This window comes from Diceros bicornis, chromosome X (genome assembly GCF_020826845.1).
Source record: "Diceros bicornis minor isolate mBicDic1 chromosome X, mDicBic1.mat.cur, whole genome shotgun sequence".
In the NCBI taxonomy this organism is placed as follows: domain Eukaryota; kingdom Metazoa; phylum Chordata; class Mammalia; order Perissodactyla; family Rhinocerotidae; genus Diceros; species Diceros bicornis.
The window spans coordinates 96,237,224-96,381,402 of NC_080781.1; the positions used below are offsets into that span (position 1 = coordinate 96,237,224).

The 144,179-nt window shown below is 38.6% G+C and overlaps 1 protein-coding gene and 3 long non-coding RNA genes across 9 annotated transcripts in view; 3 read left to right on the forward strand and 1 right to left on the reverse strand.

Annotated features, from left to right (window-relative positions):
- Positions 1–7,672: 7,672 nt before the first annotated feature.
- On the reverse strand, positions 7,673–13,693 carry LOC131401271 (uncharacterized). 4 transcript variants are annotated; one of them, XR_009217616.1, is made up of 2 exons: positions 12,544–13,693; positions 7,673–8,016 (listed from the first exon to the last, which is right to left on the reverse strand). It is a non-coding gene; the product is annotated as an uncharacterized LOC131401271 (long non-coding RNA). The 4 variants fall into 4 exon arrangements; XR_009217615.1 differs by lacking the exon at positions 12,544–13,693 and adding an exon at positions 12,480–12,518; XR_009217618.1 differs by lacking the exon at positions 12,544–13,693 and adding an exon at positions 9,557–9,912.
- A 13,362-nt stretch (positions 13,694–27,055) lies between these two features.
- LOC131401272 (uncharacterized) lies at positions 27,056–107,213 on the forward strand. 3 transcript variants are annotated; one of them, XR_009217621.1, is made up of 6 exons: positions 27,056–27,197; positions 27,679–27,837; positions 31,979–32,117; positions 67,360–67,711; positions 68,197–68,360; positions 106,621–107,213. It is a non-coding gene; the product is annotated as an uncharacterized LOC131401272 (long non-coding RNA). The 3 variants fall into 3 exon arrangements; XR_009217619.1 differs by lacking the exon at positions 106,621–107,213 and having other exon boundaries at positions 68,197–69,109; XR_009217620.1 differs by lacking the exons at positions 31,979–32,117; positions 106,621–107,213 and having other exon boundaries at positions 68,197–69,109.
- A 12,806-nt stretch (positions 107,214–120,019) lies between these two features.
- On the forward strand, positions 120,020–136,259 carry LOC131401274 (uncharacterized). The gene is made up of 3 exons (XR_009217622.1): positions 120,020–120,254; positions 134,767–134,970; positions 135,847–136,259. It is a non-coding gene; the product is annotated as an uncharacterized LOC131401274 (long non-coding RNA).
- A 3,235-nt stretch (positions 136,260–139,494) lies between these two features.
- Positions 139,495–144,179, forward strand: part of LOC131400329 (melanoma antigen preferentially expressed in tumors-like) — a 6,380-nt gene continuing 1,695 nt past the window's right edge. Inside the window, 4 exon segments of the mRNA XM_058535095.1 lie at positions 139,495–139,506; positions 141,529–141,689; positions 142,146–142,748; positions 143,605–144,179. The exon segment at positions 143,605–144,179 is cut by the window's right edge and continues 1,695 nt beyond it. Coding sequence (XP_058391078.1) covers positions 139,495–139,506; positions 141,529–141,689; positions 142,146–142,748; positions 143,605–144,118 — 1,290 coding nt within the window. The 3' untranslated portion in view covers positions 144,119–144,179.

Here is a 144,179-nt window from a genome sequence, read left to right on the forward strand (position 1 = left end):
TCCCATATAAAGTAGAGGAAGATGGGCACGGATGTTAGCCGAGGGCCAGTCTTCCTCAGCAAAGAAGAGGAGGATTGGCATTGGATGTTAGCTCAGGGCTGGTCTTCCTCACAAAAAAAAACAAAACAAAACAGGATGCAGCACAAATACAAAGTCACTGGTCAGGTTTCCTTGTCAAACTCTGGAATTATTCCAGGCCATATTCTGAGACATAAAATGGGACCGTTATGTTTACATTTACAAAAGCACATGTGAAATATGCCATCTATATTGAAAAAGGGGAAAAATGAAAAGTAATCTAACATTCCAACAACAGGATTTCACATTAGCAAATATTAATAATGTTGTGAAACCTATTATTGTTTACTGGATAAACAAGTGCTCTCATCTTGTAGTTGGTTAGGATATATATTAGTAAAGAGGTTTTAAATTTCAACTAGACAGTAATCATTTAAAATGTTAAATATTCATGCTCTTTGACAAAGCAGTCCCACTTGTGGGAATTTATCCTCCAGATACAGTCTGGGGAGGCCCCTGCCATCAATACTCATCTATCCACACTCCTCACAGCTGAGCTGCCCATTGCCCTAGCTGGCTCTGTGTCTTCAGGCCTCCGACCCTGTGCCATCCATCCCTCTATCCAAATAGGACAATCTGTCTCACAGGCAATCCAAACAGGTGTCGGGGGAGAGGGAGAATCTCCCTCTGCCCTTTCCCTTAAGGTTCTTCTGGCTGACCAAATAATCAACAAGACAGGTAAGCAGGAGAAAATAATACCAAGTTTAATAACATGTATACATGGGAGAAAGCAGGGACACTGCGTTTCTCAACACAATAGCAGAAATTTTCGTCTTAAATACCATGTTTAGCTAATGACAGAGGATGTTGGGGGGGGAGTCAGTTACAGGAGATTACCACTAAAGCACAGTAAACAAGAGTAAGGTTATTATGCAGATTTAAGTCATCACCTTCCACATTGATAAGTCACTAGAAATGAGCTCATCCCCCCTCTTCCCAAGACAGAGAGGGAGATACCTTTACAAATGGAGATTTCCCTTATAAATGTAAATGTTTGTCTGGCAACTCCTCGCAGGGCCATCCAAAGAATGTGGCCAGAGACAGAACTTCTGATAAGAAGGGCTTGTTGGTGCCTTTCCTATTGTAACATCTATTTTACATTATATTTATAGCCATCAGATGGAAGATCTGTTCCAGGAAGGAGCCACCATGTCAAATTCTTTAGGCAGTTAGTGGGGGAGGTCAAATGTCTTTCAGAGAAAACAATCAAGGTAAAGAGATATATTTCAGGGTGGCCAAATTTTGATCTCCCACAGTCCCGCCTTTGAAACTAAAAGTTTCACAGTCCTTTTGAAACTTAAAGAAGTTTCATAGTCCAGAAGCTGAGTTGGTAGATTGTTTTATCTCACTGAACACATTTTTTTAGTCCTGATAATAGATCAGTTCAATTAAGTTCCTTTTGGAAGGTAGGTGGTGATGCAGGTGGGCTCTCAAGGTTACGCCTATATTATGGAAGCAAGCAATCAAGTATTTAACAGAAGCATTTCTATGTAAACAAAAGAAAAACAAGGTTAATGGTTGGAGCAAGTTGTAAAGCAGTTTCTGAGTTAGAGGACAGCCAGTTAAGGTTTTATATGTCAGCGTCAAAGCATCTTTTGCAGTTTAAAATGTCTCGGATGGTGCGTCAGGTCATCTCAAGTTTATATCAGATCATCTCAAGTTTATATCAAGTCTATTAGCTTCAGTTTGTAAGGCTTCAGGAAAAAGGGCAGGTTCAGTTTTCAGTGATTTCAAATGAAAATGATGGAAAAAATCAAAAATGTTAGTTTGGATATCTGTAGCCAGATATTTTAGGAGACTAGAAGAAATCAGGATCCAGTCTAGTCAACAGATATAAAACAAAAACCTCAAAAGACAACAAAACTAGGATCTAATATCCACAAATGTATACTATAGTTTTTACTGAAATATAATTTTTTTCTCTAAAATCACCCTCATTTTTATTAAGATAGCCAAATTAAAACTAACTAGTTTGCAAAATAAGTCTAGATCCAATAGAGTTGGCCCAATTATTTACATAAGTACAGCAAGAATAGCAATTGATCACATAGGCTCTTTTAAATCTGCTTTGCTGGAACTTTTTATAAGGAATCTCAGATTGAACTTGAAAGGTCTCTCGAGGCCAGGAAAGCCAAGCCAAGGATTTTATCGTCAGACGTTGCCTGTAATATCTACAGATTTGGGTGAATTCCTCTCTTCCGAGGTTCCCCCAAAATATTTTGAGGTTCCTTGTACCTGCCAGAGAAGTGACATTCTTTACTTATCCTGGTAAGTGCTGCTTGGAACATAAAGGTACCAGGCCAATATTTCCACGTGGCTTTATTCCATAAAGTCCAATCTTCATTCCTCAAAAGCTGTATGGTTATATTGCAAACATGATGTTCCAGTCACAACCTTGGTAATAGACCCAGTGTTTCCAATTGTGCCCTGTTATAAGGAGAACAGATTCTTATTGAACTTATGCAAATAACTATATTGCCATGAAAACAACAATATTCACTCACTAAGAGTTTCCAAATCCTGGAGGGATCAGATAGAGAGAAAAAGATAAATATTTTAATTTTACTTATAAAAAAATATCATTTACTAAATTGCTGTAAGTCATAGCTATCTCGGGAGAAAAGAGAAAAAGTTTTCCTTAAATCTGAAAAAACAAAACATTAAAAATTCAGCAATACTTCAAATGAAAAATCATAAAAATTATAAGCATCTTTATCAGTTTATTCAGTCCTGTGTAATCCATTCTTGATCCCACTCTTTTTGTTAGTGGCTTTATGAAGTCATCAGTTTCTCCATCGGATTTCTGTAATATTTTACCAAGTTCAGTTTTATGATCAGAAAGTTTGTCAGAAACCTGTACTCCAGTGTAAATGTCAGAGTCTTTTTCATGAATTTTTCTGAAGTCGAAACATTTTGTAAAAGCATTAGAGCAAAGAAATAAGTCTGTAAACAACAAGACCTCAAAATGGCAATTGACAAGGAAATTTGGTTAATTTTGTGACATACAACACTTTAAAATAATAATAACCAGAATTATGACTGATAACCAGGACAGATCAGAATTTCAGTAATGTTATACAATTTTAAAACACCTATATCAATAACATTAACCCACAAAATACCACCTAAGCAGGCTTATCATCACTTGTCTGACAATGTTTTCCATGTAATTGAACATATTGAATAAGCCTAATAAGTCTAGTATCTTTCCCCTTATAGGAAGAGAGCAAATTTCTTTGAGAAGTTCCAGGGCCCTTTGAAAATTCTCAAAGAAATAAAAGTTAAAAAAAGACTTTAAGATATGAATTTTGGGGGAGCTTGTCAAAAATATAAACAGTCAAAGCAAACATAGCATTAACAGTCTAAAAAGCCTTAATAGAGAGACTTCAGTCTTTTGAACATAGGAAATTATTTTAACAGGTTTTTTTTTTTTTTTTTTCTGTCTTTTAGGTAGACTTACTCAAAGGGAAAGAAAAATCTTTTATAACCACTTTATCAAGTTTAAGCAAATTATCGTTTTATGAGAAATTTCAATTTTGTACCAGCTTACTTCTGCTATTAAAACTCATTTACTTAATTAAATTCATTTAAATCTTAGCCAACTTGACCATGCAAAAACTCCTTTTCCAGAATTCCTCTTCCACAAACCTTCTATAACTTTCTTTTTACATTCAGAATTTGTCCCATGTCTTTCTTTTCCCTTCTAGTACTTGAGGACAAATTTATCTTTCTTAACCAAACAAAATATTTCCATTCTTTGTACCTTTATACATCTTACTTTCCTTGTACACAGACATATTTTTCTTAATTTTCAATCACATATACTAATTAGAAATTTTAACCTTTAGAAACCTTAATTTGTGAGTAAAAACTAAGTAAACCATTATAAACTTTCTTTTACATTAGTATCTTGTGGCTTGGAAAATTTATAAACACTTCATAACTTCTAGAAACATGTTACTTTATAGTATAATCTTTTAATAAAACACATGTTTACCAATAGAGCCAAAACATCTTTTAGTTTTCCTGTAATGAAAAGCCAAAAGTAGACAAACGTACATTTAGCAATCAATGTCTAATATGTTATTTGGAAATGATGATACTCAGTGAATTTTTATCATAAATTTTAGCAAAACTCTAAAGTTTTAAGTCACCAAAAAGAGTTTGGAAGCAGTAACTACCATAACACATAATTATTGTTTAAAGTTCATCCAACATTTATCTTTTTCACAACTATTTAGTTACTTATTCCCAATAACTATTTAGATTGTCTATAAGACTTTATAAGACATTAGATAAAATTAGCCATCATTTAAATTACTATTTTTGTTAACCAGTTCTGTAATAGAAATAACATCAGTTTTTTTCCTATAAAATTTCATGCAAATTTTGTTACCTCTTATACCTTTAAACATAATTATCATTAAGATTTTTATCAATAGGTCTTGGTCTTATAATTTTGGACAAGAGAAGCATTCCCAGTCAGACATTTTAAAACATACTCAGGCAAAGTTGATGTAACCTCTTTGTATAAAATTAGCTCAAACATTCCAACCTTTATAATCTTATCAACACTTACACTTTTACATGTTTTCAATTTAATTGTAACCTGAGTCAAGGTCTTAAGACTAGTCAAATTTTTTCCTTCCTTTTTCTGGCCTTAATTCTTAGGTACCAATTAAGCAATTATGTGAGAGCTCTCAAAACATTTTTTTTTTTTTCCCCCAATTTAGAAGTTTTTCCAATTCAAAGGATCCGTCGTCTGGCCATTGACGAGTAGGATCTTCATTTGTATATTTATTCCAATAGTGACTCGAACCAATAAGCCTTTTTAAGGAAAGACCCGGAGGTAACTTTCCACGCTTAGAATAAATCTTTACCATGGACGCAAGAGGCGTCCCTGGTGAGGGCGCAGATGATGTAGCCCCCATGATCCACAGAATTCACTCCCAAAGATATTCAGAGACAGTAAAGACCTTCGTTGCACAGGCGGTAAGGATAAAAGGGTGTCTCCGGTCTCCCACAATAGTGTGGGACGCCTCCAGTCACAGACCCGCTAATCTGTGACACCGGGCGGGCGATACTGGAATGGGATTTTTCCAGCACTAACAAGCAACGAAGGTAAAGACGACAAAAGCCCTTATGGACTGGGCCCTTTATGACAAACTCCCCTGAGAACTTGGCACAGCCGGACAAAGAGACAGTTCGGAACCCCAGTCTACTCGACTGGCCACCAAGGTGCACCCCGGTAAATGCACCTTCCGTATGGTGGAGACCAAGGAGAATATTCTCACTGGTCACAAAGCCAAGTTTTCAGGACACAGAACAAGACAGAGATTATTCTGGGAGGAAAAGGGATCAAGATCAAAACCAAGAGTACTCTACCAAATTTAAACCAAGAGTCACTAAAAGCCCAAGAAACTAGTTTCCCAAATATTTTCTCCTGCCAATCTAAATTTAGAAAGAGAAAAAAATTCTCACCACTTCCTTCCGCCGGACTCCGCAGATAGAGATTCCGGGAGGCTGACGTGGTAAGAAGTCTTACCTTTTGCCGGCTTTCGTCAGGCGTTCCCGTATCTCATCATCTGCAGTAGTCCAGGGATAAGGCAGGTCTTCCATCCAGAGAAGGCAACTTACCAGCCAGTGCTTCTCCTGGCTGGCTCGCCAAAACTGTCGGGGGAGAGGGAGAATCTCCCTCTGCCCTTTCCCTTAAGGTTCTTCTGGCTGGCCAAATAATCAACAAGACAGGTAAGCAGGAGAAAATAATACCAAGTTTAATAACATGTATACATGGGAGAAAGCAGGGACACTGCGTTTCTCAACACAATAGCAGAAATTTTCGTCTTAAATACCATGTTTAGCTAATGACAGAGGATGTTGGGGGGGGAGTCAGTTACAGGAGATTACCACTAAAGCACAGTAAACAAGAGTCAGGTTATTATGCAGATTTAAGTCATCACCTTCCACATTGATAAGTCACTAGAAATGAGCTCATCCCCCCTCTTCCCAAGACAGAGAGGGAGATACCTTTACAAATGGAGATTTCCCTTATAAATGTAAATGTTTGTCTGGCAACTCCTCGCAGGGCCATCCAAAGAATGTGGCCAGAGACAGAACTTCTGATAAGAAGGGCTTGTTGGTGCCTTTCCTATTGTAACATCTATTTTACATTATATTTATAGCCATCAGATGGAAGATCTGTTCCAGGAAGGAGCCACCATGTCAAATTCTTTAGGCAGTTAGTGGGGGAGGTCAAATGTCTTTCAGAGAAAACAATCAAGGTAAAGAGATATATTTCAGGGTGGCCAAATTTTGATCTCCCACACAGGCAATCTGGATGCCCAGACTCGATGGAGCCATCTCAAGCGTTAATAGGGAGCAGTACTCAGGTCCCTACTCCTGGAGGGAAGTGTAGACCTCAAACCTCCTCCCTGCCTGGGAGAAATCTCCTTTCCTTTCCCTCTCTCTGTCCTTTGAGGCCCTCCCATCCCTACCAGGTACAAGCAGCACAATCATTTCAAAAGTTTAAGTTTTTACAAAGGACAGAAGAAATACTGGCTTCAGAGAGCTTCTGCTTCCCGCCCTGCCACCAAACTCCCCTGCAGCACGGGGAAAAGGCACCAAGCCTGGCTTCCTGGTGCAGGGAGATAAACACAGGGAGAACAGAGATTAAGCACCCCAGCAGTATGTATCTTCATATCTTTGCTAAAGCTCTGCCACGCGCAACTAAAGGTGCCCAGGCTGCCAGGTCCCATCCCTGGCTCTGGCAGTGGGCGTGGGGAATAACCATCTGTGTCTGTGCGCAGAAGCAGGTACTTTATAGTGTCGGGAGAGAGGGAGAATCTCCCTCTTCCCTTTCCCTTAAGGTTCTTATGGCTGGCCAAATAATTAACAAGACAGGTTAGCAGGAGAAAATAATATTAAGTTTAATAGCATGTATATATGGGAGAAAGCAGGGACACTGCGTTTCTCTACACAATAGCAGAAATTTTCGTCTTAAATACCATGTTCAGCCAATGACAAAGGAGGATTTTGGGGGTGGGGGGAGTCAGTTATAGGAGATTACCACTAAAGCACAGTAAACAAGAGTAAGGTTACTATGCAGATTTAAGGCCTCACCTTCCACATTGATAAGTCTCTAGAAATGAGGCCATCCCCCCCTTCCGAAAACAGAGAGGGAGATACCTTTACAAATGGAGATTTCCCTTATAAATGTAAATGTTTGTCTGGCACCTCCTTGCAAGGCCATCCAGAGAATGTGGCCAGAGAGACAGAACTTCCGATAAGATGGGCTTGTTGGTGCCTTTCCTATTGTAACATTTATCCTACATTATCTTTACAGGCATCATGATAGATCTGTTCCAGGAAGGAGTTACTATGTCAAATTCTTTAGGCAGTTAGTGGGGGAGGTCAAATGTCCTCAGAGAAAACAACCAAGGTAAAGAGATAGATTTCAGGGTGGCCAAATCTTGATCTCCCACAGTCCCGCCTTTGAAACTAAAAGTTTCACAGTCCTTTGGAAACTTCAAGAAGTTTCATAGTCCAGAAGCTGAGTTGGCAGGCTGTTTCATCTCACTGAACACATTTCTTAGTCCTGATAATAGATCAGTTTAATTAAGTTCATTTTAGAAGGTGGTGATGCAGGTGGGCTCTCAAGGTTACGCCTATATTGTGGAAGCAAGCAATCAAGTATTTAATGGAAGCATTTCTATGTAAACAAAAGAAAAACAAGGTTAATGGTTGGAGCAAATTGTAAACCAGTTTTTGAGTTCAGAGGACAGCTAGTTAAGAAGATTTTTAGATGTCAGCGTCAAAGTATCTTTTGTAGTTTAAATGTCTCTGATGATGTCATCGGGTAATCTCTTAAGTTTATATCAATTCCATCAGCTTCAGTTTGTAAGGCTTCAGGAAAAAGGGCAGGTTCAGTTCTCAGTGATTCTAAATGAAAATGATGGAAAAAATCAAAAACATTAGTTTGGACATCTGTAGCCAGATATTTCAGGAGACTAGAAGCAATCAGGATCCAGTCCAGTCAACAGATATAAAACAAAAACCTCAAAAGACAATTAACAAAACTAGGATCTGATATCCACAAATGTATACTATAGTTTTTACTGAAATACAATTTTTCTCTCTAAAATCACCCTCATTTTTATTAAGATATCCAAATTAAAACTAATTAGTTTGCAAAATGTCTAGTTCCAATAGAGTTGGCCCAATTATTTACATTAACTACAGCAAGAATAGCAATTGATCACATAGGCTCTTTTAAATCTGCTTTGCTGGATCTTTTTATAAGGAATCTCAGATTGAACTTTAAAGGCCTCTCAAGGCCAGGAAAGCCAAGCCAAGGATTTTGTCATCAGACTTTGCCTGTAATACCTACAGATTTGGGTGAATTCCTCTCTTCTGAGGTTCCCCCAAAATATTTCAAGGTTCCTTGTATCTGCCAGATAAGTGACATTTTTTACTTATCCTGCTAAGTGTTGCTTGGAACATAAGGTACCAGCCCAATATTTTCACGTGGCTTTAGTCCATAAAGTCCAATCTTCATTTCTCAAAAGCTGTATGGTTATATCGCAAATATGATGTTCCAGTCACAACCTTGGTAATATAACCAGTGTTTCCAATTGTGTCTTGTTACAAGGTGATGGTGCTCAGGGCAAGCTGCCCCAGGAAGCACCACTCTGGTATGCGGATTATTTCGAGCTGAAGACAATAAGGACTCAGAGAGCTCAGGAAAAATATTTGAGTTTCCCCTCCCAAACTGCCTAAAGAATTTAAAACCAACAAAATCTGTTTTAGGAAGGGGTTATTATCATGACTGCTATAAAAGATAATTTAGGATAGAGGTTACAATAGAAAAGGCACCAACAAGCCCATCTTATCGGGAGTCCTGTCTCTCTGGCCACATTCTTTGGATGGCCCTGCGAGGAGTTGTCAGACAATCATTTACAAGGGAAGTCTCCATTTGTAAAGGTATCTCCCTCTCTGTATTGAGAAAAAGGGGGGGTGAGCTCATTTCTAGTAACTTATCAATGTGGAAGATGAGGCCTTGGGGCTGTATAATAAACCTTACTCTTGTTTACTGTGCTTTAGTGGTAATCTCCTGTAACTGACTCCCCCACCCCCAAAATCCTCCTTTGTCATTGGCTGAAAATGATATTTAAGACGAGAATTTCTGCTATTGTGTTGAGAAACGCAGTGTCCCTGCTTTCTCCCATGTATACATGTTATTAAACTTGGTATTATTTTCTCCTGCTAACCTGTCTTGTTGATTATTTGGCCAGCCAGAAGAACCTTAAGGGAAAGGGCAGAGGGAGATTCTCCCTCTTCCCCCGACAAAGGAGAACAGATTCTTATTGAACTTATGCAAATAACTATATTGCCATGAAAACAACAATACTCACTTACTAAGAGTTTCCAAATTCGAGGGAACAGGTAGAAAGAAAAAGATAAATATTTCAATTTTACTTACAAAAGTATCATTTATCAAATTGCTATAAGTCATAGCTAGCTCAGGAGAAAAGAGAAAAAGTTTTCCTTAAATCTGAAAAAAACAAAACATTAAAAATTCAGCAATACTTCAAATGAAAAATCATAAAAATTATAATCATCCTTATCAGTTCATTCAGTCCTGTGTAATCCATTTTTGATCCCAATCTTTTTGTTAGTGGCTTCATGAAGTCATCAGTTTCTCCATCAGATTTCTGTAATTTCTTACCCAGTTCAGTTTTATGATCAAAAAGTTTGTCAGAAACCTGTACTCCAGTGTAAATGTCAGAGTCCTTTCCATGAATTTTTCTGAAGTTGAAACATTTTGCAAAAGTATTAGAGCAAAGAAATAAGTCTGTATACAACAAGACCTCAAAACGGCAATTGACAGAGAAATTTGGCTAATTTTGTGACATACAACATTTTAAAATAATAATAACCAGAATTATGACTGATAACCAGGACAGATCAGAATTTCAGTAATGTTATATAATTTAAAACACCTATGTCAATAACATTTGCCCACATAATAGCACCTAAGCAGACTTATCATCACTTGTCTGACAATGCTTTCCATGTAATTTAACATGCTGAATAAGCCTAATAAGTTTAGTATCTTTCCCCTTATAGGAAGAGAGCAAATTTCTTTGAGAAGTTCCAGGGCCCTTTGAAAATTCTCAAAGAAAAAAAGTAAAAAAACGACTTTATTTAAGATATGAATTTTGGAGAGCTTGTCAAAAATATAAACAATCAAAGCAAACACAGCATTAACAGTCCAAAAAGACTTAATAGAGAGACCTCAGTCTTTTGAACGGAGGAAATTCTTTTAACAGGTTTTTTTTTTCTGTCTTTTAGGTAGACTTACTCAAAGGTAAAGAAAAATTTTTTATAACCTCTTTATCAAGTTCAAGAAAATTATCCTTTTAAGAGAAATAAGACCAAATTATAATTTTGTATCAGCTTACTTCTGATATTAAAACTCATTTACTTAATCAAATTCATTTCAATCTTAGCCAACTTGACCATGCAAAAACTCCTTTTCCAGAATTCTTCTTCCACAAACCTATAACTTTCTTTTTACGTTCAGAATTTGTCCCATGTCTTTCTTTTCCCTCCTAGTACTTGAGGACAAATTTATCTTTCTTAACCAAACCAAATATTTCCATTCTTTGTTCCTTCTTTATACATCTTACTTTCCTTGTACACAGACATATTTTTCTTAATGTTTAGTAGCTTCAATCACATATACTAATTAGGAATTTTAACCCTTAGAAACCTTAATTTGTAAGTAAAAACTAAGTAAACAATTATAAACTTTCTTTTACATTAGTATCTTGTGGCTTGGAAAATTTATAAACACTTCATAACTTCTAGAAATATGTTACTTTATAGTACAATCTTTTAATAAAACACATGCTTATCAATAGACCCAAAACACCTTTTAGTTTTCCTGTAATGAAAAGCCAAAAGTAGACAAACGTACATTTAGCAATCAATGTCTAACATCTTATCTTATTTGGAAATGATGATACTCAGTGAATTTTTTTCATAAAATTTAGCAAAACTCTAAAGTTTTAAGTCACCAAAAAGAGTTTGGAAGCTGTAACCACCATAACACATAATTATTGTTTAAAGTTCATCCAACATTCATCTTTTTCACAACTATTTAGTTACTTATTCCCAATAATTATTTAGATTGCCTACAATACTTCATAAGACATCAGATAAAATTAGCCATCATTTAAATTATTATTTTTGTTAACCAGTTCTGTAATAGAAATAACATCAGTTTTTTCCTACAAAATTTCATGTAAATTTCATCACCTTCTATACATTTAAACATAGTTATCATTAAGATTTTTATCAATAGGTCTTGGTCTTCTAATTTTGGACAAGAGAAGCATTCCCAGTCAGACATTTTAAAACATAGTCAGGCAAAGTTGATGTAACCTCTTTATATAAAATTAGCTCAAACATTCCAACCTTTATAATCTTATCAACACTTACACTTTTACATGTTCTCAATTCAATTGTAACCTGAGTCAAGGTCTTAAGACTAGTCAAATTTTTCCCTTCGTTTTTCTGGCCTTAATTCTTAGGTACCAATTAAGCAATTATGTGAGAGCTCTCAAAATATTTTTTTTCCCCCAATTTAGAAGTTTTTCCAATTCAAAGGATCCGTCGTCTGGCCATTGACGAGTAGGATCTTCATTTGTATATTTATTCCAATAGTGACTCAAACCAATAAGCCTTTTTAAGGAAAGACCCGGAGGTAACTTTTCACGCTTAGAATAAATCTTTATCATGGATGCAAGAGGCATCCCTGGTGAGGGCGCAGATGATGTAGCCCCCATGATCCACAGAATTCACTCCCAAAGATATTCAAAGAAAGTAAAGTAAAGACCTTCATGGCACAGGCGGTATGGATGGTGTCTCCAGTCTCCCACAATAGTGTGGGACGCCTCCAGTCACAGACCCGCTAATCTGTGACACCGGGCAGGCGATACTGGAATGGGATTTTTCCAGCACTAACAAGCAACGAAGGTTAAGACGACAAAAGCCCTTATGTACTGGGCCCTTTATGACAAACTCCCCTGAGAGCTTGGCACAGCCAGACAAAGAGACAGTGCGGAACCCCAGTCTACTTGACTGGCCACCAAGCTGCACTCCGGTAAATGCACCTTCCGTATGGTGGAGACCAAGGAGAATATTCTCACTGGTCACAAGGCCAAGTTTTCTCAGGACACAGAACAAGACAGAGACTACTCTGGGAGGAAAAGAGATCAAGATCAAAACCAAGAGTACTCTACCAAATTTAAACCAAGAGTCACTAGAAGCACAAGAAACTAGTTTCCCAAATATTTTCTCCTGCCAATCTAAATTTAGAAAGAGAAAAAAATTCTCACCCTTTCCTTCCGCCGGACTCCGCAGATAGGGATTCTGGGAGGCTGACATGGTAAGAAGTCTTACCTTTTGCTGGCTTTTGTCAGGCGTTCCCATATCTCATCATCTGCAGTAGTCCAGGGAGAAGGCAGGTCTTCCAGCCAGAGAAGGCAACTTGCCAGCCAGTGTGGCTCCTGGCGACTACGCCAAAACTGTCGGGGGAAGAGGGAGAATCTCCCTCTGCCCTTTTCTTTAAGGTTCGTATGGCTGGCCAAATAATTAACAAGACAAGTTAGCAGGAGAAAATAATACCAAGTTTAATAACATGTATACATGGGAGAAACTCAGAAATGAGCAACTCGCCCCTCTGTCTAAGCTGCTTGCTTAAGTATTGCAGCTGAAGGCGAGGAACGTGTTGGGGGTGGGTAGTGGCCTGGGACTTCAGAGGGCAGGAGGACAATTCTTTTCGGGGTCATCTATAGATAATGTGGTCAGGGAGAGACAGAGTTTTTGATAAAAGAGGCTTGGTGCCTTTGCTATTGTAACCTCTATCCTACATTATCTTTATAGCCATTGTCGGGGGAAGAGGAAGAATCTCCCTCTGCCCTTTTCCTTAAGGTTATTATGGCTGGCCAAATAATCAACAAGACAGGTTAGCAGGAGAAAATAATACCAAGTTTAATAACATGTATACATGGGAGAAAACAAGGACACTGCGTTTCTCAACACAATAGCAGAAATTCTCGTCTTAAATACCATGTTCAGCCAATGCCAAAGGAGGATGTTGGGGGTGGGGGGAGTCAGTTACAGGAGATTACCACTAAAGCACAGTAGACAAGAGTAAGGTTATTATGCAGCTTTAAGGCCTCAACTTCCACATTGATAAGCCTCTAGAAATGAGGCCATCCCCCTCTCTTCTCAAAACAGAGAGGGAAATACCTTTACAAATGGAGATTTCCCTTATAAATGTAAATGATTGTCTGGCAACTCCTGGCAGGGCCATCCAGAGAATGTGGCCAGAGAGACAGAACTTCTGATAAGATGCGCTTGTTGGTGCCTTTCCTATTGTAACCTCCATCCTACATTATCTTTACAGGCATCATGATAGATCTGTTCCAGGAAGGAGCCACCATGTCAAATTCTTTAGGCAGTTAGTGGGGGAGGTCAAATGTCCCTAGAGAAAACAACCAAGGTAAAGAGATAGATTTCAGGGTGGCCAAATCTTGATCTCCCACACCATCATGATAGAAGATCTCTTCCAGGAAGGAGCCACCATGTCAAATTCTTTAGGCAGTTAGTGGGGGAGGTCAAATGTCCCTCAGAGAAAACAATCAAGGTAAAGAGATATATTTCAGGGTGGCCAAATCTTGATCTCCCACAGCAGGCTCAGTTGGAAAACACGCTTCCATATACACTGCAGGTTATGGTGATAAGGCCTAAGCTCCTCCTGAAGCGGAGATCTTAGCATTAAAAATGAGGCAAAGGTCACAGGCCTGCTCTTGTGGTGGGCCTTGGTCTGGTTCAGGGTGATTGGTGATGACGTGTCTTAAACAGTTAAACGCTTTGGAACCCACCCTTGAGTTCCTTGGGGCAATTAGTCGGTAACACCAACTCAAAGCCCTCTCTCCATGGAATGATGCAGCATAATCCTCTTCATTGATCCTTTAGACCAGGAGTTGAAGAACTCTTTCTGTGAAGGTTCAGATATTTTAGGTTTGTGGGTTATACGCTCTCTGCAAATATTCACCTCAGCTACAAAGCAGCCATACACAACATGTACATGAATGGATGTGCTGTGTTCCAATAAAACTTCATTTATGGACACTTAAATTTGAATTTAACATAACTTTCACATGTCACAAAGTATTCTTTTCTTTTAATTTTTTTCCCCAACCGTTTAAAAAAATCTAAAAATCATTTTTAGTTTACAGACTGTACAAAAATAGGCAGCAGGCTGGATTTGGCCTGTGGGCCATAGGATGCTGATCTCTGCTTTTGACTTTTGCTCTCAAAGTGTCGGTGTATGGACCAGCAGTGGTTAGTGTTATCTTCCAGCTTGTTAGAAATACAGAACCTCAGGCTTCACCACAGACCTACCTGACAGGAATTGGAATTTTAATAAGATGCTCAGGTGATGCACGTTAAAGTTTGAGAAATACCAATTTAGAAATATATGCTGGATTCTTTTTTCTGGATACTGGGGAGGAGAGAGCAGATGCTAATGTTAGTTATCAGTTTTTTCTCCTGAATCCCATCCATTGCTATCTCAACATTGACCTTCCTACCTGATTTCCAGTGTTGCCCTTTCCTGAATGGGTCAGCACTTAATAATGTGAGTTACAGCCAGCTTTCCATTAGTCATGCTAATCCACAGATCATCAGCACTTGACCTCAGAATGAATCATTTGATGTGTTTAGCAGATCTACTTTCCAAGCTCTAGTTTACCTCTTTCAATGTTAAAATTCCCCCTTGTGGAGTTGAGCACCAGCTGAGTATTAGGGAAGAGGTGGCCTTGGGGCATTTTTGGAAACAAGGTCAAAACGGCCTGGAATTAAAATTTTGTTGTGGCTAATTCCCACAGCACATGCAAATTCAGTAATACACTGCATGGACCACTACTATGGAAAATATCAACAAGACTGGCAGAATTTTTCTAGAACTGCACGTGGTTTTAGGTACTGTATTAGTTTTTGTTTTGTAGGCTTTTTCTTATTGTGTTTTTCTTAGACTAATATTAACATGAGTTTGTATTCCATGAGCACACATCGTGGGTGTAGGGAGCTCGGAGGCATTGGCAGAGGTGTGGGGCAAAGCCTCCCTGAGATTAAAATTTTCCTTTAGATAATCCATGAGATGATGTGCAACAGCCTAGTGAGGTGAGAGTGTATAGATAATTAAGACACGTTTTACTTGCCTTGGGCTGTTTACGATCACACTCTCTCCTAGGTTTCCTTGGTGAATTGTAGACCAACCCTCTCATTACTAATTATCAGTGATTCTTGCCCAGGATTCCGAGAAGCCCAGTACTGGGGAAGCAGGAGACAGACTCCTGCTTTTCTCTTCTTTCCAAATCGTGCGGTCATTAAAGTTTGATTTCCATTAATGCATGAATGTCACCACTCCGATGAAAATGCGACTCTTCTGTATGTGTTTTGATTACCTTGTCAGCAGCCAGGCGGGGAGAGGTTGAACAGGGTGCTGCTCCTGCGCTCTGTTATTTCTACTTCCATTACTTGTCACATCTGTCAGTTTCAGGAACATTCATATCTATGGAGCCATTATTTTTAGTACTTTAATTATCTTGGAAGTCTAAGGACACAATTAATGTATCATGTTGGTCACATTGATGGATTGCAAAGACAGCGAGTAGCCCTGCAAGGGATTTTGGCAGAGGGAGTGGGTTCCCAGAGTGCTTGGGCACATGGCAGATTAAGTGGGTAGATTCCCTTGACAGTTAGACAGCCTCTGGAGAAAATCCCTAATGTTTGCTTTGGTCTTCAAAAATGCTTTAAGACTTTCTTATTGTCTCCTGCTCCTCAGTCTTTTTAGCCTATACACTACCTAACCTGACTCTTGATTTGGTCTTCCTCACCAGTGTCCTGTGTGCTAATCTCATCTCCTGATAGATCAGAATAACAATAATAGGTGACATTTACTGAGTATTTACTCTGTGCCAGGCATCTTACAAATGCTATTTCATTTAGTCCTGTCACAACAACTCTACACAGTTGTTATTATTACCTCCAATTTCCAGATGAGGAGACTGAAGAATAGTGAGTAACTTGCTCAAGGCCACGTGAGTTGTATGTTCTGGAGCTGGGATTTTGGCCCTGACTCCAGTGCACGTGCTCTTCACTACTATGTTATACTGCACTCCACTCCAATACCAATAGCTGACAATTACCTAGTGCCTTCCTTTTGGCCAAGCATGATGCTAAGCTCTTCATATGTACTAACTCACTTACTAATCCTCTTAATAGTGCTGTAAAGAAGGTTTTATTATTATCCCTGCTTTTCAGAAAAAGAAACTGGGGCACAGAGATATTAAATAACTTACCAAGTCACACCATTAAACAGTGATAGAAACAACCTTTGGACATGAAGCACTCTGACTCTAGAGTCTATGTTCTTAGCCATGAGCCCGTACTGTCTTCAGATGCCCGCTGGGGCAAGGCAGAGGATATCGAAGAGTAAAGTTTGTTCATTTCGGAGACAATTAGGTGGAAATGGGAGCCATTATTCACTTAGTGCTCATTGTTACCATGTGAGAATGTAAGCACAGTGTCCTCGAGCTGCTAGTTTTTTGTGTGTGTGTGTGAGGAAGATCAGCCCTGAGCTAACATCCGAGGATTGGCCCTGGGCTAACATCCGTGCCCATCTTCCTGTACTTTATATGGGACGCCGCCTCGGCATGGCTTAACAAGTGGTGCGTCGGTGCGCGTCCAGGATCCAAACTTGTGAACCCGGGGCTGCCAAAGCGGAGCGCGCGCACTTAACCACTGTGCCACCGGGCCAGCCCTGGGCTGCTAGTTTTTAAAAGAGAAGCCCAAAATCTGGATCTTTACATGAAATTTCCTTATTTTAAATATTGGTAACAAATTCCAATTTTTTAAAAAGCACTCTGCTAGATTACAAAATAATCTGTGGATAGGAGGCATGAAATTATAGATAAGGATATTTAATTCACATACTTACGAAATATTTATTGAGTGCTTCTTATGAACACTGCTAATTATAGGTATAATTATAAAACTATGGACTCCCCATTTTCTATTTTAATATAGATTTAGCAACATTTTCTATGTTTTTAATTAGAAACTGACTCCCTCCCTGATTTCACTGGTAGCAAATCAGTTTAAATGATGGTGTGGGAGATCAAGATTTGGCCGACATGAAATATATCTCTTTACCTTGATTGTTTTCTCTGACAGACATTTGACCTCCTCCACTAACTGCCTAAAGAATTTGACATTGTAACTCCTTCCTGGAACAGATCTTCTATCTGATGGCTGTAATATAATGTAAAATAGATGTTACAATAGGAAAGGCACCAACAAGCCCATCTTATCAGAAGTTCTGTCTCTCTGGTCACATTCTCTGGATGGCCCTGTGAGGAGTTGCCAGACAAACATTTACATTTATAAGGGAAATCTCCATTTGTAAAGGTATCTTCCTCTCTGTATTGAGAAGAGGGGGGATGACTTCATTTCTAGAAACTTATCAATGTGGAAAGTGAGGCCTTAAATCTGCATAATAACCTGACTCTTGTTTACAGTGCTTTAGTGGTAATCTCCTGTAACTGACTCCCCCCACCCCCAACATCGTCCTTTGTCATTGGCTGAATATGGTATTTAAGACGAGAATTTCTGCTATTGTGTGGAGAAACACAGTGTCCCTGGTTTCTCCCATGTATACATGTTATTAAACTTGGTATTATTTTCTCCTGCTAACCTATCTTGTTAATTATTTGGCCAGCCATAAGAACGTTAAGGGAAGGGGCAGAGGGGGATATTCTCCCTCTTTTCCCCACAGTTTTGGTGTAGTCGGCAGGATCCCCACTGGCTGGCAAGTTGCCTTCTCTGGCTGGAAGAACTGCCTTCTCATTGGGCTACTGCAGATGATGAGTTACGTGAACGCCTGATGAAAGCCAGCAAAAGGTAAGATTTCTTACCACATCAGGCTCCCGGAATCTCTATCTGCAGGTCCGGTGGAAGCAAGTGGTGAGAATTTTTTTCTCTTTCTAAATTTAGATTGGCAGGAGAAAATATTTGGGAAACTAGTTTCTTGTGCTTCTAGTGACTCTTGGTTTAAATTTGGTAGAGTACTCTTGGTTTTGATCTTGATCCCTTTTCCTCCCAGAGTAGTCTCTGTCTTGTTCTGTGTCCTGAGAAAACTTGGCCTTGTGACCAGTGAGAATATTCTCCTTGGTCTCCACCGTATGGAAGGTGCATTTACCGGAGTGCAGCTTGGTGGCCAGTCGAGTAGACTGGGGTTCCGAACTGTCTTTGTCCGGCTATGCCAAGGTCTCAGGGAAGTTTGTCATAAAGGGCCCAGTCCATAAGGGCTTTTGTCATCTTAACCTTTGTTGCTTGTTAGTGTTGGAAAAATCCCATTCCGGTATTGCCTGCTCAGTGTCACAGATTAGCGGGTCTGTGACTGGAGGTGTCCCACACTATTGTGGGAGACCGGAGACACAGTTTTCCCTACACCATCCTTACCGCCTGTACAACGAAGGTCTTTACTTTCTCTGAATATCTTTGGGAGTGAATTCTGTGGTTCATGGGGGCTACATCATCTGCGCCCTCACCAGGGACGCCTCTGGCGTCCATGGGAAAGATTTATTCTAAGCGTGGAAAGCTACCTCCGGGTCTTTCCTTAAAAAGGCTTATTGGATTGAGTCACTGTTGGAATAAATATACAAATGAAGATCCTACTCGTCAATGGCCAGACAACAGATCCTTTGAATTGGAAAAACTTCTAAATTGGGGGGAAAAAATGTTTTGAGAGCTCTCACATAATTATTTAATTGGTACCTAAGAATTAAGGCCAGAAAAAGGAGAGAAAAATTTGACTAGCTTTAAGACCCTGACTCAGGGGCTGGCCCTGTGGCTTACCGGTTGGATGCGCGCACTCCGCTGCTGGCGGCCGGGGTTCGGATCCGGGGCACGCACCGACGCACCGCTTCTCTGGCCATGCTGAGGCCGCGTCCCACATGCAGGAGCTGGAAAGATGTGCAGCTATGCCATACAACTATCTATTGGGGCTTTGGGGGAAAAAATAAATAAATACAATTATTAAAAAAAAAAAAAAGACCCTGACTCAGGTTACAATTGAATTGAGAACATGTAAAAGTGTAAGTGTTGATAAGATTATAAAGGTTGGAATCTTTGAGCTAATTTTATATAAAGAGGTTATGTCAACTTTGTCTGAGTGTGTATTAAAATGTCTGACTGAGAATGCTTCCCTTGTTCAAAATTAGAAGACCAAGATATATTGATAAAAAATCTTAATGATAACTATGTTTAGAGGTATAAGAGGTGATGAAATTTACATGAAATTTTGTAGAAAAACTTGTTATTTCTATTACAGAAGGGGTTAACAAAAATAATAAACGATGGCTAAGTTTATCTGATGTCTTATGAAGTCTTATAAATTATTGGGAACAAGTAAATAGTTGTGAAAAAGATGAATGTTGGGTGAATTTTAAACAATAATTATGTGATATGGTGGTTACAGCTTCCAAACTCTTTTTGGTGACTTAAAACTTTAGAGTTTTGCTAAATTTTATGATAAAAGTTCATTGAGTGTCTAGATCATTTCCAAATAAGATAAGATATTAGACATTGATTGCTAAATGTAGGTTTCTCTACTTTTGGCTTTTTTTTTATTACAGGAAAACTAAAAGGTGTTTTGGGTCTATTGCTAAACATGTGTTGTGTTTTATTAAGAGACTGTACTATAAAGTAACATTTCTAGAAGTTATGAAGTGTTTATAAATTTTCCAAGCCACAAGATACTAATGTAAAAGAAAGTTTATAATTGTTTACTTAGTTTTTACTTAGAAATTAAGGTTTCTAAGGGTTAAAATTCCTAATTAGTATATGTGATTGAAGCTACTAAAAATTAAGAAAAACATGTCTGTGTACAAGGAAAGTAAGATGTATAAAGAAGGTACAAAGAATGGAAATGTTTTGTTTGGTTTATTAAGAAAGATAAATTTGTCCTCAAGTACTAGGAGGGAAAAGAAAGACATGGGACAAATTCTGAACGTAAAAAGAAAGTTATAGAAGGTTTGTGGAAGGAATTCTGGAAAAGGAGTTTTATGCTTGGTCAAGTTGGCTAAGATTAAAATGAATTTAATTAAGTAAATGAGTTTTAATATCAGAAGTAAGCTGGAACAAAATTATAATTTGGTCTTATTTTTCTTAAAAGAATAATATTTCTTGAACTTTTCATCTGAGAGGTTATAAGCAGTTTCTTTACCTTTGAGATGTCTTTGTTCTGTTAAAATAATTTCCTGTGTTCAAAAGACTGAGGTCTCTCTATTAAGGCTTTTTGGACTGTTAATGCTCTTTTATGACTTTTTATATTTTTGACAAGCTCCCCAAAATTCAAATCTTAAAGTCTTTTTGTACTTTTTTTTCTTTGAGAATTTTCAAAGGGCCCTGGAAGTTCTCAAAGAAATTTGCTCTCTTCCTATAAGGAGGAAGATACTAAACTTATTAGGCTTACTCAGTATGTTAAACTACATGGGAAGCATTGTCAGATAAGTGATGATAAACCTGCTTAGGTGTTATTTTGTGGGTAAATGTTATTGATATAGGCATTTTAAAATTGTATAACATTATTGAAATTCTGATCTGTCCTGGTTATCAGTCATAATTCTGGTTATTATTATTTTAAAGTGTTGTATGTCACAAAATTAACCAAATTTCTTTGTCAATTTCCATTTTGAGGTCTTGTTGTTTACAGACATTTCTTTGCTCTAATCCTTTTGCAAAATGTTTCAACTTCAGAAAAATTCATGGAAAGAACTCTGACAGTTACACTGGAGTACAGGCTTCTGATAAACTTGCTGATCATAAAACTGAACTGGGTAAGAAATTACAGAAATCTGATGGAGAAACTGATGACTTCATGAAGCTGCTAACAAAAAGATTGGGATCAAAAATGGATTACACAGGACTGAATGAACTGATAAGGATGATTATAATTTTTATGATTTTTCATTTGAAGTATTGCTGAATTTTTAATGTTTTGTTTTTTCAGATTTAAGGAAAACTTTTTCTCTTTTCTCCTGAGCTAGCTATGACTTATAGCCATTTGATAAATGATACTTTTGTAAGCAAAATTAAAATATTTCTCTTTTTCTCTCTACCTGATCCCTCCAGAATTTAAAAACTCTTAGTAAGTAAGTATTGTTGTTTTCATGGCAATATAGTTATTTGCATAAGTTCAATAAGAATCTGTTCTCCTTATAACAGGACACAATTGGAAACATTGGTTATATTACCAAGGTTGTGACTGGAACATCATATTTGCGATATAGCCATACAGATTTGAGGAATCAAGATTGGACTTTATGGAATAAAGCCATGTGGAAATATTGGCCTGGTACCTTATGTTCAATGTTCCAAGCAGCATTTACTGGATAAGTAAAGAATGTCACTTATCTAGCAGGTATAAGGAACCTCGAAATATTTTGGGGGAACCTCGGAAGAGAGGAATTCACCCAAATCTGTAGGTATTGCAGGTGAAGTCTGACAAAATCCTTGGCTTGACTTTCCTGTCCTCGAGAGGCCTTTGAAGTTCAATCTGAGATTTCTTATAAAAAGTTCCAGCAAAGCAGATTTAAAAGAGCATATATGATCAATTGCTATTCTTGCTGTACTTATGTAAATAATTGGGCCAAGTTTATTGGAACTAGACTTATTTTACAAACTAGCTAGTTTTAATTTGGCTATCTTTGATAAAAATGAGGGTGATTTTAGAGAGAAAAATTATATTTCATTTAAAACTATAGTATCCATTTGCGCATATTAGATCCTAGTTTTGTTAATTGTCTTTTGACGTTTTTGTTTTATATCTGTTGACTGGACTGGATCCTTATTTCTTCTAGTCTCCTAAAATATCTGGCTACAGATCTCCAAGCTAACGTTTTTGATTTTTTCCATCATTTTCATTTGGAATCACTGAGAACTGAACCTGCCCTTTTTCCTGAAGCCTTACAAACTGAAGCTGATGGACTTGTTATAAACTTGAGATATTACCCGATGACATCATCAGAGACATTTTAAACTGCAAAAGATACTTTGACGCTGACATCTAAAATTCTTAACTGGCTGTCCTCTGAACTCAGGAACTGATTTACAATTTGCTCCAACCATTAACCTTGTTTTTCTTTTGTTTTCATAGAAATGCTTCTTATTAAATATTTGACTGCTTGCATCCAAAATATATGAAGCCTAACCTTGAGAGCCCACCTGTATCACCACCTTCTAAAATGAACTTAATTGAACTGATCTATTATCAGGACTAATAAATGTGTTCAGTGAGATGAACATCTACCAACTCAGTTTCTGGACTATGAAACTTCTTTAAGTTTCAAAAGGACTGTGAAATCTTTAGTTTCAAAGGCGGGACTGTGGGAGATCAAGATTTGGCCACCCTGAAATATATCTCTTTACCTTGATTGTTTTCTCTGACGGACATTTGACCTCCTCCACTAACTGCTAAAGAATTTGACATTGTAACTCCTTCCTGGAACAGATCTTCTATCTGATGGCTGTAATATAATGTAAAATAGATGTTACAATAGGAAAGGCACCAACAAGCCCATCTTATCAGAAGTTCTGTCTCTCTGGTCACATTCTCTGGATGGCCCTGTGAGGAGTTGCCAGACAAACATTTACATTTATAAGGGAAATCTCCATTTGTAAAGGTATCTTCCTCTCTGTATTGGGAAGAAGGGGGATGACCTCATTTCTAGAAACTTATCAATGTGGAAAGTGAGGCCTTAAATCTGCATAATAACCTGACTCTTGTTTACAGTGCTTTAGTGGTAATCTCCTGTAACTGACTCCCCCCACCCCCAACATCGTCCTTTGTCATTGGCTGAATATGGTATTTAAGACGAGAATTTCTGCTATTGTGTGGAGAAGCGCAGTGTCCCTGGTTTCTCCCATGTATACATGTTATTAAACTTGGTATTATTTTCTCCTGCTAACCTGTCTTGTTAATTATTTGGCCAGCCATAAGAACCTTAAGGGAAGGGGCAGAGGGGGATATTCTCCCTCTTCCCCCACAATGGTCTATGTGTATTTTAGAATTTTATTCTCCCTCTTCCCCCACAATGGTCTATGTGTATTTTAGAATTTAATTTCCCAGCAAAGTTATAAGACTGTTGGAAGAAAAATGTAGACATTCAGAGTGTAATATACTAAGGATGCATGTTAAATTCTCTTATCTTTTTTCCAAATATGAATAAATTGCACGTAGAAACAAATATTAATTTCTGTAGACTTTGCAATGAACAAAACACACATATATACTACACACACATACACACACACACACACACACGAGCACAACACATCTGTGAGCCACATCTGATCCTTGGGCTGCCAGTTTGCAACCTCTGTCTTGGGGAACATATCTTTTTTTCCCTTCTCTGCAGTTCCTAGCCCATTATCAGGTTTATAGCAGGCACTGACCGAACACATATTGACTTTTTGTGTTCTTGTTCTGGCCTACATGTGTCTCAAACCTGATGCCCACTCTCAGGCCACCTCTGTCAGTTTCCACTGTAGGGGAAGAGGGAGAATCCCCCTCTGCCCTTTCCCTCAAGGTTCTTATGGCTGGCCAAATAATTAACAAGACAGGTTAGCAGGAGAAAATAATACCAATTTTAATAACATGTATACATGGGAGAAACCAGGGACACTGCGTTTCTCCACACAATAGCAGAAATTCTCGTCTTAAATACCATCTTCAGCTAAAGACAAAGGAGGATGTTGGGGGTGGGGGGAGTCAGTTACAGGAGATTACCACTAAAGCACAGTAAACAAGAGTCAGGTTATTATGCAGATTTAAGGCCTCACCTTCCACATTGATAAGTTTCTAGAAATGAGGTCATCCTCCCTCTTCCCAATGCAGAGAGGGAGATACTTTTACAAATGGAGATTTCCCTTATAAATGTAAATGTTTGTCTGGCAGCTCCTCACAGGACCATCCAGAGAATGTGGCCAGAGAGACAGAACTTCTGATAAGATGGGCTTGTTGGTGCCTTTCCTATTGTAACATCTATTTTACATTATATTACAGCCATCAGATAGAAGATCTGTTCCAGGAAGGAGTTACTATGTCAAATTCTTTAGGCAGTTAGTGTGGGAGGTCAAATGTCCTCAAAAACAACAACCAAGGTAAAGAGATAGATTTCAGGGTGGCCAAATCTCGATCTCCCACAATAGTCACACATATCCTTGAAGAGAGGATACAGAAACCTCACTACCAGGGTTGTCCTGAGACTAAATCCAGCCACTAAGTGAAGAATGTGGAGCTGGGCCCGGCTCAACCGTCTGGTCTATAAATAATAGCTGTCTTGCCTCCCTGGAGCAGGAAATTCATGTGGCTCCTTGAACTGCCCCCTCAGCCAGAACCCCTTAACCTGATGGAGGTCAGAATAATTTTTTTCTAAATGCTCACCAGAAACTCCTTTGTTGGTAGAAATAGGGCTTCTGTATCAAAGGCTATTCAAATTATTAAGCCCATGTAACATAGGCCTCAGAAAACAAATATGCCCATTTGGCATCGACAATGTATGTGAGTGTCCATTGCCTCTTCATTCCTCCAACACCAGGTATTACCATTTTATGTTTTTATTGTCAATCTGATACTCATTTTCCTCAGACCTGCCTCATTGGAAGAGTCTTCTCAAATGGTTGTTAAACTTACGGATTCACAGGCTCATCCCCTGGAGTTGCCAGATTTAGCAAATAAAAATACAGTATGCCCAGGTGAATTTGAATTTCAGGTAAACAAAATAATATTACATGAGATATACTTACACTAAAATATATTTATCGTTTATTTGAAATTCAAATTTAACTGGGTTAAATTTAATCTGGCAACCCTACTCGTGGAGGGCTCTGTGAGGTAGAACCAAGGTTCTCAACAAGGTGGATAAACAGCCCCCACTGAGCCCCCAGCAGAGGCTAGCACCAATCCTCGTCCATGTGAGTGAGCTCTCCTGGATGTCCCGGCCAAGTGAAGCCTCCAGATGACTGCAGCCCACCGTGACAGACTCCACATGGAGCAGAAAAACACCCAGTTAAGCCCAGTCAACCCATAGAATCCTGAGAGATGATAAATAGCTATTGTTTTGAGAGTGTTTTCTTAAGCAGAAATGGATATCCAAAATACGCGGTTTTGTTGAACTCTTCCTCTTTTTTTGTGATCTGTAATCATTGGATAAGATAGAGAATCTCTTACCCTTGAAGGCTTAGTAGGACTGTGTTAGAATTTTAGCTATAGTCTGCATTTGGGTTTATGTGTGGGTATAGATTTTTGAACATTTCCTTAATTCCTTCTTGAAGAAATCTCCAAGGGAAATTTTTGCACTGTATACCTTTCACCCTACTCTTGGAATTTAGAATCTAATTCCAATCCCCTGCCATAAGATGAGCCTCTATACCAATCATGCCTGTTAAGAGAGTAAGAGGCTGTTGCTAAAAACTGTTCAATGAGCCACATGAAAAGCCATATACTCAGAAGGTTGCTTGATGAGTATGCAATTAGAACAAGGGGTATTTATTCACTTTCAGAAGTATTCCTCAAAGAAGGTGTCCTGAAACACTTTCTCCTGTACAGAGATAGCTTTGCAAGGGAAGTTTTTTCCTTAGGCACACACAGACAGGGCTCCTTCACCAGACAGCAGAATGATATCCATTACAGTTTGTGGCCCTTGTGACTGGCCCATTGCAGCACTACTGAGTGGACAAGTCTGTCTAATTCTGGGGTTCATTAATAGAAAACACCTTACCTGCAGATCTAAGCCACTCTCTCCAATATCACTTTTATAAAGAATAAAGTCAATATATTATTCTCCTTATTTTTTTTATATTTCTTAGTTGGTTTAGTGCTCAGACATGGAGCAGGGATGTATCTGGAGGCAGGGGCTGGGCCCCTTAAAAGCTCAAGCATTTTGGAGCAAGATCATAGGAATAGTTGGGAGCCAGCAAGACACAGAAAAGGAAGAAGAACTGTGAGCCAACTGTAAGACTCACCTCTGAGGGCAGAGCAGGACAGATGCTCCATAAGGGCAATTTACCACCAAGAGTTTTGAAGGGAGAGGTCCTGGGCTCTGTAATTTGTTTCTCCTTCCAATCTCATTAATTAGGTAAGTTATTCCTGCGATAGAGAAGGAGTGTATAGAGAGGCTAGAAGTGTTTTGGTCATGAATGCCCCTCCACATGGAAGAAATTATCAAGAACTGATGATCAGAATTCCCCCAGGACAAACCAACCATATGGTCCACTTGACTAAGTTTCTGCCTACTAAATAACTGTGATATTCTAGGCCTGCTTCATTGGAATAATTCCCAAATTGCTTAAATGACATTTTTTGTGTGTCCCTAGATCATTCAGTCACATGATTATAGACAGTCTCTTAGTTCTCTCCCACAGATGGCTAACTGCTTACCATGGGTGTGATTTTACACGTTCAGCTTCCTAGGCTAGTTTGTGTCTAACAACCCTAGGAAACCTCCCTGGGTCTTTGTGTACTAATAATACTCCCCTGCTGTCTCTTTAAAGCAAACAAAATTCCTGACGACAGGGACATGCTTTGTTCCAACAACATGGGCGGAGTTCCGCCAATTGCCCGGGTCCTAATCTAGTGCCTGTAATTACTATGCTTTCTCATGTGGAGGCCTGAAGAGCGAAAAGTGTTTTGCTTTCAGCTAAAGGCCGGGGGGTGGATGGCTGTGAGGAGGCGTTTCCGGTGTGGAGGATAAGCTGTGCGTCATGGTTGCCATAGAAACCTGACGTCAATATGGCGACCATGACGACTTTTTAATAGAGACAGACGTGGCCTGGCGCGAAGTACAGAGTCCTGCCTTCGGGTGTTTGGGACTCAGCTGAGCGTGTTGGGTCCCCGCGCTGGAGTGTGGGGGACACAAAGGAATCCAGATGCAAGTCGCCTCTTTCCCGCTTTGGCGCTCGATGCCCCGACTGTCTCGTAGGTAAAGCCATGGGATTCCCTCCCGGCCCCAGTGAGTGTGGAGTCCTGCTGCAGGGGTGTCCTGGAGATACTCTCCTTCTAAAGGCAGGGGCTCCGGAGGTTAAGACAGGTAGCGACTCTCTCTGAGCCCCAGCTCCCTCCTCAGTCAAACGGGGATAAGAATGCTTAACCCACAGGATCTCTGTGAGGGTTTCAGTGATAACACACGAGTAAGCCCATGGCCCTGTGGTTACTGCGGGACCACGAATGACTGTGTGAATTCAGGCCACTTGTTATTGTTTTCAACGTTGTTGTTAGAGGATAAAGGAGGAAAAGAGAAGAAAAAGGCCCTTGGTGAGAAGCCCATTGTGTATTCTGGTTGTTATAATCACTGTCCACTTGTATCAGTGTCATTGTCACTACCCCAGTTCCTAGCGTCGTGCAGGGCACATAGTTACTCCAGTAAAGCATAGTGATTGCTGGATCTGTCTCTCCCTGTGCAGCTCCTCATGCCGGTGGCCGAGCTCCTATCAGGTGTCCGAAGGCGGCATGTTCTGAGGATCTGTGTTCTGATGGCTGCTGAATCATCTGCTCCAGATTCAAGGGCGGCAGTCCTCAGGAGACCCCAACACTTTACATCCCTAGTAGGATCTGACGCCTGGGTCAGTGAGTTCATAGATTTGATAAAAGCATGTTGTGGAATAATTCCTGTGAATTTAGCAAACGAGCCTCAAAGGAGAGAAGCTACTTTGATCTTACGGGAGAAGAGGCTTAGCAGGTGGAATTCATTCTATCAGCAGCTATGTGCTTTGTAATAGCTCTTGAGGCCCATCATAGAGAAGTCTCCTTTTGTCTGAAAGCAGTGATTTGTTCAGCCTGAGAAAGGAACATGATCTTTAACATGAATTTGGAATAAATATACCTAAATTGTTCTTACTGTGTAAAGATTCTTCAGTGATTCCCATGTTTCTCTCAGATAGGTGTTGAAGTATGTATTTGGTTAGAAAGTCTTCTGAGCAATTTGAGATTGTAATATAGTTTCTTCCTTGGTAGCCACATTTTTATCCATTCTATAACGAAAAATTTTAAGAAACCAGAAATTTTCCAAATGTTAGTTAAAAATGTCAGTTATAAGAATTTATATTTTCAAAAATAATTAGAGTATCTTATTATAATGATACCCAGCCATATCTTCTAAAATAACCAGATACTCCTAGGGCTGGCCCGGTGGCATAGTGGTTAAGTTCGTGTGTTCTGCTTTGGCGGCTTGGGGTTTGCAGGTTCGGATCCCGGGCACGGACCTATGCACTGCTTATCAAGCCATGCTGTGGCAGGCGTCCCACATATAAAGTAGAGGAAGATGGGCATGGATGTTAGCCCAGAGCCAATCTTCCTCAGCAAAAAGAGGAGGATTGGCAACAGATGTTAGCTCAGGGCTGGTCTTCCTGCCAAAAATAAATAAATAAATAATAACCAGGTAGTCACATATAGTTATGTTTACTTTCCCAGTACATAACAGTTGCAGTTCTCTACTACCTGGCCTCCCTACCCCTCCCTGCTGCTGTGTACCCGGGCAACCACTGATCTTCTCTAACTGTAGATTAGTTTTCATGTCCTAGAATTTTCTTTAAATGGGATCATAAAGGTTTTTTTGTTGGTTTGGTTTTGGCCTGGCTTCTTTCAGTCCCTTTTTATTTTAAATTTGTCCATTTTGTTGCATATATCAGTAATTCCTTTTTTTTTTGACCGATGAATAGTATCCCAGTATGTGGATATACTATGATTTGTTTGAAAATTTTTTTTTAATTAAAGCTCCAATGAACATTTGTGTATAAGTTTTTGCATGGACATATGCTTTCTTTCCCTCGAGTAAACACTTAAGAGTGCAATGGCTGGATCATATGGTAGATGTAAGATTAACATCGTTAAGAAACTGCCAAACTGATCATACCATTCATTCCCACCAGCAGTGTATGAGAGTTCTATCCTCCACAACCTTGCCAGTGCTTGCGGTGATCAGTCTTTTTAATTATAGTCATTTTCATAGGGGTAGAGTGCTATCCCATTGTAGTTTTAATTTATAATTCCCTAATGATGTTGAGCATATTTTCATGTGCTTATTTGCTATTTCTATATCTTCTTTGGTGAGGTGTCTATTCACATTTTCCCCCATTTATTTATTGTAGTATCTATTTTTCTAATTGACTTTTGATAGATTTTCTGTATTCTAAATACAGATCCTTTGTCAGATATGTAATTTGCACATATTTTCTCCCACTCAGTGCCTTATCTTTTCATTCTCTCAACAATGTCTTAGGGAGAGCAAGAATTTTTAATTTAGAGGAAATCCAATTTATGTATTAGTTCATTTATGGATTGTAGTTTTGGTGTCTCATCTATGAAATCTTCACCCAACCCAAGGATTTTCTCCTATGTTTCTCTAGAGGTTGATGGCTTTAGGTTTTATATTTAGGTCTATGATCCGTTTTGAGTGTAATTTTATATATGGTTTGATATATGGATCACAGTTTGTATTTGTGTATATGATAGCCACTTGTCCCAGCACCATTTGTTGATAAGACTATCATTTCTTCACTGAATTGCTTTTGCCCCTTTTTCAAAAATCAGTTGTCCGTATATGTGTGCATCTGTTTCTGGACTCTTTATTCTTTTCCTTCGATCTACTTGTCTACCTTGATTCCAGTACCACACTGTCTTGACTACTATAGGTTTATAATGAGTCTCCAAATCTGGGAGTGTTCATCCTCCAAATTTATTCTTCATTTTCAAAGTTGTTTTTCATAGTCTAGGTCCTCTGCATTTCCACATGTACTTCAGAATTGGCCTGTCAATATTTTAAAAATATATATTTGCTAGGACTTTTATTGGGATTGCTTTGAATAAATAGATCAATTTTGGAAGAAGAGACATCTTAACAATACTGAGTCTTCCGACCCATGAAGACCATTATCTTTCTGCTTATTTAGGTCTTCTTTAATTTCTCTGAGCAGTGTTTTGGAGTGTTCAGTGAACAGGACTTGCACATCAGTGCACAGATTATCCGTATGTATTTCATACTTTTTGATGCTATTGTAAATGGCATTATTTTGTAATTACAATTCCCAATTATATTTTCACTAAACTATCAGCAGCCAAATGTTTAACAATAGCCATTGGGGGATCTTTTTGATCGAAAGCAAAGGCTGCGCTAGAATGGAAAAGCTACTTGATGCATAACGTGCATTTCACTGTGTTTCTGTATCAGCGTTTAGACGTTATTGGTAGTGTACTGAAACTAGGGAGAAAAATTTCACAGAGACAATTCTACAGGTCTTCTCCAGAAAAATCAATCACTAAAAGAAAATAGTCATGGTAGCTTTCAACTTTATGTGTGTGGTTAGAATTGAACCAGTTGAATCATGGGGTTTTTCTTTTTTGCCCCCCAGCAAATTTGCCTCAATGAATTCCTGGGTTCTTGGGTGGTGAGACAGAAGGAGAGAGCATGTACATATATGAGTATGTATATATGTATATATATATATATATTGCTGAAGCTGCCAGAAATGTTTATTGTGAAGAATACTTGAGGTTAATTACTGTGGTCATGTCAGTCCTGTTCACTTCCTAGCAGATAATACGAACCAACTGACAGTGGTGGTTGTTTTTTTCCAGCTTCACTTGGCGAGCGTGGTTACCATGGTGACTCAGCGACTGCTGTGGAATTTGGTGCAGATTCAGCATCATTTTTATTTTATTTATTTATTTTTTTTGTGTGTGAGGAAGATCAGCCCTGAGCTAACATCTGCCAATCCTCTTTTTTTGCTGAGGAAGATTGTCCCTGAGCTAACATCCATGCCCATCTTCCTCTACTTTATATGGGACGCCACCACAGCATGGCTTAACAAGCGGTGCGTTGGTGTGCACCCGGGATCCCAACAGGCGAACCCCAGGCCGCCGCAGCAGAGTGCACACACTTAACCGCTTGCGCCACCGGGCTGGCCCCCAGCATCATTTTTAATTCCAGCCTGAATCATTTCTTACTATGATATTTGTCAAATATTGCTTTTCTAATTTCCTCATTTCTTCCAGGTTTATTCATTGAAATTTGATGGGAGGTAGAGCTTTCTCTTCTCCTTGTTTATATACGTTTTTTATTTATATCAGTATGACTCAGATTCCTGTTTTGCTCAAAGGGTTACCATCTGTTGCTATAATTATTTATTTTGATGCTCAAATTGTCCAAGAATTGGCCAGTGAAAGCCCCTTCAAGTTGGCTTCTGTGTCCATTTGACACCTCTTTAGAATTCTTTAAACATGTACTTTGCTCTCTGAGGCCATCCCCTACTCTGTAGAAAGGAAATTATGATGCCCACCTCAGAGCATCACTTTGAGAAAATCAAGAGAAAAAGTCTGAAAATAACAATCTACAGCATGTGGCATCTAGTAAGCCCTCAGTAAATGTTAGTTCCCCCAATTCCAACTTTGTCTCCTTCATTCTGTCAGTGTGATGCCTCTGACATTAACATAGTAGCATGACTACCAGAGAGAATACTTGGACGTGTAACACCAGCAGGGATAAGCCCCCATTTCCGTGATGTGTGAGCTTCAGCATCACTGCATGTGCAGGAGGGGCTGTGTGATGGGGCTGGGGAAGAGGCAAATTGTCGTTGCACAGCTTCCAGTGGATGGAGTGGGGACAGGCAAGGACATCCTCACCCCTTTCCCCTGAGTTTCATGTGCTGTCCCATCCTCTCACTTTCCTCTTCTCCATGTGCTGTCTTATCTACTGACTCTCCCTTCTAGTGGCCCATCAGGGAAGGGTGTGGACTCTGAGCTCCAGAAACACGAACTGACAGAGAAGAACCAAGTGTGATGTCAAGTGTGCAGACAGGTTCCTGGAGCAAGAGTGAGGAGATCAGGGTCCCATTATTGGGACACTTAGGTAAGTCACTATCCTTCCACCAGCCCCGTCTATACAACAGGATAACAATACCCACTGCTCCGGACACCCAGGAATACTCTGGAGTTTAAGTGTGATCCACGTGGGAAAGTAATCTGTGGTCGTAGGTCGGAGGAAGGACTAGTGCACTTTCAAGTAATTACATAAACAGAGACACCCCAGATATCATAGAATTCTGCGTGGTAGGCATTAAATTAATGGTACACAAATGTCAGCTGTTTAGGTCAGGATTTCTCCAAGCATGGTCCTTGGACCACTTCATTAAAATCATCAGGAAGTGCTTGTTAAAATTGTAGATTCCTGGGCCCACTCTAGTTCTGCTGAAGCAAAAACAGGGAGGTGGAATGGTAGGTGTCTACATTTTGACTAATATTTCCAGTTGTTTCTGGTACTCATCCAAGTTTAAAAAGCACTGCTGTGGATTTGCAACAAACACTTTTTAAAATTTTGAATCCTTTGATGTCTAATATCCTTGTCAGCTTCTGCAGTGCAGCTTTAAATATCTGTGTCTGCTTCTGTGTGTCAAATAGGAAACAGTTCCTTTACATAAGTAATATTCAGTGATGTATATGTGAGGCACTGAACTAGGCACTGAGGACACAGCTCAGAGAACAAGACAGGCAGGGTCCCTGGAATTTCATTCTAGTTTGAGAAAACTGGCAATAAGCAGGTAAATAAATCGATAAGCAGGGAAATTCCATATGGGGGTGAGTGCTTTGAAGAAAGTAAACATAGAGTAGAAATGACCAGAACAGGGATTATTGTAGATGGAGTTGTCAGTGAAGCTCTTTCTCAGGTAGTGATATTTGAACTGAGTCTTGAATGACAAGAAACAGCCAGGCCTGGACTGGCCTTTTGGTTAGGGGCCTTGTGATGTGGGAAAGCTCCAGTTGTTCCAGGAGCAGACGATGAGCTCGAGTGGTGGAACCTGGCGGACAAAGTGCAGGTGGTAGGAGATGAGGTCAAATGGCAGACAGGAGCCACATCATTTGGGCTGTGTAAGGAGTTTGGAGTTCATTCTGAGGGTGGAGGAGTAGAGTATGGGGGTGACATGCTGTGATTCATGTGCTCACAAGGTGACTCTGGCGGCTGTGTGGAGAATGGACTGGAGAGGGACAAGAGGGCTGTGGGGATAACCATTGGGAAAATCTTGCAGAAGTCCAGGAGAGGGACAAGGGTGGATTGGCCCGGTGCTGCAGCAGTGTGCAGAGGATGGGGTGGCCCTGGACAGGGCATGTAGGAGGTAGGGCAGGCAGGACCTGCAGCGGCTGTGTGTGAGCGGTATGTGAGGATAAGGCAGAATCCTGGTTGAGGCCTCAGCTTCTTGTTCAGTCACGTGCGGAAATGGTGGCGCTATTTCTTGAGATCTGTTGTTCCAAGTGCTTTTGAGAGATTCTCATGATCATGAGTTACGTCATCCAACAGTGGTTATAGTGAAAGTTAGTGATTTAAAACATGCATCAGTTGATGAATAGGATTCAGTTGTAAAACTATTAAGCTTTATTAAACACACATGCAAACTATAAATATCTCATATTGTATTTGTTTAAAACAGCCAACATTTATTGAGCTGTTACTGTGTGCCCAGCAGTGTTCTAAGTGTTTTCATGTATTAACTCAATTATTCTCAAAACAACAACCTGTGACATAGAGATGATTGTTTTCCTTATTTTACAGAAGAGGAAACTGAAGCACAGAGAGGTTCTTTGATCACGGAGAGCTAGGTATCCCAATGTCTCTGCAGTATAAATTATTTAAATAATGGGACTCTGGACTGTTTATCCTTGTAAAAACAAAAACGCAAAGCAATATTTGTTTAAAAACATTTGTCTTCTACAGAAAGTACTGCATAAATCCTAATTTTATACGTGAGGCAATTGAGTGACTGTAAGATGAAGTAAAAGTATTCAAACTCACACAGTTGGTACGTGGCAGAACTAGAGTTTGGATCCAGTGTCTCTTCAGAGCCCACACTCTTAAAGAGTACACTTAGGAAGAAGAAAAAGACATTTGTTGAACTATGCTCATGGGTGGTGTTAGATCAGGGCCATACATATCTCTTTGGATGGGAACTATGCTTCAGTAGGTATTTTGCCATTTACCAGATGGTATTTATTTAAGAAAAACAAAAAGGTAATAATTATAGAAACAAACAGGTGTCAAAGATGAACAAAGCCAGACCCTAGTTAAAGTGATAAGGACAGATTTTAATCAGTTACATACTGTTGCAACAGGGAGAAGAGTCCAGCATGAACTGATCTCAACTTCAATTTGTACAGAGGCGACTGGGCATTTTAAATGGAGTATGAGGGAATAGGGAGGGGGGTGAGTAGGGGTTCAGTAGAGTCAGAGAAGTGAAAAATTACAAAAGCAGGAAGGGTGTGTTCATCTATGTGAAACCCATCTGGGTTTGCTAACTGGCACGTATTTAAGTTAGATTTCTACCCTCCCACAGAGGCTGGGAGACAGGGGCCCTATCTTCAGGTGTTGGCTGGAACAAACAGTAAATTGTTCTGGCAGCCTTGAATTTTCTCAGGCAATCACTTTAAGGAAATTTGGGGTCATCTTAGGGATGTGGCCTTGAGCTGTTAGAAACTATGTTAGTGTTTTGTTCAAGACTTATATTGGCCAGAGTTGAGGCCTAGTCGAGAAAGGGCTAAGGGGAGTCTGGCTAGAGTTTGGTCAAGGAGAGAATCTTTGTCAAGGGTAATAATTATAAAAACAGAAAAAGGGAATCATAGTTACTATGCATTAGACAACTTGGCTGTTAAAATAATTCCTTGGACTTCTGTGGTGAGTTCTTTTCCCTTTTATGAACTCAGTGCTTTTCAGATGGGAATCACTTTGCTCTGTGCTCCACTTTTTGTTGCTTGGGAGGCAGGGCTGATCTGACCCTCTTGGATGGGTGAGGTCAGAGGAAGTGTGATGACTTACCCAAGGTCACCTAAAGTTAGTGGGTCAGGTCTGGCACTGGGGCCAGGAGTGTCTTCTGTCTCACACCCAGTTGCCTGTCCATCAGATGTAGCACTAGCCTTGTTCCTATGTGTAGTAAGTCACTTTTCAAGGACTCTGAGGGTACATGCTTCTCTGAAGTTAACCTGCAAGTAATATAAGAAGACACTAATGTCTTCAAATAAAAAGGAATAGCAGGGGCTGGCCCAGTGGCATAGTGGTTAAGTTCATGCGCTCTGCTTCGGCGGCCTGGGATTCCTGGGTTGGTATCCTGGGTGCGGACCTGCACACTGCTCATCTAAGGCATGCTGTGGCAGCATCCCATATACAAAATAGAGAAAGATGGGCATGGATGTTAGTTCAGGGACAATATTCCTCAGCAAAAAGAGGAACATTGGCAACGGATGTTAGCTTAGGGCCGATCTTCCTCACCAAAAAAAAAAAAGAAAGAAATATAGTGTTGATTATCCTTTCCTTCTCTAAACTCTGTTGAGAGATTAGAAGAAAAATTCCTGGAATCATGCAACATGTACTGTTTTGTTTCTGGCTCCTGTCAATCAACATAATGTGTGTGTGATTTACATTATCATTGTCTACACTTGTAGATCATTAATTCTCATTGGTGTATAGTATTACATTATATGGATATTTCACAATGTATGTATCCATTTTGGGTATCTACGTATTTTTAAGTTTTTGACTTACTATGAATGTAGTACTATGAACATTGTTTTACATGTCTTTCAATGGACATTTATTTTCATTTCTCTTGAACTTTTACTAAAGAGTGGCATTTCTAAGTCATAGGATATGTGTATGTTGAGTTCAGTAGATACTGCCAAGCAGTTTTTCAAAGTGGTTGTTCCAATCTATGTTCCCACCAGCAGTGTGTGAGAGTTCAGTTTCTCCCACTTGCCAACACTTGGTATTTTCCATATTTTTCATTTTGTTGTTCTGGTGGGCATGTAGTGGGATCTCATGGTTTTAATTTTATTTTTACTGTTTTAATTTCTCTTTAACTCTCTCTGAGGTGTTTAGTCTCTTAATCTAAAGAAGGTCTACCCTTTTTTTAACCTTCCAATTTATTTGCTAAAGAAACTGGATCTTTTGTCCTGTGAAGTTTGAATTTTTTATTTTGTTGATTTGTATCCTTATTGTGTTGTTTATGGCCCCTCATATTGCCTTTAAATTGATAATTAGGTTTAGAGGCTTATTCAGATTCAGGTTTTTTGGCAGAAGTGCCTTAGATGTGGTGTTGTTTATTCCTATGGTATTACACCATTAGGCTCATTGTGTCTAGTTGTCTCTCCTCTTGTCATGTTAAGATTGATCACTGAGTTCGAGTATTCTCAACCTGATCCATCAATTATAAAATTTCCCATGTGCTTTTCACCTCATGTTTTATGCAGTCTCTGAAGATCATTGCCTGGATCTGCATTTCATTAAAGTTTGCAAAATAGTGATGTTCTAATTCTGATTTCTTTTGCATTCTTAGCTGAAATTCTTCTATAAAAGAAACTTAACCTCATCAACTTTTAGGTTATGCTGAACTTGGTTCACACAGGAAGGGAAGGATGAATGCGTAATTCTTTTGCAGTATTTCCACTTTTCAAAATAATGATTTGTTTCACTAGGATCCTCCAAAGGTGAGCAGTGAGTTGGTTTTATTTTGTTGTGCATTTTGTTGGAGTGTCATCATGAACTGATAGATATTTATATTTGATATGTTTTAATCCATTGCAGTCATTAATCATTTTGATGTTCAAAATATTCTGTGTTTGGGCAGTAGAGTTCCATCAGCTAGGTTTCAGAGTCTTTTTAACATGCTTTCTGGTATGATAGTTTTGTCCAGACTCATCTGATACAATTTCTACCCCACACCCAGAATCAGCCATTTCTCCAAGGAAGCCTGGTCCCTTTTAGTGGGAAATCATTTTAGAGTATTCAATCAGGGTCCTAGAGGTGCTCATTGCTACTTGGTTGGCCATTGTTTTTGACCTTTTCACTGTATGGAGCCAGCAAATATATATATTTGAATTTATTATTTTTAATAGACTATTTTTTACAGTAGTTTTAGGCACACAGCAAAATTGATCAGAAGGTACAGAGATTTTCCATACACCCTCTGTCCCACACATGCGTAGCCTCTCACATTATCAACATCCTCCACCAGAGTGATAAATTTGTTATAATTTATGAACCTATATTAACACATCATTATCACCCGAAGTCTATAGTTTATATTAGGGTTTATTCTTGGTGTTGTACATTTTATGGGTTTGAAAAAATGTATAATGACGTGTGTCCACCGTTATAGTATTATACAGAGTAGTTTCACTGCCCTAAAAATCGTTTTTGCTCCACCAGTTCATCCCTCTTCTACTGCAATACCAGGCAACCACTGATCTTGTTACTGTCTCCATAGTTTTGCGTTTTCCAAAATGTCATATAGTTGGAATCATACAGTATGTAGCCTTTTCAGATTGGCTTCTTTCATTTGGTAATATGCATTTAAGTTTCCTCCATGTCTTCGTGGCTTGATAGCTCATTTCTTTTTAGCGCTGAATAATATTCCGTTGTCTGGATGTACCACAGTTTATTTATCCATTCACCTAGTAAAGGACGCCTTGGTTGCTTCCAGGTTTTGGCAATTATGAATAAAGCTGCTATAAACATCGTGTGCAGGTTTTTTGTGTGGACACAAGATTTCGGCTTCTTTTGGTACATACCAAAGAGCATAATTGCTGGATCACGTGGTAAGAGGATGTTTAGTTTTGTAAGAAGCTGTCAAACTGTCTTCCAATACCATTTTGCATTCCCAACAGCAATGAATGAGAGTTCCTGTTACTTAACATCCTTGCCAGCATTTGGTGTTGTCAGAGTTCTGGATTTTGGTCATTCTAATAGGTGTATGGTGTTATCTCATTGTTGTTTTAATTTGCATTTCTGTGATGACATATGATGTGGAGCATCTTTTCATATGCTTACTTCCCATCTGTGTATTTTCTTTGCTGAGGTGTCTGTTAAGGTTTTGGCCCATTTTTTAATCGGGTTGTTTGTTTTCTTATTGTTGAATTTTAAGAGTTCTCTGTGTATTTTTGGATAACAGTCCTTTATCAGATATGTCTTCTGCAAATATTTTCTTCTAGTCCACGGCTTGTCTTCTCATTCTCTTGACAATGTCTTTTGTAGAGCAGAAATTTTTTATTTTAATGAAGTCCAGCTTATCAATTATTTCTTTCATGGATTGTGCTTTTGGTGTTGTATCTAAAAAGTCACCGCCATACCCAAGGTCATCTAGATTTTCTCCTATGTTACCTTCTTTGCATTTAGGTCTATGATCCATTTTGAGTTAATTTTTGTGAAGAGTGTAAGGTCTAGATTCATTCTCTTGCATGCAGATGTCCAGTTTTCCAGCACCATTTGTTGAAGAGATTATCTTTGCTCCATTATATTGTCTTTGCTCCTTTGTCAACGATCATTTGACTATATTGATGTAGGTCTATTTCTGGGCTCTGTTCTTTCCCATTGATCTATTTGACTATACTTTCACCAATACATATTATCTTGAGTACTATAGCTTTATAGTAAGTCTTGAAGTCTGGTAGTATCAGTCCTACAACTTTGTTCTTCTCCTTCAATATGGTGTTAGCTATTCTGAGTCTTTGGCCTCTCCATATAAACTTTAGAATCAGTTTGTTGTATCCACAAAATTACTTCTTGAGATTTTTATTGGGATTGCATTGAATCTATAGATCAAGTTAGGAAGAACTGACATCTCGACAGTATTGAGCCTCCCAATCCATGAACATGGCATATTTCTCCATTTGTTTAGTTCTTCTTTGATTTCATTCATCAGAGTTTTGTAGTTTTCCTCATATAGATCTTGTACGTATTTCCTTAGATTTATACTTCAATATTTCATTTTGAGGGGTTCTAGTGTAAAGGTTATTGTGTTTTTAAGTTTAAATTCCACTTGTTCATTGCTGGTATATAGAAAAGCTATTGACTTTTGCTTATTTACATTGTATCTTGCAAGCTTGCTATAATTGCTTGTTCCAGTTTTTTATTCTTTCATATTTTCTCTATAGACAATCATGTCAGCTGTGAACAAAGAGTTTTATTTCTTCCTTCCCAATCTGTATACCTTTTATTTCCTTTTCTTGTCTTATTGCATTAGCTAGGACTACCAGTATAATGCTGAAAAGTAGTTGTAAAAGGGGATATCCTTGTCTCATTCTTCATCTTAGTGGAAAACTTCAAATTTCTCGCCATTCAGTATGAAGTTACCTGTAAGATTTTTGTAGATTTTGTTTAACCAAGTTAAGGCAGTTCCGCTCTATTCCTAGTTTACTGAGAGTTTTCATCATGAGTGGGTATTGGATTTTGTCATGCTTTTTCTGCATCTCTTGATATGATCATGTAATTTTCTTTTTTACCTTATTGGTGTAATGGATTACATTAACTGAATTGTGAACCAGCCTTGCATACCTGGGATAAATCCCACTTGATCATGGTGTATAATTCTTTTTATACATTGTTGGATTTGATTTGCTAATATTTTGTTGAGGATTTTTGTATCTGTGTTCATGAGAGGTATTACTATGTAATTTTCTTATGATGTCTGTGTATCGTTTTGGTATTAGGTTAATACTGGCCTCATAGAATGAATTAGGAAATATTCCCTCTGCTTCTATCTTCTGAAAGAGTTTGTAGAGAATCGGTATAAATTATTCCTTAAATATTTGGTAGAATTCACTAGCATACCCATCTGGGCCTGGCGCTTTCTGTTTTGGAAGGTTATTAATTATTGATTCAATTTCTTTAATAGGTATAGCCTATCAGACTGTCCATTTCTTGTGTGACTTTTGGCAGATTGTATCTTTCAAGGAATTGGTCTGCTTCACCTAGGTTATCAAATTTGTGGGCATAGAGTTGTTCATAGTATTCCTTTATTATCCTTTTAATGTCCATGGAATTTGTAGTGTTGTCCCTTTTTCATTTCTGATTAGTAATTTGTGTCCTCTTTTTTATTTTCTTAGTTAGGCTAGAGGCTTATCAATTTTATTGATCTTTTCAAAGAATCAGCTTTTGGTTCCATTGGTTTTCTCTATTGATTTCTTGTTTTTGATTTTATTGATTTCTGCTCTAAATTTTATTATTTCTTTTCTTCTGCTTACTTTGGATTTAATTTGCTCTTCTTGTTTTCTAGTTTTCTGAAGTAGAAGCTTAGATTATTGATTTTAGTTCTTTCTTCTTTTCTAATGTATGCATTCAGTACTATAAATTTCTCTCTAAGCACTGATTTCACTGCATACCACAAATTTTATAAGTTGTTACTTTCATTTAGTTCAAAATATTTTAAAATTTCTCTTGAGATTTCTTCTTTGACTCGTGTTATTTAGAAATTTGTTGTTTGATCTCCAAGTATTTGGAATTTTACAGCTATCTTTCTGTTATTGATTTCTAGTTTAATTCCATTGTGGTCTGAAAGCAGACATTGTATGATTTTTATTCTTTTAAATTTGTTCAGTGTGTTTTATGGCCCAGAATGTGATCTATCTTAATGAATGTTCCATATGAGCTTGAGAAGAATGTACATTCTGCTGTTGTTGGATTAAGTAGTCTATAGATGTCCATTATATCCAGTTGATTGCTGGTGCGGTTGAGTTCAGCTATAGCTTTACTAATTTTCTGCCTGCTACATCTGTCAATTTTTGATAGAGGGCTGTTGAAGTGTCCGAATATAATAGTAGATTCATTTATATCTCCTTGCAGTTCTATCAGTTTTTGCCTCACATATTTTGACACTCTCTTGTTAAGCACATATACGTTAAGACTTGTTGTGTCTTCTTGGAGAACTGATCCCTTTATCATTATGTAATGCCCCTTTTTCCCTGAGAACTTTCCTTACTCTGTAGTCTGCTCTGTCTAAAATTAATATAGCTACTCCTGCTGTCTTTTAATTAGTGTTAGCATGGTATATCTTTTTCCATCCATTTGCTTTTAATCTATATGTGTCATTATATTTAAATTAGATTTCTTGTAGATAACATATTGTTGGGTCTTGCTTTTTGGACCACTCTGATAATCTCTGTCTTTTAATTGGTACGTTTAGATCTTTTGGGTTGTTTTGTTTATACTGTTTTAGTAGCTTTTATTAGACTAGTATCACAGATAACAATTATAAACTCTAGAAATAATAAAAAACTGTTTGACTATACTGAAGAATGATCATAAGCAGACAAAAACTGGAAGATATTTGACCCTTGAAAGAGGAGAGCCATACTGAAAGATATCCACATTTATACAATGATTCCCCTGAAAATAAAGATAAAGGATAAATCTTTTTTTCTAGTTTTATTGAGAAATAATTGACATCACTATGTAAGTTTAAGGCATATAGCATGATGGTTTGATTTACATATATTGTGAAATGATTACTACAATAGGTTCAACTAATATCCATCTTCTCATATAGATACAATAAGAAGAAAAGAAAGAAGAAGAGAATAAAGGAAAAAATTTTTCTCTTTGTGATGAGGACTTTTAGGATTTACTCTCTTAACTTTCCTATATGTCATACAGTAGTGTTACCTATAGTCATCAATTTGTACATTACATCTCTAGTACTTATTTATCTTATAACTGGAAATTTGTATCTTTTGATTATCTTCCCATTTAGACTTTTGATGTTCAAAGTGATTATTTATATAGTTGGATTAATATCTACCGTATTTGTTACTGTTTTCTATTTATTGCCCTGGTTCTCTATTTCTATTTTTTCCCACTCTTTTTCTGTATTTTGTGCTTTTAATTGAATACTTTATGTGATTCCATTTTCTTTCCTTTCTTAGCATATCCATTATACTTTTTTAAGTGGTTGCCCTAGAATTTGCAATATACATTTGCAACTAATCCAAATCTGCTTTCAAATAACATTATACAGCTTCATGGGTAATGCAAGTACTTTATAATAACCAAATGATCCTAATTCCTCCCTCCTCTCCCTGTATCTTTGCTGTCATTTATTTCACTTATATGTAAGCATAAGTATATACATAAGCATATATAGTCAAATACAGTGTTGCTATTATTAGTTTGAACAAACTGTTACTTGTTAAGTCAATTAAGAATAAAAAAAATAAAAGTTTTTGTTTTTCCTTCACTTATTCCTTTCCAATGCTTTTCCTTTATGTAGATCTGAGCTTTCTACCTATATCATTTTCCTTGTCTCTAAAAAACTTCTAACATTTCTTACAAGGCACATCTACTGACAACAAATTCCCTTGTCGGAGGAAGAGGGAGAATCTCCCTCTGCCCTTTTCCTTAAGGTTCTTATGGCTGGCCAAATAATTAACAAGACAGGTTAGCAGGAGAAAATAATACCAAGTTTAATAACATGTATACATGGGAGAAAGCAGGGACACTGTGTTTCTCAATACAATAGCAGAAATTCTCATCTTAAAAACCATGTTCAGCCAATGACAAAGGAGGATTTTGTGGGTGGGGGGAGTCAGTTACAGGAGATTACCACTAAAGCACAGTAAACAAGAGTAAGGTTTATTATGCAGCCCCAAGGCCTCACCTTCCACATTGATAAGTCTCTAGAAATGAGCTCATCCCCTCTCTTCTCAATACAGAGAGGGAGATACCTTTACAAATGGAGACACCTTTACAAATGGAGACTTCCCTTGTAAATGATTGTCTGGCAACTCTTCGCAGGGCCATCCAAAGAATGTGGCCAGAGAGACAGAACTCCCGATAAGATGGGCTTGTTGGTGCCTTTTCTATTGTAACCTCTATCCTACATTATCTTTATAGCAGTCATGATAGATCTGTTCTAGGAAGGAGCCACCATGTCAAATTCTTTAGGCAGTTAGTGGGGGAGGTCAAATGTCCTTCAGAGAAAACAACCAAGGTAAAGAGATAGATTTCAGGGTGGCCAAATTTTGATCTCCCACACCCTCAATTTTTGTTTTTCTGAGAAAGTCTTTATTTCTCCTTTGAAGGATAATTTCACAGGGTACAGAATACTAAGTTGGTAGTTAGGACCTCACTTCTCTTATAGATTTAAGAAGAGTTGTTGATTTTTTTCAGGTAATTCAGCTTTTTAACTTGTTAGAATGGTGTGTCAACTTCCAACCTCTTACATGCCGGACCAGAAACTGAAAGTCCTGTTTTATATTTTTAAGAGAATATATACATCATTGGCTTCCGTCCTGGGCTGTTTCTCCATCCCCTTATAGGTAATCATCTTTATCAGTTTTTGTTTATCCTTCTAGCTTTTAAAAATATAAGCTAATATAACATGTATATTCGTCTTCACCCCTGTTCATAGGTAAAATGTGGCATATCCTACATCAGTGGAGTCCAATAGGAATTTCTGTGGAAATGAAAATGTTTTGTATTTGCGCTGTCCGATATGAAACGTGGAGTGCTAGTGAAGAACTGAGTTTATAATTTTATGTAAATTTGATTTATTAAATTTACATTAAATGGCTACTATATTGGGCAGGAGCAGCTCTACATACTTTTCTACACCTTGTTTTTCACTGAACAGTGTATCCTGGAGATCACTCCATAGCAGTACAGAGAGGGAATCCTCACTGTTTTTATAGCTGCATAGTACTCTAAGATGTGGATGTACCTTAGGTTATTCAACCAGTCCCTTATCAGTCGACATCTGTCATGTTTCTAGTCTTCTGCTGTTATGAATTGTTCTGCCAGGAATGGTTTTGTGCTTATGCCTTTTTGTCTTTTTGCATTGTTTCTGTGAGATAAATTCTTAGAGGAGTGATTTCTGGTTCCAAGAATAAATACCTATAATACCTATGTAATTTTACTGGATAGCATCAGATCCCCTCCACAGGAATTTTACATTGTCTCTAGCAATGTGTGAGAATGCCTGTTTCCTCACAGACTATCTAAGAGAAACTCTGAGGGGAGGTGAATAGGATGTTGGAAATCTGTGAAAACCATTTCACTAAATCAGGAGAATTAGATGTTTGGGCCAGGATCGTAGTCCTATGATTGTATTTGAGAACTCTGGCTCTAGTCTTTTCTGTCTCCCATGGATCTGGGTCCAGGCCCCTCAAACTGAGCGAGGAGGTCTTAACATGAAGCAGAAACTCCATGTCACCTCAGAATGCTAAGTGGGAGGGACCTCCCTCTAAGGATAAGGCAGGCATAAAACCAGTTCAGAAATCCACCACTCTGACCTAACAAAGGGCTAAAGGAAAAAGTTAAAACCTGTAGGTAGTTTCCGCCATGAGAAGAAACAAGACTGAAACCACACAAGGCTTACCACGTCCTTCACTCTCTATCTGTGAAGGAGGTCCTGGGAGGAGACAGTAGGAGCCTGTTAGTGCTATGTGAGAGGAGAGAGCTGTGCGTTACAAGGTGCAGCAGTTTCCCGAGGTTCAACTTCTCCCCTCTCAACTACATGATTTTCTGTTTAGATGCTGAATTTCCAGGATTCAGGATGAAAGTTGGACTAAACTTGCTTGAAATGGAGTCCATTTAAGGTCATACACCATCAGGTTTGCACTAATATCCATCTTGCTTACTGTGGACATTTCCAATTATGCAGGTCTACAGATCAAGAGAGGGAACATGTGGGATGCAGGTATCAAATTGGAATGACAGTGCTTGGTATACAGTAAACACTCACTACACATTAATAAATTAATGAGATGTAGATGCAGGAATAAGCAGAAAAGGAAACTATGTATGTCCTCTCAATCTTTTTATAAACATATGAATTTTTCAAAGAGAGTTGTGATCACTGAGTACTTATTGTTTCATAATCTGCTTTGAGGAAAACATTTTTTTCTGTTTATAAAAATTATGCCGTTTCATTGGGAAAAAAACTAACTTGTAGTAAATGGAGAAAGATGTCACCTGGTGATCAGAGTCAGAATTGCAGGTGTAAAAGTCTCTTCAAGGGAACTTGGCAAAGGGTGAAGTAATGAGAGGAAGTGAAGGAGGTGTATGGATTCTACTGTATAGGCCAAAGCTTTCTGGAATTTTCTACACACTAGTGGTGATCCTGCTAATTCCTTCCTGTTGGGAAAGGACGTCTCATTTGCACAGTCTTTCAGCCTCCACTCAGTCACACAAGAATGGGCCTTGGACCTGGAACACTTCCTTACCAAGAGATAAAGAGCCCACACAGCCTATGCCAGGCTTGTGGCCTTTCTGTTTCAGATTCAATGAGTACTCCTTTGTTTTGCTTAAGGGAATACACCAGTGGCCCTCAGGCACGCCCCCACCTTTCAGTATTTATCGCTTCATCAATTAATTCTTTTTTTGTTTGACATATCAAACAATATCAAAATATGTATTAGAAATTTAAATTATTCTATCTCTCTTTTCTGTTTTCACCTTCTCCCCCTATATAATACAAACGTAGTCTCTGTTAATTTATTGATACCTATTCTCCAGATTTTTTTCTTTATGTGTAATACACTAACATATGTAATCACATACACATGTCTGTTAACCCATGTTGATGTATATATATGCTTTTGCATAATGAGACCATATTCTACATTATATTTTATGACTTGCCTGATTGACTAAATATGATTCTTTTTCATTTTATTTATTTATTTGTGTTTCCAAGTATTTGTTGGGGATTTATATTGCTTTTTATGTGCATTGTCTTTTTTTATTGAGGTATAATTGACATATAACATTATATTGGTTTCAGGTGTACAACATAATGATTTGATATGTGTATATATTGTGAAATGATCACAAGTCTAGTTAACATCCCTCACAACACATAGGTACAAATTTTTGATGAGAACTTTTAAGATCTACTCTCTTAGCTTCTCTAAACAAAATATAAAATTGTTTTGCACATTTTCACTACCTACAAACACAGTTATCTTCCAGCTTATTTAATATATATATTATTATTATTATTATATATAATATATATAGGATCTAACTTTATATATATTTTTATATATATATAATGTTAACTAAATTAACATTATTTAATCTCCTCGTCCTTACACTCAAGGGAGCATTGTGAGGAGTTCAAGGGGAAAATTTCATCAAGATCCCAGCACAGTATTTGGCGCATCATCCACAACACCGGTGTTTGCTGCCTTCTAATTCCAGCTCTTCTGATCTTTAACAAGGATGTTTTTTCTGAATCTCAATAGAATTACTATGTTTTATTGAGTATTTGGGAATGTAAGAAGTAAACCACACACACTCGTCTATATTGTGTAGGAAATTCTGTGCCGTTTCTGTGATTTGCAGTGTAAGGGAGTTGGGCTGGGGGAAAAGTCCTCACCCTTCCCATGGAATAATTTTGGTTTTTCTGTCCTCTGTTGGTGCCCTCATGTTCGTATCAGGAGTGCAGTTAACCTGGAGTCTGGGACCTACTTGAGGCTCCAGGAAGAGGTGACTGGGGGTCTGCAGGGAGGGACACTGGAGCAAGAGTCGGGAGCTCTCTCTGGGCCCCAGTGCCTGAGTCATTTCAGAGTGAGTTCCTTCTCCTGCCGCGACCTGCACCATCACACAGGTGTTCACTGAGCATCTGTCACTCTTCACACCTCCAATGATCCAGGGGCTGCAGAGGTCGTGGTAGTTGTTTCACATGGTCCTGGTCCTTGTGGAAGTTATGGTGACCTCTGTAGAACCTCCTTAATTTATAAAGAGGTGGAAGGTCTCACTGGAGTTGTCAGAGTCTCCTCAAAGAGGAGCTGGGCTGGTACAGTGGGCAGGACTTAATGGGGGCTGGATGGGAGTGAGGAGGCGGGGAATCCAGCCTGACTGGAGTGAAGAGTGGGGGCTCTCAGGTGAGCAGACAGGGCCCAGAGGTACCTGATTGGACACTCCAGGGGTCTGAGTCATCCAGGTTTAGGACCGATTGGGAAAGGAACAGATTTGCTTCCATGGGATGCTGTCTAGCCCCTTTACACACTGAGATGACACAAGTGTTGGTAAGAAGGAAAGTGCCCTGCACATCTGTCACTGGTCCATGGGGGCAAGGGAAGAACCAGGAGCACTGGCAGTAGTGAAGCTGAGTTCATGCTCAGCTCTCTAAACCTTCAATAAGGTAGGAAGCTGACATCAAGGGGAAGGATTTACTACTAATGGATCCCCCACGCCATCTGGAAATTGTACACCTTCTTTAGTTTCTTCAGACCCCAGGTGCCATGGACTCCCATCTTCCAGTGAGTTTCTGCCTGCCTCCAGGAGTCACGTTCTCAACCAGAACACTCTCTCCATGTGTTAACACTGTATCTACACTCTCATTTCTTCCATCTCTGCATCCTCCCAGAGGTCACTCAGTGAGGCTTTTCTCCTCCTTTGTTGCCTCAACTCCTTTCATCCACTCAGTGAGTTGTGTCACAGCACCACACTGCTCTGACAAGTTTAGGTAAAATTTAACATTCACCTTCACTATGTTTTACGTATTGCTTTTTTGCACTTATCCTTTCTGCAGAGCTAAGATCTGACACCATGACTACCCCCTAAACAGAACTGCATTTGTTGACCAAATACTCCCTTGTGGTTGGGTAACTGTGCTGTTGTAGACACATGGGTTCTGCATACTTTACTCAAATGTGCATTTTGCTATTGTCCACACCACCTTATCTTTTCAACTGTTCAGTAGAATTTCTGCACAGGATTTCCCCTTGGGTGTGATGGTTTATTTCTGGATTTCAACCATGTTACCTGCACATGTTACCACATACAGAGTTGGCCCTATCACTTTGGATTTTTGGGGGGTAGCTTCAGTGGTTCACCAGGTGAACCCACAATACCCCTTTCATTTATCTCTAAATTCATCTCTCTGCCAATTTACCAAAGGTAGGGATTAACAAAAATGCAAAAGATGATTTCTAGTCTGCCCTGAGTCTTTTGACCTTAGAGCAGAAGTATCTAATAACCAGAAAATGGATCTGACAAAATGAAATAGGTGGTGTTTGCAGTTTGGAACATCTGGAAAGCATTGCATTTCGATAGAAATATTTTTTAAGGAAAGAGAAAAGATCATTGAGGCCAAGTAACCAGATACCTAAGGAGGTGATATGCAATTCCTAACCGTCTATTTATTTATTTATTTTTGTGAGGAAGATCAGCCCTGAGCTAACATCCGTGCTAATCCTCCTCTTTTTGCTGAGGAAGACCGGCTCTGAGCTAACATCTATTGCCAATCCTCCTCCTTTTTTTTTCCCCCGGAAGCCCCAGTAGATAGTTGTATGTCATAGTTGCACATCCTCTAGTTGCTGTATGTAAGACTCGGCCTCAGCGTGGCCGGACAAGCGGTGCGTCAGTGCGCACCCGGGATCTGAACCCCGGGCCGCCAGTAGTGGAGCTCGCGCACTCAACCGCTAAGCCACGGGGCCGGCCCCTAACCATCTATTTAGAATATGGGGAAAATGTGTGCCCTTATCTCAAGATATCTTTCATTCATTCATTAATTCATACATTCATGAATCATAGGTGCCCCAAACAGTGGTGAGTGCCTACAAGCCCAGCTCTTTCCATTGGTATGGTCAATAAAGTCCCTTTACCATCTACCATTTGTAGTAATATAGTCTTCAACATTTCCTCTACATACATTGAGAACCATATTAGATAGTGTTATACTTTTTGCTTCAACTATCAAACAGAATTTGGAAATCTCAAGGGGAAAAGGAAAATATTTAACTATATTTTTGTGCTTTCTGTTATTCTTTCTTCCTTCCAGATGTTACTAGATTTCTTCTTTTATCAATTCCTTTCTGTTTCCTGTAGCCATTCTTTAAGGTGTATCTGCTGGTGACAAATTTTCTTAGTTTTCCTTCATTTGAGAATGCCTTTTTATCCCTATTAATTCCTGAAGGATAATTCAGCTGCATATAGAATTTGAGGTTGACAGTGCCTTTATTTCAGCACATGAAAAATATTTTGCTACTTTTTTCTGGACTACATGATTTCTGACAAGAAATTTACTGTCTTTCATACCATTTTTCTCCTGTAGATAATGCACTGTTTCTCTTTTCCTGATTTCAAGATTTGTGTGTGTGTGTATTTGGTTTTCTGAGGCTTAAATATTATGTGACTTCTCATGAATTTCTTTGGGTTTACTCTGTTTTAGGTTCACTTAGCTTCTTGAAAATGTAGGTTTAGGTCTTCTGCCAGAGTTGATGGGTATTGGCCATTATTCTTCAAATACTTTTTCACCCATGCACTCTTTCTCCTCTCCAGGCACTCTTTCTCCTCTCCTTCCAGAACAAAAATGAAAAGAATGTTAGATCCTTTGTTATAATCCCACAGGTCCCTAGGGCTTTGTTCTTTTTTTTTTTTTTAATCTTTTTTTCTCTTTGTTGTTCTGATTGTCTAATTTCTTTTGTTCTATCTTCAAGTTCACTAATTCTTGTCTCCATTCTGCTGTTGAGTCCATCCATTGGGTTTTTAATTTCAGTTATTGTATGTTTCAGTTCTAAAATTTCTGATTGGTTCTTCTTTATATCTTCTGTTTCTTTGTTGAGACTTTATATTCTTTCATTTGTTTCAAGCATGTTTGTAATTATTGAAACATTTTTCTGTTAGCTACTTTAAAATCCTTCTCGGATAACTCCAACATCTGTCATCTCTGTGTTGGTTGTCTTTGTCTTTTGTCAATTTGAGATCTTCCTGGTTCTTGGATAGAACAGGGACTTTTTTTATTGTATCCAGAACATTTTGGGTGTTATGACATGAGACTTTGTATCTTATTTAAATCGTCTGTTTTAGAAAGCCTCTGGTGACACTGTACCAGTAGGAGTAGGAGTAAGGAGATTGCTGTCTCTTAACTGTCCGGTGAGGTTGGAAGTCCAGGTTCACCACTCAGCTTTGTCTCACTCTCTGGAGTGAGAGGCTTGTGTCTACCAGGTAGAGATGAATTCCATGGTTTCCTGCATCGTCTTTCTGATACCACCTCAGATAGTGGGTAGGGGTGCCTCATTACAGTCAAGTGAGAATTGAAGTTTATGCTCCAATTAGGGATAGTGCTGTAGTTTTTCCTGTGGTGTTTGGTTGGCGTTGGGCAGTTGTTGTACAAAAGCTTTCTGTCTTGCTAGGTTGCCCCTTTTCCGGTCTCTTGTATAGACACAGCAGGCTTTTCTTGGGGCCCTTTTTGTTTGTGATTGTTGGCATTTCTGGGTTGCCTGCTTCTGCAGCACCTAGTCTGGAATATATGAGGCAATGATATAATGCCGAGAACTCACTGCCGTGTTGTTCTTTGGGTCCCAAGGTCCCTAGCTGGTCTTGCTTCTTCTTTCCACCTTTAGAAGTATTCTTATGTTTGTGTTATATATACTGTCCAGGGTTTTTTTTTTCTTTTTTTTTTTTTGTGAGAAAGATCAGCCCTGAGCTAACATCCATGCTAATCCTCCTCTTTTTGCTGAGGAAGACCGGCTCTGAGCTAACATCTATTGCCAATCCTCCTCCTTCCACCCCTCCCAAGCCCCAGCAGATAGTTGCCAAAGCCCCAGCAGATAGTTGCATGTCATAATTGCACGTCCTTCTAGTTGCTGTATGTGGGACGCGGCCTCAGCATGGCCGGAGAAGCGCTGTGCCGGTGCACGCCTGGGATCCGAACCCGGGCCGCCAGTAGTGGAGCGCGAGCACTTAACCGCTAAGCCACGGGGCGGGCCCCCAGGTTTTTTTTTTTTACTGTACCTAGCATAAGTGATAGAGAAACATCTAGCATATCTTGGAACAAAACCATGAGTCCTTTCCTTTCCTTTTTAATACAAGGAAAAATTTGTATATTTGCCTCTCCCCCTTTCTTAGATAAAAAGTACCGTGCTATACACACTTTTGTGTACCTTGATTTTTTTACTTAACAGTTTATTTTGGAGATCCTTCCATAATCCTATGTAGAGATATTCATCATTCTTCTTTTGAGCCTTCTGTTTGTACACTCTTGTGTGGTTGTATCATGGTTTAGTCATCCACCTCCTATTGATCTATATTTAGGTTTCTTTTGTAATAAAAATGGCACCACAAATGAATATGTATCTATATAGCTATATGTATATGTGTATCTATATCTACATCTATATCATCTTTTTGTGTTATAGCCAATAGATCTTTAAGACTATATATATATATACACACACACACATACATACATATATATATATACACACACATATATATTTTTTTATTTATTTATGGAAATTGGATTACTGAATCAAATGGTAAGGGCATATATAATTTTGCTGGATATTATCGAATTCCCCTCCATAGTGGTTATATTAGTTTCCTATGGCTACTGTAACAAATTACCAAAAATGTAGTTGTTTAAAATAAGAGAAATTAATTTTCTCACAGTTCTGGAAGCCAGAAGTCCAAAATTAGTTTCACTGGGCCAAAATAAAGGTGTCAGCAGGGCCATGCTCCCTCTGTAGGCTCTGGGGAGAATCTGTACCTTGCCTTCTCCCAGTTTCTGGTGGCTGCCAGCATTCCTTGCTTTGGGGCTGCAACACTCCAATTGCTGCCTGCGTAGTCATATTGTCTTCTCCTCTTCTGTATGTGTCAACTCGCCCTCTGCCTCTCTCTTAAGGACACTTGTGACTGTGTATAGGTTTCACTCACATAATCTAAGAAAAACTCCTTATTTCACCGTCTTTAACTTAATCACATCTACAAAGACTCTTTTTCCGTATAAGATAAGATTTACAGGTGCCAGGGATTAGAACCTGATATCTTTGGGGACCATTATTAAGCTTAATACAGTGATCACACCATTTTGAATCCCCACGGGCAGTGTATGAAAGTACATGTTCTTTCACATCCTTACCAACTGAGTGTATTGACAGACCTTTGGAACTTTACCAATCTAATAATTGAGAAATGGTATCTTACTGTAGTTTTAATTGCATCTCTCTTATCAAAAGCAAGTTAGTGCTTTTTTGTATGTTTAAAGACAAGTTACATTTTTTTCCTGTTAACTGTTTATAGTTTTTACATGTCTTTGATAGAGTTATTGTTTTTTTTATGCCTCTCTATTTATAAGCTTGTATATAGATGGGAAATGAACACTTTTTTTTTAGAGATGTTAGTTGTGGATATTTTTCCTGGTGTCTTTTTAATTGGCTACCATGTTTTTTTGCCATGAAAAATTGCTATTTTTATGTAATCAATTTATTAATACTTTTCCTTATGCTTCTAGATTTTGATCATAGTTAGGAAATTTTTCTCCACTTCCACATTATAGGTATTAGCAGGGCCATGCTCCCTTTGGAGGTTCAAGGGGAGAATCTATCCCTTGCCTTTTAGAGCTTCCAGATTCTTGTAATACTTGAATGGTTTCCTTTTTTTTACATTTAAATCTGAACCATGGAATTTATTCTGATTTAAGACGTAGAAATGAAACTATTTTTACCTTTTTAACCATACGGTCATCTAGCTATCACAATACCACTTATTAAATTATTCATCATATCTCCAATGTTTTGAAATGCTGTCTTAATCATAATCTAAATTTCCAAATATAATTTAACCTATGTCAGTATTTTCTAGTTTGTTGCATTAGTCTTTCTGTCAATTCATGGGCCAATACCACACTCTTACTTGTACAACTTTATCATATGTTTTGATATCTAGTAGGACCAGCTGCCACTCCCTTCTGTCAACCATCCCCCTTCTTTTTCAGGGTTTATCTGAGTATTCTTGCTGTTTGTTCTGCCAAATAAATTTGATAATCAACTCGTTTAACTCCATAAAAAAGCAAATGGGGGCCGGCCTGGTGGCTTAGCGGTTAAGTGCGCGCGCTCCGCTACTGGCGGCCTGGGTTTGGATCCCGGGCGCGCACCGACGCACCGCTTCTCCAGCCATGCTGAGGCTGCGTCCCACATACAGCAACTAGAAGGATGTGCAACTATGACATACAACTATCTTCTGGGGCTTTGGGGAAAAAAGAAGGAGGAGGATTGGCAATAGATGTTAGCTCAGAGCCGGTCTTCCTCAGCAAAAAGAGGAGGATTAGCATGGATGTTAGCTCAGGGCTGATCTTCCCCACAAAAAAAAAAAAAAGCAAATGGTATTTTTATTGAGATCATATTAAATTAATAAACTGACAGGAAAATTGACATCTTTATAATTTTATGTCTTACCAAGGCTATCATACATCTTTCTATTTGTTCAAGGCTAGTTTTTATATATATATATATAGGTTTAAACATTACTCCTTAAGGTTATGTCCAATCATTTCTTTCTCTTCTTTTATATCTTCTATGTTTTTGTTGTTTGTACACATAGAAGCCTTTGGTTTCTGATGTTCGTAGTTTTACCTGCTACTTTACTAAATTCTCCTTTTGTTTATAGTAATTTTGGGAGAGTTTCCAATTTGTAATCATATCATCAACAAATATAAAAAGATTTTACCACTTTCTTTGTTTCTGATTGCCTGATCTTGTCAACTGAATGGCAAGATGCCTTCCACACAATGTCAAATATCAGAGGAGAGAAGTGGGCATTTGTCTTGTCCTTGTCTTTAGCAGGAATGCCTCTAGGGTTTCTCTCTTCAGGAGGATGGTAGCTTTTTGTCTGAGATGTGTATGCATATTGTCATATTAAGAAAGTATTCACCAATTCCTATTTTATTGAGTTTTTCTAAACATGAATGAGTGTTGATGCTATTAAATACCTTTCTGCAATGGAGGTGATCATATAATTGTTTCCTTGGCTCTGTTATTGCACTAGATTATATTAATAGATTTCCTGATATTGAAATACGTTTGTTTTCTTGGAATAAGCTCCATAAGGCCATGATTCATTTTTTATGTGCTGTTGAACTGTGTTTACTAAAATTTTATTTAAGAATAGTCCTTCATATTCTTATATGATATTAATGTGTAATTTCATTTTTGGTACAATTTTTGCTATTTCTTAAATAAATTTTATGCTTGCTTCATTATTTTACATATTTTCTATGCTTTTGGAGTAGTTTAAGTAGCATTGGGATTATGTTACCTTTAAAGGTTTGCTAGAATTCTCCCCTGGAAAGATCTGAGCCTGGTGCTTTTTCATGGGAGAATTATTTAACCTAATTCACTGTTTCTTCTATGTGATTGGCCTATTTAGACTTTTTGTCTCTATTGGAGTCAATTTGAGTAAGCTATAATTTTCTAGAAATTTATCTATTTTGTCTGTGTTTTCAAATGTATTTGAATGCATTTCTGTGAATTTTTTACTAAAGAGACTTGAAAATTTCTTTTAAAGACTATGTCACCCTTGTGATTTTAAATTTGTGTTTGTCTTTTCCCTCATATTCTTGATTCATTTACCCAGCGGTTTCTTCATGTTTTTGTTATCCATTCCGCCATAAACCTGCCTTTATCTTCAAGTATAAATTCTACTGCAGTTTTGTTTTCTAACCCCTTCATTTCTACTTTTACCTTTAATTATTCTTGCCATCTCCATTCTTTTAGTTTATGTTGTGGTTCTTAATTTGGTGTTTTGAATTGAATTTTTCATTCATTTATTTTCATTTTTATTAATATAGGTATTTAATGCTTAAAAATATTCTCTGACAACTGCTCTAGCTGTAGATTCTGATATGTTGTGTTTTCATTATCATTATTCTCATTCAATTCTACAATTTTAATCTGTATTTCCATTTGAGCATGAGATTTGTTTAACAGCCTAAGGTAGAATCAGTGTTCACAAATGTTTCGTGTTCATTTGAAAAGTGGGTGTATTGTCTAATATCAAGCTTCTGAGTTGAATATGTCTATCTATAAGATCTACCCTTGAGGTTGTTGTTTAGGTCTTCTCTACACTTACTAAATTTTTCTCCACATGAATGTTCTTGGATTGAGGGAGGTGTGTTAGAATCATCTATTATTAGTATGTTTTTCTTCGTATTTCTCTTTGCACCTCCTGTAGTTTTAGCTCTATGAATATTTTTGCTGTGTGATCGGTTACATAAGTATTAATAACTAACATCTTCCTAGTGAATTTTAGCCTTTAGTATTATCAAGTGTGCTTTTTTGTCTCTTTTAATCCATTTTGGTTTCCATTCTTCCCTCTTAAATGAATGAAAAAGGCAAGTGCTTAAAAATGTGATCACGATTGTGCAAAATAATACATGTAAGTGAACATGTTTTGTGTATTTCATATACATATACATGCATGAGTGTGTGTATATGTATATGTATAGTAGATCCCCATTCCTGCCTCTACTTAGATGTGTGTGACCCTATAATAGTGAGATACCCTTTGTGAGCCTGACCTGAGTCATCTGTAAAATGAACATGTTGATACTTACTTCACAGAGCTGTTGTGAGGAGAAAATGAGAACCAAGTAAACCTATAGAAAGTGTCTAATACTTCAACAAATATATATATATATATATGGCCTCCCCTGTGTTCTCTTTTCCACAAAAGACGACTTTAATATGAACATCTCATAGAGACCAATTAGATTTGAAGCAGCAGGGAATGGAATGTGTATACATATTTATGTGATAGATAAGCTTTGGTGCTACTTCTTTGTAGTACAAGTTACCTGATGATAGTGTGGAAGAGAAAGCAAATCATTCCCTATTACTTTTATTTGATGTCCTTTCTTGCCGTCTTCTTTTACCTTCTATTTGTACATTGAAAGGAAACAGTACAGAATAACAGACTATAAAGATGGGTCTGCTGGACAACCGCTAAAATCAGGAGTCTTGAGTCCCAAATACCAGGTTGGTCGTTGCCTACAAGACCATGGGTAGTCACTACCCTTGTACTGGCCTCAGCCCTAACATAGAAGAAGATTGTGTATCGCAGTGGTTAAGGATATTGGCTTTAGAGTCAGACAAAGTGGGGAGAAAATTTGGGTAAATTTAATTACTGGTTTTATGATATTTACCAAATGTTAAGCCTCTAAATATATGAAACCCATATAATATATATGTTACATACGGGTTTCATATATCCCATGACGATATGTTTTTCAAAATTAATGAGTGGTGGAGTTATTGATTAAATATTCATTTATCTCTGGATTTGACTATGTTTTCCACAGTTTCTAAATTAGTATAGATCATTTTTAAAATCAGAATTAAATCTCATAGACACAGTGGTTGTTATGAAATATTTCAGATATAAAAAATCAGAAAATAACAGACTTCTGTATACTTATACTAAGAATAAAACATTGCATATACAGTTGAATCTCATTTTGAAGTCTTCTCTGATTGTATTAGCTTACTTCTTCCCCAGAGGTAACCACTATGAAGAATTTGGGTTTTTCATTTTTAATTTCTTTGTAGTTTTATTACATATCTCTTAAGTGAAATATGGTATTGTTTCATTGCATAGTTTTATCTATAGATGCTTGGCTACCTCATGAAAAGGGAGAAAGGAAGAAATATGAAAACAAATCCACATTTACTTCTCAACAGTGTGACCTGCCATTTATGCCTCCTTGCCATGTGTATTCTCTTTCAGAGCTTCTGAAATGGACACACCCATTTTCCCAGTTTATATGCTGTAAGGAGCATGAACAGAATCTGCACATACTGTTTTCACTTTCTTTATCATCTGATGTGTTCAAAGTCTTAGAGTACCCCAGCTAGCCTAAAACAATGTCTGGGTGCCAGCTAGCCTAAAACAGTGTCTCAGTGTCTCCTGAACATGAAGCATCTTCCCCTTTGTCCAGGCCTAATTTTCTGTCTTTCATGTGCACTGTTACTCATCTAGGCCTGATCCAGACCCTAATCTGGGCCATCCAGGTGAAAGAAGACAGTGATTGCAGGGAGTTAAGTTACCATCTGTCCAGACTAACACCCAAATCCCTCAGTTGGTTTAGGGAGGCATGCTGTTTAGAGCTTGAGCTGATGTTTTTATAGTTTAATTTTTCATTTTCTTTTTTCTTTTTTCCAGTTTTATTAAGATATAATTGGCATACAGCACTATATAAATTTAAGGTGTACAGCATAATGATGTGACTTACATATATTGTGAAATGATTACCACAATAAGATTAGATAACATTCATCATCTCATACAGATACAAAAAAAAGAAAAATTTTTTCTGTAATGAGAACTTTTAGGATCTCCACTCTTAGCAACTTTCAAATATACCACGCAGCAGTGTTAACTATAATCATCATGTTGTATATTACGTCTCCAGAACTTATTTATCTTATAACTGGAAGTTTGTACTTTTTGACCACCTGCATTCAATTCCCCCTCCCCCTAACCCCTGCCTCTGGTAACCACAAGTCTGATCTCTGATTTTGTTTTGTTTTGTTTGTTTGTTTTGTTTGTTTAGATTCCACATATAGGTAAGATCATACAGTATTTGTCTTTCTCTGTCTGACTTATTTCACTTAGCATAATGTCCTCAAGGTCCATGCATTTTGTCGCTAGCTGATTTTATATTACAAGTGCTGGGCATGTGTATATTTCCTTTTCCTTTTATTATTTTTAATTGCACAAAGAAGGTACTTCAAAGATTTTTTAAAAATTTTATTGAGGTCATATTGGCTTATAACATTGTGTAATCTCACGTGTACATTATTATATTTCAGTTTCTGTATAGACTGCATTGTGCTTACCACCAGTAGTCTAGTTTTTTCTGTCACCATACATATGTGCCCCTTTACCCCTTTCGCCCACATCACCATCCCCTTCCCCTCTGGTAACCACTAATCTGTTCTCCTTATCCAAGTGTTTGTTTATCTTCCACATATGAGTGAAATCATACAGTGTTTGTCTTTCTCTGTCTGACTTATTTTGCTCAGCATAATACCTTCAAGGTCCATCCATGTTGTCGCAAATGGCACAATTTTGTCTTTTTTATGGCTGAGTAGTATTCCATTGTATATATCTACCTCTGTATATATACCACATATTCTTTATCCATTCATCTGTTGACGGGCACTTGTGTTGCTTCCATGTCTTGGCGAATAATGCTGCGATGAACATAAGGATGCATAAATCTCTTTGAATTATTGATTTCATATTCTTTGGATAAATACCCAGTAGCGGGATAGCTGGATCATATGGTATTTCTATTTTTAATTTTTTGAGAAATCTCCATTCTGTTTTCCATAGTGGCTGCATCAGTTTGCATTCCCACCAGCAGCGTATGAGGGTTCCCTTTTCCCCACACCCTCTCCAACACTTATTAATTCCTGTCTTGTTAATTATAGCCATTCTGATGGGTGTAAGGTAATATCTCATTGTAGTTTTGATTTGCATTTCCCTAATAATTAGTGTTAGTGAACATCTTTTCATGTGCCTGTTGGCCATCTGTATATCTTCTTTGGAAAAATGTCTGTTCATATCCTCTGCCCATTTTTTGATCAGGTTGTTCAATGAAACCGCACATCTGTAGACAGCTAATCTTTGACAGAGGAGCCAAGAACATACAATGGAGAAAGGAAAGTCTCTTCAATAAAAAGTGTTGGGAAAACTGGACAGCCACATGCAAAAGAACGAAAGTAGACCATTATCTTATACCATACACAAAAATTAACTCAAAATGGATTAAAGACTTGAATGTAATACCTGAAACCATAAAACTCCTAGAAGAAAATATAGGCAGTACACTCTTTGACATTGGTCTTAGCAGCATCTTTTCGAATACCATGTCTACTCAGGCAAGGGAAACAAAAGAAAAAATAAACAAATCAGACTACATCAGATTAAAAAGCTTCTGCAAGGCAAAGGAAACAGGAACAAAACAAAAGGACAGCCCACCAACTGGGAGAAAATATTTGCCAGTCATATATCCCACAGGGGGTTAATTTCCAAAATATATAAAGAACTCATACAACTGAAGAACAAAAAAATGAACAACCCATTCAAAGATGTGTTGTGTTTTTTTTTTTTTGTGAGGAAGATCAGCCCTGAGCTAACATCTGATGCCAATCCTCCTCTTTTTTCTGAGGAAGACTGGCCCTGGGCTAACATCCGTGCCCATCTTCCTATACTTTATATGGGACGCCGCCACACCATGGCTCAACAAGCAGTGCAACGGTGTGTGTCTGGGATCCGAACCGGTGAACCCCAGGCCGCTGCAGCGGAGCGCGCGCACTTAACCACTTGCCCCACCAGGCCGGCCCCTCAAAGATGTTGTGTTGATTGCCCTGGGGCCCTGGGCTGAATGAGCCTGTGACTACACGTTTCCCCTGAACCCTGCTGTTGAAGCATTCTCCCCTCTGGAACCTGTGGGGCTGAACACTGGGCGATCTCATGCAGACCCTTCCCCTTTCCCTCTCCTGTGGCGGTCACTGCTTGGCTACCTGGGTGGTTAAACCCAGAAGCCTGCTTTCAGATCAAGGGACTATATTTGGGAGACCTCAGAAAGGGGCATGTTGTGAAACTACTTTCATCTCATGACCTTCACTAAAATCCAGGGAGATTGAGACACTTTATGACTGCTGAATTTGAGGTTTATTTTAGAGACGTGCTTGCCCTCTCCTGGGCTTCTGTAATTTCCCTGAAGCTTCCCAACTGGGATGGTCATGTGGTAGATTCATAAATTAGTTCTGGGACCACCCTATTACCTAATTCCCTTGGCTTAGGGATGTTCCCCATTCTGACATTGAACCACTTTCCTGTGGGAAGGGCTGGGAATCTTTATTTTTTTCTGATTAGTTTTTTCACTTCTAAAACCAAGGCACTTTCATTGCAGATAAAAATGGAAAATGCATGGAATGCAAAAAAAAAATCATTAGAAACATTTAAAAGTCTACTACTCATGGATAAGCACTGTTAACAGTTGAATGTGTACATAATTTTTAGAAATTTTACTACACAAATATAACCACGTAGGTTTGCAGACAGCTCTTCTATGACAAACATCACATTATGAAGGTCAATCCATGCCAATCAATATAAGCCCATACAATAATAAAAAGGGCAGTAGAAACACTGATGGTCCATTCTGGTATGATAATAATGATCAGAATGGTTACTATTATTGCTGACTCCCTCTGTACCCCACACTGTTGTACATGCTAACCCTATACTTACTCACTTTGTCTTCACCACAACCCATGAGGAGGAGCTGTTGTTGCCCATCTTTAAACATCAGGGAGCTGAGGCACAGCAGGGGCAGGGCTAGCAAGTCACAGACTAAGATTTGAACAGATTCTGTGTGGCTGCTGAGCCCCACATCTAACCAGTGCACACCACTGCTTCTCATCTGGTAAGACCCTCAACCTCACTGATCATCAGAGCACAGCAAAATACAACTAATTAAGGTCCCATGTTTTTCTCTCAGTTAACTAGGCAAAATTTTTAAATATTGATTTTAATCAGTGTAGTTTGGAATTTGGGGAATCGTGTCCTGTTTTACTGTGGAAGAGGCTCCTCCAACATCCTGTCTCCCTCCCTGTGTCTCAGGGATATTCCCATTCTAAAGTGAATGGCTTTCCTGTACTTGGGGCAGAAAATACTTATGTTTCCCAGCCTTTTTAATATTTTGTGTAATTGCAAGAGCAATAGGTGTTTATTATAGCTAAAAATAAATGCCATGGAAAGGGAAATAAAATAATAATACCTCAAAGCCCCTCACCCAAAGCAAAGCCCTTCTAATGTTTTCATCTACATTATATTCTTCCAGAAGTATTCTTATAAGGCATTTATATATTTATGCATGTATGCATACATTTATATATTTACATACAAAACATTAGATCTTATCATACGTTTAATTGTAACTCACTTGTCTCACTATAGTGGATTGAATGCACTCCCCAAAATATTCCCAAATCCTACCTCCCCATACTTTCTTTGGAAATAGGATCTTTGCAGATATAATTAAGTTAAAGATCTCAAGAAGAGATCATCTTGGAATTTAGGATGGTACCTAAATCCGATGACTGGTGTTCTTATAAGAGAATGGAGAGGGAGATTTCACACACACAGGGAAGAAGATCATGTGAAGACAGAGACAGAGTGTGGAGTTATGCTGCCACAAAGCAAGGAAAGCCAGTAGCTACCAGACTGGAAGAGGTAAGGACAGATTCTCCTCTCAAAGCTTTGGAGGGAACATGGTCCTGCTGACACCTTGATTTCAGATTTATGGTCTCAAGAACTGTGAGATAATAAATTTCTGTTGTTCTAAGCCATGAATTTTCTGGTAATTAGTTACAGCAGCCCTAGGAACTACACTTGTTACTGAACTGAGTTCGTTTTGTTCACCACACAATATATGCCAATCACCAAGATGATGAGTTTGAAGCAGAGAAAGGCTTTATTCACAAGGCAGCCAAGCGAGAAGATGGGAGAACAAATCTCAAATCCATCTCCTTGAAGAATGGGGATTAGGGATATTTATGGGATAAAGGGGCAGGGTGGTCTGAAGTGTGGAAATAGATGATTGGAGGTAAGGAGGAGGGAGGTATTTGATGATCTGTGTAAGTGTAGTCAGGCTTCATGACTCCTCATAGGATGTATGTTCACGAAATGGAGGTATTAGCATGATCTGAGTGTGGAGATTTTAGCTCCCTGACATCAGGAGGTCGCCTGTTGGACACCTGGGCAGATCTAGTTGGTGGATTGGTGTTCTCGACCAGCCTGAACCGGACAGGGGTCAACCCTTATTTCCTGAAAAACAACTTAAGTGTCCGTTACCATGGTGACCCAGGCACCGCTGGGGAGATGTTATCTATAGGGTGGGTTTTAGTAATGCGTTATATAACTAATGTTGCAAACAGAAACTGAGTTTAGTTAAAGCAAGTTGGCCCGTGGTTTCATACTCACTAATGACATACCCCGAATGTCATTGATTGTGAATAAGCATCAGTCTGTATCCTATTTCTCCATGCCTAAGGAAATAGAAATGCCAATAAAGATATATAAGAAAAACAAATATGGCTAAATTTTCTTATGTGCTAATGATTTTTTTTGTATTGATTCATTTAATGCTCACAGCACCCCTATGAGGTAGACACTGTTGCTAATCCCCATTTTATAGAAAAAAGCTGAGGGACAGAGACATAAGGACTTGGCCCAGGACTGCACAGTTAAGGAGCAGCACAGCTGGGGTTTGTACCCAGAACCTCATGCTCCAGAGTCGGTAACTGAAAGATTTATTAAGTGATAGAAGCAGTCGGCACAAGCATGTGTATTTTAGGTGGGCACTAAAAGCAATATGCATATACTAATATATTTATATAAATATCTGGACCTAGTGACAAAAAGGTGGCTTGTGACCTTGGTGAGAGCGTGTTCATTGAATCACGGGGACAGAATCAATACTGCAGTGAGATAAGGAGTCAGTGGGAAGTGAAGAACGTTAGCAGGGGATGCAGAAAATGCTTTCTGGAACTTTGATCTTGAAAGGGTGGGGGAAGAGAGAGAAAGAAAGCCTGTGACTGAATGGGGTGAGGGGTCTAAAGATGGATTTTTAAAAATCTTCAGTTTCTTGAAAGTATAAAAGTTAATGTGCAGGAGCCATCACATCTCAGATTTATCCCTTGAACTTTCCCATATTTCCCTCTTATTTCCACTTTAGAGTTAATGAGATACCTCCAATGGCACAATATGGGTTTTGAGCTCGATATATATTTAGCTATCAGTGAATGGAAGAATGGATAATTGTGTATCAAAGAAATGCTAGTAATTTTTAGATTTTTGCGTCTCAGGGATCAGCAGGTGGCTGAAATCCTGGTGTGACATGGCTGGATCATGCATGATCTGAGGACCCCTGCACTGGTGACTGTGGGATGGGTTCAGAATTTTCCTATAAATATATTAATGTATGGATCAGTCCAGAGCAGCAGTTAGGCCAACACCACACCTTGCTGCCCTGGTGCTATCTCTCACCCAGCTCAGCAGGGGAGTCAGACAAGCCTGTCTTCCCAGCGTGGGGACCTGCATTAGGGTCTGCTCAGAGGCATGTTGTGGAGCAGCTCTTATGAGTTTCTGAACTACACAAGAAAGTAGAGAACCTTCTATCTCCAAAACTTTGAACTGAAAACATTGGAGAGAGATTTGCTCCGCTCCTCTAGATAATGTAATCTCATTAGAAGAAACAATGGGAAATGACTTTTCACAATGCCTGCCTCATCTCCAAGGCTCAGCCAGCCCCTACTGCTCCGTCTCAACATTTAAAGGGCTGTTGAAGTCCCCCACATGTTACATTCGCTAGGCAAGTTTTCTCATTTACCCCTCAGGACAGCTCTGTGACAAAGGTAACATGATCCCACTTCACAGATGACCAACCTCAGGCTGACAGAGCAGAAGTCCCCTCACCAGATAAGTGTCAGGATGGGAATGAGGTGCCATCCCTCGCCCTCCCTAGAGGACACAGAGCAGCCTCCTTTTCAGAAGATGGGCTTGCAGGGCTGGAGAAATGGTGGATCACACTCCCCTGCTAATGTGGCCACTACTCACCCAGCAACCGGTCTGGGTGATGAAGATGACAGAGGAGATGAAATCTGCCCTTTGTGCCAAGTGACCGGGTGTCGGGCCACATCCACTGGCTGATCCCTGAAGGGAGGAGTGGGGCTTGGGGCAGAAGCTCAGGTGTTGCCCTTGGGACATGTGACCTAGAGGGATGGAAAGTAATATGTACGAAACTGCTTTAAGAAATTGTACTTCATATTCCATCTCCTTTAATCCTAGAAGCTATTCAAGTTACCCTTCATTATGACCAGTATTCGTACCAAGATACTGACTTTAGATGAGTTTATGTAAATCGAAAAAGACTGTGGTCTTCTGTCAGCAGGTCACTCTGGAATTACTGAAGTTTTTCCTTATCGTCTTTATGCCTCCAGGGCTCTGAATGCTCTCATCTCCCTATAGGATGCCATTACATGCCCCTGGGTGGTGTTCAATATTTTTAAAATTATAATGCATAAATGTTTTAAGTCACAATATTATTGGGCTTGAAAAGCAAATTCTAAGTTAAAAAACAATTTTGTGAACACTCTGGGGAAAATATTTGCTAACTAACACCTTATATACTGAGTTAGGAGGCACCATTCTATGACAACAGGAATAGGGCTAGTGAGAGATGCAGGACAACTTCAATTTATAAATACAGTTTCACCTGTTGTTTGACATATTATACTCAGGAAAAATGGTACTTTGGTAAAACTGAAAACAAAAAATACTTGTGAACAGATTGACAAAAATGCGCATAAATTCATTACTTTGTAAAAGTATTCGTTGTATTCAGTTTCATGGGGAAACGAAGTAGGTACAAAAATCGAATTGACTGTGTGTGTGTGTCTGTGTCCCCTCTGGCTCTACCACCTCAAGTACACACTCACAGTGGCAGCTTTACCCTCATTCAAGACCGGAGCTGGACTTCCAATCTCAGGTTTAGATATCCCAGAAAATGTGCTTTTTATATCCTAGGAAACTGATGGATACAGAGGGATTGCTCCAGTTGAGTGAAAATCTAGAAAACGCTGGCTGACCCTGTTAGGTCAAGCTCCCAACCCCCATCCTTCGCTCCGCGTTGCTGAGCCCCCTGCTTTGACACTCAGAGCTGCAATCCCGGGTCTGGCCACATGGTGGCAACACATCCATCTCCTTTTTTGTTATTTTGTATTGAAAAGGAGTACGTTTTGCAAAGAGTAAAAAATATCATGAAACGGTTTGCTTACTATGATACCAATTCTGTTTGGGAAATTCACATGTATGTTAAAGCAGTTCCATTTACTGTTGACCCCAAATCTACATCACGTTCATCGATTTATCTCTTCCCTCATCACTGTCGGCTGATGTACAGTGTGGACTGACAGAGGGTCACGCTTCGTTCTTCTTCAGTACAGGCTGCCCAGTCCTTCTCCCACCCCTGTGTGTGTCATCCCCTGTCTAGGACAGCGGATACAGCTGCCCAGACCCCCCTCCGAAGCCCCATCCTCTCTCTGTCACCTCCCGCCTGCCGTGCTCTGCCCTTCGCCTGCCCGCTGCCCACTGCTAAGGCGTACTACTGCCACCTGGTGTTTCATCCTATGCAGGCCCTGGAGTTTAGAGTCTTCTTTTACATCTTTCAGCTTTTCAGACAGAATTGGACCATTCTGTACCTAGGTTCGCAGGCTGGATTGTAAGGGAGGGTAGTGTATTTTTTTGCTCTTTGACTAAATTTCTTTGTAGAGAAATTTGAAAATGGTGGTGCGTTAGCGCCACCTCGTGACAGAAGCGTGAATTGCAGCTTGAACATAGCGGAGCAAGCAAGTGGGAGGGAGGGGCTCTGGCCCAAATTCACCAGACAAAGCTTTCTGGAAGTCTGGGTAGAAAGGGGGGAATTCCCTGGATACAGCTATACCGAAGGCCTCTTTATGGCCATTTCATATCAACGGAATCATACAATGTGTGCTCTTTTGCATATTGGCCTTTTCGGTTGGCATAATGTTTTGAATGTTCACCCATGTCATAGCATGTAGCAGTACTTCATTCCTTTTTATTGCCAAATAACATACATTTTATTTGTCTATTCCTTAATTGGTGAACATTTGGATTGTTTCCATTTTTGGCTATTTTGAATAATGATGCCACGTAAATTTGTGAACAAGTGTTTATGTAGACATATGTTGTCATTTCTCCTGGCTGTGTACCTGGGAGTGGCATCGCTGGGCATGGTAGCTCTCTGTTTAACTGTTTGAGGAACTGCCAGACCGTTTTCATGACCTTGACAGTCTTGAGGGGTGCAGCATTAGTCTGTTATTTTTCTCGTGATTAGACTGTGGTTGTGGGTTTTGAGAAAGAATACCGCAGAGCTGAAGTGCCTTTCTCGTCACATCCTATCTGGGAGGACATGGTACCCACGTGACATCATTGCGTCAACAGAGATGTTGACCTTTATCACTGAGTTAAGGTGCGGTTTGTCGAGGTTCTCTAGTGTATGGTAACTATTTTCCATTCCCAGACTCTATTCTTTAGAAGGGAGTCACTAAGTCTTCCCTGTCCTCAGGGGTGGGAGGTAGAATTAAGGTTCACCTCATAGGGGCAGGGTATCTGCATATATTATTTGGAAATATTTGATAAAGACAGTTTGTCTCTTGTCACCCATTTCTTTATTAGTTCAAACATTTATTTATATCAGTATGGATTCAGGTATACTTATTTTGTAGGTTGGTTTTTCTTGCTTAATGAATACATCACAAAGGAAAGTCCAGTATCACGATTTCTACAGTGCAGTAAAAGAATTTTGACTTAACAGGAAACTGCATAAGAGTTTCCTATCACCACTATTATATTGTCTAAATATGGCATATTAGACAATATATTTAACCATGGCAGAGTCTGGAACATTATAATTTCAGATTATTTTATTTAGTACTTGGTAATCCCTTGATGAAGAAATAAAAGAGATAAGACAGAGGTTATTGAAGAGACTATAAAAAATTATTGCTAACATGCCATAAATATATTTGCAAAATCCTTTTCAATGAAGCAACAGTATGAGATATGTCAGAGAAAATGTATGCTTCATTTGAAAGCCCAATATCTAAAGCACAGCTTTCACATTATCAGACTCTCTATGGAAGGTATTTTACAACTCTAGGTTTTATATAACTGATCACACTGCAATATAATCCCTGTCTATACACAAGTAAATGAATTCTGTCCTTGGGGAAGGAAATCCTTTCCTCTTGGGGAAATGTCTGTCTGTCTCCATTTGAATACTTATTTCTTTTTGCTGAGAAATATTAGCCCTGAGATGACACCTGTTGCCAATCCTCCTCATTTTTTGCTTGAGGAAGGCCTGAGCTAACATCTGTACCAATCTTCCTCTACTTTATATGTGGCTCTCTACCACAGAGTGGCCGACGAGTGGTATATGTCTGTGCCCCAGATCTGAACCCGGGAACCCGGGCCGCCGAAGCGCAATGCGCGGAACTTAACCACTATGCTGCGGGGCGGCCCCCAGTGTGGGGGAGCACAGCTGCATCAGATGAAGGATGAAGACTGAGTTGGAGGGGAGGTGCAGGTGAAAGTTGAGTATCGAGAATTCCTAGTAGAACTTTGCTGCAAAAGGGAGAAAATATGTAAAGAAGACAGTAACTAGAGATGTGGAGAAGGGTCCAGGGCATTAAATTATGTTCTAAAATCGTCAATTATAAGAGACTTACGCAGGGTGAAATCTTAATGGGAAAGAGCCATCTCTTCTTAGATTTAACATCGGAATTTACCACACCACCCTTTCCACACTTTACTTCCTTGTTTCCATTCTAGAGAAGCCTAAAACTTAACCAAGGGGATGGTGTACAGTTTGGTTTTAATGCCTGTTAACTATAAATGGATGGATGGATGGATGCAAAACGTGTCAGACATGTACTGGGAATTCATGGATTTTATTTCCCAGGGCAGAGCTCTTCATGCAGATGACTGAACCCGTGGTGTTGGGTGGCTGAGAGGATGCAGCTTCTCAGGACTCTGCAACTGTTGGCTGACAGATGGGACATGTTTCCCCTGTGGAGGACCCGCCTGCGCTTCGCGGTTGCCATAGAAACCTGACGTCAATATGGCGACCATGACGACTTTTTAATAGAGACAGACGTGGCCTCGCGAGAAGAGCAGGTCCCGCCTTCAGGTGTTGGATTCTCAGCTGAGGATGTGGGTCTCCACCGTAGAGGATGAACCGCCCTGGGGTGTGGGGGAGACACAGCGACCCAGATCCAAGTCGCCTCTTTCCCGCTCTGGGACTCGTCTCGTAGGTAAAGGCGCTGGGGTCCCGCCGGACCCAGTGAGTGTGGCGTCCGGTTCCAGGGGTGTCCTGGAGATACTCTCCTTCTAAAGGCAGGGGCGCCGGAGGTAAGACAGGTAGCGGCTCTCTCTGAGCCCCAGCTTCCCCTCTGTCAAACGGGGATAAGAATGCTTAACCCACAGGATCTCTGTGAGCTCGAGCTATCACTCGAGTGATAACACACGAGTAAGCCCATGGCCCTGTGGTTACTGTGGGACCATGAATGCCTGTGTGAATTCAGGCCACTTGTTATTTCTTTTCAGCTTTGTTGTTAGGGGATAGAGGAGCAAAAGAGAAGAAAAAGGCCCTGTCGAGAAGTCCATTATAATATGTGGTTATCATCCCTACCCAATTTTATCAGTGTCATTGTCATTAACCCAGTTCCTAGCGTCGTGCAGGGCACATAGTTACTCCAGTAAAGCATAGTGATGGCTGAATCTGTCTCTCCCTGTGCAGCTCCTCATGCCGGTGGCCGAGCTCCTATCAGGTGTCCGAAGGCGGCAGGTTCTGAGGATCTGTGTTCTGATGGCTGCTGAACCATCTGCTCCAGATTCAAGGGCAGCAGTCCTCAGGATACCCCAACACTTCACATCCCTGGTGGGATCTGATGCCTGGCTCAAGTGAGTTCATAGACCTGAACAAAAGCATATTGTGGAATAGCTCCTGTGAGGGTCACAAGCAGGCCTCAAAGGAGAAGTTACATTGATCCCATCATGGGAAAAGAGGTTTAGCAGGTGGAATTCATTCCATCAGCAGCTACATGCTTTGTAGTAGCCCTTGAGGCCCATCTTAGAGATGCTTTCTTTGTTTGAAAGCAATGAATTGTCTAGTGTGAGGAAGAAACTTGATCTTTAACATGCATTTGGAATAAATATATATGCATTTTTTCTGGCTATATGAATAATAATTAATGATTCCTATCTTTCTCTCAAATGAATGTGAATATATGCAGTTATTAGAAGGTCTTCCTAGCAATTTGAGATCGTAATGTGGATTCTTTCCCGGTGACTTTGGTTTTATCTATTCTATAATAAAATTTTTTTAAGAGCCGGAAAATTTCCAGTGTTAGTTAAAAATGTCAGTTATAACAATTTAGAATTTTATAAAATAATAATTACCTATGCATTTCCCTATTATAGTGGTACCCAGCAATGTCCCTTTTAATAATCAGATATTCTTACATATCATCATGATTATATCCCCAGGACACCATATTTTCAGTTCTCTAATCACTGACCACCCTCTCCCTCACCATGGCCTGTCCCCAAGCAACCACTGATCTTCTGTCAATAGATTATTTTAATTTCCTATAATGTTATGTAAATAGAATCACAAAGGTTACATTTTATTTTCATCTGGCTTGTTACATTCAGCCTTTTATTTATTTATTTATAGTTTTTAAATTATCTTTTATTTGACATGAATATGTTATTTATGAACAGTTGGGAAACACTTTCTTGAATATTTAATACCTAATATCCACTAAAAGAAGACTTGTGTTTTGGAATCACGTAGATAACCAATTCTTTTGTGAATCACCAAATCATTTATTTCATATACACTGAAGTAGAAAAACCTACAGAATTATCTTCAGATTTGGGATATAGTAAACATTTAATAAATGAATGTAACAAGTTGGAGTTATTAAACTTTCCCAAGAAGAGAGAATAAAAATTTTAGTATTTTTTCCAGTTGTAAAGCAAAATTTTGTGCTTTGATGATGATAAAAACCAAAGAATAGAAATGAGTTATTTCTGTTTCCTACATACATGTTTAACTCCAAGAATAGGAAATTTAATAGGAAAATAATAAAGTGAATATTTTTAATTTCAGAAATTTATTTTATAGATATTTCATGTAACATATCTTTAGATATAATTTCTTACATGTATATGGGCTGATAAATATGTAAATTTTTATCCCACATACTGAAGAATTTAATAAATAGTGTTATTATACCCATGAAATGTTAGTGTCTATATCAGAGATTTTTTTTTTTTTGTGAGGAAGATCAGCCCTGAGCTAACATCCATGCTAATCCTCCTCTTTTTGCTGAGGAAGACCAGCTCTGAGCTAACATCTGTTGCCAATCCTCCTCCTTTTTTTTTTCCCCAAAGCCCCAGTAGATAATTGTATGTCATAGTAGCACATCCTTCTAGTTGCTGTATGTGGGACGCGGCCTCAGCATGGCCGGAGAAGTGGTGCGTCGGTGCGCGCCCAGGATCCAAACACGGGCCGCCAGCAGCGGAGCGCGCTCACTTAACTGCCAAGCCACGGGGCCGGCCCTGTATCAGAGATTTTTACTAGCTATTGTAGACTAGATGTTTTTCAGGGTTTTTTTTGAGATAAGAATTCACCAAAATATATTTTACATCTTGACTTAGTACAAACATACATAGTACAAACATACATATGGTTTATAGCTGAAACCAATAAAAATACCTCCAACTAGTATATATTTCATTCTATTCGTCTTTAAACTCTCATTTAGTTTCCTTTAAAAAAATGCTTATGATAATGTCTATGAAACTGATGTTACAACCCACTAATGGGTTGCATCTCCAGTGGGTTGATCTCTAAGACAGAGATTAGAGTTCATCAGCTGCTAATTGATGGACCCTGCCTCCCTTCATATGCATGGAGGACTGATGGTAGAGGGACCTCTTTTATAAGAGCACTACCTCCCATTCACAAGGGCTCTGTCCTCAGGAACTAATCACCTCCCAGAGGCCCCATCTCCAAATACCATCACACTAGGGATTCGTTTCAACATAGGAACTTTGAAGGAACACATTCCTTCAAACACATTAGTGTTTGTTGTCTGATGTTAAGTTGGGGAAATTCTTACTGGTTCTTTCAAATATTTCTTCTGTTCCTTTCTTCCTTGTTCTGCTATTCTCATTACACGTATGTTACACCTTTTATATTGTCCTATGGTTCTTAGATATTCTGTTCCGGTTTTTTCAGTCTCTTTTCTCTTTGCTTTTTATTTTTGGAAGTTTCTATTGAGATATCATGAAACTCAGAGATTCTTTCCTCAGCTGTGTCTAGTCTACTGAGCAGCCCATTAAAAGCATTCTTCATTTCTATAGTGTTTTTGATCTCTAGCATTTCTTTTTGGTTCTTTCTTAGAATTTCCATTTCTCTACTTATATTGCCCATCTGTTTTTGCATGCTGTCTGCTTTATCCCTTAGTGCCCTTAGCATAATAATCATAGTTGTTCTAAATTCCCAGTCTGATAATTCCAACATTTCTGCCATATATGAGTCTGATTCTGATGCTTGCTATGTCTCTTCCAACTGTGTTTTTTGCCTTTTAGTGTGTCTGAAATTTTTTTTTTTAATAGCCAGCCTTATGTCCTGGGTAAAAGGAACTGGTCTAAATAGGCCTTTGGTCATGTGGTGATAAGGCATGGGTGGAGGGGACACATTTAATAGTCCAGATTATTCTGTCTTTTAGTGAGCCTGTGCCTCTGGACTGCGTACTTCATACATGCTGCTTCTCAGTTCTTTTATCCTCCCCTTCAGTGGGACAAGATGACTAGAGCTAGCTGGTGTTGGGTATTTCCCTTCCCCCAAGTCAGTTAGGATATGATAAAATCTCAGATGGTTAGGCTGTGGATAAATAGTTTCTCCTGATGGCCCACCTTGTTTGTTAAGAATAGAATACTCTGGCATATTTCAAAGTGGCTCCTTTTCCCTTCCCCCAACTGGAAACACAAGGAGATTTTTCTTCAATATTCACAGTGAGAAACTAGTAGAAATCCAGAAGATAAAACACACAAAAGTGTGGGGGGGGCCTGCCAATGACTAGGTTCCCCTGGGGTTTTTAACTCTCAGACTTGTCCACATTGAGCCTCCTTAAATTTGTTACTTACATTTTGGGTTTTCCTACCTTGGTACTGGTTCCTGAGGAGGTTTCTGCTCATGGGTTTCTGCTCTAGTAAGTTGTGATTCTATATATTCTCCTGTCTGTCTCTTTAATTTGGGGGTCAGCGATTTGCCCTGTGACCTCACTTCTCTGATGGATCTAAGAAAAGTTGTTGATTTTTCAGTTTGTTCATCTTTTTACTGGTTGTTAGGATGGAATGCTGACTTCTAAGCTTCTCACATGACAGACAAGAAACTGGACACCTATTTATTTATTTATTTATTTATTTATTTATTTATTTTTGAATTGATGTTTTAATGGTTTCTAACATTGTGAAATTTTGGGTTGTACATTTTTGTTTGTCCATCACCATATATATGACTCCCTTCACCCCTTGTGCCCACCCCCCACCCCCACTGCCCCTGGTAACCACAGTCCAGTTTTCTCTGTCCATGTGTTGGTTTATATTCCACATATGAGTGAGATCATACAGTGTTTGTCTTTCTCTTTCTGGCTTATTTCACTTAACATAATACGCTCCAGGCCCATCCATGTTGTTGCAAATGGGATGATTTTGTCTTTTTTTATGGCTGAGTAGTATTCCATTGTATATATATATACCACATTATCTTAATCCAGTCGTCAGTCGAGGGACATTTAGGTTGCTTCCACTTCTTGGCTATGGTGAATAATGCTGCAATGAACATAGGGGTGCATAAGCCTCTTTGGATTGTTGATTTCAGGTGCGTTGGATAGATTGCCAGTAGTGGAATGCCTGGATCATAGGGCATCTCTATTTTTAATTCTTTGAGGAATCTCCATACCGTTTTCCATAGAGGCTGCACCAATTTGCATTCCCACCAGCTGTGTATGAGGGTTCCTGTTTCTCCACATCCTCTCCAACATTTGTTGTTTTTTGTCTTGGTGATTATAGCCATTCTAACGGGCGTGAGGTGGTATCTTAGTGTTGTTTTGATTTGCATTTCCCTGATGATTAGTGATGTTGAGCATCTTTTCATGTGCCTATTGGCCATCTGTATATCTTCCTTGGAGAAGTGTCTGTTCATTTCCTCTGCCCATTTTTTGATCAGGTTGTTTGTTTTTTTGTTGTTCAATTGTGTGAGTTCTTTATATATTATGGAGATCAACCCCTTGTCAGATGTATGTTTTGCAAATATTCTCTCCCAGCTGGTTGGTTGTCTGTTCATCTTGATTCTGGTTTCATTTGTCTTATAAAAGCTCTTTAATCCGATAAAGTCCCACTTGTTTATTTTTTCTTTAGTTTCCCTAGTCTGGGTAGGCATGTCATCCGAAAAGATTCCTTTAAAACCAATGTCAAATAGTGTGTTGCCTATATTTTCTTCTATGAGTTTTATAGTTTCAGGTCTCACCTTCAGGTCTTTGATCCATTTTGAGTTAATTTTTGTGAATGGCGATAGCACATGGTCCACTTTCATTCTTTTGCATGTGGCTGTCCAGTTTTCCCAACACCATTTATTGAAGAGACTTTCCTTTCTCCATTGCATGTTCTTAGCACCTTTGTCAAAAATTAGCTGTCCGTATATGTGTGGTTTTATTTCTGGGCTTTCAATTCTGTTCCATTGATCTGTGTGTCTGTTTTTGTACCAGTACCATGCTGTTTTGATTACTATTGCTTTGTAGTATGTTTTGAAGTCAGGGATTGTGATGCCTCCTGCTTTGTTCTTTTTTTTTAGGATTTCTTTAGCTATTCGGGGTCTTTTGTTGCCCCATATAAATTTTAGTATTCTTTTTTCTATTTCTGTGAAGAATGTCATTGGGATTCTGATTGGGATTGCATTGAATCTGTAGATTGCTTTAGGTAATATAGACATTTTAACTATGTTTATTCTTCCCATCCACGTGCATGGGATATCTTTCCATTTCTTTATGTCATCATGGATTTCTTTCAATAATGTCTTGTAGTTCTCATTGTATAGGTCCTTCACCTCCTTGGTAAGATTTATTCCTAGGTATTTTATTCTTTTTGATGCACTTGTAAATGGTATTATCTTTTTGAGCTCTCTTTCTGTTAGTTCATTATTAGCATATAGAAATGCAACTGATTTTTGTAGATTGATTTTGTACCCTGCAACTTTGCTGTAGTTGTTGATTGTTTCTAATAGTTTTCCAACAGATTCTTTAGGGTTTTCTATATATACAATCATGTCATCTGCAAATAGTGAGAGTTTCACTTCTTCGTTACCTATTTGGATTCCTTTTATTCCTTTTTCTTGCCTAATTGCTCTGGCCAAAACCTCCAGTACTATGTTGAACAGGAGTGGTCAGAGTGGGCAGCCCTGCCTCGTTCCTGTTCTCAGAGGAATGGCTTTCAGTCTTTCCCCGTTGAGTATGATGTTGGCTGTGGGTTTGTCATATATGGCCTTTATTATGTTGATGTACTTTCCTTCTATTCCCATTTTATTGAGAGTTTTTATCATAAATGGATGTTGTATCTTGTCAAATGCCTTCTCTGCGTCTATTGAGATGATCATGTGGTTTTTATTCTTTGTTTTGTTGATGTGATGTATCACGTTGATTGATTTGCGGATGTTGAACCATCCCTGCGTCCCTGGTATAAATCCCACTTGATCATGGTGTATGATCTTTTTAATGTATTGTTGTATTCGGTTTGCCAATATTTTGTTGAGGATTTTTGCATCAGTGTTCATCAGCGATATTGGCCTGTAATTTTCTTTCTTTGTACTGTCTTTGTCTGGTTTTGGTATCAGGGTGATGTTGGCCTCGTAGAATGATTGAGGAAGTGTTCCATCTTCTTCTATTTTTTGGAATAGTTTGAGAAGGATGGGTATTAAATCTTCTTTGAATGTTTGGTAAACTTCACTGGAGAAGCCATCTGGTCCTGGACTTTTATTTTTGGGGAGGTTTTTGATTACTATTTCAATCTCTTTACTTGTTATTGGTCTATTCAGATTCTCCATTTCTTCTTGGTTCAATTTTGAGAGGTTGTATAAGTCTAAGAATTTATCCATTTCTTCTAGATTGTCCAATTTGTTGGCATATAATTTCTCATAGTATTCTCTTATAATCCTCTGTATTTCCATGGTATCTGTTGTAATTTCTCCTCTTTCATTTCTAATTTTATTTACTTGAGCCTTTTCTCTTTTTTTCTTAGTAAGCCTGGCTAAGGGTTTGTCGATTTTGTTTATCTTCTCAAAGAACCAACTCTTTGTTTCATTAATCCTTTCTACTGTTTTTTTGGTCTCAATTTCATTTATTTCTGCTCTGATTTTTATTATTTCTCTCCTTCTGCTGGCTTTGGGCTTTGTTTGTTCTTCTTTTTCTAGTTCTGTTAGGTGTAATTTAAGGTTGCCTATTAGGGCTTTTTCTTGTTTGTTAAGGTGGGCTTGTATCGCTATGAGTTTCCCTCTCAGGACTGCTTTTGCTGCATCCCATATGGTTTGATATGGCATATTATCATTTTCGTTTGTTTCCAGATAGTTTTTGATTTCTCCTTTAATTTCATCAATGATCCATTGGTTGTTGAGTAGCATGTTGTTTAATCTCCACATTTTTGTCACTTTCCCAGTTTTTTTTTCATGGTTCATTTCCAGTTTCATAGCCTTATGGTCTGAAAAGATGCTTGTTATGATTTCAATCTTCTTAAATTTATTGAGGCTTGCTTTGTTTCCCAACATATGGTCTATCCTAGAGAATGTTCCATGCACGCTTGAGAAGAATGTGTAGTCAGCTGTTTTTGGATGGAGTGCTCTGTATATGTCTACTAGGTCCATCTCGTCCAGTTTTTCATTTAAGTCTACTATTTCTTTATTGACTTTTTGTCTGGATGATCTATCCATTGCTGTAAGTGGGGTGTTAAGATCCCCTACTATTATTGTGTTGTTGTTGATTTCTCCTTTTAGGTTTGTTAATAGTTGCTTTATGTACATTGGTGCTCCTATGTTGGGTGCATATATATTTATAAGTGATATGTCTTCTTGATGGAGTGTCCCTTTTATCATTATATATTTCCCTTCTTTGTCTTTCTTAACCTGTTTTATCTTGAAGTCTACTTTGTCTGATATGAGTATGGCAACACCTGCTTTCTTTTGTTTGCCATTAGCTTGGAGTATTGTCTTCCATCCTTTCACTCTGAGCCTGTGCTTGTCTTTAGTGCTAAGATGTGTTTCCTGAAGGCAGCATATTGTTGGGTCTTGCTTTTTAATCCATCCTGCCACTCTGTATCTTTTGATTGGAGAGTTCAATCCATTTACATTTAGGGTAATTATTGATATATGAGGGCTTAATGTTGCTGTTTTGTCACTTATTTTCTGGTTCTTTTGCATTTCCTTTGTTTCTTGTCCCATTTGTTTTGGACTGCCAATTCAATTTGGTTGTTCTGTCTTATGACTCTTCTAGTTCTCTCCTTGTTTATCATATGTGGTTTTGTTTTGATTATTTGTTTAGTGGTTACCTTGAGGTTTGGGCAAAAAATCTTGTGTATGAGCTAGTCCATTATCTGATGGCCTCCTATTTCCTTATACTAAGTCAATTCAGTCACTTTCCTCTTCCCCTTCTAAGTTGTTCTTGTTATACCTTATTCTATCTTGTGTTGTGGCTGTGTGTTTACAGTGATGAGGTTAAATTTATTTTTGGTGAATTTCTTCCTTTGATCTTTGCATTTAGTATTTAAGTGGTTGCTAACCTATTCCGGTAAAGATCTACTATTTTTCTGAGTTTGTCTACCTACTTTTCTCCTTCCTCCAAGCTTTGTGTTCCCTTTCTCTTCTTTTTTTCAGGCCTGAGGGCCTTCTTGAGTATTTCTTGTAGTGGGGGTCTCGTGTCCATGAACTCCCTTAGCTTTTGTTTATCTGGGAGAGTTACTATTTCTCCATCATATTTGAAGGATATTTTTGCTGGTTAGAGTATTCTTGGCTGAAAGTTTTTGTCTTTCAGTATTTTGAAGATATCATTCCAGTCTCTTCTAGCCTGAAAAGTTTCTGTTGAGAAATCCGCTGAGAGCCTGATGGGAGTTCCTTTGTACGTTATTTTTTGTTTTTGTCTAGCCGCCCTTCATATGATTTCTTTGTCGTTGACCCTGGCTAGCCTTACCACTAGGTGTCGTGGTGAAGGCCTTTGTCTGTTAATATATACAGGTGTCCTGTTGGCTTCGCTTACTGGTATTTCCTGTTCCCTCCCCAGATTTGGGAAATTCTCAGCTATTATTTCCTTGAATAGGCTCTCTGTTCCTCTTTCCCTCTCCTCTCCCTCAGGAATACCTATAATTCTTATGTTACATTTTCTAATAGAGTCAGATATTTCTCAGAGTCTTTCTTCATTTCTTTTTAGTCTTAGTTCTCTCTCCTCTTCCATCTGGAGTATATCTGTATTCCTATCCTCTAAGGTGCTAATTCTTTCCTCCATATTGTCAGCTCTGTTCTTTAGAGATTCCAGATTCTCCTTTATCTCCTCCATTGTGTTCTTCATCTCCATCAGCACTGATTGGTTTTTCTTTATGATTTCAATCTCTTTTGTGAAGAAACTCCTAATCTCATTGAATTGTTTGTCTGTGTTGTCTCGTATTTCGTTGAGCGTTTTTATGATAGCTATTTTGAAATCTCTGTCATTTAGTTTATGGATTTCTGTGTCTTTGGGGTTGATTTCTGGGTGCTTGTCATTTTGTTTCTGGTCTGGTGATTTCATATATTTTTGCATTGTGGTTCCTGTGTTGGTTTTGTTTTTCCTCATCCTGGAAATCTCTGGTTGCAATTTCCACCTGCTGCCACTGTCTGGTGGTAAAGGGCTGTGTAGTCTAAGCCCCCTGCACTCTGCCCCGGTTTTTCTGCTGCGATCCGCAGTTTTGTTTTTTTTTCTGTTTTTTTTTTTCCTGCTGCGATCCACGGGTCCAGTCGTTTGATCAGGTCTGCCGCGGATCGCTTGGTCTGGTCTGTCGCGGATCACTTGGTCTGGTCTGCTGCGGATCGCTAGGTCTGGTCTGGTCGGTTGAGCTGCAGAGTCCGGTTTGCGGGGAGGGGGGAGCTCTCTCTTTTGCCCTCTGGGTTCCTGACGTGGGAGGCTTCTTGTTTGCCCTTCTTTATCCGCTCTCTGGGGTGCTCAGATGTTGATGGTAGCCCTGTGGCTCCTCTGAGTCCTCTGTGCGGGAGTTTCCCACTGGCTGAGAGAGTCCGAAGAGCCACGGTTTCCCCGCCGAGGGCCGCCCCTCTCCCCTCTCTCTGGGAGCCGCGCGGACCGGGATCGCTGATCTGATGGGGAGGGAGAGGAGTTCTCCTTACCTCTCCCCACTTCCTCCAGGGGCCCAGCACGTTCTGCTCTCAGATGTGTGGCAGTGTGGATCCCTCCGCTCTAGCTTTTCACTGTCTGGGATTCCGTTGTTGGTCTGTGACTGTTCCTTTTGTTGTATCTTGTCGGGGGAAGAGTTCACGGGAAAGCTCACTCCGCCATGATGCTGACGTCACTCCCTCAAGTTCTTATTTTTTGATTTATCTATTTTGTTGCATGTGTCAATAGTTCTTTCATGTTTTATTGCTGAGTAGTTTTCCATTATATGGATATACCAAAATTTGTTCTATCTATTCACCTGTTGAGAGACATTTGGATTTTTTCCAATTTGAGTCTCTTATAAATAAAGCTGCTGTGAACATTGGTGTATAAGTCTTGACATGGACATATGCCTTCTTCTTCTAGAATACGTACTTACCAGTACAACAGCTGGATCATATGGTAGATACAAGATTAACATTGTAAGAAACTGAGAAACTGTTTTCCAAAGTGGTCACACCATTTTTCATTGCCACTATTAGTGTGTGAGTTCCATCCCTCACAATCTTGCCAAAATTTGGGATGATCAGTCTCTTTCATTTTGGCCATTCTCACTGGGGTGTAATGGTATCTCATTGTAGTTTTAATTTACATTTCCCTAATGACTAATGATGATGAGCATATTTTCACGTGCTTCTTGCCATTTCTGTATCTTCTTTGATGAAGTATCTCTTCAAATCTTGTCAATTTTCCCATCGGAGTGTCTGTTTTCTTCTTATAGACTTTTGAGAGATTTTCTTTATTCTGTATACTAGTCCTTTATCACATATATGATTTGCAAATATTTTCTTCCAGTTCAGTGGCTTATCTTTTCGCAAGATGAGATTTGGGGTTTGATTCTTAGCAGTCTCAGTCCTGTGGCTACAAGAAATAAGGATCTCCTTCAGGACACAAATAGAAGCTTACAGATGTTATATGAGGCAATTGAGCTGAGAATTCTGATCCCTGAACTCATTCTTTTCTTTCTTCATTTTGTCCTGTGACATTAAGACCAATCAGCCAATCTCATTATATTTGTTAGTTTGCCAAAAATGTTCGAAAATATGTACACAGTCACCCACCACCTTTCTTTGTATAAGTGGTTGATTAGGAGTATCCAGTGCTGATACTTTTGTTTATCCCTATTCCCAGTTCATGCCATGGAGTATCAGTGCTCTCTTTACTACTGGAAATGGATTCATTAGCATTTTTAAATCTAATCAGATTAGGTAGCCAATTCCAGAAACCCCAGAACCAATTCAGAAAACTCATCCTTAAATTTCTGTTCCTTTAGAACCACTTTTGGTACCAAAATCTGTATTTCCATTCTCCATGAAAACAGAACTAATAGAATATATGTAGAGAGAGAAAAAAAAGATTTATTTTAAGGAATTGGCTCACATGATGATAGAGGCTGAGAAGTCCCAAGATATGCGGTTGGCAAATTGGAGACCCAAGAGAGCCATTGGTGTAGTTCCAGTCCAGTTCCAAGGCCTGAGAACCAGGAGAGCTGATGGTGTAAGTTCCATTCCAATAGCTAGTAGGCTCCAGACTAAGAAGAGCTGATTTTTCAGTTGAAGTCTAAAGGCAGTAAAAGACCACCTTTTTGTTCTATTCATGTCTTCAGTTGATGGATGAGGCCCACCTACATTAGGGAGGGCCATCTGCTTTACTTAATTTACCGATTCAAATGTTGATCTCACGCAGAAACACCCCCACAGACACTCACAGAGTAATGTTTGACCATGTGTCTAAACACTCTATGACCCAGTCAAGTTGACACATGAAATTAACCATCACACCTTCCAAAAGTATTTGCTTAAGAGACTGCATCTTTTGTCCTGTGAAGTTTGCATTCAGGATTTTGCTGATTGTATCCCTGTTGTGTTGTTTATGTTCAGCCTCTTTCCCTTATATCCATTAAATTGGTGATTAGATATAGAGGCTTGATCCCATTCAGATTTTTTGGCAAAAGTACCTTACATGTGGTGTTATTTATTCTTATAGAGTTATACCAGGATGCTTATCATGTATAGTTGTCTCTCTTTTTGTCCTCTGGAGATTTATTACTGGGTTTAGGTGTTGTCAGCCTGTTTCATCCATTATAAAGTTTCCTATGTGCTGTTCAATTCATGTTTTTTTGCAGCCTCCAAAGATCCTTGCCTAGATCTGCATTTAATTAGAGATTTCAAAAGGGTGATGTTTTAATTGCACAATTTCTTCTGCATTTATTAGCTGGAATTCTTCTATGAAAGGAACTTCCGCTCATCAACTATTAGGTTACACTGAGGTATGGAACACAGGAAGGATAGGATGAACGTTTAATTCTTTTGCAATATTTCCACTTTTCAAAACAATGAGTTGTTTCCATAGGGTCCTTCAAAGGTAAAAAATGAATTGGTTTTGTTAGGATCTTTTTTTCTTTTAGAATGTCATCATGAGCTCTAGATTTTTCTATATTTGATGTGTTTTAACCCATTACATTCATTATTTTATTTGAAATTCAAATTGTTCTATCTTTGGCCAGGGGGAGCCTTTTCAGGTTGGCTTTTGAGTCTTTGACATGCTTTCTGGTAGGAGAAGTTTGGTCCAAACTTACCTAATACAATCCCATCCCAGACCTGGAATCAGCCGTTTCTCCAAGGATGGCTGGTTCCTTTTAGTGGGAAATGTTCTCAGAGGATTCATTCTGGGGACTAAAGTTGCTCATTGCTACTGAAATGGTCATTGTTTCTTGCCCTTTTCAGTGCATGGAGGCTATAAATATATATTTTAAAGAGAATATATACATCATCTGCTTCCAGCTTGGGATGCTCCTCCATCCTATTATAGGTAATCATTTTTGTCAATTTTTTGTTTTAACTTACCAGTTTTTAAAAATATAAGCAAATATAACATGTATGTTGGTTTTCTCCCCCTTTCATGGTAAAAAAATGGCATATTATACACCAGCACCATCCAACAGAAGTTTCTGCAAAGATAGAAATTTCTGCAAAGATGGAAATTTCTGTGTCTTCCTTGTCCAGCACTGTAGCCACCGTCTACCTGTGGCTGTGGAACACCTGAAACGTAATGAGGGAGACTAAGGAACTTAATTTTTATTCTCATCTCTGTTTAATTAACTTAATTTAAATAGCACACATGGCTGGTGCCTACCATATTGAACAGCAGCAGCTCTATACATTTTTCTGTACCTTGCTTGTTTCAGCTGATGTATCTTGGGGATCACTCCGCTGCAGTACAGAGAGGGAGTCCTCATTCCTTTTTATAGCTGCATAGTACTCTAGGATGTAGATGTACCTTAGATTATTCAACCAGTCCCTTATTGGTCGACATCGTCATGTTTCTAGTCTGCTATTATGATTTGTTCTGCCAGGAATGGCTTTTGGGCTTATGAATTTTTGTCTCTTTGCATGGTATCTCAAGGATATATTCTTAAAAGGGAGATTCCTAGTTCCAAGAAAAAATATGTACATCCCATAAAATAGAAGGTTTGAAACAGAATGCATCTGGAAACGTAGCAGCAAGAAGTGAACTTCGGTCCTAACGCATCATTCCTTTTATTCCACATGCTTTCTGGTCTCTTATTTTCTTTCTAGTTTGCTGTGGCTGAAGCAATTTCATATTGAGCGCTAGGACGAAAAAACAGTACAGAAGAGCAAAGAATAATAATGAGGTGGCCAGATAGAAGATAGGAGTCATCAAACCTGTATCCCAGTTGCCAGACCCTTTAACTCATCACAGGGCCTTGGTGTGTCTCTTCCCTTTGTTGACCTCCAGCCTAATGCAGTAGAACACTCAGTATAGAAACAGTGGTTAGGGGCATGGGCTTTGGGATCAGAAGGACCACAGTGTGACACTGGGAATTGTTACTTGCATGTAATTTATCTGCTATGTGCCCTGTAATCTTTGGTTTCTTTTATTATTGTTTATTAAAAATAATAACATTATTATTCCTACCACCCATCCAAAGGGTGACTTTTAGGAGTGAGGATTACATTGCCAGGTATCACAATGTTGCATGAGTCTATAATTTTATAATTTTGAATAGAGCAGTTGACATACAGATTAAAGGAAGTCTATAGAAAGCTCATGAGCAGACCCAGACATAACATTATTTACTATGCTACAGGTATGGCATTCCAATCAGATGCATTGTTCAAGAATTGAGGTTTGGTCTGCTGGTAAAGGTTCATTAAAAAACAAGTTTAGATCATATCTTACACCTTGGCATTTAATCAGAACACTTCATCCACTTGTTAGTACTTAAGATAAAAGTTAAGACAAAAGCAAAACCAAAAATAACAAAAAATGCAGGATACTAATCTATACATATGGTATGATAATAGTTATATGAATTGTATATGTAATGCATATGTAATACATGTGCACATCCATGAACAAAAAATACCAATGGAATGAAATAGCACAATGTGAATTTCAGTCATGATGGCATTGCTTGGTATTGATATTTTTAACCTCTGCATTAGGTTAACAATTTGCCAAAATGAGTATGGATTATATTCATGATAAAAATTGTATCCTCTAAAAGCTCTGCTACTTATGAAATACCTCATTTCAAAAGCATAGAGAGCTATCAAACTGATCTACGTCTAGGAAAAACTTTACTCCTCCTTCTTTCTCCCTTAGCGATAATCACTAACCAGAAAGGGATGATTATCATTCCAATACATTGCTTTATCTATTTGCTCCTTATGAGAGCTTCCCTAAACAATATATAGTATTGTTTTGCATGTTTTCAGTATACACATAAGCACAGGTAAACACAGTAAATGTCCCATCCAACTTGCTAAAGAAGGTAGAGATGGTTAAGAAACTGCATTTAGCGTGTAAGTCGCATCACTCACAACCTTTCCAAAACTTGTGTGTGTGTACACGCATGCGCACAGACACACACACACACACACACACACACACACGAATCTGATCCTCACCCTCAAGGGAGCGTTGTGAAGAGGTCAAGAGGAAACCTCACTCAAGGTCCCAGTACAGTATTTGGCGCATCATCCACAACACCAGTGTTTGCTGCCTTCCCATCCCAACTGCTCTGATCTTTAACAGAGATGTTTTTTTCTTAACCCATTCTTTTCTTCTTTTACCTTTAACTCTTCTTTCCACCTTATTGTTTTCATTTATGTTGTGGTTCCTGATCATGCTTTTTGGACTGAATGTTTAATTTATTTATTTTCTTTTTATAGATATAAGTATTAATGCTTTAAAATATCCTCTGACAGCTGCTTTAGCTAGATTCTTTTTTTTTAGTTGGATCATATTTCTTATTTTTATTTTTTTATAGCAGTAACATTGGTTTATAACATTATCTAAATTTTGGGTGTACAGCATTGTATTTCGATTACTGTGTAGATTATATCATATTCACTACCCAAGGACTAATTACAATCCATCACCATAAACATGTGCTGAATCACCCCTTTCATCCTCCTTCCTCCCCCTTTCCCCTCCGATAACTACCAATCCAATTTCTGTCTCTGTGTTTATTTGTTGTTGTTGTTATCTTCTATTTATGAGTGAGATCATATGGTATTTGACTTTCTCCCTCTGACTTATTTCACTTAGCATAATACCCTCAAGTTCCATCCATGTTGTCACCAATGGCCAGATTTCATCCTTTTTTATGGCTGACTAGTATTCCATTGTGTATATATACTACATCATCTTTATCCATTCATCCCTTGATGGGCACCTAGGTTGCTTCCAAGTCTTGGCTGTTGTGAATAATGCAGCAGTGAACATAGGGGTGCGTATATCTTTATGTGTTCGTGTTTTCATGTTCTTTGGTTAAATACCCAGCAATGGAATAGCTGGATCGTATGGTAGTTCTACTCTTAATTTTTTGAGGAATCTCCATACTGTTTTCCACAGTGGCTGCACCAGTTTGCACTCCCACCAGCAGTGTATGAGAGTTCTCTTTTCTACACATCCTCTCTAACACTTGTTATTCCCTTTCTTGTTAATTATAGCCATTCTCACGGGCTTGAGGTGATATATCATTGTAGTTTTGATTTGCATTTCCCTGATAATTAGTGACGTTGAACGTCTTTTCATGATCTCGTAGTTTTGATTTGCATTTCCCTGGTAATCAGTGATGTTGAACATCTTTTCATGTGCCTGTTAGCCATCTGTATATCTTCTTTGGAGAAATGTCTGTTCAGATCTTTTGCCCATTTTTTAATTGGGGTGTTAGGTTTTTGTTGTTGAGATGTGTGAGTTCTTTATATATTTTGGATATTAACCCCGTATCAGATATATGTCTTACAAATATCTTCTCCCAATTGTTAGGTTGTCTTTTTGTTTTGTTGATGGTTTCCTTTGCTGTGCAGAAGCTTTTTAGTTTGATGTAGTCCCATTTGTTTATTTTTTCTATTGTTTCCCTTGCCCAGTGAGACATAGTACTTGAAAATATGCTGCTAAGACCAGTGTTGAAGAGCATACTGCCTATATTTTCTTCTAGAATTTTCATGGTTTCAGGTCTTACATTCAAGTCTTTAATCCATTTTGAGTTAATTTTTTTGTGTGGTATAAGATAATGGTCTACTTTCATTCTTTTGCATGTGGCTGTCCAGTTTTCCCAGCACCATTTATTGAAGAGACTTTCCTTTCTCTATTGTATGTTCCTGGCTCCTTTGTCAAAAATTAGCTGTCCATAGATGTGTGGGTTTATTTCTGCGCTATCGATTCTGTTCCATTGATCTGTGTGTCTATTTTCATGCCAGTGCCATGCTGTTTTGATTACTATAGCTTTGCAGTGTATTTTGAAGTCAGGGTGTGTGATACCTCCAGCTTTGTTCTTTTTCCTCAGAATTCCTTTGGCTATTCGGGATCTTTTGTTGTTCGATATAAATTTTAGGATTCTTTCTTCCATTTCTGTGAAAAATGCCTTTGGAAATTTGTTAGAGATTGCACTGAATCTGTAGATTGCTGTAGGAAGTATGGACATTTTAACTATTTAATTCTTCCAATGCAAGAGCGTGGGATATCTTTCCATTTCTATGTGTCTTCTATTTCTTTCAACAATGTTTTATAGTTTTTAGTGTACACATCTTTCACCTCTTTGGTTAAGTTTATTCCTAGGTATTTTATTCTTTTTGTTGCAATTGTAAATGTGATTGTATTCTTAATTTCTCTTTCCACTACTACGTTGTTAGTGTATAGAAAGGCAACTGATTTTTGTATGTTGATTTTGTATCCTGCAACTTTACTGTATTCATTTATTATTTCTAAAAGTTTTTTGGTGGCTTCTTTAAGGTTTTCTATATATAAAATCATGTCATCTGCAAATAGTGACAGTTTCATGTATTCCTTTCCAATTTGGATCCCTTTTATTTCTTTTTCTTGCCTGATTGCTCTGGCTAGGTCTTCCAATACTGTGTTAAATAGGAGTAGTGAAAGTGGGCATCCTTGTCTGGTTCCTGTTCTGAGAGGGATAGCTTTCAGTTTTTCTCCATTGAGAATGATATTAGCTGTGGTTTTGTCATATATGGCCTTTGTTATGTTGAGGTACTTTCCTTCTATACCCATTTTGTTGAGAGTTTTTATCATAAATGGATGCTGTATCTTGTCAAATGCTTTCTCTGCATCTATTGAGATGATCATGTGATTTTTATTCTTCATTTCGTTAATGTGGTGTTGATTGATTTGTGTATGTTGAACCATCCCTACATCCCTGGAGTAAATCCCCCTTAATCGTGATGTGTGATCTTTTTTTTTCCAGTAACTTTATTGAGATCACAATGGTTTATAACATGGTGTAATTTTGAGTGTACATTATTGTTTATCAATTTCTGTGTAGACTTCATCATGGTCATCCCAAAGTAGTCTAATTATTGTCCATCACCATACATATGTGTCCCTTTAACCCTTTCACCCACCCCCACCCCCCTTCCCCTCTGGTAACCACTAATCTATTCTCTATATCGTGTATTTGTTATATTCCACATGAGTGAAATCATGCAGTGTTTGTCTTTCTCAGTCTGGCTTATTTCACGTAACATCATACCCTCAAGGTCCATCCATGTTGTTGCAAATGGGACAATTTTGTCTTTTTTTATGGCTATGGCTGAGTAGGATTCCATTGTGTATATATATACCACATCTTCTTTATCCAATCATCAGTTGATGGGCACTTGGGTTGCTTCCACATCTTGGCTATTGTGCAGCATTGAACATAGGGGTGCATAAATCTCTTTGGATCATTGATTTCAAGTTCTTTGGATAAATGCCCAGTAGTCGGATAGCTGGGTCATATGGTATTTCTATTGTTAATTTTTTGAGGAGTCTCCATACTGTTTTCCATAATGGCTGCACCAGTTTGCATTCCCACCAGCAGTGCAGGAGGGTTCTCTTTTCTCCACGTCTTCTCCACCATTTGTTGTTTTTTGTCTTGGTAATTATAGCCATTCTGACCCGTGTAAGGTGATATCTCATTGTTGTTTTGATTTGCATTTCACTAATAGTTAGTGATGTTGAACATTGTTTCATGTATCTGTTGACCATCTGTATATCTTCTTTGGAAAAATACCTGTTCATATCCTCTGTCCTTTTTTTGATTGGGTTGTTTGTTTTTGTTGTTGTGTTGTATGAGTTCTTTATATATTTTGGAGATCAACCCCTTGTCGGCTAAGTGATTTGCAAATATTTTCTCCCAGTTGGTGGGTTGTCTTTTCGTTTTGTTCATGGTTTCTTTTGCTTTGCAGAAGCTTTTTCGTCTGACATAGTCCCATTTGTTAACTTTTACTTTTGTTTCCCTTGCCCAGTCAGACATGGTGTTTGAAAAGCTGCTGCTAAGATCAGTGTCAAAGAGTGTACTGCCTATATTTTCTTCTAGGAGTTTTATAGTTTCAGGTCTTACATTCAAGTCTTTAATCCATTTTGAGTTAATTTTTGTGTATGGTACAAGATAATGGTTTACTTTCATTATTTTGCATGTGGCTGTCCAGTTTTCCCAACACTGTTTATTCAAGAGACTTTCCTTTTTCCCTTGCATGTTCTTGGCTCCTTTGTCAAAGGTTAGCTGTCCATAGATGTGTGATTTTGTTTCTGGGCTTTCACTTCTGTTCCATTGATCTCTGTGTCTGTTTTTGTGCCAGTACCATGCTGTTTTGATTACTATAGCTTTGTAGTATATGTTGAAGTCAGGGATCGTGATGCCTCCAGCTTTGTTCTTTTTTCTCAGGATTGCTTTGGCTATTCTGAGTCTTTTGTTGTTCCATATAAATTTTAGGATTCTTTGTTCAATTTCCGTGAAGAATGTCAGTGGGGGCCGGCCCCGTGACTTAGTGGTTAAGTGCGCGTGCTTCGCTACTGGCGGCCCGGGTACAGATCCTAGGCGTGCACCGATGCACTGCTTGTCCGGCCATGCTGAGGTGGCGACCCACATACAGCAACTAGAAGGATGTGCGGCTATGACATACAAATATCTACTGGGGCTTTGGGGAGAAAAAGGGAAAAAAAGGAATAGGATTGGCAATAGATGTTAGCTCAGGGCCAGTCTTCCTCAGCAAAAAGAGGAGGATTGGCATGGATGTTAGCTCAGGGCTGATCTTCTCACAAAAAAAAAAAATAGGTTTAAAAAAAAAAAGAATGTCAGTGGGATTCTAATTGGGATTGCCTTGAATCTGTAGGTTGCTTTAGGTAGTACGGACATTTGAACTCTGCTGATTCTTCTAACCCATGAGTATGGAATATTTTTCCATTTCTTTGTGTCTTCTTCAGTTTCTTTCAATGATGTCTTATAGTTTTCAGTGTATAGGTGTTTCACCTCTTTGGTTAAGTTTATTCTGAGATACTTTATTCTATTTTTTTCTCTTTTTTGTCAGGAGGACTAGCCCTGAGCTAAGATCTGATGCCAATCCTCCCCTTTTTTCTTGAGGAAGATTGGCCCTGAGCTTACATCGGTGCCCATCTTCATCTACTTTATGTGGGACGCCACCACAGCATGGCTTAACAAGTGGTGCGTCGGTGCGCGCCCGGGATCCGAACCTGCAAACCCCAGGCCGCTGAAGTGGAGCGCGCACACTTAACTGCTTGTGCCACCAGGCCGGCCCCGATACTTTATTCATTTTGTTGCGATTGTAAAGGGGATTGTACTCGATTCTCTTTCTGTTAGTTCATTGTTAGTGTATAGAAATGCAACTGATTTTTGTAAGTTAATTTTGTACCCTGCAACTTTGCTGTAGTTGTTGATTATTTCTAATAGTTTTCTGATGGATTCTTTAGGGTTTTCTATATATAGGATCATGTCATCTGCACACAGTGAGTTTCACTTATTCCTTTCCAATTTGGATTCCTTTTATTTCTTTTTCTTGCCTAATTGCTCTGGCCAAAACCTCCAGTATTATGTTGAATAGGAGTGGTGAGAGTGGGCACCCTTGTCTTGTTCCTGTTCTCAGAGGGATGGCTTTCAGTTTTTCCCCATTGAGTATGATGTTGGCTGTGGGTTTGTCATATATGGTTTTTATTATGTTGAGGTACTTTCCTTCTATAACCATTTTGTTGAGAGTTTTTATCATAAATGGATGTTGGATCTTGTCAAATGCTTTCTCTGCATCTATTGAGATGATCATGTGGTTCTTATTCCTCATTTTGTTAATGTGGTGTATGTATCACATTGATTGATTTGTGGATGTTGAACCATCCCTGCATCCTTGGAATAAATCCCACTTGATTATGGTTTATGATCTTTTTAATGAATTGCTGTATTTGGTTTGACAATATTTTGTTGAAGATTTTTGCATCTGTATTCATATTGGCCTGTAATTTTCCTTCTTTGTGTTGTCCTTGTCTGGTTTTAGTATCAGGATAATGTTGGCCTCATAGAATGAGTTAGGAAGTGTTCCATCTTCTTCAATATTTTGGAATAGTTTGAGAAGGATGGATATTAAATCTTCTTTGAATGTTTGGTAAAATTCTGCAGAGAAGCCATCTGGTGCTTGTATTTGAGAGGTTTTTGATTACTCTTTCAATCTCTTGTGATCTGTCTATTCACGTTTTCTATTTCTTCTTGATTCAGTTTTGAGAGGTTGTATGAGTCTAATAATTTATCCATCTATTCTAGGTTATCCAATTTGTTGGCATATAGTTTTTCATAGTATTCTCTTATAATCATTTGTATTTCTGTGGTGTCCGTTGTAATTTCTCGTCTTTCATTCCTAGTTTTATTTATTTGAGCCTTCTCTCATTTTTTATTGGTGAGTCTGACTAAGGGTTTGTCAATTTTGTTTATCTTCTCAAAGAACCAGCTCTTAGTTTCATTAATCCTTTCTACTGTTTTTTTAGTCTCTATTTCATTTATTTCCACTCTGATTTTTATTATTTCCCTCCTTCTGCTGACTTTGGGCTTTGTTTGTTCTTCTTTTTCTAGTTCTGTTAGGTGAAATTTAATGTTATATATTTGAGATTTTTCTTGTTTGTTGAGATGGGCCTGTATTGCTATGAATTTCCCTCTTATGACCCCTTTGCTGCATCCCATAGGAGTTGGTATGTTGTATTTTCATTTTCGTTTGTCTCCAGGTATTTTTAAATTTCTCCTTTAGTTTCTTCATTGACCCAATGGTTATTCAGTAGCATGTTGTTTAGTCTCCACATATTTCTGACTTTCCTAGTTTTTTTCTCGTAGGTGATTTCTAGTTTCATAGCACTATTGTCAGAAAAGATGCTTGGGATGGTTTCAGTCTTCTTAAATTTATTGAGGCTTGCCTTCTTTCCCAAGATAAGGTCTATCTTTGAGAATGATCCATGTGCACTTGAGAAGAATGTGTATTCTGCTGTTTTTGGATGGAATGCTCTGTATCTGTCTATTAAATCCATCTGATCAAGTGATTCATTTAAATCTACTATTTCCTTGTTGACTTTTTGTCTGGACAGTCTGTCCATTGATTTAAGTGGGGTGTTGAGGTCCCCTACTATAATTGTGTTGCTGTTAATTTCTCCCTTTAGGTCTAATAGTTGCTTTATGTACTTTAGTGCCCCTGTGTTAGGTGCATATATATTAATAAGTGTTATGTCCTCTTGGTGGAATGTTCCTTTTATCATTATATACTGCCTGTCTTTGTCTCTCATTGTCTTTTTTGACTTGATGTCTGCTTTGTCTGATATAAGTATGGCCACACCTGCTTTCTTTTGTTTGCCATTAGCTTGGAGTATTGTCTTCCATCCCTTCACTCTGAGCCTATGTTTGTCTTTAGAGTTGAGATGTGTTTCCTGTAGGCAGCATATTGTTGGATCTTGTTTTTTAATCCATCCATCTACTCTGTGTCTTTTGATTGGAGAATTCAATCCATTTACATTTAGAGTGATTATTGGTATATGAAGACTTAATACTGCCATTTTATCTCTTGTTTTCTGGTTGATCTATGTTTCCATTGTTTCTCTTCCTTTGTATTTCTGACTGCCATTTCATTTTGGTGGTTTTCTGAGGAGGTTTTCTCAGTTTTCTCTCTTTTTATAAATTGTGGCTCTGCTCTGATTTTTTGTTTAGTGGTTACCATCAGGTTTGTATAAAAGATCTTGTAGATGAAATAGTCCATTTTCTCATAGCCTCTTATCTCAAGTAATCTAAGCAGGTTCCATCCCTTTCCTCTTCCCCTTCTGAGTTATTGTTGTTACATATTATTCCGTTTTTAATGCTGTGAGTTTGTGACTAAGTTGAAGTGTTTATAGTTACTTTTGATACTTTCCTTCCCTTTCTCTTTAGGTTATAACTGAGTATTTGCTTCCCTGTTCTGATAGAGAGCTGCAGTTTTCTGATTTTGTCTAATTATCTCCTTGCTCAAAGCTTTGTAGGGCTTTGCCTTTCTGTTTGCAGTGTGAGCGCATCTTTCATTATTTCTTGTAGGGGAGGTCTAGTGGCAATGAACTCCCTCAGCTTTTGTTTATCTGGGAAAGCTTTTATTTCTCCATCGTATCTGAAGGAAAGTTTCACTGGATAGAGTATTCTTGGCTGAAAGTTTTTGTCTTTCAGTATTTTGAATATATCATTCCATTCTCTCCTAGCCTGTAGAGTTTCTGCCAAGAAATCCACTGAAAGCCTGATAGGGGTTCCTTTATATGTTATTTTCTTTTGTCTAGCTGCCCTTAATATTTTTTCTTTGTCATTGACTTTTGCCAGTTTTACTATTATATGCCTTGGGGAAGGTCTTTTAGCATTGATGTTATTAGGTGTTCTGTTAGCTTCATATATTTGTAAATGCTGTTCCTGCCCCCGGTTTGGGAAGTTCTCAGCTATTATGTCTTTGAAGAAGCCCTCTGCTCCTTTCTCCCTCTCTTTTCCCTCTGGAATACCTATAAATGTTGCTTTTCCTAATTGAGTAGGATATTTCTCAAAGAATTCCTTCATTTTTTAAAAATCTTATTTTTGTCTCCTCCTCTACCTGTAGCCTTTCTATATTTTTATCCTCTAAATCACTAATTCTTTCCTACATAACATCAGCTCTATTCTTTAAAGATTCTAGATTATTTTTTATTTCACTGATTATGTTTTTCATATCCAGAATTTCTGCTTGATTCTTTCTTTATAGTTTCAATCTCTTGGGTGAAGAGGTTCATTTTATTCCTGAGCTCACTGAACTGTTTTTTTGTGTTCTCTTGTAACTCATTGAGATTCTTTATGACGGCCATTTTGAATTCTCTGTCATTTAGATTGTAAATTTCTGTGCCTTCAAGATTGATTTCTGGAGAATTGTCATTTTCCTTCTGGTCTTCACTATTGCTGTGGTTTTTCATGGTGTTTGATGAACTAATCTTTTGTTAGGGCATTTGTGGTAGTATTAGGTCACAGATTCCACCTGCTACTGCTAGGGGGAGCAAGAGCAGAGTTTCTGGTCTCACCCTGTCTGCTGGAAGTTGTGTGGGTACAGCAGGCGCTTGCACCAGCATGGAGAGGTTCAGGAACTTTTGTGGACTGTGCATAATGGGGGGGCTTCCACATGGGGACCAAGCTAGGGCCACTCCTTGGAGTCACAGGGGCACAGTGGGCTCCCTCCCGCTTCCAGGAAAGCGATCACGAGCAGGTTGAGGGTGGCCTCAGCTTCTTCCTTCAGTCGCCTTGGGGCACACTCCCTCTTTCAGGGCTCAGCGGTATGATATATGCTGCTGCAGGCGGCTGTGCTTGGTGGGCAGGGCTTCTCATGTGGACTCAGCCAGGGCCACTCCATGGGGCCGTGGGGGCATGGTGGGCTCCCCCCCACCACTGGGAAAGCAATCATGAGCAGGCTAAGGGCAGCCGCCACCTCTTCCTGCAGTCACCCCTGGGGCATGTTCCCACTTTTGGGGCACTCGCATCAGGCTGCAAAGCGATCCTGTGTGTGCACAGGGCTGTCATGGGAGGGTAGGGAGTTCTCACCTATCTCCACCATTTCCTGGAGAGTCAGTCAGTCCACCCTCAGATGTATAGCTGCATGTGTCTCAGACGTCCTGTTGTGCTGTGTAGGCTTCTTCTGTTGGTCAGTGAATGTCTATTTAGTTGTAGTTCAAAAAGGGGAGAGACAAAGGTAACAGCTCACTCTGCCATGTTGCTGACATCACTCTCTCTGTGAACTTTTTAATGTATTGTTGTATTCGATTTGCTAGTATTTTGTTGAGGATGTTCCTCAGTGATACTGGCCTGTAATTTTCTTTTGTTTTGTTGTCTTTGTCTGGTTTTTGTATCAGGATAATGTTGGCTTTGTAGAATGAGTTAGGAAGCTTTCCCTCCTCTTCGGTTTTTTGGAAGAGTTTGAGAAGGATAGGTATTAAGTCTTTGTTGAACGTTTGGTAGACTTCACCAGGGAAGCCATCCGGTCCTGGACGTTTATCTTTTGGGGTGATTTTGATTACTGTTTTGATCGCCTTACAGGTGATTGGTCTATTCAAATTCTCTGTTTCTTCTTGATTCAGTTTTGCAAGGTTGTATGATTCTAAGAATTTATCCATTTCTTCTGGATTATCCAATTTGTTGGCATATAGCTTTTTGTAGCATCATCTTATAATCTTTTGTATTTCTGAGGTGTCGTAATTTCTCCTTTTTCATTTCTGATTTTATTTATTTGAGCGTTCTCTCTTTTTTGTTGGTGATTCTAGCTAAAGGTTTGTCAATTTTGTTTATCTTATCAAAGAACTAGCTCTTAGTTTTATGTATTTTTTCTATTTTTTTTTGTCTCTATTCCATTTATTTCTGCTCTGATTTTTATTATTTCCTTCCTTCTACTGATTTTGGGCTTTGTTTGTTCTTCTTTTTCCAGTTACTTTAGGTGCACTATTAGATTGTTTGAGATTTTTCTTGTTTGTTGAGGTAGGCCTGTGTTGCTATAAAATTCCCTCTTAGAACTGCTTTGCTGTATCCTGTAAATTTTGGCATGTCATATTTTCATTTTCATTTGTCTCCAGGTATTTTTGATTTCTCCTTTGATTTCTTCATTGACCCAATCATTGTTCAGTAGCATTTTGTTTAATCTCCATATATTTGTGGATTTTCTGATTTTCTTCCTGTAGTTGATTACTAGTTTCATACTGTTCTGGTCTGAAAAGAAGCTTGGTATTATTTCAGTCTTCTTAAATTTATTGAGACTTGCTTTGTGGCCTAATATGTGATTTATCCTGGAGAATCTTCCATGTGCATTCAAGAAGAATGTGTATTTTGTGGTTTTTGGATGGCATGTTCTGTGTATATCTAATAAGTCCCTCTGGTCTAATATGTCATTTAAGGCCAGTGTTTCCTTATTCATCTTCTGTTTGGATGATTTATCCATTGGTGTAAGTGGAGTGTTAAAGTCCCCTACAATTATTGTGTTGCTGTCTATTTCTCCTTTTATGTCTGTTAATAGTGGCGTTATATGTTTAGGTGCTCCTATGTTGGGTGCATAGATATTTACAAGTGTTATATCCTCTTGTTGTATTGTTCCCTTTATCATTATGTAGTGCCCTTCTTTCTCACTTGTTACAGTTTTTGTTTTAAAGTCTATTTTGTGAGATACGAGTATTGCTACCCCAGCTTTCTTTTCATTGCCATTTGCATGGAGTATCTTTTTCCATCCCTTCACTTTCAGTTTGTGTGTGTCTTTAGGTTTGAAGTGTCTCTTGTATGCAGCATATATATGAGTCTTGTTTTTTTATCCAGTCAGCCACCCTATGCCTTTTGATTGAAGCATTTAGTCCATGGATATTTAAAGTAGTTATTGATAAGAATGTACTTATTGCCATTTTGTTACTTTTTTTCTGGGGGTTTCAGTAGTTCTTCTCTCTTCCTTTCTTCTTTTGCTCTCTTCCCTTGTGGTTTGATGGCTTTCTTTAGTATTATGTTTGGGTTCCTTTCTCTTAATTTTTATGCATTTATTATAGGTTTCTAGTTTGTGATTGTCATGAGGCTCATATATAGTAACCTACATATATAGCAATCTATATTCAGTTGATGGTCTCTTTAGTTTGATGTCTTGCTAAATGCTCTACTCTTTTACTCCCCTCCTCCCACATTTTATGTTTTTGATATCATATCTAACCTCTTTTTTTGTGCATGTGTATCAGTTACTCTCTCGTCACAGAAATAGATGATTTTACCTTTTTATTTGACCTTCATATTATCTCCATAGGTGGTTGATCTGCTACCTTACTGTATTTTTGCCTTTACAAGTGATTTTATTACTTTTTTTGGGATAATTTTCTTATTCCTATTTTTGGTCTTCTCTTTTCCACTTAAATAAGTCCCTTTAGCATTTCTTGTAAGACTGGTTTCTTGGTGATAAACTCCTTTAATTTTTGCTTGTCTGGGAAACTCTTTATCTCTCCTTCCATTTTGAATGATAACCTTGCCAGGTAGAGTATTCTTGGCTGTAGGTTTTTTCCTTTCAGCACTTTAGATATATTGTGCCACTCCCATCTAGCCTGTAAGGTTCTGCTGAGAAGTCAGCTGATAGCCTTATGGGCTTTCCTTTGTATGTAACTTGTTGCCTTTCTCTTGTGGCTTTTAGGATTCTCTCTTTATCTTTAATTCTTGACATTTTAATTATAATGTGTCTTGGTATGGGCTTCTTTGTGTTTGTTTGTGCTTCTTATTTGGTGCTTTCTATGCTTCCTGTACCTAGATGTCTGTTTCCTTCCTTAGGTTAGGAAAGTTTTCAGCTATTATTTCTTCAAATAGATTCTCTGCTCCCTTGTCTCTCTCTTATGCTTCTGGGACACCTATTATCTATGAGTATACCCATCACCTCAAAAAGCTTCCTCATGCCCCTTTGTAATCTCCCCACTGACATCTCTCCTGCCTCTCTCTCCATGTCATCCTACCCCATTCCCAGGCAAACATTGATCTCCTCTCACTATAGATTAGTTTTCTTTTCATATAATTTTATGTGAATGGAATCATACAATGTGTATTCTTTTTTGTCTGCTTTCCTTCAACCTAAATATTTCTGGATTTATCCATTTGTTACATGTACAAATAGTTCCTTCTTTTCTATTCTTGACTAATATTCCATTACAGTCATGGGTCACTTAATGACAGGGATACGTTTTGAGAAATGCATTGTTGGGGGGTTTGTTCATTGTGCAAACCTCATAGAGTGTACTTACACAAACCTAGATGGTATAGCCTACTACACACCTAGGCTATATGGTATTAATCTTATGGGACCTCTGTCCTATATGAGGTCCATTATCGACCAGAATGTTGTTACATGGCATATGACTGTAAATGGATATACCACAATTTGTTCTATCCATTCACCCGGTAATGGATATTTGTGTTGTTTCCAATTTGGGGCTCTTCTAAATAAAGCTGCTTTGTACATTTGGGTATAAGTCTTTGCTTAAACATATGGTCTTTTTCTCTAATTCAGTACTTAGGAGTGCAATGGCTGGGTTAATGCAGTAGATGTAAAATTAATTTTGTAAGAAGCTACTAAACTGTTTTCCAAAGTGGTTGCACCGTCTTTCATGACTGCCAGCCGTGTGTCAGAGTTCCATCCTCCACACCCTTGCCACGACTTGATATGGTCAGTCTTTTTAGTTTTGGCCTTTTTCTGAGGGGTGTTGTGGTATCCCATTGAGGTTTTCACTTACATTTCTCTAATGACTAGTGATGTTGAGCATCTTTTCATGTGCTTATTTGACATTTGTATATCTTCTTTGATGAAGTATCTGTTCAAATCTTTTGCCCACTTATTTACTGGAGTGTCTTTTTTTTCTTATTGACCTTTGTGAGATTTATTTCTTCTAGATACAAATCCTTTATCAGATATATGACTTGCAAATATTTTTTTCCCAGTCAGTGGCTTATCTTTTAATTTTCTCAATGGTCTCTTTGGAAGAACAGAAGTTTTTAATTTTGAGGAAGTCTAGTATATCAATTTGTTCATGTATTATTTTGATTTTGCTTTTGATGTCGTATCTAAGAAATCTTTACCTAACCTAGGGTCACAAGAGTTTTCTCCTGTTTTTTGTTTTTTTAGAAGTTTTACAGTTTTAGCTTTTATATTTAGGTCAGTGATCATTTTGAGATCACTCTTGTATGTGGTGTGATATATGGATCCCAGTTTATGGTTGTGTGTATGGATATCCACTTGTCCCATCACCATTTGTTGAAAAGACTACCTTTCTCCACTGAATTGCCTTTGTAGCTTTGTCCAAATCAGTTGTCCATATATGTGTGGGTCTGTTTATGGACTCTTTATTTGTTCCTTTGATGTACATTTTTACCTTCATCCCAATACCACACTGTCTTGATTACTATACATTTATAACGAGTCTTGAAATAAAGTTGTGCTTATCCTCCAACTTTGTTCTTTGTCAAAGTTGTTTTCATAGTCTAGGCCCTTTGCATTTCCACATGACTCTTAGAATAAGCCTGTGAATTTCTTTAAAAAAAAATATATGCTAAGATTTTTCTTGGGATTGCATTGAATTTGTGGATCAGTTTGGGGAGAACAGACATCTTAACAATACTGAGTCTTCCCACACATGAAGATGATATGTCCCTCCATTTATTTAAGCCTCCTCTAGTTTCTTTCAGCAATGTTTTGTAGTGTTCAGAGTATAGGCCTTGCATATCTGTGGACATGGATGTCCTACATAAATTACCTCTATGTATTTCATAATTTTTGATGCTATTGTCAGTGGCAATATTTTTTATTATAATTTCCAGATATTATATTTTCACTGAACTGTCAGCAGTCAAATGTTGCCAGGGAATCTTTTTGGTTGAAAGCACAGGTTACTCTAAAATGGAAAAGACTCTTGATGCTTAACACCTGTATTAGTCAGGGTTCTCCAGAGAAACAGAACAAAAGATGTTTATATAGAGATAGAGATTTATTTTAAGAAAGTGACTCATGAGATTGTAGATGCTTGGCAGAATCTGATGTGGGAGGCCCATAGGCTGGAGACTCAGGAAAGAGTTACAGTTGGAGTCTGTAGGCAGTCTGCTGGTGAGCCACGAGGAGCTGATGTTGTAGATGAAGTCCAAGGGCAGTCTCCTGGCAGAATACCCTCTGGCTCAGGGGAGATCAGCCCTTTGTTCTTTTCCAGCCTTCAACTGATTAGATGAGGCCCACCCACATTACAGAGGGCTAACTGCTTTCCTCAAAGTCTACCTGTTTAAATCTACATCTCATTCAAATTCACTCTCACAGAAACATCCAGAATAATGTTTGACCAAATTTCTGGGCATTGTGGCCCTGCCAAGTTGATACATAAGATTTATCATCATAATACTAATTTTCCTATATTTCCATATCAGCTCTTAGACATGATTGGCAATGTAGTGAAACTACGGAGAAAAATATCCCAGAGAAAATTCTACAGGTCACCTCCAGAAAAATCAGTCAATAAAATGAAATAGTTTAGTAGCTTTCAAGTTTATTTGTGTAGTTAGAATTGAATTGAGGAGATTTCTTCTTTATCCCAAACACATCCACCTTGATGAATTCCTGGGTTCTTGGGTGTTATGAGAAAGAGGGAGAGAGCGTGTATGAATGTGGGTAGGCATGTGTCTGTGTGTGTGTTTATTGGTGAGGCTCTGAGGAATATTTGTTGTGAGGAATATTTGAGGTTAATTACTGTGTGTTATGTCAGTCCTGCTCAGTTCCTAGCACATGTTAGGAAACAAATCAGGGTGGTTGCTGTTTGTGTTACCCAGCTTTCCTTGGCCAGCATGGTTACCATGGTGACTCAGTGACTGCCGTGGGATTTGGTACAGACTGAAAATCTATTCATGATTCTTGCCTGAATCATGCATTACTATGATAGTTGTTAAGTGTTGCTTTTATATTTCTGTCATTCTTTCTAGATTTCTTTTTTGTTTTTCCTTTTTTTAAAAAAATTTTTGTTTATTGCAGTAACATTGGTTTATAACATTGTATAAATTTTAGGTGTACATCATTATACTTCTATTTCTGCATAGATTACATCATGTTCACAACCCAAATACTAATTACAACCCATCATCACACACATGCACCGAATTATCCCTTTCGCCCTCCTCCCTCCCCCGTTCCCCTCTGGTAACCACCAATCCAATCGCTGTCTCTATGTGTTTGTTTATTGTTGTTGTTATCTACTACTTAATGAAGGAAATCATATGGTATTTGACCTTCTCCCTCTGACTTATTTCACTTTGCATAATACCCTCAATGTCCATCCATGTTGTCACAAATGGCTGGATTTCATCGTCTCTTATGGCTGAGTAGTATTCCATTGTGTATATATACCACATCTTCTTTATCCATTCGTCCCTTGATGGGTACTTAGGTTGCTTCCAAGTCGTGACATTCAGATGTTCGGTAGAGCTTTTGCTTCTCCACATCACTTATTTGTTTTTTAATGTGTTTATTTATATTACTATGACTCATAGATTCCTGTTTTGCTCAAAGGGTTACCATCTGACATTATAGTTATTTATTTTGATGCTCACATTGTCCCAGAGTTGGTTAATATTTTAGCCCCTTCAAGTTGGCCTCTGTGTCCATTTGACGCCTCTCTAGAATCCTTTGAGCATGTACTTTGCTCCCTAACCCTGAGTATCTCCCCATCTGTAGGAAGAAAGTAATGATGCCGACCTCAGAGCATTGCTTTGAGGATATAAAAAGAAAAAGTCTGAAAATAACAACCTACACTGTGTAGGATCTGGTAGGCTCTCAAAGTGTTAGTTCCCCATTCCAGCTTTGTCTCCTTCATTCTGTCAGTGTGATGCCTCTGACATTAACATAAAAGCATGACTACCTGAGAGAACACTTGGAAATGTAACAGCCAGCAGGGATAAGCCCCTATTTCCATGATGTGTGAGCTTCAGTGTCACTGGATGTGTGAGAGGGGGCTGTGTGATGGAGCTGGGAAAGAGGCAAAGTGTCATTGCACAGCTTCCAGTGGACTGAGTGGGGACAGGCAAGGACACTCTCACCCCTTTCCCCTGTGTTGTTCATGTGCTATCCCATCCTCTCACTTTCCTCTCTATTCCATGTGCTGTCTTATCCCCTGACTCTCCTTCTGCTGGAACATCAGAGAAGGGTGTGGCCTCTGAGCCAAGTGTGATGTCGAGTGTGCAGACAGGGTCCTGGAGCAAGAATGAAGAGATCAGGGTCCCGTCATTGGGACACTTAGGTAAGTCACTACTCTTCCACCAGCCCCGTCTATACAACAGGATAACAGTACCCAGTGCTCCCAACCCCCCAGGAATACTCTGGAGTTTAAGTGTGATCCATGTGGGAAAGCAATCTGCAGTCGTAGGTGGGAGGGAAGGACAGTGAACTTTCGAGTAATTACATTGACAGACTCACCCCAGATATCATAGAACTCTGCATGGTAGACATTAAATTAATATCACACAAATGTCAGATGTTTAGGTCAGGATTTCTCCAAGTGTGATCTGTGGATGGGTTTACAAAATCATCAGGGGGTGCTTGTTACAATAGCAGATATGTGGGCCCACCCTAGGTCTGCTGTATCCAGAACAGGAAGGTGGGGTAGGAGGTGTCTACATGTTGAATAATTTCTCCTGTTGGTTGTGGTATTCTTCCAAGTTTGAAAAGCAGTGCTCTGGATTTGCAACAAGGTGTTCTTAAAATTTTGAATCCTTTAATGCGTAATTTTGGTGTCAGTTTCTCCTGAAACTCAGATTTAAGTATCTGTGTCTGCTCCAAGTGGGTCAATAAGGGAGCAATTCTTTATTTTCAGTAATACTTATTCAGTGTTTTCTATGTGAGGGACTGCATTTGTCTTCTAAGGCTGCCATAACAAAGTACCACAAGCTGAGTGGCTTAAATAATAGAAATTTATTGTCTCAGTTCTGGGGGCTAGAAGTGTATAATCAAGGTGTTGCCAGGGCTATGCTCCCTCTGAAACATGTCAGAGAATCTATCTTGTGCTTCTTCCTTCCTTCTGGTGGTTGCCGACAATCTTCACATTTCTTGGCTTGCAGCTATGTGACTCCAGTCTCTGCTTTCATGGTCGCATGGTGTTGTCCCTGTTCTCTCTTCACATGGCTGTCTTCTTATAAGGACACCAGTCAGATTGGTTTAGGGGCCCACCCTATTCCAGTATGACCTCATCTTAACTAATTCCATCTGCAACAACCTAGTTCCAAATAAGGTTACGTTCTGAGGTACTGGGGGTTAAGACTTCAACTTATTTTTTAGGGGGAGACACAATTGAACCCATTAATGGTTACAAAGTGCGATGTTCTAATTCTGTAATTTCTTCTGCATTTATTATCTATAATTCTTGTATAAAACAAACTTATAGCCTACTTAGAATTTTGTAAATTGCTTTTTTAATGTAAACAGCAAATTATGAAGGTCAATCCATGCCAATCAATATAAGCCCACATAATAATAAAAATGGCAGTACAAACACTAATGGTCCATTCTGGTATGATAATAATGATCAGAATGGTTACTATTATTGCTGACTCCCTCTGTGCCCCACACTGTTGTATGTGCTAACCCTATACTTACTCACTTCACCCTGACCACAGCCCATGAGGGAGAGCTGTCGTTGCCTGATGTTAAACATCAGGGAGCTGAGGCACAGTGAGGGCAGGGCTAGCAAGTCACAGACTAAGATTTGAACAGATTCTGTGTGGCTGTCTAACCAGTGCACACCACTGCTTCTCATCTGATAAGACCCTCAACCTCACTGTTCATCAGGGCACAGCAAAATAAATCAAACTAGGTACAATTAATTTTTTCCCAGTTAAATACACGAGAACTTAAAATATTGATAATAATCATTGTGGTTTGGAATTGGGGTGAATTGTGTTCTGTTATAATCTAGAAGTGTTCCCAGACATCTTGTCTCCCTTCCCATGCATCAAGGACATTCTCATTCTAAAGGCTTTTCTGCGAGTGGGCTAGGAATGCTCTTGCTTCTCTCCCCCTTTTTTTCCAAAATATATAGTTGGAAGAGCAATAGGTATTTATTATAGGTAAAAATAGATAACATAGAAAAAAGGGGAAAAAATCATTACCCCAAAACATACCACCCAAAGATAAGCCCTACACGTTTTCATCTGCATTACTTTTTTCCAGTCTTCTTATGCAAATATTTATATATTTATGCATATTTGCATGTATATATATTTAGCTACAAAAGATAAGCTCTCATCTTACATGCAGTTTGGTACCTGCTTATCTCATTGTAGTGGGTTGAATTGTGTCCCATGAAAAGATATGTCCAAGTCTTAACCCCCTCACATGTTTGAATGTGACCCTTATAAGAAATAGGGTCTTTGCAGATCTAATTCAGTAAAGGATATTGAGGTGAAATCACCTAGGATTTAGGGCTCACCTAAGAGAAAGAAGAGGGAGATTTCACACACACAGGGAAGAAGGCCATGTGAAGAGGAAGCAGAGACTGGAGTTATGCTGCCACAAACCAAGGAGTTCCAGAAGCTACTGGACACTAGAAGAGGTAAGGATGGATTCTCCCCTAGAGTCTTTGGAGGGAGCATGGACCTGCTGACACCTTGATTTCAGACTTCTGGTCTCCAGAACTATTAGTAAATACACTTCTGATGATTTAAACCACAAACTCCATGGTAATTTGTTATGGTGGCCCCAGGAAGCTAATACACTCAGTAACAACATACCCCAAATGTCACCAATTGTGAATAAACATCAGTCTATACACTATTTTTCATGCTGTGGGGAGAGTAATGCAAATAAAGACATATAAAAAGAAAAAATATGATTAAAATTTATTATGCGCCAAGTGATTTTTATGTATGAGTCATTCAGTGCTCACAGCACCCCTATGAGGTAGATACTGTTGCTCATCCCCATATTATAGAGGATGAACTGAGGGACAGAGACATAAGGGTTTGGCCCAGGACTGCCCACTTAGGGAACAGGACAGCTTGGGTTTATACCCAGCATCTTGTGCTCCAGAGCCTGGGAAACTGTCAAAGATTTGTTGTTAAGTGAGAGAAGCACTCTGCACAAGCGTGAGTATTTTAGGTGGTCACTAAAAGTAACACTCAGTGTGTTAATATATTTGTACAAAATATCTGGACCTAGTAATGAAAAGGTGGCTTGTGACCTTGGTGAGAGCACGTTCATTGAATCACAGGGACAGAATTGATACTGCAGTGAGATAAGGAGTCAGTGGGAAGTGAAGAATGTTAGCAGGGAATGCAGAAAATGCTTTCTGGAACTTTGATGAGGGACCAAACAGGGATTTTTCTAAATCTTTAATTCTTTGAAACTTCAGCAAGTTTAAAAGTTAATGTGAAGGAGCCATTTCAGCTCAGGTTTAGCCCTTGAATTTGCCCATATAATCATTTCCCTTCTTATCCTCTTATTTCCACCACAGAGTTAATAAGACACCTCCAATGGAACGGTATGGGCTTTAAGCTTAGTATATATTTAGTTATTAGTGAATGGAAGAATGGATAACTGTGTTTTAAAGAAATGGTAATAATTTTTGGATTTTTGCGTCTCAGGGATCAGCAGGTGGCTGAAATCCTGGTGTGACATGGCTGGATCATGCCTGATCTGAGGACCCCTGCACTGATGACTGGGACACAGGTCCAGAATTTTCCTATAAATGTATTAAGATACAGAGCAGTCCAGGAGTGGCAGTTACACAAACACCACACCTTACTGCCCTGGTGCCATCTCTCACCCAGCTCAGCAGGTGAGTCAGACAGGCCTGTCTTCCCAGCATGGGGACCTGCATTAGGGGATGCTCAGAGGCATGAAGTGGAGCAGCTCTTAGGAGATTCTGAAACACCAAAGAATGTAAAGAACCTACTGTCTCCAAAATTGAACTCACAGCGTATCAGAGAGATACTTGCTTCTTTCATAAAGATATCTATCTTCCCATAGGAGAAAAAATGGAAATGACTCCTCACAATGCCTGCTTCATCCCCAAGGCTCAGCCACCCCTACTGCTCTGTCTCAACATTTAAAGGGCCACTGAAGTCCCACCACACACCATATACTCTGGACAGGTTTTCTCATTTACCCCCCAGGACAGCTCTGTGATGAAGTTTTCTTGAGTCCCATTTCACAGATGACCAAGCTCAGGCTGACAGAGCTGAAGTCCCCTCTCCAGATTAGTGTCCGGATGGGAATGAGGTTCCATTCCTCACCCTCCCTAGAGGTCTCAGAGCAGCCTGCCTTTCAGAAGATGGGCTTCCAGGGCTGGAGAAGTGGTCAGATCATACTCCCCTCCTGTTGTGGCCCTGGGAGTACTCACCCAACAACCCCTCTGGGTGATGAAGATGACAGAAGAGATGAAATCCACCCTTTGTGCCAAGAGTCGTGGGTGTCGGGCCATATCCGTTGGCTGATCCCTGAAGCGGAGAGTGGGGGTTGGGCAGAAGCTCAGGTGTTGCCCTTGGGACAGACAGGTGACCTAGAGGGAAGGAAAGTGACATGTATGGAACTGCTTTAAGAAATTGTACGTTATCATTTCCTTTAATCCTAACAGTTATTCAAGTTAGCCTTCATTAGGACCAATATTCATACCAGAGTACTGACTTTAGGGGAGTTGAATTAATCAAGGAGACAGTTCTCTTATCTCCTGATCAGCAGCTCACTCTGGAATTAAAGTTTTTTCCATTTTGCCTTAAAGCCTACAGAGAAGTAGAAATGGTTTTGTGAACCTTTACTCACATGGTTATTCTGTACTGATGGACATTTAGATTGCTTCCTGTATTTTTCCTCTTCCGTTTCATGCAATGCTGCAGCAAACATCCTCTTACCAGCTTACTTTTGCACATGTGAAAAGATTTCCCTGCATTACATGCTTAAAGATCTTCCCTGGGACTTGATTTCAATAGTTTAAACTTTCTCAAAAAGTGTCTGAGCATTCTCATTCTTTACCTACTTCTATACCTGTTGTTCATAACATTTAAATTTATTTCTAACTGTGTTTCCATTTCCTTGACTTATACTAAAGTTGAGTATCTCTCTTTCTCTCTCTAACACACACACAGAGCCAGTATTCAAGTTTGGATTTGTAAATTTTTTGTTCATTTTTGTTTTTTTCTATATTTAATATTTGACAGATGATAGGTGATAAAAGGATATCTAGATGCTTTCATTTGCATTCCTTAAATTATTAGTGAGTTAGAACATATTTTCTTGTGATTATTGGCCATTTTAATTTCTTCATCTGTGAACTATTTACACATTTTAATATTTTATTGTAGGAGTTCTATATGCATTAAGGTTAATACCCTTCACTGATCCATGGATTCATGATTTCAATAAATTTTTATTGGGTGAATATTATTTGCCAGACACTCTGGTGAAAATTCCATGTCCAAGATCTCTTTTCTGAGATCTAGATGCTTATATTTACTGGAAATGTGCACTTGGAGAAAGAAAAGTATTAATACTGTGGGGGATCAGAGTTTGCCACCCCAGAATGGGTCTCTTTGGCTTGATAATTTTTAGGAACAAAAGACTCAGAAAAAAACTTTGACCTTCCCCCTAACTGCCTAAAAGAATTTAAGATAGAAGGCCTGTTCCAGGAAGGAGCTAATACCATAAGGTAACTATAGTATAATATAAACTAGGTGTGATATACATGGAGGAACCTAGCAAGGTCCATCTGATCAAAGTCTTCTCCATCTCTCATTATCTTTAGAAGGCACGGTCAACATTTATTTACCAAACATTTGCTTTTCCATCTCCATGTAAATTGCCTTCCTCCCCTTTGAAGTCCCAAACCACTACCCACAACATCCTCCTTTGTCATTAGTTGAAGGCGGTATTTAAGGTAGTGGCTTCTGCCATTTTGGCAAGTTACTCAGATTTCCTGGGTTTCTCCCATGTATACGTGTTATTAAACTTCATTTGATTTTCTCTGGTTATTCTGTCTTATGTCAATTTAATCTTAGACCAGCCAGAAGAACCCAGAGGGTAAAGGAATAGTTCTTCCTCCCCTACAGTACCCATCCGTACATGTGTAAATTGTCAAGGAGAACGTACACAGTTCAAAAACACTTATCCCTAAGCCCTGAATGACCACAAAGTAAAAAGGATACAGTGTGTTATATGAGGAGAGCTATGGTTTAGGATTATGATTTCTTTGATCTCTACACTTGTGGAAAAATTTTTAGAAATTATATAATATTTCTGAGTTTGCTTTTTCTCATTTATAAAATGGAAACATTTATAGCTATATGAGATAATTGTTCTGAGGAGCAAAAGAGCAAAATATTTCAAGTGTCACACACAGCATATAGTATGTATGGTACTCAATAGATGTTAGTTCCCTTCCTATCCCATACTCATCCTTCATTTAAAGAATGTTCTCTTGACATAATCCAAATAGCATGACTGTATGATGATATGAAAATGTTAAGCGGAAGGGAAATGTATAAGTTTCCGTTATGTATTAACTTCTGTGTCATTTCTCTTTGCTGGAGTGATTTGTGAGATAATTTATGAAAAAGGAAACAATCACTGGACCAGTTTCATAGGGTTAGAAAAAGAAAACCATCAAAACCATCACCCCATTTCACTTTATTTCATAGACTTTTCCATCCCACTTTTTATCTTCTATATTAGTTTCTCAAGAATAATAATGTGCAACGTAACTCAGAAAGAAGAGGCTTTGCAGGGGCTGGCCCGGTGGCACAGCGATTAAGTGCGCGCGCTCTGCTGTGGCGGCCTGGGGTTTGCAAGTTCGGATCCCGGGCGTGCACCGATGCACCGCTTGCTAAGCCATGCTGTGGCGGCGTCCCATATAAAGTAGAGGAGGATGGGCACGGATGTTAGCCCAGGGCCAATCTTCCTCAAGGAAAAAAGGGGAGGATTGGCATCGGATGTTAGCTCAGGGCTAGTCCTCACAAAAAAAAAAAGAAGAGGCTTTGCAGAAGAACACTGTAATAGAACACTGGGACTCTTTGGGTAAGTCATTTCCCCTGTGCTGGTTGTTTTTAGATAAAACTTCTCAAATGGATGTAGAGGTAAGTGAGATCCCATTTAGGAAAGCACTTTCGAGACCTTAGTTGGGAAGGAAGGAGCAGTGATTTCTAAGTAATTACTTTCCAATCTTCCCTGTAGCTATTATCATACTCTGTATTAGATGAACTCAATAAGTTCTTGTACTGTTTTGTAATTGAATGACTATTTGTACATGGTCATAGGGTGGTTGGAACTTAAAAGTCTCACAAAAAGCAGGACCCCTGACCTCAGGGAACCATAGGGACTCAGCTTTCCTGAATGCATGCTACTTTTTATCTTATTTATTTCTTACAGCATTCCGGGGAGGTAGAGAATATGATTTCTACATCATTTTGTAGCTGGAGAAACAACCATGTATGGAGGTTAAGTAACCTGGCTGGGGGTCATCCTGCTACTAAGACGAAAAGCAGAAACTGCCACCTTGTGTGTCCAAATGCAGGCTGCATGATGCTCAGCTGCACATCACACTGCAATCAAGTAAACTTTGCTTTCTTGCTGACCTGTGTCACTTCTATAATCTGTATCGTCATTTCTGATTCCAATATGCTAGTCCTGACTGTATTTTTGCAAGTCAGTGAACGTGGTTCAACCTCAATTTCCTATTCTGTAAAAAACAAGGGAGTGTGAAAAGAACACGAGGAAATTTTTGGAGGTGATGGATATGTTTAGGACCTTGGTTGTGGTCATTGTATTATGGGTGCATGTATAGGTCCAAACTCATGAAGATGTAACATTAAATGTGTGTAATCTTTTGTATATCAATTATACCTCAACAAAACTAAAAAACAACAACAACAATCTCTCCAGGACTTAAGGTGTGGCGGTCTGCCTAAATCTGCTTCTGATCGCTCAAGTTGAGGGCTCCCACCTTGTAGCCATCATTTGCAGTCATCACTTGCAGAGTTCTGAGAAGCTGCGTCCTCTCAGCCACCCAACACCACGGGTTCAGTCACTTGCATGAAGAGCTCTGCCCTGGGAGAGAACATCCATGAATTCCCAGCACATGTGTGACACATTTTGCATCCATCCATCCCTCCATATAGTTAACAGGCATTAAGACCTAACTCTACACCATCCCTTTTGTTGAGTTTTAGGCTTCTCCAGAATGGAAACAAGGAAGTAAAGTGTGGAAAGGGTGGTGTGGTAAATTCAGATGTTAAATCTAAGAAGAGGTGGCTCCATCCCATTAAGATTTCGCCCTGCTCAAGTCTTATAATTGATGATTTTAAAATACGCTTTAATGCCCTGGATCCCTCTCCACGCCTCTAGTTACTGTCCTCTTTACACATATTCTCCCCTTTGCAAAGTTCTACTAGGAATTCTCGATACTCAGCTCTCATCCTGCACCTCCCCTCCAACTCAGTCTTCATCCCTTATCTAATGGGGCTTTGTTCCCCAACATGGCTACTGAAATTAACTTTGACAAGGTCAACAAGCACCTGTTTGTCACATTTATAGATCAAGAATATTGAAATAAGTATTCAAATGGAGACAAACAAGCATTTCCCCAAGAGGAAAGGATGTCCTTCCCCCAGGACAGAATTCATTTACTTGTATATAGACAAGGATTATATTGCAGTGCGATCAGTTATGTAAAAGCCCAAGTTGTAAATACCTTCCATAGACTCAGAGTCTGATAACATGAAGGCTGTGCTTTAGGCAATGAGCTTTCAAATGAAGCACACATTTTTCATCACATCCCGCACTTTTGCTTCATTGAAAAAGATTTTGCAAATAAGTTTGGTGCATGTTAGCAATAATTTTTTATGATCACTTCAATAAACTCTGTCTTATTTGTTTTTCTTTCTTTCTCAGGGGATTTCCAAGTACCAAATAAAATCATCTGAAATTATAATATTGTCTCAAACTCTGCCATGGTTAAATGGATTGTCTAAATGCACTGTCTAATATACCACAATTAGACAATATAATGGTGGTGAAATATACTGGTGGTAATAAGGAACTCTTGCAGGTTCCTGACTTGTAAGTCAAAATACTTTTACTGTACCACAGAAATCATAATAGTGAACTTTTGGGGATGTATCCATTCAGTAAAGTAACACAACCTTCATAGTAAAAATAGACATGAATCCATACTGATATACATGAATTAATAAAGAAATGAGTGACAAGAGACAAACTGTCTTTATCAAATATTTCTAAATAATATATATAGATACCCTGCTTCCATGAAGTGAACCTTAGTTCAGCCTCCCACCCCTGAGGGCAGAATAGACTTAATGATTCACTTCTAAAGAATAGAGTAGGAGAATAGAAAATAGTTACCGTACACTGGAGAAACTCAATAGACACCTTAGTCCAGTGATGAAGGTCAACATGTCCAGTGACCCAATGATATCATGTGGGTATCATGTCCTCTCAGATATGATGTGATGAGAAGGGCACTTCAACTCTGTGGTATTCTTTCTCAAAATCCATAACCACAGTCTAATCATGAGAAAAATCACAGACTATGACTGCACTCCTCAAGGCTGTCAGGGCCATGAAAATCATCTGGCAGTTCCTCAAACAGTTAAACAGAGAGTTACCATATGTGACCCAGCAATTCCACTCCCAGGTACACAGCCAGAAGAAGTGACAACATATGTCTACATAAAAACTTGTACACAAGTGTACGTAGCATCCTTATTCATAATAGCCAGAAGTGGAAAGAACCCAAATGTCCGTCAATTAAGGAATGGACAAATAAAATGTGGGATATAATTTGGAAATAAAAAGGAATGAAGTACTGATACATGCTATGTCATGGATGAACCTTGAAAACAGTATGCCGAGTGAAAGAAGCCAAATAGGCAAAGACCACATATTGTATTGAATGGGAGCAGAATATGCCACCTCAAAATGTGCCACTTTGGCATGTGCATTATTTTGAGGTGAACACAATCAAGGCCTAGAAGACTCAGGAAGAGCTTTGTATCTCTGCCTTAACTGCCCAAAATAATTTAGATACAGGGCCTGGTCCAGGAAGAGAGTTATCATCAGAGATAACTACAAAGAATATGGGCTAGGTGTGGTAAGCTAGGGGGAACTCAGCAGGCCTCTTTGTTCAAAGTCCTCTCTGTGTCCTATTGTTTCTGCATGGCATGGCAAACATTTGTTTACCAAACATTTGCTCTTACCATCTTCCTGTGAATTGTCTTCCTTCTCTTTGAAGCTCCAGAACCCTATCCCCTTCTCCTTAGCTCAGAATGGCATATAAACCTTAATTGCCTGACTGTCGAGGAGCCTCTCATATCTTTGTGGGGCTCCTATCCGTATTAAATTAAATTTATTTTTCTCCTGTTAATCTGCCTTATGTCAATTTAATTAGATGAGCCAAAAGAACCTAGAAGCGTAGAGGAAAAATTTTTTCTCCCCTACAGTATGATTCCACTTATATGAAATGTCCAGAATAGACAAATCCATGGAGAGCAAGCTCATCTGTGGTTCCTGGGGCTGGTCATGGGTGTGAACTTTAACTGCATTCAAGCACAATGGGACTTTTTGGGGTGATGGAAACATCTAAAATTCAATTATGGTAATGGTTGTACAACTCTACACAGTTACTAAAAATCATCAAACTGTACACTTAAAACGCATGGATTTCGTTGTCTATAAATTGTATTACAAGAAAGCTGTTAAAAATATGTTATTGGCCTGGTCTTCTCTTGTACCACAGTAATGACCAGCTTGTTTATACAAAGGCGTTGATGCACGTTTTATATAAATATTAATTTATATAAAACTATGGCTGTATCCCAGGCTTGCTGACTCTATGTCTTGTGTTCCTCCAAGCAATGACCTATCTCCCACACGTGTGACCTCGGGTTGGTCTTGTGTGCAAAGTTTGATTTCTGTCTGATCACTTCCACATCTTTCAGCTATGGCAGTGGTTTGAGAGCGGGCCCACGACAGGGTCTGGGGCCTGGCCTGTGTGCCATGATGTCAGCATTACTATTTCTTCACTCCTCTGTGACCTTTCTCATGTGACTTCACTTTGGGGAGAATACACTGGAACTACCTTTCTGGCTTCAGTATGGCAGGACTTCTCAAAGGGCCAAATAGGCGCACACCCTTTGCACCAACAAATTCCCCTGTTAAAAGTTTTTCTTCAGGATGTAGTTAAAGATGGTGACAAGGATTTGCTTATAAGGATTGCTGTCCTGGTAACTCCCTAGTTTCTCTTCTGGGTCTGAATTTAAGAAAGGAGACCAAATGAGAAGCAACACCATGAAGAGGCAGAAGGAAACAGAGGGAAATGTAGTTGTCAGCACACTCAGCCACTGATACACACTCAGATACACACACACACATGTACACTGACCAGGTTCTGTTATCATAATACTAGAATTCTCCTAAGATAGATTTTTGGATTCAAAAAGGACACATTCAGCTCTCCAGTGAAAATAGCCATGGGAACAGTACCCTTTAGCAGTGTACAGACACTGAAAAGATACCATCCACACGGTGTTGATAATAGAGACTATCAGAAATACATTGAATTTCAAATAACATGGGGTTGTGAGAATTGATGATGTCACACCCATAGCATGGAATTCTAGACAGGCAGTAAAAAGGAGTTATAATGAAAACAATAATGAGAGATGGTTTCTTGCGTATCAGATAAGCAATGATTCACATTATTTCTAATGTGTGGAGGAACAGGCATTTTCATACAGCAATGTTAGGAATATAAATTAGTATTTTCAATGTGTTAATATAAATATTAGTTTTCCTGGTTTTGAAAGAACACTTTCAAGAACTTATAAAGAAATACAAATATATATATGAGCAAGAGTGTTAGGTATACTATTGTTTGTAACAGAAAATATGATAGGGGAATTAACTTGCATCACTAGGATACTGGTGAAATAAAGTTTGGGGCATGATATGATTAAAAACACAGTTGATATAAAAAATTGAAATTTATTATAAAGAAATTTAAAATGTTGTCATAGGGAGACATTTACATGGGAAGATGGCCATATAAGGGCAAAGGTGGGTTACAAAGATCATAAGTGGCATGGATCCATTTTTGCTTATATCAGTCTCTAGCTATTTATCCAGAGGTCTCAAAGGATAAAAATAAAACTATTTTTGTCCCTCTCACATACAGCATGGAAAGAGGCTGTCAGTGTCCCTGTACCCCGAGAATGCCCCTTTTCCACCCAGACTTCTGGAAAGCTCTGTCTGGTTGGTTCCGGTCACAGCCCCTCCTTCCCACCTCCCAGCTCAGCGATGTTCAAGCTGCAGTTCAAGTGTCTGTCACAAGGTGGCACCAATGTACCACCATCGTCAAACTTCTGTCCTAAGATGTGCTTGCAAGGAGTAAAAGAATACACTATCCTCCCTTAAAACCCAGCCTATGACCCTATGTACAGAATGATTCTGTCAGAAAAAAAGTGGAGAGGTGTTAAAGAAGACTGTAAAAACATATACTCCAGGGCCTGCATACAATGAAACATCGGGTGGCAGTAGCATGCCTTGGCAGTGAGCAGTATGGGCCGGGCAGGCAGGAGGTGACTGAGAGAGAAAGGGACATCGGAGGGAGGGTCTAGGTGGCTGTGTCCAGTGTCATGGACAGGGGATGACAGGGTGGGAGAAGAACTGGGCAGCCTGGACAGGAGTGGGGTAAAGGAGGGTGAATGCCCTGTCTTCTTGGAGAACCCCTCTACAGTGTGGACACCTGAACCTACACTGATAAGGGAAGAAATAATGAACTCGATGCAGATTTGGGGTCAACAACAGATGGAGCTGCTTTAACAATGCATATGAATTTTCTAAACAGAATTGGTGTCATAGTAAGCAAGCCATTCCAATCCATTTGTTATTCTTTGCAAAATGTGTTCCTTTTCATTAAAAAAGGAGAGTGTTGGGGGCCTGCCCAGTGGCAGAGTGGTTAAAGTTCCACACACTCCACTTTGGCAGCCCAGGTTTGCGAGTTTGGATCCCGGGCACAGACCTGCTCCACTCATCAGCCATGCTGTGGCGGCATCCCACATACAAAATAGAGGAAGACTTGCACAGATGTTAGCTCAAGGCTAATCCTCCTCAAGCAAAAAAAAAAAAAAAAAAAAAAAAAAAAGAGGAAGATTGGCAATGAACATTAGCTCAGGGGAATCTGCCTGACCAAAAAAAAAAAAAAGAGAGAGAAGGTTGCCACCTAGGGACCAGAGTCAGGTTGCAGCACTGAGAATCTGGCTCCCACGGGGGCTAACCAAAGAGGAGGGAGAGGTGAGGTTAAGAACTCGGCTTAAGGTATCAGCTACAGTTTTCCGAAATTATTCATCTAATGGTACTAATTCCGCTACAGCCATCATTTTCTGGGATATCTAACCTATATTGGACACTCAGCTTTGGTCAAACTGAAGATAAAGCTGCACTAGTGAGTGTGTGATTATTTGGGGTGCTCCAGCTAGAGACAAACACAAGACCACACACACACACACACACACACACACACACACACTACACGGTCAATTCAATTTTTTATTTACTTCTGTGCCCTACAAAGTGGAATACAATGAGTGCTTTTTCAAAGTAATGAATATATGTGCATATTACTTTTGCCAATTTGTTCACAAGTATATTTGGGGTTCACATTTTTATCCAAATACTTTTTTTCCTGAATATAAAATTTCAAACAATATAAGAAAGTATACTATAAATTAATCTGCATCTCTCACCGGCCCAACACCCACCTCCTGACCTTAAGGGGTCTGTTGTCATAGAGTGGTGCCTTTTCTCCAGATATGTCCCTGTAGGTGAGGGGTACATGCACATAGACACCTGCACACACACAGTGTCTCTTCCAAAAGAAAAATAACAGTCCTCATGTTTTGCATCTTGTTTTTTCCACTTAATATTCTTCTTAAGGTTTATATTATTTTCATCTAATAGTTCTAGTGATGGTCAATTTTATGTGTCAAGTTGACTGGCCATGGAGTGCCCAGATTAAACGTCATTCTGGGTAGCCAGTCAAAAAGATTTCTAGATGTCAGAGTCAAAGCATCTTTTGCAGTTTGAAATGTCTCTGATGATGTCATCGGGTGTTCAGGTATCTTTCTGAGTGGCTTACACAGCAACAGACATGAATCTCTCTTAAGTTTATATCAAGTGGTCCAGCTTCAGTTTGCAAGACTTCAGGAACAAGGGTGGGTTCAGTTCTCAATGTTTACGAACGAAAATGACGGAAAAACTGAAAATGTTAGTTTGGAGATTTGTAGCCACATATTTCAGAAGTCTAGAAGAATTCAAGATCTAGTCCAGTGTACAGATTTAAAACAAAACCCTCAAAGACAATTATCAGAACTAGAATCTAATATCCATGAATGTGTACTACAGTTTCTATTGAAACATAATTTTTCTCTCTAAAATCACCCTCATTTTTACAAAAGATAGCTAAATGGTTGGCAAAATAAGTCTGATTTCAAGAAACTTGGCCCAGTATTTACATAAGTATAGCAAGAATAGCAATTGATCATATAGGCTCTTTTAAATCTGCTTTGCTGTAGGATAAAATGTGGGAGGAGGGGAGTTAAAGACTAGAGCTTTCAGACAGAGGTCAAATTAAGAGACCATCAACTTAATATAGATGCCTATATACGTAGGTTACTGTATAAGGACCCCATGGTAATCACAAACCAGAAACCTATAATAAAGACACAAAAAAATAAGAAAAAGGAACCCAAACGTAATACTAAAGAAAGCCATCAAACCACAAGGGAAAAGAGCAAGAGAAGAAGAAAGGAACAGCGAAGGACTACCAAACACCAAGAAGAAAAGTTAAAAAATCACAGTAAGTACATAATTATCAATAGCTACTTTAAATGTCAATGGACTAAATTCTCCAATTAAAAGGCACAGAGTGGCTGATTGGATAAAAACACAAGACCCACATATATGCTACATACAAGAGACACACTTCAGATCTAAAGACACTCACAAACTGAAAATGAAGGGATGGAAAAAGATACTCCACGCAAATGGCAATGAAAAGAAAGTTGGGGTAGCAATACTCATATCAGACAAAATAGACTTTAAAACAAAAACTGTAACAAGAGACAAAGAAGGGCATTGCATAATGATCAAGGGAACAATCCAACAAAAGGATATAACACTTGTAAATATATATGTACCCAATGTAGGAGTACCTAAATATATAAAGAAATTATTAACAGACATAAAAAGAGAAATAGATAGTAGCACAATAATAGTAGGGGACTTGAACAGTCCACTTACACCAATGGATAGATCATCCAAACAGAAGATCAATAAGGAAACATTGGCCTTAAATGACACACTAAAACAGATGGACCTAGTAGATATATACAGAACATTCCCTCGAAAAACCGAAGAATACACGTTCTTTTCAAATGCACGTGGAACATTCTCCAGGACTGATCACATATTAGGCAACAAAACAAGTCTCCATAAATTTAAGAAGATTGAAATAATACCAAGCATCTTTTCTGACCACAACGGTGTGACACTAGAAATCAACTATAAGAAGAAAATCAGAAAAGCCACAAATATGTGGAGATTAAACAAACTGCTACTGAACAATGATTGGGTCAAAGGAGAAATCACAAAAGACCTGGAGACGAATGAAAACAAAAATATGACATGCCAGAATTTATGGGATACAGCAAAAGCAGTTCTAAGAGGGAATTTTATAGCAATACAGGCCTATCACAACAAATGAGAAAAATCTCAAATAAACAATCTAACAATGCACCTAAAGGAACGGGAAAAAGAAGAACAAAGACCAAAATCAGTAGAAGAAGGTAAATAATAAAAATCAGAGCAGAAATAAATGAAATAGAGATAAAAAAACAATAGAAAAAATTAATAAAACCAAGAGCTAGTTCTTTGAAAAGATAAACAAAATTGACAAACCTTTAGCTAGACTCACCAAGAAAAAAGAGAGAAGGCTCAAATAAGTAAAATCATAAATTAAAGAGGAGAAATTACAACGGACACCTCAGAAATGCAAAAGATTATAAGAGAATACTATGAAAAGCTATATGCCAAGAAATTGGACAATCTGGAAGAAATGGATAAATCCTTAGAATCATTCAACATTCCAAAACTGGATCAAGAAGAAATAGAGAATTTGAATAGACCAATCACCAGTAAGGAGATTGAAACAGTAATCAAAAACCTCCCAAAAAATAAAAGTCCAGGACCAGATGGCTTCCCTGGTGAATTCTACCAAACATTCAAAGAAGACTTAATACCTATCCTTCTCAAACTATTCCAAAATATTGAGCAGGAGGGGAAGCTCCTTAACTCATTCTACAAAGCCGACATTACCCTGATGCCAAAACCAGACAAGGACAACACAAAGAAAGAAAATTACAGGCCAGTATCACTGATGAACATCAATGCAAAAATCCTCAACAAAATGCTAGAAAATTGCATACAACAATATATTAAAAAGATTATACACCATGATCAGGTGGGATTTATTCCAGGTATGCAGGGATGGTTCAACATTTCCAAATCAATCAACGTGATACACCACATTAATAAAATGAAGAAAAAAATCACATGATCATCTCAGTAGATGCAGAGAAAGCATTTCACAAGATACAGCATTCATTTATGATAAAAACTCTGAATAAAATGGGGATAGAAGGAAAGTACTTCAAGATAATAAAGGCCATATATGACAAACCCACAGCTAATATCATCCTCAATGGTGAAAAACTGAAAGCCAGCCCTCTAAGAACAGGAACCAGACAAGGATGCCCACTGTCACCACTCCTATTTAACATAGTACTGGAAGTCCTAGCCAGAGCAATCAGGCAAGAAAAAGAAATAAAAGGGATCCAAATTGGAAAAGAAAAAGTGAAACTCTCACTATTTGCAGATGACATGATTTTATATACAGAAAACTCTAAAGAATCCACCAAAAAACTTTTAGAAGTAATAAGCGAATATGCTAAAGTTGCAGGATACAAAATCAACATACAAAAATCAGTTGCATTGCTATACACTAACAACGAGGTAGCAGAAAGAGAAATTAAGAATACCATCCCATTTACAATTGCAACAAAAAGAATAAAATACCTAGGAATAAACTTAACCAAAGAGGTGAAATATCTGTATGCTGAAAACTATAAAACATTGCTGAAAGAAATTGAAGAAGACACAAAGAAATGGCAAGGTATTCCATGCTCTTGGATTGGAAGAATTAACATAGTTAAGATGCTCATACTTCCTAAAGCAATCTATAGATTCAATGCAATCCCTATCAAAGTTCCAACATTTTTCACAGAAATAGAACAAAGAATCCTAAAATTTATATGGAATAACAAAAGACCAGGGATAGCTAAAGGAATCCTGAGAAAAAAAGAACAAAGCTGGAGGTATCACACTCCCCGATTTCAAAATATTCTACAAAGCTATAGTAACCAAAACAGCATGGTACTGGCACAAAAACAGACACACAGATCAATGGCATAGAATCAAAAGCCCAGAAATAAACCCACACATCTATAGACAGCTAATCTTCGATAAGGGAGCCAAGAGCATACAATGGAGGAACGAAAGTCTCTTCAACAAATACTGTTGGGAAAACTGGATAGCCACATGCAAAAACATGATAGTAGACCATTACCTTACACAATACACAAAAGTTAACTCAAAATGGATTAAAGATTTGAATGTAAGACCTGAAACCATGAAACTTCTAGAAGAAAACATAGGCAGTATGCTCTTTGACATCGGTCTAAGCAACACATTTTCAAGCACCATGTCTAACCTGGCAAGAGAAACAATAGTAAAAATAAACAAATGGGACTACATCAAACTAAAAAGCTTCTGCACAGCACAGGAAACCATCAACAAAACGAAAAGACAACCAAACAATTGGGAGAAGATATTTGCAAACCATACATCTGATAAGAGGTTAATCTCCAATATGTATAAAGAACTCATGCATCTCAACAACAAAAAACTAACAACCCAATTAAAAAATGGTCAAAAGACCTGAACAGACATTTCTCCAAAGAAGATATACAGATGGCCAACAGGCACATGAAAAGATGTTCAACATCATTAACTATCAGGGAAATGCAAATCAAAACTACAATGAGATATCACCTCACGCCCGTCAGAATGGCTATAATTAACAAGACAGGAAACAACATGTGTTGGAGAGGATGTGGAGAGAAGGGAACTCTCATACACTGCTGGTGGGAGTGCAAACTGGTGCAACCACTGTGGATACAGTATGGAGATTCCTCAAAAAATAAAGGATAGAACTACCATATGATCCAGCTATTCCATTGCTGGGTATTTATCCAAAGAACTTGTAAACATCAATGCATAAAGATGCATGCACCCCTGTGTTCACTGCAGCATTATTCACAATAGCCAAGACTTGGAAGCAACCTAAGTGCCCATCAAGGGACGAATGGATAAAGAAGATGTGGTATATATACACAATGGAATACTACTCAGCCATAAGAAATGATGAAATCCAGCCACTTGTGACAACATGGATGGACATTGAGGGTATTATGCAAAGTAAAATAAGTCAGAAGGAAAATGTCAAATACCATATGATCTCATTCATTAAGTAGTAGATAACAACAACAACAAACAAACACATAGAGACAGAGATTGGATTGGTGGTTACCAGAGCGGAAGGGAGGAGGGGGGAGGGCAGAAGGGATAATTAGGCACATGTGTGTGGTGATGGCTTGTAATTAGTATTTGGGTGGTGAACATGTGAACATGATGTAATCTATGCAGAGATAGAAGTATAATGATGTACACCTGAAATTTATGCAATGTTATAAACCAACGTTACCACAATAAACAAACAAAAATAAAATAAATAAATAAATCAGCTTTGCTGCAACTTTTCATAAGAAATCTCAGATTGAACTTTAAAGGCCTCTCAAGGCCAGGAAAACCAAGCTAATGACTTGTCATCAAACTCTGCCTGCAATACCTATGGATTCCGGTGAATTCCTCTCTTTTCTTGAGGTCTCCAATATCCTGATATTCTTTGCACCTGCCAGGGAAGTGACCTTCTTTACTCACCTGGTAAGGTTGATGGGAACCTGTAAGCAAGGTACCATGCCAACATTTCCAAGTGGCTTTATTCCGTGAAGTCAATCTTTGTTCCTCAAAATCTGTCTGGTCATATCTAAGTCTATGCATATCTGTCTCACATATGACATTCCAGTGAAAGCCTTGGTAATATAACCAATATTTCCAATTGTGTCCTGCTATAAGGAGATGAGATTCTTATTGAACTTATGCAAATAACTATATTTCCATGAAAAAAAGAATGATCACTCAAAAAGAGTTTCCAAATTCTGGAGCAATCAGGTAGGGAGAAAAAGATATATGTTTCAATTCTGCTTGCAAAGGTATAATTTACCAAATTACTGTAAGTCATAGTTAGCTTAAGAGAAAAAAGAAAAATGTTTCCTTAAATCTGAAAAAACAAAACATTGAAAATCAGCAATATCTCAAACAAAATGTCATAAAAATTGAAATCATCCTAATCAGTTCATTCAGTCCTGTGTAATAGTATCTTGATCTTAATCCTCTGTTAGCAGTTTTATGAGGCCACCAGTATCTCCATTAGAGTGTGTAATTTTTTTTTCCTCACCCAGCTCAGTTTTATAATCTGAAAGTTTATCAGAAACCTGCGTTCTAGAGCAAGTGTCCGAGTCCTTTCCATGAATCTCTCTGAAGATGAAATACATGTGCAAATACATCAGAGTAAAACAACAACTATCTGCAAATGACAAAACACTCAAAAATGACCATGGAAATAGAAAATTGGCTATTTCTGTGACATACAACACTTCCAAGATAACTAGAATTATGGCTGACAACCAGAACATATCAGAGTTTTAGGAATTTTATATAATTTATTAAAACACTTATATAGTGGGGCCATCCCCATGGCCTAGTGGTTGAGTTCAGCATGCTCCACTTCTGTGGCCCAGGTTCACAGGTTTGGATCCCAGGCATGGACCTACACTACTCATTGGCCATGCTGTGGCGGAAACCCACACACAAAATAGAGGAAGATTGCCACAGATGTTAGCTCAGGGCCACTCCTCAAGTAAAAAGAGGAAGATTGACAACAGATGTTAGCTTCAGGGTGAATCTGCCTCAGCCAAAACAAACAAAAAAAGAAAAAAAGAAAAACACATATTAGTAACAGTCACCCATGCAATATAACCTAAGAAGGTTTATCATCACTTATTTGACAATGATTCCCATGTAATTTAACATATCAAATAAGCCTAATTAGTTTAGTGTCTTCCTCTTTACAGGAAGAGAGAACAAACTTCTTTAAGTAGTCCTATGGTTCCTCTCAAAATTTTCAAAGAAAAAAATTTTTTTTCAGGTCAAAATAAAGACTTAATTTAGGATTTGAAATTTGGGGGAAGTTTATCAAAAATATCAAAAGGTTTTAAAACACTTGGTCAAATAGGAAAAAATGCTCAGTGTGAAATAATGCTTAGTTATCCATTTAACCAAAGTGAGATTCACTCAAAAGTAAAGAAAATCTTTTATAATCTATTTCTCAATAGAAGACTAAAAGTTCAAGAAAATTATCCATTTTAAGAGAGAGAAAACCAAATTCTAATTTTGTACAAGCTTACTTTTGATGTTAAAACTTGTTTACTTAATTAAATTTATTTCAGAGGAGAGAAGTCAAGATGGCAGCGTAAGCAGACTCGGAACTCACCTCCTCCCATGGACACAGCCAATTTACAACTACTCGTGGAAAAATTACCCCTGAGACAGAACTGAAAACTGGATAAGAAGAACTCCTGCAACAACGGACAATCCTAACTGAGGGGGAAGAGGCAGAGACTCCCTTCTGGAGAGGAAAAATGCTGCCTTCACAAGCTGCCAGCTTCACAGCCACTGGGAGCAGCTCACAGGTACGCAGCCTCCCTGGAGGAGCGGGGCCCTGAGCCGGGGAGCGCCCCTACTGAGGGCATTTTGTGGACCCAGCACAATCGAGATGAGTGGCATAATATCTGACTGTGCCTGCTACTAAAACATTGGGGAGTACCCCCAAAAAACCCAGTTCACAAAGAAACTAAAACCGGCTCTTAAAGGGCCCACGCACAAACTCACCCATTTCAGAAAGCAACCTAAAATCACCAGAAAGAAAGGTGCACAGTGCTGTGGTGAAAAGAGACTCACCTAATAGGCCCTGAGTGCATCTCGGTGAGGGGTGAGACCTCTCCAGGGACTGGGACATTGGCGGCGGCCACTGTTGTGGCCTGGTGTGGGTGTGCTGACACAGACGCCATTGGAGTTCTCCCTGAGGCCTGCTAGCCCAGGGTCTGCCCCACCCACTAGAGCACTGATTTAATCCATCTCAGGCAGGGCAGGCAGCCCACCCTAGAGACTGGCACCACCCAACAACAAGCCCTCAGGCAACTTGTGGGCCTGCATAGATTGGTGACTGGATTCTCTGCAGCCTGGCAACTGAGCCGACTTTAGAGGGGTAGGGTGTCCACAAGGAGCCTGTGGAGAGTGTGGGGTGGTGGCGGAGTGGGTGGGGCTCCCACCGTGGAGAGACTGGGTCTGCTTGGGGAGGTCGGGGTGAGGACACCGGGCAGGACTGTGTTGACTGTATTTGTGGACCTGTGGGCGGCAGGGCTTGTCAGCTGCAAAAGACTTGTGCTTCTCAAAGACCCACATAGGGGGTTTGCCCCACCTTCCAAAGTCTGAAACAATTGGGTGCTCCTGTGCCTGAGGCCAGCCCCACCCAGCTGCAATCCTCAGAGAGCTGACAAGAGACCTAATAGGCTAGAGGCTTACAGCAATTGTAAGGCCCTGAGCCTAACAACATGCCACGCTGGGGGCCTACTCACTTAAAAGAAATACTGCAACACAAATGTGTTATTAGAACTTGCAGCCAACTGTGCTGGGGCTCCCCACACCTGATAAAGAGACTGAAGGGCCCACAACAACTACAAGCAGCTGAGCATTACAACAGCTGGCCAGGAGCATAACTCGGCCTCCCTGGGTGCCTACAGGGAGAGCAAACAGGCCACAACAGAAGGACACACGTAGCCCACATAGGGGTCACCCCTGGAACATTGAGAACTGAGGGAAGCACACTGGAAGCCTCCTAAGGCATCACTTACATAAGGTCACCTATCCAAGAACAGGAGACGTAGCTGACCTACCTAATATGTAGACACAAGCACAGGGAAAGAGGCAAGATGAGGAGGCAAAAGAATACATTCCAAGTAAGGGAACAGGACAAAACCCCAGAAAAGGAACTAAGTGAAACAGAAATGAGCAACCTACCTGACAGAGAGTTCAAACTAAGAGTGTTAAGGATGCTCACTGATCTGGGGAGAAGAATAGATGAACTCAGTGAGAATGTCAACAAAGAAATGGAAGATATAAAAAAGAACCAATCAGAAATGAAGAATACAATACTGGAAATGAAAAATTCATTAGAAGGACTCAATCAAAAGCAGAGTAGAGGATACAGAAGAATGGATCTGTGAGCTGGACGAAAGACTAGAAAAAATTACCCAAGGTGAACAGGTAAAAGAGAAAAGAATTAAAAAGAGTGAGGACAGTCTAAGGGACCTCTGGGACAACATCAAGCGCACTAACACTCGTGTTATAGGTGTCCCGGAAGGAGTAGAGCGAGACAAGGGGGCAGAGAATCTATTTCAAGAAATAATAGATGAAAACTTCCCTAACCTAAGGAAGGAAGCAGACCTCCAGGTACAGGAAGCACAGAGAGCCCCAAACAAGATAAACCCAAAGAGGCCCACACCAAGACACATCATAATCAAAATGTCCAGAATTAAAGATAAAGAGAGAATCCTAAAAGCCGCAAGAGAATGTCAAGTTACATACAAAGGAAACCCCATAAGGCTATCAGCTGACTTCTCAGCAGAAACCTTACAGGCTAGAAGAGAATGGCATGATATATTTAAAGTGCTAAAAGGAAAAAACTTACAGCCAAGAATACTCTACCCAGCAAGGTTATCATTCAAAATGGAAGGAGAGATCAAAAATTTCCCAGACAAGCAAAAATTAAAGGAGTTTGTCACCAAGAAACCAGTGCTACAAGAAATGTTAAAGGGACTGATTTAAGGGGAAAAGAGAAGACCACAAATAGGAAAAGTTATCTATTTCCATGATAAGAACGTAATGGATACAAATGCACAAAAAAGAGGTTAGATATGATATCAAAAACATGAGGGAGGAGGGGAGTTAAAGAGTACAGCTTTCAGACAGAGGTCAAACTAAAGTGACCATCAATTCTGTATAGAAGAGGAAAGCAACAGAGAAGGGCTACTAAAACACTGAGAAAAAAAAAGTTAACAAATGGCAGTAAGTACACACTTATCAATAGCTACTTTAAATGTCAATGGACTAAATGCTCTAATTAAAAGACATAGGGTGGCTGATTGGATAAAAAAACAAGACCCATATATATGCTGCATACAAGAGACACACTTCAGACATAAAGACACTCACAAACTGAAAGTGAAGGGAGGGAAAAAGATACTCCATGCAAATGGCAATGAAAAGGAAGCTGGGGTAGCAGTACTTATATCAGACAAAATAGACTTTAAAACAAAAAGTGTAAAATGAGACAAAGAAGGTCATTACATAATGATCAAGGGAACAATCCAACAAGAGGGTATAACACTTGTAAATATCTACACAACCCAATGTAGGTGTACCTAAATATATAAAGCAATTATTAACAGACATAAAAAGAGAAATAGACAGTAACACAATAATAGTAGGGGACTTGAACAGTCCACTTACACCAATGGATAGATCAAACAAACAGAAGATCAATAAGGAAACATTGGCCTTAAATGATACACTAGAACAGATGGACCTAGTAGACATATACAGAGCATTCCATCCAAAAACCGAAGAATACACGTTCTTTTCAAATGCACATGGAACATTTCCAGGATTGATCACATATTAGGCCACAAAACAAGTCTCCATAAATTTGAGAAGATTGAAATAATACCAAGCATCTTTTCTGACCACAACGGTATGAAACTAGAAATCAACTATAGGAAGAAAATCAGAAAAGCCACAAATATGTGGATATTAAACAAAATGCTACTGAACAACGACTGGGTCAACGAAAAAATCAAAGAAGAAATCAAAAAATACCTGGAGACAAATGAAAATGTAAATACGACATGCCAGAATTTATGGCATAAAGCAAAAGCGGTTCTAAGAGGGAAGTTTATAGCAATACAGGCCTATCTCAACAAACAAGAAAAATCTCAAATAAACAATCTAACAATGCACCTAAAGGAACTGGAAAAAGAAGAACAAACAAAGCCCCAAATCAGTAGAAGAAAGGAAATAATAAAAATCAGAGCAGAAATAAATGAAATGGAGACAAAAAAAAATAGAAAAAATTAATAAAACCAAGAGCTAGTTCTTTGAAAAGATAAACAAAATTGACAAACCTTTAGCTAGACTCACCAAGAAAAAAAGAGAGAAGGCACAAATAAGTAAAATCAGAAATGAAAGAGGAGAAATTACAACAGACACCTCAGAAATGCAAAAGATTATACGAGAATACTATGAAAAGCTATATGCGAACCAATTCGACAATCCGGAAGAAATGGATAAATTCTTAGAATCACACAACCTTCCAAAACTGGATCAAGAAGAAGTAGAGAATTTGAATAGACCAATCACCAGTAAGGAGATCGAAACAGTAATCAAAAGCCTCCCCAAAAATAAAAGTCCAGGACCAGACGGCTTCCCTGGTGAATTCTACCAAACATTCAAAGAAGACTTAATACCTATCCTTCTCAAACTATTCCAAAATATTGAGCAGGAGGGGAAGCTCCCTAACTCATTCTATGAAGTCGACATTACCGTGATACCAAAACCAGACAAGGACAACACAAAGAAAGAAAATTACAGGCCAATATCACTGATGAACATCGATGCAAAAATCCTCAACAAAATACTAGCAAATCGCATACAGCAATACGTTAAAAAGATTATACACCATGATCAAGTGGAATTTATTCCAGGTATGCAGGGATGGTTTAACATTCGCAAATCAATCAACGTGATACAGCACATTAATAAAATGAAGAATAAAAATCACATGATCATCTCAATAGATGCAGAGAAAGCATTTGACAAGATACAGCATCCATTTATGATAAAAACTCTGAATAAAATGGGGATAAAAGGAAAGTACCTCAACATAATAAAGACCATATATGAGAAACCCACAGCTAATATCATCCTCAATGGTGAAAAACTGAAAGCTATCCCTCTAAGAACAGGAACCAGACAAGGATGCCCACTGTCACCACTCCTATTTAACATAGTACTGGAAGTCCTAGCCAGAGCAACAGGCAAGAGAAAGAAATAAAAGGGAGCCAAATTGGAAAGGAAGAAGTGAAACTGTCACTATTTGCAGATGACATGATTTTATATATAGAAAACCCTAAAGAATCCACCAGAAAACTTTTAGAAGTAATAAATGAATATGGTAAAGTTGCAGGATACAAAATCAACATACAAAATTCAGTTGCATTTCTATACACTAACAACGAAGTAGCAGAAAGAGAAATTAAGAATACCATCCCATTTACAATTGCAACAAAAAGAATAAAATACCTAGGAATAAACTTAACCAAAGAGGTGAAAGAGCTGTACATGGAAAACTATAAAACATTGCTGAAAGAAATTGAAGAAGACACAAAGAAATGGAAAGATATTCCGTACTCTTGGATTGGAAGAATTAACATAGTTAAGATGTCCATACTTCCTAAAACAATCTATAGATTCAATGCAATCCCTATCAAAGTTCCAACAACATTTTTCACAGAAATAGAACAAAGAATCCTAAAATTTATTTGGAACAACATAAGACCCCGAATAAGTAAAGGAATCCTGAGAAAAAAGAACAAAGCTGGAGGTATCACACTCCCTGATTTCAAAATATACTACAAAGCTATAGTAACCAAAACAGCATGGTACTGGCACAAAAACAGACACACAGATCAATGGAATAGAATCAAAAGCCCAGAAATAATCCCACACATCTATGGACAGCTAATCTTTGACAAAGGAGCCAAGAACATACAATGGAGAAAAGAAAGTCTCTTCAACAAATGGTGTTGGGAAAACTGGATAGCCACATGCAAAAAAATGAAAGTAGACCCTTACCTTACACTGTACACAAAAATTAACTCCAAGTGGATTAAAGACTTGAATGTAAGACCTGAAAATATGAAACTTCTGGAAGAAAACATAGGCAGTACTCTCTTCGACATCGGTCTTAGCAACATATTTTCAAGCACCATGTCTGACCGGACAAGAGAAACAATAGGAAAAATAAACAAACTACATCAAACTAAATAGCTTCTGCACAGCAAAGGAAACCATCAACAAAACAAAAAGACAACCTAACAATTGGGAGAAGATATTTGCAAACCATACATCTGATAAGGGGTTAATCTCCAAAATATATAAAGAACTCATGCATCTCAACAACATAAAAACTAACAACCCAATTAAAAATTGGTCAAAAGACCTGAACAGACATTTCTCCAAAGAAGATATACAGATGGCCAACAGACACATGAAAAGACGTTCAAAATCATTAACTATCAGGGAAATGCAAATCAAAACTACAATGAGATATCACCTCACGCTGGTCAGAATGGCTATAGTTAACAAGACAGGAAACAACATGTGTTGGAGAGGATGTGGAGAGAAGGGAACTCTCATACACTGCTGGTGGGAGTGCAAAATGGTGCAGCCACTATGGAAAACAGTATGGAGATTCCTCAAAAAATCAAGGATAGAACTACCATATGATCCAGCTATTCCACTGCTGGGTATCTATCCAAAGAACTTTAAAACACCAATGCTTAAAGATACATGCACCCCTGTGTTCATAGCAGCGTTATTCACAATAGCCAAGACTTGGAAGCAACCTAAGTGCCCATCAAGGGAGGAATGGATAAAGAAGATGTGGTATATATACACAATGGAATACTACTCAGCCATAAGAAACGATGAAATCCAGCCATTTGTGACAATATGGATGGACATTGAGGGTATTATGCAAAGTGAAAGAAGTCAGAGGGAGAAGGTCAAATACTGTATGATTTCCTTCATTAAGTAGTAGATAATAACAACAATAAACAAACACATAGAGAAAGAGATTGAATTGGTGGGTACCAGAGGGGAAGGGGGGAGGGAGGAGGGCAAAAGGGATAATTCGGCACATGTGTGTGATGATGGGTTGTAATTAGTATTTGGGTGGTGAACATGATGTAATCTATGCAGAAATAGAAGTATAATGATGTACACCTGAAATTTATACAGTGTTATAAACCAATGTTACTGCAATAAACAAAAAATTTAAAAAATAAAGAATGTACAGTATAAGAGTGTGGTATTGTCGCATGAACTGACAGAAAGACTAATGAAACAGAATAGAAAATATTGACGTAGGTCCAATTATATTCAGAAGTTTTAAATATGATTAAGGCAACATATAAATCAGTTTTAAGTACTGGTATTGTGATAAGTAGACAACCATATGGTTAAAAAGGTAAAAAGAGATCCATTTCTCCATCTTACATCACGAGGAATTACAAATGATTCAGATTTAAACGTAAAAAATAAGAATACATACAAGTATTAGGAGAAAACATGGGTAAACACCTCTATAATCTGGAAGTGGAGGTAACTTTCTTAACTATGACTCAAATTCCAGGCACATCGAGGAAGACAGATAAATTTGAGTACCCAAAAATAACAATAACTTTACATGCCAAAACACACGCTAGCCAATTAAAAGACACTGGGAAAGAGTATTTACAACCAGTATCTCTAACAAAATATTGATAATCCTTCTATAAATTAGTGTATCAATGTAGAGGCATTAAAAACAGCAACCCTATCAAAGACAGGTAAAAAATATAAACAATTAACCAAAAAAATGCACAACGTCTTCCAATCTATGAAAAGAATCTCAAACTTGATTCAAGTAAGAGAGATGCAATTAAAACTACACTAAGATACAATTTCTAAACTACTAGATTGGCAAATCCAAAGGTTTGTCAACACACTCATTTGGTGAGGATGTGAAAATTATGTCCTTTCAAACATTACCCCCAGGGATGCAAAATTCGTTATGATTACTGTAGTAGGCTTAATATTGGCTTCCAAAGAGATCAGACCCTAATCCCTGAAATCTCTAAATATTACCATATGTGGAAAAAGGGTCTTTGCAGATGTGATTAAATTAAGGATCTTGAAATGAGGGAGATTATCCTGGATTATTAAGTTGGGCCCTAAATGTAATCACAAGTGTCTTTTAAGAGAGAGGCAGAGAGAGAGTTGACACAGACAGAAGAGAAGTCAATGTGACCAAGGAGGCAGAGGTTGGAATGATGCAGGCGCAAGCCAAGGAATGCCAACAGCCACCAGAAACTGAAAGAATCAAGGAACAGATTCTCCCCCAAAGCCTTTGAAATAAGCATAACCCTGCTGACCCCTAGATTTTGGCCCAGTGAATCTAATTTTGGACTTCTGGCCTCCAGAACAGTGAGAGAATCAATTTCTGTTGTTTATGGATACCAAGTTTGTGGCAGGTTGTTATGGTAGCTATAGGAAACTAATACAACCACTCTGCAGAGGAATTTGATAAAACCTAGCAAAATTATATATGCTCTTACCCTTTGACTCAGAAATCACATGTCCAGAAATATAAACACAAATAAATATATACATCACAGATATTAAATATGTAAATAACACATGTACATACATTTATATATTATAGATATTTTATATATATCCCTTATATATAAAATATATATAAAGATATACTGGCAGTGACACAAAAAGATTATAGATATAGATATTCACTCCGGTGCTATTTGTACAGTACTCTCCTCTTATCCATGGTTTCACTTTCTGCAGTTTCAGTTACCCACGGTCAACTGTGGTCCGAAAATATTAAATGGAAAATTTGCTGCATCACAATGCCTACATCATTTACCTCACTCCATCTTATCACATAGGCACTTTATCTTCTCATAGCATCATCATAAGAAGAAGGGTGAATACAGTACAATAAGATATTTTGAGAGAGAGAGAGAGACCACATTCATATACTGTTTATTACAGTATAATGTTACAATTGTTCTATTTTATTATTAGTTATCGTTGTTAATCTCTTACTGTGCCTAACAGAAATTAAACTCTATCATAGGTATGTATGTATAGGAAAAAACATAGTCTATGTGGGGCTCGGTATTATCTGCAGTTTCAGGCATCCACTGGGGATCTTGGAACACATTCCCCTGCGGATAAGGGGGGGACTACTGTTTAGCTAAAGAATGGGAACAACCTAAATATTCATCACTTATGTGCTGGATCAATAAACTTGTACAATCAGAGAAAAGTATGTACACTACGTAATCTTAAAGAAGAATTATGAGTATCTCTACATAGAGTTATGGAGAGATCTCCAGGATATACTGTTAAGTAAAAACATCAATGTACACAAAAGAATGTATAGAATGGTACATTTTATCTAAAAACTGGAGGAATGTAAATATATAAAATTTTACCTATGTTAAAAATAAAAGGAAAGGACTTCTTATTGGGGGACAGATGGAGTAGACACACTTTTCCCAATGACTTCTGATAGATACAGATAAAACCTCTGCATTTTATAGGTAAAACAAAAATAAGAAGACTCTGAAAGGTAGAGAGAAAAAAGGCAGATGGGCTAGGGACTTTGGGAACCAACTAATGGCATGGCATTTAATTCCCTTAGTTTTATTTTTGCCCCGTATATGCCAGACTGGGTGGGGGAGAAGCAGGAGACCCAAAAATGCCAACAAGAAAAAACAAAAAGAGCTCCAACAAAAGCCTGCTGTATCTAGACAGAGAAGCAGAAAAGGGGAAACCTAGCAAGGGGAAACAAGCTTTTAGACAACAACTACCGTATCTGAGACCGACACCACAGAATGAAACACAGCTCCACCCCCACTATGCCAGCAACGGCTGAGTGGGGAATGTGGATTCCACGTTCAGTTGATTGTAACCATGTGCCTCTCCCCACCCGCTGGGGTGGTGTCAGAGAAGACTGCATGTGGAACAGGGACTTTCATCCCTGCTCGTGGAAATAAGCACCTCTCGCCATGGTGTCAGTGGGGACCGTGCAGGGAGCCTGACTTCCACCCACACCCAGTGAGAATGAGATGCCTTCCCATCCTCTCTCGTAGAAGGGAAGGCATCCTTCTTCCCCTCCTCTCTGGGCTGGTGTCACCAGAAGCCAAGTGGGGCAGTAAAACTTTCATGACCATCCAGTGATAAGGAGGCCTCCTCCTCTCCACAGTGTCAGGGGAGGCCACATGGAGGGAAGTCAGGAAATGCCTTTCCCTTCTTACCAGTGCGGTGTCAGTGGAGGCCTGGTCAGGAGTGAAATCGCACCTCGACCAAGCAGTAACAAGTCACTCCTTCCCTTCCACTCTCATGCACTCTCATGGAGGTTGAGTGGGGAACCTGGACTTTTACCCCTACTGGGCAGTAATGAGCTTCCCCCCCGCCATGGTGTCAGTGGAAGCCACATGGGGAACAGTAAGGGGGTATGTTTCCTCTCCCAGCCAGGGTAGTGTAGGTGGAGGCCTGGTGGGGAGCCTGAAATCCCACCTCTACCAAGTAGTAATGAGGCACCTCTTCCCCTTCCACCCCAAATCCAGTGTCAGAGAAGGCTGAGTGGGGAACCTGGACTTTCATCCCGACCTGGCTGTTAGGAGACTGTGATCCCCTTCCCCCACTGGCATGGTGTCACTGAAGCCTTGCTAAAATAGATGATTTAATTAACACCCACAGTCTAATAACATAATATCCAAAATATCCCAGATACAGACAAAAATCTCTCTTCTATCCAAGAACTGGGAAAATCTTAACTTGAGTGAGAAAAGGCAATCAACACATGCCAACATTGAGATGACAAAGATACTGGAATTATCTGACATGGATTTTGAAGTAATCATAGAAGTGGCTCAATGAGTAAATACAAACATGTTTGAAAACAAAGAAAAATAGAAAGTCTCAACAAAGAAATAGAAGATACACAGAAGAACTGAATGAAAATTTTAGAATTGGAACATACAATAACTGAAATAAAAACTCAGTGGATGAATGCAACAGTGGAATGGAGAGGAGAGAAAAAAGAATCAGTGAATATGAAGATAGAACAGAAATTACCCAATTTGAACATAAAGAAAATAGACTAAAAAAAATAGAGCAAAACATCAGAAACCTGTGGTACTCTAACAAAAGATATAATATTCATATCATTGCTGTCTTGGAAGGGAAGAGAAAAAGTGCATGGCATAAAACGTATTTGAAGGAAAAATGGCTGACAAACTTCAAATTTGGCAAAAGACATAAACCTATAGGTTCAAAAAGCTGAGCAGACCCCAAACATGATAATCCCAAAGAAATTCATGAAAACATACATCATAATCAAACTTCAGAAAATTAAACACACACAAAAAAATCTTGAAAGCAGGGAGAAAGAAATGACATGATTACTTATGAGATAAAAACAATGTGAATGACAGAAAATTTCTCATAAGGAGCCATAAAGTAAGAAAGTGGCACAAGTGCTGAAAGAAAAGAATTGCAAACCTCAACTTTTAAACTTGCTCAACTTTCAAGGCATTGAAAATTAAATACTCCCTCCTTGGATCCCTCATCCCCATGCAGCCACAAGCTTCTCTCTCTCTGTCTCTGTCTCTCTGTCTCTCTCTCTCTCCTCCTTCAAAATCAAAGTTGCAGAAAAAGTTTTCTACATTCCCAGTTAGCATTTTTCACGAATTACTAGCATGACTTTGACACACAACTATCCATTCTTCCATTCACTGATAGCTAAATACATATTGAGCTCAAAAACCCATACTGTTCCATTGGAGCTTCTCATTAACTCTAAAGTGGAAATAAGAGAGGAATACGGGCAAATTCAAAAGTTAAATCTGAGATGTGAGGACTCCTGCACATTAACTTTTACACTTTCAAGGAATTGAAGATTTTTAAAAATCCCTCTTTGAACCCCTCATCCCCATTCAGTCATAGGCTCTCTCTCTCTCTCTCCTCCCATCAAAATCAAAGTTCCAGAAAGAGTTTTCTGCATTCCCTGTTAACATTCTTCATTCCCACTGACTACTTCTTTCACTGCACTATGGCTTCTGTCCCCATGATTCAATGAATATGCTCTCACCAAAGTCACAAGCCACTTTTTTGTCACTAGGTCCAGATATTTTGTATAAATATATTAATATACTGAGTATTACTTTTGATGACCACCTAAAATATGCATGATTGTGCAGATTGCTTCTGTCACGTAACAAATCTTTGACAGTTTCCCAGGCTCTGGAGCATGTAGTGCTGGGTACAAATCTACTCTGTTCTGCTCCCTAACTGTGCAGTCCTGGGTCAAGTCCGTCTTCTCTCTGTCCCTCAGCTTTTTGTCTGTAAAATGGGGATTAGCAACAGTATTTACCTCATACGGGAGCTAAAAGCACTGAATGACTCAATACATAGAAAGCACTTGGTACATAATAAACTTTAGCCATATTTCTTTCTTTTTATCTATGTCTTCTTGGCATTACTATCCCCACAGACATGAAAAATGGGGCATAGACTGATGTTTATTCACAATCACTGTCATTTGGAATATGTTGCTACCGAGTATATTAGTTGCCTAGGGCCACCATAACAATTACCATGAACTTCACGGTTTAAATCATCAGAAGTGTATTTACTCACAGTTCTGAGGACCAGAAGTCTGAAATCAAGGTGTCAGCAGGTCCATGCTCCTTCCAAAGGCTTTAGGGGAGAATCCATCCTCATCTCTTCTAGCATCTGGTAGCTTCTGTAGCTCTTTGGCTTGTGGCAGCATAACTCCAGTCTCTGCCTCTGTCTTCACAGGACCTTTTTCTCTGGGTGTGTGAAATCTCCCTCCCCTTTCTCTTAGAAGGACATGAGTCTTTGGATTTAGGGCTCATCCTAAATCCTAGGTCATTTCACATCAATATCCTTAACTGAATTAGATCTGCAAAGACTCTATGTCCTACTAAGGTCACATTCACATATATGAGAAGGTTAAGACCTGGACATATCTAAGAGACAAAATACAACCCACTACAATGAGACAAGCAGGTTACCAAAGTACATATAAGATGAGATATTATCTTTTGTAGGTAAATACACGAATATATGCAAACTTGCATAAATATATAAATACCCACATGAGAAAAATTCTGGAAGAATATAATGCAGATGAAAACATTCAGAGCTTATCTTCAGCTGGTATGTTTGGGGTAATGATTTTTCCCCTTTTTTAATGTTATTTATTTTTACCTAAAATAAATATCTATTTCTCTTGCAACTATATAAAAAAATAGCGGGGAAGCAAGAGCATCCCTAGCCCCTCCACAGGAAAGCCTTTAGAATGGGAAAGTCCTTGAAGGACAGGAAGGAAGACGAGATGTTGGGGAACAATTCTAGATTATCAGAGGTCACATTTTCCTCTAATTCCAAGCCACAGTGATTACTATCAATATTTTAAATTCCTGCCTATTTAACTAAGGAAAAAATTGTACCTAGTTTGATTTATTTTGCTGTGCCCTGATGAACAGTGAGGTTGAGGGTCTTATCAGAAGAGAAGCAGTGGTGTGCACTGGTTAGACATGGGGTTCAGCAGCCACACAGCATCTGTTCAGATCTTAGCCTGTGACTCGCTAGCCCTGCCCTTGCTGTGCCTCAACTCCCTGATGTTTAAAGTCGGGCAACGATATGTCCTCCTCATGGGTTGTGGTGAGGGTGAAGTGAGTAAGTATAGGGTTAGTACTTACAACAGTAAAAAAAGAACAAAGTTGGAGGTATCACACGCCCTGAATTCAAAATATACTACAATTACTGTAGTAATCAAAGCAGTATGGTACTGGCAGAAAAACAGACAGAAAGATAAATGGAATAGAATTGGGAGCCCAGAAATAAAACCACACATCTATGGACAGCTAATCTTCCACAAAACGTCTTTAAGATATAGAAACTGGGAAGAACCCCAGATCTCCTGACCTTCAATTCTGATAACTTACAGTCAATGATAATACATTTTTCAACACCGCCAAGTGTTCTGCTAAGCCCTGTATATGTGTTACCCAAATGAAACCCCATCAACAGCCCTATCAATTGCCATTCTCATTTTAAAGATGGATAATGAAATCTTGGAAGAGTTACTATACCTGGCCAAGGTCATGTAGCTACTAAGTGGTAAAGCCATAAAGCCGGGGACCTAATCTTAAGATATCTGATGCCATTATCCCATCTACCAAAAGATGACATTGCACTGCAAAAATGAAAAGTCATGGCTGGTCTACTTCTTTACCTGCAATTAGAACATAAGAAAGAAACATTTACAAAAGAAAACAGAAAAACAAAACAAAACAAAACAACTAAAGCAAAGCCAATAAACCAAAAACTACGATTGCATACTAAGTGTCAAGAAGACGAGTGAGACTTGTCTGCTAAGGTGACCAGAGATGTGAATTAAGTAAAGAAGGTGGTTATAGAGATATCTGGGGGCAGGCTGTTACATGAAAACACGTAATGGCATGGGAGCATGCTTGGTGAGGTGGTGGTAGTGGAACAGAAAAGAGGCTACCATGGCTGGAGAAAAATTCACGTATTCATTCAACAAATATTCAAGTATCCATTGAGCCAGGCACTACTATAGGCACTTAGGATACCTTAACGAACAATAAACAAGGATTTCTGCCCTCTTGGAATTTATATTTTTCCACTATGCAAGATGGACAATTAAAAAAAAAGCATATGAATAAAATATATTGTATTCCAAAAGGTGGTAAACAATGTGGAAAAGAAAAAGAAACAAACAGGGAAGAAGTGTCATCAGGAGTGTGGGGTGAGCGTTGGAAACCAACAAATATTAGCTATCCTTGTAATTGATAGGACTATTATTACATGGACAGAAATTTTCTCCTTTGCGCTGCTTTTGTCACGTGTCAATGCAAATGCTATGCTGGCTTCCCTGCCAGAGGCCAGAACACATTTTTCCTATCTTTCGTGGGGACTCGACTCCTTGTTTAATGTATCAGAGCACCAGGGACACTAATGTCAGACAATTTTTTGTCATCAAGCAGCCACTCATGTTTAACATCCCACGCAGCATAGCCAATAAATTTGAACATTAGTTCTCTGGTTTTCAGACCCGGCCTGGTAGAAACCCTGGCAGGGCAGTGCCCAGGCCACAAGCGGAGACACTGTGCCTCGCTTTCCACCGAAGGAGATCTAAGCCGGTGGGGGGCGCGCGTGTAATGACAATCCTTTCATCCCTGCCAGGATCGACTGAACTCTATTCCTCAGGGCGGGTCACGAGTCTGGCCCCGCCTCCCGGGACAGAGCTGATTGATTGAAAGGGGATCGTCTGACCTAAGCTGCACCAATTGAAGTCCTCTTCTGGCCAGTTTAACTTTGAGAGGGAATCGTTAAGATGCCCAGCGCTACCAAGATTGGGTCTTGTTTGTGGGAAGCTCGCAAGAGAAGGTGAGGGGCTCCCACTGCTGAGGTCTTGGATGGCTTCCAAGTTTTCCCCAACTCTTCTTCCAATTACGTAAATTACAACAGTGTACTTGCTGTAACTTACACCTATATTAGCCTAAATTACCCAGGGTCAAGGTTTAGGGATTAATAAAAAAGGCTATCCAGCTAGACTTCTCAGTAATCCATTCTCCTCTCCACAGTCTATGCATCCCTCTATCCTCACGTGTAATTCGCTTCAATTGTATGGCTAATCGTTTCATGCTCCCTCTTTAAAATCCGTCAGCCTTTCTCTTCTTAAAAAAATTACATTTCTCCTTTGCGTCTTAGTTTTGTTTGCACTTAGTTTTGATATCCCAGACTTTAAATTGTAAATATTGAATTATATATAGATATATTTCTCTTTCTATTGCATTTCTTTTATACTTAAAAATGCTTTTTTCACATGAAGAGCAAAATACGTTCGTCTACATCTTGGAGATGACTAGTTTCATTTCTTATAATAGGCTGTCTAAAGAAATTTGAATTCCTTTTTTAATGGATGATTGTGATAGAAGCATTTATTCATCTTTCTATCCATCCTCCTAACTATATTTCAGTTGGTTAAACTGTTATTAAACAGTGTCATTTATAGGATAACCATTCCTTTAACTACTGATTTTGGCTTTTTTAATTCTTTATTTTGAAATAATTTTAGGCTTACACAAAAGTTGCAAAAAATAGCAAACTCTTCACCCAGATTTCCCTAATGTTAACATCTTATGTAATCATAGAAAAATCATCAAAACTAGGAAATTAACGTTGATGCAGTACTATTAACTAATCTAGATACTTTATTTGAATTTCACCAGTTGTCCCGCTAATGTCCTTTTTCTATTCCAGGATCTCGTTCAGGATATCGAATTGCATTTGGCCGTCATTTCTCCTTAGTCTCCTCCAGGCTGACAGTTCCTCAGTCTTCCTGAGTTTTTCACAACCCTGACACTTTTGAAGATACTAGTCAGGTACTTCATAGACTGTCAACTTGGCTTTGACTGATATTTTCTTATGATTAGATTGAAGTCATACATTTTTGGCAAGAATACCTGTTTGCTTCTCCTCCCCTTCACTCCACTGGTGATGGAGGGATTTCCACGCTAGTGTTATGGGTGTTGCTGAACACATCATACCCAACACTGGACAAGTGAGATCCGTAGCAGTTTATTAGTAACATTTATTCACAGCCTGGAGGGGGGAGGACACTACACACCAGGTAGAGCCTCACGGTGCCACGCTCTGGAAGAGAGTGAAGAAGCAGGGGCTGTGGCGGGGGCAGTCTTTATAGTAACAAGAGGATGAAGAGACCCTTGGTTCACCTGGGAGAAAGTAATTGGCTTGTTTGAATAACTCTGTGGGCTGGTGGGAAACTGAAACCTGCTACTCAGGGATAAGCAGGCACAGTGCCCAGTTCCCGTGATAAGGAAGGTTCTTTGGCTAAGGGACCTTATTCGAGGGAGCACAGTAAGGAGGAGAAGCTGTAGTTAGGCCGTTCAAGGCCCTCTGGATTTTCCCTAGATGTTAAGGCATACATATTATTGGGTCTTATTTTAGGTCTTATACCACAATACTGCAAAAGTGATTTTGTTCCCTTCTCTGTGCCTCATGTCAGGGGTACATGATGTCCTTATGTTGTATTACTGATAATAATCATCTTGATCACTTGATTAAGATGGTGGCAATTATGTCGCACCATTGTAATGGTACTACTTTCCCATTTGTAAGTAATAAATATCATCTAGGAAATACTTTAAGACTATGAATATATCCTATTTCTTCTCAGACTTTTATTCACTACTTTTATAATCCATCTGGGAATCTTACCTACAACAATTATTGTGGTGACTGATGATGACTTTCTATTTTCTTCATTCCTACTACATTTATGCATTGGAATTCTCCTGAAAAGCTGTCCTTTCTCCCTCATTCATTTATTTATACATTTTAAAGTTATTTATAAAAATTATTTTATAAAATTTATTTCAAATTATTTGTATCAGTATCGACTCATGAATAACTATGTTTTACTATGAGTTATAATCAAATTATATCATTATTGATTTTGTTCCTTGAATTGTTCCAGCTTTGGTCTTTGGGATCTCCTTTTGGTTAGTTCTGTGTTCTTTTGACATGACCCTATCCTTTTTTGTATATTTCCTTCCTTACTATAAGATGTTCTTGTTAAGTGAAGGTTAGCGTTCCACACATACTCCTTTGCATTTTTTCTTTTTCACTTAACAGCATCCCAGAAAATCACTCCTTATCACTCCATAGAGTGCTTCATCCTTGTTTACAGCTGCACTGGACTCCATTGTGTGGCTGGATCACTCACATTCAACCACTCACCTATGTATGGGCATTTAAGTTGTTTTCAACATTTTCCAATTACAAACGGTGCTGCAATGAGTAACCTTGGGCATAAGTATTTTTGTATCAGTGGAAATACGTCTTCAAGTTATATTCCCAGTAGTGGGATTATTGGGCCAAAAGTTAAGTGCATATGTAGTTTTGTTAGGTATTTCCAAATTTCTCTCCAGAGGGTTTGTACTGGTTTATATTCCCACTAGCAATGTATAAACGTGACTTTCCCCACAGTCTTACTAACAGAACATATCACCCTACTTTTTTAACTTTTGTTGATGTGGTAGGTGAGAAATGGTATCTCGGCATTGTTTTCATATGCATTTGTCTAATTGTGAGTAAGTTTTGACTCATCATATATTTGAGGATCGTTTTATATACTTTTTGTGAATTATCTGTTCATATCTTTTTTCTCATTTTTCTATAGAATTTTTAGCCCTTTGTCCTTCGATATTTAAGAGTTCTATATACATTTGGGATATTATCCATTTGTCTCTGGTGTATGCTGTTAATACTTTATCCCAGTTTGTCAGTTGCATTTAGATTTATTTATGATGTATATTATGATGTGTTTGCCATACACAAAAATTTTCGTGTAGTCATTTCTTTTCTTTTATTGCCTCTGGAATTTGAGTCACAGTTAGAAAGCCTTTCCCTACACTGAGGTTAAAGAAGAGTTCTGCCATATTTTCTTTGAGAGCTTGTTATGGTTTCATTTTTTATGTTTAGATCCCTAACCCATTTGCAGTTTGTTTTTGTATATTGTGTGTCATATGGATCTATTTAAAATTTTTCCCAAATGTCTCCATTGATCCAGCACCATTTATTAAATGTCCATCATTGCCCCAGTGATTTTACATGTCCTTTTATCATATACTAAAATTTCCGTTTGTACTTGAGTGTATGTCTGGGTTTTCTATTCTATTCCACTGGGCTACTTGTCTATTCATGTACTAGAACCGCAATGTTGTAATTACAGAGGCTTTATAGTATGCTTTAATGTCTGATATTATTACTCCCATCTCATAGGTTTTCTTTTTTACTTATTTTCTGGCTATTCTTGCATTTTTTTTCAAAAATATGAACTTGGTTATCAACTTGTCTAACTCCATAAAAATGGTTGCTGATATTTTTCAGAGTGTATTAAATTTATACATTAACTTAGGGAGAATTGACTTTTTTTAATGCTGAGTTATTCTATCCAAGGACAGTGAATGTCTTTCCATTTATTCAAGTTACTTCTGTTGTCGTTCAGGAGTGTTCTAAAATTTTCCTCATGTAGATGTTCTGATGAAGTATATTCCTATGCATTTAATCTTCTTTGTTGCTATTGTGTATTTTCTCTACCGGTGTGTCTTCCAACTGGTTTTTCTGTGTGTGTATACAAAGACTATTGATTTTTGTTATGTTAACTTTATATCCTGCTACCTTACTGATTTCTTTGATTGTTTCAATTAAGTCATTGTTTCTGTAGGACTTTTCAGATATACTGTAATATCTGCATGGAGAGATGGCATTGCTTTTTGTTATCCATTCTTATAAATCAAATTGATTTCTCTAGTCAACCGACTAATACTTACAGTACAAGACTGAATAGGAATGAAGTAGTGGGCATATTTTCCTTGTTCCTGGCCTTAGTGGAAAACTGCTGGTGGTCCCCCACTAAATAAAATACTAGCATTAGGAATTAATTATATATCTTTTATCATGTTAAGAAGGCATCCTCTGTTTCCTATTTTCTTGAAGTTTTTTTTTTTTTTTAACATGAATGGGTATTGAATTTTTCCAAAGGTTTGTTCAGCATCTATGGTGATAATCATATATTTGTCCTTCACTATATTCCTATGGTGAATAGTATCAATGGAATTCCTAATATAGAACCAACCTTGTATTAATGGGATAAATCCCACTTAGGCACAGTATATTAATTCCTAAATGTATTGTTGGATGTTTGCTAATATTTTATTTAGTATTTTTGTATCTACATTTTACATATCAGTGTCATACTTGCTTGATAAAAGGAGTTAGGAAATTTTCCTTCCTTTTTAATGCTCTTGAATAATTTATAGAGCATGGGTAGTATCTGATCCTTGATGGTTTACTAGCATGCACTTGTAAAACCATCTGAGCGAGATGCGTCTTGGGGTTAATTCCTTGATAGCTTTATTTTTTCCTATGAAAATTGGCTAACGTAAGCTTTCTAACACTAGAATTAGAATTTTGGTAATCTGTATTTCTCTAGGAAATTATCTATTTCATGTAGATTTTCAAATTTATCTGCATAGAGTTTTGCGAAGTAATTTCTTTTATTTTCTTTTTTTCTGTTTGAATGGTTATCTTTTGTCATTTATTATTTTGTATATTTGTGGTGTCTTCCTTTCTTCCTTTATCAAGCTACCTTGTGGTTTTTCTATTTTAAAAAACAGGATTTTTCGTTTGTTTTTTCTCTATATCTCATTCACTGCTGATTTTATATTTATTATTTTTTCCCTGTGCTTTCCTTTGCTTTACTTAGTTGTTCTTTTTTTTTTTAGTTTTTGGAAGCCATACTTTAATTCATTTATTTTCATTCTTTCATTTTTACTCATAAAAGTATTTAGTGCTCTGAATTTGTCTCTGATCACTGCTTTAAATGTATCCCGTAGATTCTGATGTTTTTCATTGTCATTCTTTTAAAAAATTTCTGTAACTACAGTTTGTATCTCCTCTTTAACTCAACATTTTTTAGTAGAGGCTTTTAAAAAATTTCCAGGTGGAAAGGCCTTTCTATTTTCAGTTTCTGTTAGTAATTTTAACTTTTATTGCATTGTGATTAGAGAGGATTGTTTGTAATATTTCTAATTTATGGAAATTAATGAGGTAGTTTCTGTGAGATAATTATGATCAATTTTTGACACAAAAATATATTCTCTAGTCTCTGAATATATACATATATATATGATATATAAATATAACTATTACCTTATTGATTATGTCGTTTCGATTTTCTGTATCCCTACTCTTCTTTTATACCACTTGATCTGCCTTGTACTGAGATTGGTATACTCTTACTATTACTGTGTTTTTAACTAAATCTCCCTGCCTTTTTGCTTTATAAATGTGATTGCTGTGTTATTCGGTGTGTAAATATTTCTAGGTGTTATATCTTCATTGTGAATCTTGGCTTTTATCATTAAGACATGTTCTTTGTCATGTTTAATGCTTTTTAAAAAATCATACTTAACCACCTGTTTTTCTTAACACTTTACTATCTGGTCCGTTCAGTCCCCCCCCCCCCCCCTCCACCCAGTATCATTTAACACTCACCTACTGTGTTATGACAAAAAGGTTTTCTGTTTTCTTCTATTCCTCTGCCTTCTCTAATTTTTAGTTGCACAATTTCTGTTTTTTCACAACATAAAGCATTTGTACATTAGTCTTGCCCTCTTTCCTCCACCTTGATTTTAGTATTAGATGTAAAATGCTCACCATCAGATATTTTGGTGAAGCTTTTTTCTGTCATTGCATGGGAGATCACAGTCCCAGTTCATCTTTTAGAAAATTACCTAGCAAACATTTTGTAAAGAGACATATAGTAAATATTTTACGTTTGTGGGCCACAGTGCCTCTGTCACAACTACTCAACTTTGCCATTGCAGTGCAAAAGCATCCATGGGCAATACGTAAATGATTGATCATGGCTTTGTTCCAATAAAACTTTATTTACAAAATCAAGCAGTGGACTAGATTTGGCACAAGGAGCCACAGTTTGCAGACCACTGTCTAGTAGATTCCTCAAGGAGGGCTGAGGGGTGCAGAATTTCCTAAGTTCCTCTATGTTGAAAAACTGTTTTTCTATAGGCTGTGATATTTGAAGGACACCCCAGCTGGATATAAAATCTTTACTTCAGACTTTCTTTTTAGTCCATTTCTGGTTTTAGATTTTTAAAAATATTCTGATTCAAGGTAGCTTTCATATCCTCAAATGCTTGCTTGAGTATAATTAATTCTGTTTGGAGTGTTGACTTACAGTCTCCTTCTGCTTTGTGGTTGTTAAATATGTGTGAAATTTTGTTTCCTCATCTTTTTTTGCAATGTTTTCTGTGCAATTCCCCTTTCTTTTGTTCGTTTGTATGAAATTGGGTTGTTTCACAAGATTCTTAGTTTAATGATGTCATTTTCTGCCAGTATAGCAAAGTCCACATCTTTTGTTCATTTTGTTTATTTGTTTTGGTGCCCTTTCGCTGTTTCCATCTTGGGACGTTGAGCGTATGAGAGTCATACTATGAAAACTTGGAAGCCATGATTGATGGTCTGCAGATCCTCCCTGTCCAGAACTCTGCCTCTTGGTAAGACTATGTCTGATAGAGACACTGTGAGTCAGCAGGAGGGCATGCTGGGGCCTGGGGCAGGGGAATACCTAACAGTCTCTCAAAAGTAGCCAATGGTGAATGCTGAGGAGCTCTGTGGGCCTATTGGTCCAACAGTTGGGGTCACCTTAGGGACTCCAATGTCTTACAGAGTTGATTATAGAATAGAGGTGATGGAGGATACTGTGGTTGGATTTACCTTTTGAGTGTGATTACATAGAAGGACATGGGTATTGAGACTGGGGAGGACCAGAGGTGAAGAAAGTATGGGGAAAAGAATAAAAGATGCTAAATTTGTATGGAAAGGACTTCTTGGTGAATGTATATGGAGTGAAAACCAGAGATAAAGAGTTCTGTCCTCCTTCCCATAATTGATCGTGCTGGATTATATTCAAATCGTCTCTCTCTCACGTGTTCTGTCTCCTCTCCTTACAGGGGGCCAAAACTGAGGATCCTAGATTTAAGGCAGGACGTGGACTGTGGGACAACATGCTTGGAGATCAAGACCGCATTCCCTTTCTGTTTTCAGCCTTGTGTTTATTCTCAGCACTCTATCCTTAAAAGAGAAGAAGCCCAGCATAGTGTCAGGTGCCTTGGAATTGTTAATTCAGAGTCTGAGCTTCAGTCAGCCTGGGAACCCAGGGAATTATTAGTGGACCTTTCCCTCAATGATACCTTGAGAACAAAGCAATTTATTTCTTTCCTTCGGAGTAAGGTTGAGCAGAGCTTTGAGTCCCTGCACCTCTGCTGCAGACATTTGCAAATCGATAAACTTTCTGCCCACAAAAGTCTCCTGCAGTTTCTGGATCTGGGATTCACTGATCATGTGGAAGTGGATCGGGCTTATCTGAGTGGAGTCACCACCCTTTTGGCTTGGACCATCCACCTAAACAGCCTTAGTCTGTCTAACATCCCCTCTAAATCTTGTAAGGGGAGAAACTTCAGGATGTTTCTCATCTGGCTTGGGCAGCTGGACAACCTCCAGGAGCTCAGCTTGGCATTCTTCCGCATCACAGATCAACTGCACAAACTGCTCAGGTGAGGGGGTGGGAAGGAACCTGGGTTCCATGAACACACCATTTTTTAGACAGGAGAAGAGACCATGTTTGGATATTCCTGAGCTCCTTGTCACCTATTTCTCCTTCCACCTCAGCATGGGCACTGCTGGGAGTTTGAAACTGGCCAGGCTAGAGAGAGGTGCCTCATGGTGAGGAGAAAGACAAGATTAGAAAAGGAAGCTGTGCTCATTCTTTCATTCATTCATTCAGTCAGTTGACCATGTGCAGACACTATCATAGGTCTGTAAATATACTGGTGAAAAAGACTCAGGCCTTCTCCTGTTGGCGTTTATAGCTCTCTAGAGAGGAAGGGGAGGCATTCGGATGGAGAAACGTTTGATGCTGTAGCACTGATGCACATCCCCATGGACTGGCCACAGTAGTTAACACTGCCCTATAATTTTGCTCCTGTATTTTCCCCAAGGCTTAGACCCTGAATGGAGAACTTGTCATCTGGGAACTAGTCAAAGGGAACCCTCAGTTGGCTGCTTTCTCAGACTCATCCTCACCTAATAAGTGAATAAGACTCACCATTGATTATGTTGTATATCCTAAGTGCATACAATTGTTTTCACTTAATCTTTTCCACAATCTTGTATAATAATTACTTTTGTACACAGTTTAATGATTAAAAACTTGTATCTCAGAGTGGAAAAGTAACTTCCTCAGCATCACACATCTCTTAAGTCTGATTTCAAAGCCCACATGATTAACCGCTGTTGCAAAATATGTACAAATTAGTTTATTCTAGAGCCTTAGGTACCTATAATTCGGGGCTTGCTGCCCTGGTCCAATCCTCATTCTTCTGAAATAACCTTTCTTTTTTCTCTCTATAGAGTTCTGCCACCTCAGTTGGATACATTGTGTCTATCTTTCTGTGGCCTTTCTAACAGAGATGCCACTGTCCTGTCCCAGAGCTCTCAGGCGAGCCACCTAAGGCTGTTGAATCTCAGTAACAACCAGATATTCTCGGAAGATTATGAGCCCTTCCAGACTCTGCTGGAGAAGGTCTCAGGCACCCTGCAGCATCTGGAGATACATAATTGCCTGATGACTGATTCTACTCTCTCTGCTGTCATCCCAGCCCTGAGCCACTGTTCCCATCTCCGTGTCCTTAGCTTTGCCTTCAACCCCATTACAATGCCTGTGCTCACGAGCCTTCTGCAGCACTTAACATCCTTGACGGAGCTGAAGCGTGTAGTTTATCCCATCCCTGTCCATTGCTATGAACAATGGAATTCTCTTGGCAGTTTGGACCCAGAGAAACTTGCAGAAGGGCAGGCCCAATTGAAGGCAATGCTGCAGGCAGTTCAGCAGAATCACATGAACTGGACCACTTGTCCTGAGTGATTTCCACGGTACAGGGAGTTGTTTCAACACTGATATGTGGCCGTTAAAGCACTCAGTGTTT